This window comes from Neodiprion virginianus, chromosome 2 (assembly GCF_021901495.1).
Source record: "Neodiprion virginianus isolate iyNeoVirg1 chromosome 2, iyNeoVirg1.1, whole genome shotgun sequence".
Classification (NCBI taxonomy): Eukaryota; Metazoa; Arthropoda; class Insecta; order Hymenoptera; family Diprionidae; genus Neodiprion; species Neodiprion virginianus.
Window position 1 is genome coordinate 20358162 of NC_060878.1, and position 144179 is coordinate 20502340.

A 144179-nucleotide genomic window follows, 5' to 3' on the forward strand; every position below is an offset into this window, starting at 1 on the left:
TTGCTTGTGAATCTGGTGTATCACTTGAAGACGCAGTGACATGTCAGGAATGTGATCTGGAAACGCACATTAATTGTGGGACCTTGGCTGATCAAGATACATTTTTTGCTCGTTATGCTCAAGAAAAAAACATATCCATGATGTACAGGAACATTGCCATAGGAGGCAGAAATTGGCAGCAAATAAAATGGTGACATTTTCTACTGAGAAATTTCCAGAATTGGCTGCTGGAGATTGCATTACACTAGCAGTTCAACTGTAGATCGAGCCCCCCTTGACTTCAGCAGAATCCTGGGCGTTGTTCTAGATAAACAAAATGAAGTATATCAAATCGGAACTAAGGCAGGAATAATAAAGGGTTGGTTTTCTCGACCGGAGATATAGAAATCAGGAGCCAGTATGATTACTCTTCTAGATGTTCGGAGAGATAATTTTCTTATCCTTAGAGAAGCAGCGGCGGCGCAATCAAAATGCGGGGGCCGCGGTTACAAAAAATGTAACTGCAAAGTGACAAAAGAGCAATGTTCGACAAAGCGGTGTTCTTGCTTCAAAGCCAATATGAAATGCGGATCTCGGTGCCACAATTCTAATCCTTGTGCGAATAAAGACTGTTAACTACATTTTTTTTCTCAATGAATTATAACAAATTTTCAAATGACTTATATAATATTATTATGATATATGATTTTCTAGCTGACTATAATAGTTTAATAAATATGACGCGTTGATATATTTCATGGATATACATTTGCTTTTTTTATTATTTGCCTGGAGATCCGGCCGGCATTCAATTAGATGCCGGCATTTAAGTAAATCCCTAGGCAGATAATGGTAAATGAAAGACATCAATACGATTTTCATTAAATGCCGGCATTTATTTAGATGACTAGGCTTTTAATTAAATGCCCGATTTTATTAGATGCCTACGACATATATTTATATATATTGTAACGTTCTTAGACGTTACGGAAATAAATATGGATCCGTGAGTTTGATTATCAAGCCAAAATCAAAGGCGTAAGTGAAATGTCGTGAAAAAGCTTCAATTGCAAGATATATGTTTCTCGTTTTAAGTCTGAAACAAGACTGTTTTTACAATAATGTTGGTCAACGCAGTAACCTTATTCATTTTAAAGACGTAAGAGGTTTATAAACGTCTTTTATCTATGATGACTACTAAATCATTAAAAGGGGGCAAAACGAGTGATTTCACCCTTTGTAACACTACTCGCCCCCGAGGAAAAGAGTCGTCCCGACTTGGGAAAGATAAAACAATTATAAGAGTGATCTGGCAGTCAGTGTTCAAGGGTGAGTTGGAGCTGTGGCTCTAAAAATTTAAAGACTCCCTTTTTTACTATCTGGCACTTGCCCACATTCTCAAGGTAAACCACAAAAAACCTTGAGCAGATAGTTGAGCTTTAAATAATTTCAAAAATTTATGTGCCTTGTTTTATAAAGGTAAGTGTTGTTAAATGTTATGTATCTTCATGAATTTGAAGTCATCAGCAACAGTCCAGATCGATGTCGAAAAGAAATCTAATCCTTTTCATGAAGGATTGTCCGAACGAAACAGGTTCGGGTGAAAACATCGAGGCGGGAACCGAAAATTCCAGGACCAGACAGGATCAAGGCAGATTCCTTTTTGAAAATTCACAGAGGAAACAGGGAAATAGATGGGTGACTGATCCTAGTCTTCTTTAAAAACAGCACACCCTAGAGTTTGAGAGGACAAATGTGAGTGGTGATATAATAATTCAAATTCACTAAGCGAATTTGGGAAAATGTACGAATAAAATAAACTGAATATGTATTCAAAAGAAAAGAAACGATCGTATCTAAATCTTTTCCGTGTATTTCTTCAAAATAAGGCCACCAGTCATCCTCAGGAATCGGGAAAGATTGGAAGGAAAAGGCTGTGTCAAATAACCTGAAAAAGTGCTCACAAAAACTGTCACTTGCGTTTAATAAAATGTGAAAATCAAGCAATCGCTCATCGACCTTGAAAAATAATCGTGGCTCTATTCAGATTATAAAATAAACCAAAGCCTATCTGACACAAAACTCGATTCCAAAGAAGAAGTTTCTAGAGAGAAACAAAACTCTTAGAAAAACAAAACAGCATTCCAAAACAGACAACTTCTTATATTGAAAATATCAGTTCCTTGTTGTTCTTCGTCCGGCACGGACGCCGACCGAAGCATATTCCTCCTTATCGAAAATAATAATTCCCTGTTAGCCTTGCCAATGGTTATCGATAAAGTGTCCGACAACTCTTTGCCGTCCAAAGAAAATAAAACGGCAGGCTACTTGACTAGGACTCAACATTGGTTCGCACAATGGAATCTCAATGGTCTATGGAGCTGTGCTGACATCTTGCTCTTTCTCAATGACAATGAATGTAAGCTCATTGAAAAGTTTAATAATCAAAAGAAATGATTCGATTCCAATTTGAAAGATCCGAAAAAGAGTAAACCCATCTTAAAATCACTTTCTCTTATTTACAGAGCAACGCTTGAAGCAACATTAAGTTCGACGCAGTAAAATCGAGCCGACCGAAACCCGACTTCGTCTAAGCGTCACCTTGCCTCGAACCTACAAAATGGAGACCAGCTACGCAAAATATTGATTGCAGGAAAATGAATTTTGAAACATAACCTCTCATAATCTTTGTGTTTTCTCAATAAAGAAAATCTATTTTATTTTTTTTTATGTCTTTGACTTAATTGAGTGTATCCCTTAATAAAGCAAGTATAGGTTAACTGCCGCATGTCAAGGAAGTACAAAAATCTTTAAGAACTTGATAGGCCGTAGCTTCTGCATTAATAACCAAGACAGGAGCCGATAAATAAGTGAAGGTTTGTTTTACCAGCCAATCTTCATGAACCTCATGAATAGTTCTGAGTAGCTCTGAAGAAATGCTCGATTCCTCCTCACGAGAACGGAAACTAACTCGAGCAAAAAAAGTTTCTGGGGAAACTCGCAAATAAACAATCAAATCTACTCTGAGCTCAGACGAGCGAATGAGAAGATCGAAATTTTTCATCAATAAATGAGATTCGAAATCGCGAAAATTAATTAACCTTCGACGAGCTTCTACGAAACAATTGCTACTGAATATCGATCTTTCCATCACCTTTACAGGCAATGAAGTCGTCTGAAGATGTCTATCTAACATACTGATGAATAAGAATTCTCGATCTCGTATGTAATCTATTATAGAATCTTGGTGATCGGTCAATTAAGTAAACGTATTTTTAATTAACGTTTCGACCCGGATATGGGCCCTCCTCAGAACGATTTATTCATTTAACTGTCAAGAACAACAAAAAGATTTTTTATAAAATAAATAAAGTACTAGAAGTAATCAGACTTAAATATTGTAGATGTAATACTCTTAGAGCTATTATATATTATTGATTAGTAAGAACCTTTTGATTAATTGAATTAAGAATGTCTTTAAGTGTTATTTACCTTTTTTTTTATAAATTAAGTAAGTGGACTAAGATGTAGTCGAATTCACAATTACAATTGGTGGAGACAATGTTCTTTTGAGTGACGGTAGTCAATGTCAATCTTCAAGTTATTTTACATGTAGGAGTTGATAGTTGGAAGTCATTAATTAAAAAGATTAAAGAACTATGTTTCTTCACAGTCAGTATGTCATTGTGTTGAAAGGTTTTTGAAGAAGGTCTTTTTAGCAATAAAATTAATTTGCAAGTGTCCAAGAAGTGGAGGTAGGCTCTTTATGACTATGTTCCACATGTCTAACGAAAATTTATTGTTGGTTGAACCGATTGGGTCAACAGGTGAATAACGACTGATGGGAGAAACAAATATAATCCAGAGTGAAGGTGAACCTATTATAAACAATTATACAGAAAAACAATAAATATTTTGTGAGAAAAAGTTATGTAGAAAGGACTGTGTAATGGGGACAAAAAATTTTTATTGTATCTAGTTAAGGTTAAACAATATTTGTTGTGTGGGCGGAGATTAGAGGTTTGTAAATATTGCTTGAATGTTCAACATCTTGTCTAAGATTAACGGAATTGGTGTGACCTACAATGTTGCACATTTCTAGTAACAGTCTTTTATAATAATTGTGTTCTTCACGAAGGATGTTTGTGTTGTCCTAATTAAAAGTGTGTTGTTTATCAATACTATGTTTTGTTAGAGCTGTGTGACGTTCTTCAATCTCATGTACATTGCGTTGGTGTTCCCTGATTCTGGTGTTGAGGTGGCGGCCAGTTTGACCTATGTAAACTTGATTGCAATCACTGCAAGGTATTTTATACACAACATTGGATCGTTTGCCAATGGGGATCTTGTCTTTTCCTGTATCAAAAACTAGTTGTAAATCTTTTGAATTTTTTCCAACAAACTTGACATTATGTTTGGCGAATAGACGGTTAAGTGACTCAAAGAGACCAGATACATATGGGATGGGGATATATGTAGTAGGAGGTCTATTGTTATCTTCTGCGGGAGCAGAGTCAATATTATTGTCAGGTAAGTTGTTAATGTAGGTGCGTCTCTTATTAATATGTTGGTGTAATAGGCCATGAGGATAATCATTCCATCTTAGTATATTGTATATGAGCGACAGGTTTTTTTCCTGGAACTCTGTACTAGCAAGTTTGATGGCTCGGTCAACTAGGTTAATGATGGTGCCTATTTTGTAGGACAAAGGATGGTGAGAATTAAAATTCAGATATCTTTGTGACCAGGTTTTTTTGTGAAACCAATCTGTTTTGATATTATTATTGTTGTGTATCAACAATACATCTAAGAAATTGATGGCGTTATTTTCTTCTGTTTCGATAGTAAATTGTAATCGTGGATGATATCGGTTAAAAGTATTAAGAGTGTGATCTATTTTTTCTTTAGGAACGGCAGTAAGAATATCATCCACGTATCGGAAATAGAACGGTAAATCAAAACCAAGATTGTTAATGCAAGACGTTTCCAAGTCTTCCATGACCAGGTCTGACAGGATTGGGGAGAGAGGAGATCCCATGGGCAAACCATATTGTTGTGCATAAGTATCGTTGTTAAATTTAAATATTGCGGAGTCAAAACATATTTTTAAGGCTTTATCAAGTTCAATAAGGGGAATTGGGATCTTATTTTCAAGAGAAGCCCAGCGGTTGTTTACTGCGCGCAATGCGAGATCTGTCGGAACGTTGGTAAAGAGTGATATTACATCTAGCGATATTAACGTATAATTTTCCGGGATAATCAATGTTTTTATTGTGTCAACTAAGGAAAAGCTATCTTTAACTCTAGAGGTGGGAGGTTTGATATTAGTGGTGAGCCATTAATTAATTGTCTAGTCTAATAGTAGGGGAGGAAAAGAGGCTAAATGGTAAGTCACTCGAGCGCTGCGAGAACCTATTGGATCATAAAGATTAGATACTAAAAAGAAAAAAAGTTCATATGATATATGCTCTTTTACTGCCGGGGGAAGTAGGTACTGATTTTCAAAAATGTAAAAAAAATTTATTATAAAGAAATACTCGAGCGCGTCAGACATTAATATCGTATACGCCCTATGTGCTTCCGGTAACAGAGAAGTATTAATCTGACGGCTTACAAGTCGGGGGTCGCAGCACGAAGGGGTAGAAAATGAAAAAAAAAAAAAGTTATTCAAGCTCGTCAGATATTCAGGGGGAATGTTAAGTGACCTCTAAAAGGTATCCTATTCAAAAGACTGACGATTTGGATGCCGTCAGAACTCACAGCCGATTTTTGAAAATGTAAAAAAAAATAGTGACCTTGAAATACTCAAGCTCATCAGATTTATATGCAGACAGTTCAGCTGGATGTCCTTGTTGTGCTAACCTATAATCTGATAATTATGTGGAGGAATTTCATTGTTCTGACAGCTTAAGGTAGTACCGTGACATGTAAAGGACACCAATAGTCAATGGCTGTTGTTTTCTTTCTCACTCACTAGTGCTGTCTTTCTTTACCGACTATCGCTCACTTACTTCCACTCACGTGAATCATCGCAAGTCACCAACTTTAAAAATTATTTACAAAAAAATAAATACTGCTTGTTTATGTTTTTTTTGAAAAAAATTACTTGTTATATCCTCAATTAATAATTCTCAGTTTTTGAAAACAATCCTAAGAAAAATATGGCTGTTATTAAATAAAATAACTTTTAACTTTTTTAAAACACAATAAACAAACCAAAGCGTCACAAATCTACGAACACGACCGCGTAGTATTGTGATCAGCCGCAGAAAGTAGTGGGGGGACGGTGCGAGAGAGTGAGAAATAGAGAAAAAGTGAGAAGGGGAGAGAGGCGCGGAGTGGGAAATACATAGTTCTCAGCACTTGCACGTACCTCACTTTATCAATAATTTTAGCTTTTTTACGGTGTAGAAACCGTCAGATTATATTATATCCGTAATTTTTACATGATTTCCTTCAAATTAAAAAAAAAAATAACCGCGCTCGAATACTTCCAGGTGACGTTTTTTTTTGCAAACTAATTACTCGCTTATTCTCTTATACCATGATCAAATCGTCAGAATATTGAAATTGACGCTTTTTTCCATGTAATTAACTTACCTTCTATTAATCTGACGAGCTCGAATTAATTTGAGGATCGATTTTTTTTTACTAATCTGATTGGCTACCCTAGACGCACCCTTGTATATTAAGGGTTCATATATGGTGGTCGTTCATAACAGGGTGCAAGGTTTCCTCCCTTATATTGTTCTGACGCGCTTGAATAACACCCAAAATCCCCTCTTGGGCTCCCCTACTATAAGGCATAGGTCGGGCCATTGACAAATGAAACGATAATTCTTAATAGGACTTGCTCTTTGTGAATTTTAGGTAGCCCATATGCACGTGGAGGGACACTGTTGTAAGTAGAAATGCTTCTATGTAGGTTTTTATTTATTAGTTTGGAGGTAAACCAATTAACCACCTCCCACCTCTAGAGTTAAAGATAGCTTTTCCTTAGTTGACACAATAAAAACATTGATTATCCCGGAAAATTATACGTTAATATCGCTAGATGTAATATCACTCTTTACCAACGTTCCGACAGATCTCGCATTGCGCGCAGTAAACAACCGCTGGGCTTCTCTTGAAAATAAGATCCCAATTCCCCTTATTGAACTTGATAAAGCCTTAAAAATATGTTTTGACTCCGCAATATTTAAATTTAACAACGATACTTATGCACAACAATATGGTTTGCCCATGGGATCTCCTCTCTCCCCAATCCTGTCAGACCTGGTCATGGAAGACTTGGAAACGTCTTGCATTAACAATCTTGGTTTTGATTTACCGTTCTATTTCCGATACGTGGATGATATTCTTACTGCCGTTCCTAAAGAAAAAATAGATCACACTCTTAATACTTTTAACCGATATCATCCACGATTACAATTTACTATCGAAACAGAAGAAAATAACGCCATCAATTTCTTAGATGTATTGTTGATACACAACAATAATAATATCAAAACAGATTGGTTTCACAAAAAAACCTGGTCACAAAGATATCTGAATTTTAATTCTCACCATCCTTTGTCCTACAAAATAGGCACCATCATTAACCTAGTTGACCGAGCCATCAAACTTGCTAGTACAGAGTTCCAGGAAAAAAACCTGTCGCTCATATACAATATACTAAGATGGAATGATTATCCTCATGGCCTATTACACCAACATATTAATAAGAGACGCACCTACATCAACAACTTACCTGACAATAATATTGACTCTGCTCCCGCAGAAGATAACAATAGACCTCCTACTACATATATCCCCATCCCATATGTATCTGGTCTCTTTGAGTCACTTAACCGTCTATTCGCCAAACATAATGTCAAGTTTGTTGGAAAAAATTCAAAAGATTTACAACTAGTTTTTGATACAGGAAAAGACAAGATCCCCATTGGCAAACGATCCAATGTTGTGTATAAAATACCTTGCAGTGATTGCAATCAAGTTTACATAGGTCAAACTGGCCGCCACCTCAACACCAGAATCAGGGAACACCAACGCAATGTACATGAGATTGAAGAACGTCACACAGCTCTAACAAAACATAGTATCGATAAACAACACACTTTTAATTAGGACAACACAAACATCCTTCGTGAAGAACACAATTATTATAAAAGACTGTTACTAGAAATGTGCAACATTGTAGGTCACACCAATTCCGTTAATCTTAGACAAGATGTTGAACATTTAAGCAATATTTACAAACCTCTAATCTCCGCCCACACAACAAATATTGTTTAACCTTAACTAGATACAATAAAAATTTTTTGTCCCCATTACACAGTCCTTTCTACATAACTTTTTCTCACAAAATATTTATTGTTTTTCTGTATAATTGTTTATAATAGGTTCACCTTCACTCTGGATTATATTTGTTTCTCCGATCAGTCGTTATTCACCTGTTGACCCAATCGGTTCAACCAACAATAAATTTTCGTTAGACATGTGGAACATAGTCATAAAGAGCCTACCTCCACTTCTTGGACACTTGCAAATTAATTTTATTGCTAAAAAGACCTTCTTTAAAAACCTTTCAACACAATGACATACTGACTGTGAAGAAACATAGTTCTTTAATCTTTTTAATTAATGACTTCCAACTTTAAACTCCTACATGTAAAATAACTTGAAGATTGACATTGACTACCGTCACTCAAAAGAACATTGTCTCCACCAATTGTAATTGTGAATTCGACTACATCTTAGTCCACTTACTTAATTTATAAGAAAAAAGGTATATAACACTTAAAGACATTCTTAATTCAATTGATCAAAAGGTTCTTACTAATCAATAATATATAATAGCTCTAAGAGTATTGCATCTACAATATTTAAGTCTGATTACTTCTAGTACTTTATTTATTTTATAAAAAATCTTTTTGTTGTTCTTGACAGTTAAATGAATAAATCGTTCTGAGGAGGGCCCATATCCGGGTCGAAACGTTAACTAAAAATACGTTTACTTAATTGACCGATCACCAAGATTCTATAATAGAGTCTATAATAGATAGTCTATCTAACATAACCATCTGAGCGAAATGCTGAAAATAAAAGCAATAACGATCTGGGTCCTGATACATCAATTCTAAGAGATTAATTCCAGCTACGTCTCGATATTCCTCAAGAAGTTCTAAAAGTGTACAGACCTGGCAATCTGCTAAAAACCTCTTGGTGGAAGTCATTTTTCCGCAGCCGATATTCCCTTCAATAATGATCGTGAGCGGTCGAGTTTTACTCGAATGAATTGCAAAAGGCAGATTCTTCTCCCAATCGATGATCGACTGTAAAGAAGGTCAAGTCGATCACAGTCGTCAAAGGTGTTCGTTTGAAGATCTAACCTCGAAGGATGTTCCTGGTCTTGGAGAGACTGTTCCAGGTTGATCTTCTTCAAATGGAGCAAGACGATCCAAGTGAACCACTTTCTGACACGAATGAGATGTTCGGATTCTATAAACAACATCATTCATCCGGTTAACCACTAAGTAAGGGCCTTCCCAATTTCTTTGTAGTTTTGGACATCATCCTTTCTGTCTTCGGGGTTGAAAGAGCCAGACAGAATCTCCAGGATTAAATTTTAAATCTCTGGCTCAAATATTATAACGAGTTTTTAATTTATCTGAAGCCATAAAAATTCTATTCCTAGCAAAGTGATGAATTTCTTCCAAACGTTGTCGTAATAAAAAAGCATGATCTGTTTGATGCTGTCTTTGCACAGAAACAGGGCCTTTCTCTAAAACTGACGGAAGTCGAAGATTTCTTCCAGTAAGCATGAGGGCTTGCGTCTGCTTCGTTGTCTCATTGATCGCAGATCTGTAAAATAAGAGGAAGAAAGGGATCCAGGAATCCCAGTCTCTCTGATTCTGCTCTACGAAGGACGACAAATACTGTAGCAAGGTTCGATTCAGACGCTCTATCACGCTGTCAGATCGCGGATGCAAAGGAGTCGTACGAGTTTTTCTAACCCCTAAAATCTGAGTGACCTCTTTAATTAAGGTTGACTCAAAATTTCGTCCTTGATCGGTATGAAGTTCTAGAGGAACTCCGTGTCTACAAATAAACTCTTCACCGAATGCTTGTGTTACAGTGGAGGCTTCTTGATCGGCGAGAGGGACCACTTCAGGCCACTTAGTAAAATAATCAGCAATAACCAAAGCATATTTATTTTCAGAATGAGTTTTCGGGAGAGGTCCGAGAATGGCCATCGCTATCCTTTCAAATGGAGCTCCCACGTTGTAAATTTGGAGAGAGCTTTGTCCTTTCGCTCGAGGTCCTTTCTTTGCTGTGCAGATTCGACATCTTCGACACCAATCTTCAACGTCCATCCGGCAACGGGGCCAAAAGTGAAAGTTGTGAATTCTGCCCGCAGTTTTATTTGAAGCGAAGTGTCCGCCTGCAGGAGAATCATGATAAAGAGCAAGAATTTCCGGAACTCGTGACCTGGGAACCAAAAGTTGCCACCTGATTTCTTTCAAGTCTGCAGATTCCCATTTTCGGTATGAAATTTCATCAATTAAAAGGATAGAGTCCCATTGAGCCCAATAAATTTCCAAATCTGGCTCGGTTAAAGATATATCCTGCCAGTCCGGGCGAGTTTCTGGTTCTTTCCAAGACTTCACTTGATTCAAAGTGTCGTCCTCTTGTTGCGATTTTCTCCATTCCTCCTGGTTATTTTCGAGAGAAATCTTCCGTATTATAGTGGAGGGGTCTCGGTTTATCTCTAATCGAGCACACTGTTGACACTCTGGCATTTCCTCGCAGGGTCTTCGAGAGAGAGCATCGGCGTTTCCATGATGAATTCCTGCTCGATGCCGAATGTCAAAATCGTACTGTCCAAGCCTGTCTAACCATCTAGCTACCTGACCTCCTGGAGATTTGAACGGAAGTAATCATCTAAGAGAAGCATAATCTGTAGGTATCAAAAATCTCCTACCGTACAGATAATAATGAAAATGTACTACAGTCTTAACAACAGCTAAAAGTTCTCTACGAGTGACACAATAATTCCTCTCAGTTTTACTCAAAACTCTGCCGAAATAGCTTATCACGCTCTCCTGACCTCCCTGAATTTGTGACAGAACCCCGCCTATTCCTGATAGAGAGGCATCCGTATCTAAGATAAAAGGAAGTTCAACCTCTGGATAAGGTAAAATCGGCGAAGAAATAAGATTTTCTTCTAATTTCTGGAAAGCCTCTTCGCATTCCGGGGTCCAGTCAAAAGGAATCTTGATTCAGGTCAAGTGATGGAGAGGTTTAGCTATACTAGCGAAACCTTTTACAAATCTTCTTTAATACGTACAAAGGCCTAGAAAGTTTTGAATTTGTTCTTTATTCTTAGGTGCCGGCCATGAAGAAACCTTCTCAATTTTGGGTGGGTCGGTCTTCACACCTTGTGCTGGGACCATATGTCCGAGGAAGCCCACTTCTTTCTGGAACAGATGGCATTTTTTCGCGCTTATTTTCAGGCCTGCTTGCTTCAGCTTGGCGAAAACTTGTTTGAGATTTTGAACTTCTTCTTCAAAGTTCTTGCCGAAGACGATTATATCGTCTGAATAAACGAGGCATATTTTGCCAGTGAGCCCATGGAGAACAGCCTCCATCATTCGTTCGAAGGTAGCCGGGGCATTAATTTAACCAAACGGCATAACCTTGAACTGCCATAAACCTCCTAAACCCGTAACAAAAGCTGTTTTTTCTTCATGTAGAGGATCCATTTCGACCTGCCAGTATCAGCTCTGAAGATCTATGGTGCTGAACCAAGTTGCACCAGCTATCAGGTCAAGTGTCTCGTCGATTCTGGGTAGAGGGTAAGAATCTTTCTTCGTTATATGGTTCACTTTCCTGTAATCGATACAAAATCGTTTGGATCCGTCCTTTTTGTTAACAAGGACGATTGGTGAGGCCCAGGGACTGGACGATGGTTCAGTCACATCGTTCATTAACATGTTTTCCACAAGCTTCTTCACCGCTTCTCGGGCGTTGAGAGCGAGTCTTCGAGGAGCTTGTTTTATTGGTGAACTCTCTCCGACGTCGATCTTGTGCTTGACAGAAGTTCATCGGTCCTTATCACCACTATCTTTGGTAAAAGAATCTAAAAATTCCAGCAAAAGAGATTTAAACGATTCTAACTGAGCGAGATTCAACGAAATTGAACATTTCTCAACAAGGCTCTGTAAATGTGAAGGAAAGTGTTGTTGAAAATCATCCTCAGAAAGTTCTATTTCCCGAATTCTAGGAGGAGTCTAATAAATTCCATTCCTATTCGTACAAAGAGCCATTTCGCAATTATTTAAAGCTAGTTAATTTCTCTAGGTCGAGATAACATAGTGATGAGCTCTAAGAAAGTCTATTCCCAGAATACCTTCATCCTCTATATCTAACATAAAAACCTTATGTGGAGAGGCGATACACCCAAAAAGGTTAATTTGGACAGTGACCTATCTTAAAACCGGAGTCGTCTCTCCAGCGGCTGTTCGCAGGGATAAAGAGCGAACAATCTGGTCATCGGATTTGAAGAGATCCGATCGAACTACGGTTACTTCCGCGCTGGTGTCTATTACCCAAAGACAATCGACGCCATTTACAGTACCGCGCGCGTAAAAACCAGACTGTCGTAGACTTCTAATTCAAAACTGTTCTCTACGAAGGCTTTCACTCTTAACAATCTGCGATGATTTTCGCCCCGACAAATCATCCGAAATTAGTTTTTTGGACGAGTTTCTGTTGCAGAGCTTGACTGAGGATTTGCTTCCCCTATTTCTATATCTTTCTTTCACCAGTTATAATAGTTAGGATTCGAACTCTGCATCGATTCTTCATTGATTTTTTTTATCAGAAAACAATGATTGGCGTCATGTCCTATTTTTTTACAAAACATACAAGTCAAACCGGTTCGATTTGTCATGACCGCATTCTTAATTTCGCGTTTGTTTTTCTGGTCTTGAGAAGAACTACGATTTCTTGATTTAATATTATTATTGTCATTTTTATTTCTGTAATTTTGATGCTTCGACTCTTCCGAGTGCTCAAAACCTCGTCTTATTGAGGTGTTTTTGGACACCTTAATCCGACGGAGCTTGTTTATCCCAAAATATTGCTTTTGCATTGCCTCTACCTCAAGGGCTTTGGCCGTTGCCTCTCACAGAGAAGTGAGACCCGATTGCCCAACGGCCATTTTGATTTCGGGATCACTAATTGCGTTTGAAAACGCTTGGGTCGCTCATAAGTTACGAGACGGCTCGTGTTCTGGCAAAGCTACACGAGAAAGCCGTTCAATATCTTGGCTAAGTGACGCGAGGTCTTCGTCTCGTCCTTATCTTCTGGTCTGTGATTGGGCTGTATATAATTTTGTCAGATGGTCATTTCCGTATCTTAATTTAAGCGCGGAGCTAAGTTTTTCATAGTCGGAAATTTCTTGCTCAGACAATGCCGTTGAAACATCCAAAGCCGGCGTTTGAAGAGAAGAGGCAAGGCTGTGGGCCCTCATGGCGGAGTCCCACTGATTATGTTTTGCTATTGTGCTAGATTGACGCTCAAACTCTGCCCGTGGAATTTTTTTATCAGAAATTGGCGGTTTTAAAGGATAAAACGGTTTCTCGTTAATCTGAGAAGCAACCCCAGAAAATTTCGAATTATTTAATTGACTTAAATGAGAATATCGAGGCTGAACCTGAGACAGAGGCTCGGCAAAACCAACCTCATTATTTACTCTTATTCTACAAATTAGGGATTCATCTACTCCCCTGATAAAAGGCACAGACCTTGAGTCACGAACATCCTATGATCGTCCTGGATGTTGGACCCCCTGAACAGCGGGAAAGGAAACAGAAGAAGCAAGCGGAGTAACGACTCTGTAACCTCGAGGAGTAACGGCCGGTTCTCCAGTGCCACCCATTTGATGGACGGATTGGAGGGCCGCCACAGTCGTCCGGAGCGGGTCATGAAGACTGGTTTCCAAACGCTCTTGGGCCTCTCCTTCTCGTCTCCGCTGTTCTTGTTGCTCTTGAAGCAGCTGGACCAGTTGTTGATGTTGTCGAAAAGCTGCTTCTTGTTGTTGACTCATAATCTGTAGTAGATCGAGCTGTGAGACTAAGACCATCGCCGGGACAGGTTGAGAGTCCACTGAAGGTGCACAAATTGTCTCAGGAACCTGTGGATTTTCCGTGATGGAAGGTTCTTCTCCGCGACTTTCCCGACGACGAGTACGTGCCATACGACTGATGCTCATAGTTTATTTCACGCACTGAATTGACTCAATCAAGAAGAAACTCAAGATCCCACTTCTGACACCAGTGTAACGGTCTTAGACGTTACGGAAATAAATATGGATCCGTGAGTTTGATTATCAAGCCAAAATCAAAGGCGTAAATAAAATTTCGTGAGAAAGCTTTAATTGCAAGATATGTGTTTCTCGTTTTAAGTCTAAAACAAGACTGTTTATTGATTCGTATCATTGTTTGAAAATCGACCGTAACGCGTCTGGCGCCCAAAGAAATTGATTTTGTTATAGTGTAATGTTCTGAATAAGTGGAGAATCGCGCCGAACTTTCATCTGTAAGTCCTCATCTGAGGGTAACAGAATTTAGCGTTACAGTACGTATAACCATTATTTTACTCACATGGTTCTAAGAATGTTATGCGACTGTTGCAAGTACTGGTTATACAACTGCAATATTGCAACATTTTATAACATACACATTACCTGAACATTGATAATGTAACATTCACATTGTTATAAGATAATATGCAAAAGTTACAATATGCTGGTTGTCTGACGGCAATATTAAACCCTTTCATAATGTTTACATAACCTGAATATTACCGATGTTATACAGGGTGATCACGATAAGGTGGCCCTCCAAAATCTAGCCGTGTGCTGATTTGATAAATTTTTTGCATGATTTTCAAAGGAATTGCGACGATCTCTCCGATAGCAAAGTCGAAATTTTTTTAGAAACACCCGTTTATGCGCGCGAAAAAAAAATTTTCGATTTCGGGACGAAAAATGGGGTTGAATTTTTTTCTGAAAATACGACAAATCCTGAGTGCGGATATAAAATTTTCCGGGATTCATCAAACCAATCACCCAGAAATAAATCTCAAAATTCGAACTTTTTGTCAAAAATTCGGTACTAACTAGCGGAACAGGTGGAATTGAAATATCTGGCAAAATCGACCACCGCCAACTTCACCCGAGTCCAGGTAGCGGTATACGATATGTCATTGACGATTCTGCGCGATGAGTTTCGTTGGACTGACATTCTCTGTTTTCAGCTAGGCGAGCAGCAAGATTAGTAGTTTGAAAATATCTGCATTGAGAGAAGCGAAACAAAAACGTCCGCATCGAAATTATCAATGATAACTAACACGAAAACAGCATAACGGGAGGTTAACAAGCATTTTGTTATCATCGGTTGCCAGTGACAACCGTTGTAGCGCGGAGGTTAGCGAACGCTCGCGCGTGGCCGATCCGGCCGATCAAGATCCAGCTATCACCGTTTGCCGACGCGGCGACGACGAGATGATGTAGCGCAAAAATTGCAATTCTTTCGAAAATGATCATCGAATCAACCCGATTCTGTCAAAGTGCAGCCTTATTGACAAAGGCTTATCACTCTTATTTTACACAAAAATGATTTGAAAAAACGAACAGAACCCACCCGAATTTTGACAGTGTATTGCTTGTTCATCGCAAAATTCTAGGTCAGTTTATTTATATTCTGGAGAACGATGCGCGAAAATTGGTTAATTCTGACATCGTGTATTTACTTTCGTACGTCGAATATTTCCGCGGTAACAAAGCACGTGGGTGGCCGACTTTTCTGTGATTCTAGTAGTAACAATGAGCACAATATTGCCACGAGCCAGCGTTATTTTCACGCAATGATCAAACCGGGGACAGTAAACTACGGTTCGAAACTATTTTCGAGGAAAATATGCCGTTGCATTTTGGAATTTCGTTAATTGTCCGAAAAATTGATACGTAATGTTATTGTCAATGACAATAACTAGCAAAATAATATTGAGTTTGTAAACCAATGCAGAGATTTGATACTTAATTCTATACAATTCCTTACGGATATGGTAATACAAATGTTTGATTAGTCTTTACATGTGCAATGAAATATTTTGTTTCAAAATATGTACAATGCGTAAATTCGGGAATCCGTCATTTTCTGGGATTGCGCATAGTATCGCACAACAGAATTATGCACCTTCGATACTCCTCGTATGTTAATCCGTCCTCCTCGCCGAAAATTTTTTCAACGAATGCTGAAATTCACAGGGACGCGGGCATAATATTTGCAATGTCGCCCCCGACATTTCATACATTAAATAATGCGTAATTACTTTTCACTGCGTGATAAACATTCTCCGGCATTGCTTCGTGTTTGCCTTTCCCGGTTGGACTCATCTCTGACAAACTATCGTTGTCTTAGATAATTTTGAAGAATGCTCGGTTCGTTTTTTTCCGACTCTTGTACTTAATCTCTGTGACGGCGGCCATTTGCACATTGTCAACCCACACGTCGTACCCTATGATTCACCGTACTTGATGACAATCTAAAAATGATAATTATCTTATCAAAATTAGTGACAATTTAGTGTAAAAGTATTACCAACAGATCGTTTTCCGCTACTCGGTGCTGTTACTTTCAGGACAATTTGAAAAGTGTTGCATGAACTCGTTTCATTAACGCATTCATTCGTTTCTTTGTTTTAATTGCGACTGTAGTCGCAGTTTCATAATGTAGCTACACAACATTTTGTTGAAGACATTGAATTGATGCATTATTTACTGAAAATTTAATGCATTATGAAACGGACGCAGCATTATTGTAAATGGTGTATTTTTTCACAGATCACGAGTGCACCACCTCGACATACAAGTTTAAATTTCTGAATCGACGTGATCTGAGACACTGTATTCGTGCGTGTACATATAATTATTTTTAATTATTCAATTTATTTATTTATTTATTCATTCATTCATTCATTGATTTAATTATTCATCGATTCATTCATTCATTCATTGATTTAATTATTCATTGATTCATTCATTTATTTATTCATTAATTCATTCATTGATTCATTCATTTACTTATTTATTTATTTATTTTTTTTTTTTTCTTTGCGTATGGCCAAATCGGTGGGGAAATCCTTTATGGACCACCCTAGGTAGGGTACCGTCACTCCCAGGAGTGTGGGACTCGCCTTACAGAATACCCACTAAAACCACCACCAAAAACCGTTCCTTGCTGTCGTCCACACCCCACGGAACTGTCGTCGTACCTGTTTTTGAGAATCAAATATCACGATTAGAACAATACGAGGCAAATATTTTGATGAAATTAAATCTAACAAACGGATGTGAACTAGACTTTTCACCATTTTCGTGACACCATTCTCGCGTTACAGAAACGCTGAAACTCGGGTTTATTTGCAATAAGATTCATTAGAGTTCAGTAGTATTCAATACGAGCCTGTAGTAAAAAGAAACTTGTTTTGTATTTCATTTCTGGTCTCGTTCTGTGTTATCGTCCGCCAAAAGCCATTCCTAGCTGTCGTCCACACCACACGGAATTGTCGTCGCATCTGTTTTTGAGAATCAAATATGAGGATTAGAAAAATACGAGGCACATATTTTGATAAAATTTGATTCGACATTTTTGAAACTACAGATGCAGTTTAACGTGCATCAAAAACAAGCGAATGTACACTCGACTTTTTACGATTTTCGTGACACTATTCTCGCATTACAGAAACGCTGAAGCTCAAATTTCTTTGCAATAAGAATCAATCATTAGAGTTTTGTAGTGTTTAATACGAGCGTTTAATAGAAAGAAACTTGTCTTGCATTTCATTTCTCGTCTCGTTCTGTGTTATCGTCCGCCAAAAGCCATTCCTAGCTGTCGTCCACACCACACGGAATTGTCGTCGCATCTGTTTTTGAGAATCAAATATGAGAATTAGAAAAATACGAGGCACATATTTTGATAAAATGAGATTTAACATTTTTGAAACTACAGATGCAGTTCAACGTGCATCAAAATCAAACGAATGTGCACTGGACTTTCTTCGATTTTCGTGACACCATTCTCGCATCACAGAAACGCTGAATCTCAAATTTATTCGCGGTAAGAATCAATCATTAGAGTTTTGTAGTGTTTAATATTAGCGTTCAATAAAAAGAAACTTGTCTTGCGTTTCGCGTCTAATTTGGCCAGCTCTTCGTGTCCGCCGACAGCCATACCTCGCTTATCCTCGAGACCCCACGGGCCGATCGTCTTACCTATTTTCAACATTAAACAGCAAAATAAGAAAAATACGAGGTGCCTTTTTGATGATACCGATTCCTATGTTATTCAAACATCAGATACAATTTTGTGTGCGGTAGCAAAGAAAAAGAGTTTTGACGTCCCACCACTTCTGTTATATTATATTTTCACACATCTGAGGATTTTTTTTTTAGCCCTCTAAATAGCAATAATACTAATTCATGACAGTTTCGCGTCGTCAATCATTAAAGATTTGTAAAAAGAATCACATCTCACATTTTATTCCTGCTTCCGTTGCCTGAGGAGAAGCTCGATGTGCCTTCCGTTCTGCTGGACAGTGAGTGCAAGCCGTTTCCCGATCGACCCTCGAACCTGTTGCATCACCCTAACAGGAATAGCGGCACACGCTTCGGCGATGCGGTGGCGCATGTCGTGTTTCGTTGTGGAGGCCCGTTCGTAGACGATTTCCTTGATTCTACTCCAGAACCAGAAATCACAGACGGTAAGATCTGATGAGCGCGCTGGCCACTTAACCGGACCTCTCGTACCGACCCAGCACTCCGGGAACATAGCGTCCAGGATTGCCTTGTTCGCGTTACTGTTGTGGGCAGGGGCCCCGTCCTGCTGCCACCAAACCTGGTCCATACGGATGGGGTTTCCGTCCATCAGGCGGGGGAGTTCCTCGGTGAGTACGGTCTTTTACTTGGGAGACGTCAGATTTCTGTCGAGGAAAATGGGCCCGAGGATCCTGTCCTGCATACTCCAACCCAGACGTGGAGCTTCCAACGGCGCTGGTTGACCTGTTCGACGGACCAGTGTGGGTTTTCCGGAGCCCATCAACGACGGTTCTGCTTGTTGACGAGCTCGAGGTTCGTGAACAGCGCTTGGTCCGTGAAGCACACGTTCCCGAAGAAATCGGGATCCTCCTGCAGACGCTCCAGTCCCCAGCGACAGTATGTCAGTCTTCGTTCAGCATCACCTGGGCACAGCTTTCGCACCGGCTGGTACTTGAACGGACGGTTTAGCTCACGTGCGATTTTTCTGACAGACTCTCAAGGAACCTCTGTAGGGTATTAATTACTTCTTTTAGAAAGCACGAAGAGACAATCATCGCATTGACCTCCAAATATACATTGAATTCGTGTCCAGAATTGTCTCGTCTCTAATAAATCTCACCCAACAGAACGAGTACGACTTGGTAATAAAATTTCGCATCAAACCGACGGGGAAACATCTCGTTGAACTGATGAGTTACTGGATTTTCGGCTTAATTACAATTCACCTGAATGAATGTGAAATAACTTGATTAATGACAATTAACTGAAGCACCAAATTTAACTGAAATATTGAGAATTAATTGAGACACAACTTAATTACGGAAAATTAAAAATCAAGTATATTCGAATTACTTTGGGTTTATGCCAGAATTATATGTTTACAGAGAGTAAAAATTGAATAAAAATGTGAAATCAAGTAGAGTTAAGAAAAGTAATTTGAATGAATTGGAAATGCGATAGAATGAATTGAAAACTTTTCGACCTCACTTGAATGAGCGTGAATTATCAAGAATTGAAATTTATGAATTGAAACGAGTCAAGTTGAATTATATGAATCCACCTCACTTAAAAGAATTTATTTCAAATAAGAAAATTGAGTGAAACTACAATAATTTATTCAGATTAATTCAACTCAAACAATTACCGTGTCACTCAAATCTCGAATTATTCCCCCCTTGCATGAAACGAACAGTTCGGGTTTCCCGCGCACCATTGATTTCAATGTGAATAACTAAAATACGGTTGATTCCAGTCAGTTGGAAATTTCTGGAAACGCCGGAAGCAATATTTCAAAAATCAATTAATCACGGGGTCGATCCGAAATTGATGAAAACACGAAATTGAATCTTTTAGTGTTCTCACAGATCTTTTAAAAGGTTTGGTATACTTCACCCAGAAGCGGATACGCGGAAAAATGTTGCACAGCAATTGGTAATTGTATAGACACTAACCAATAATACTGAGTGTTGAAATCAGCGAATTTGGCACGGAATGCCCCATACCTACATCTCAGAATAAATTGATTTGAGAAAAAATATAACGATCAAAAAGAAACGTACGCAGTGTCCTCGCGAGGCGTCTGAGGCTCTGTCTTCCGTTTTCACGGACGGCGTGTTCCACCGCTGCTCGGACAGGGCCATCCCGCACCGGCTTGATGTGCTGCTCTCGTGCCCACTTCAGCACGCCGTGCTCCTGCTCCGTTGCCGCCAGCCTAGAGATGAAGTTTCGCATACTCGAATCACACATTGTTGCGAAGTTTCACAAGCACCGGGTTCTAACAGGAAAAAAAATTGACGTAGCCGACAGTTATGTCGCATAAAAGTTTAAAATATATTATTTAGGGCAATGCGCGCAAGCTGCATGGAGTTCTGATGCAAATTAACACGATTATGCAATTCAGAAAATTATTTCATTGCGAACATCGTACCTTCGAAAGGACTGCCTTGACGGTGGCTGCCCGTCCTCCGGGAATCGCTCTCGGTACATCCTCGCCGATCCTGTAAATTTGTTCCCAATTGTCGTAATTAAAACAAAGAAACGAATGAATGCGTTAATGAAACGAGTTCATGCAACACTTTTCAAATTGTCCTGAAAGTAACAGCACCGAGTAGCGGAAAACGATCTGTTGGTAATACTTTTACACTAAATTGTCACTAATTTTGATAAGATAATTATCATTTTTAGATTGTCATCAAGTACGGTGAATCATAGGGTACGACGTGTGGGTTGACAATGTGCAAATGGCCGCCGTCACAGAGATTAAGTACAAGAGTCGGAAAAAAACGAACCGAGCATTCTTCAAAATTATCTAAGACAACGATAGTTTGACAGAGATGAGTCCAACCGGGAAAGGCAAACACGAAGCAATGCCGGAGAATGTTTATCACGCAGTGAAAAGTAATTACGCATTATTTAATGTATGAAATGTCGGGGGCGACATTGCAAATATTATGCCCGCGTCCCTGTGAATTTCAGCATTCGTTGAAAAAATTTTCGGCGAGGAGGACGGATTAACATACGAGGAGTATCGAAGGTGCATAATTCTGTTGTGCGATACTATGCGCAATCCCAGAAAATGACGGATTCCCGAATTTACGCATTGTACATATTTTGAAACAAAATATTTCATTGCACATGTAAAGACTAATCAAACATTTGTATTACCATATCCGTAAGGAATTGTATAGAATTAAGTATCAAATCTCTGCATTGGTTTACAAACTCAATATTATTTTGCTAGTTATTGTCATTGACAATAACATTACGTATCAATTTTTCGGACAATTAACGAAATTCCAAAATGCAACGGCATATTTTCCTCGAAAATAGTTTCGAACCGTAGTTTACTGTCCCCGGTTTGATCATTGCGTGAAAATAACGCTGGCTCGTGGCAATATTGTGCTCATTGTTACTACTAGAATCACAGAAAAGTCGGCCACCCACGTGCTTTGTTACCGCGGAAATATTCGACGTACGAAAGTAAATACACGATGTCAGAATTAACCAATTTTCGCGCATCGTTCTCCAGAATATAAATAAACTGACCTAGAATTTTGCGATGAACAAGCAATACACTGTCAAAATTCGGGTGGGTTCTGTTCGTTTTTTCAAATCATTTTTGTGTAAAATAAGAGTGATAAGCCTTTGTCAATAAGGCTGCACTTTGACAGAATCGGGTTGATTCGATGATCATTTTCGAAAGAATTGCAATTTTTGCGCTACATCATCTCGTCGTCGCCGCGTCGGCAAACGGTGATAGCTGGATCTTGATCGGCCGGATCGGCCACGCGCGAGCGTTCGCTAACCTCCGCGCTACAACGGTTGTCACTGGCAACCGATGATAACAAAATGCTTGTTAACCTCCCGTTATGCTGTTTTCGTGTTAGTTATCATTGATAATTTCGATGCGGACGTTTTTGTTTCGCTTCTCTCAATGCAGATATTTTCAAACTACTAATCTTGCTGCTCGCCTAGCTGAAAACAGAGAATGTCAGTCCAACGAAACTCATCGCGCAGAATCGTCAATGACATATCGTATACCGCTACCTGGACTTGGGTGAAGTTGGCGGTGGTCGATTTTGCCAGATATTTCAATTCCACCTGTTCCGCTACCCAGTGAACACAATTATGTCAAACTGATGTCAGAATGACGTCATGTCACGTCATGATTTACGTAAGATGTGAGTCATATATGAGTCACATATGACTCATAATTTCCCACTTCCTAACGTAAGATTCTTACGTAAGATAAATGACGTAAATATGACCTCCAATTGACCTCATTATGATTTAACTGACGTCAAAATGACATAACTCTGATGTCATAGAGAAGTAAAGTCGGTACCGGAAGCTTACAAAAATGTGACGTCCAGCTGACGTACTTGTTATTTAGCTGACGTCAAGATGACTTAAATTTGAGGTAAAATAGTGATGTAAAGTTGCTTACAAAATTGTGACGTCTGGCTGACATGATTATAACTTACCTGACGTCTCGATGACATAACTCTGATGTCATAGTGATAAAAAGTATTTGAGAATGCTTACAATAATGTGATATTCAACTGACATAAGAAATAATTCACATTATTAGAAAAATGACTCATAATTTGTAGTTGTAAAAAATATAAGTTTCAACCACCTGTTCAACTCGAAATAAAAAAATAATTTATTATCTTTATTTTTGGTAGTACTGCACTTTTTTAATAATTCAAGTTTGAATGTTGACAAATAAGAATTATCAATCTTTCTTTTATCATTTAACGAAAATGATAACAGTAAAAAATACATTTACAGGCCTGTAATGTAATTACGTTGTAGTTCGATGCATGTAATTAAAGAATTTGAAATTGTCTTTTCTTTCTGAGTATAATTAAACAGACGAAGCTTAAATTTCAGAATAGTATTGCGCTCACAAAATCTACTAATATTAATTGACAATAATAATAATAACTATCAATGATTTTTTTAATACTAGAAAAAACCTAAAGAGTGAAAATGACGATTACAGATTCTAATGCAGTCAATGCACTTGAATACTTATTGTAATCAAAGTCTGCAATTATCTATGTTCACTTTTTGAGTTAAAGACTAGCGAAAAAACATTTAAATTATCAAATAGTATTGCGCAACTTACAACTTATCGTAATAAAATTTTTTAATTATTATAGTCTTTTTTTTAAATAATAATGAAAACGATTCAAAAAGTGAAAATGACAATTACGCATTCTAATATAGTTAATAAACATTGATACCTATTGTTAATCCAGATGGTAATTGTTCATTTTCACTTTTTAAATTGCAAACTAGCTCACGAATCTCAATTTTATAAATGAGATTGGGCAACTTGAACTATGACTTATTCCGATAAAATTTGGTAATTATTATAATCTCTTTTCTTGAAATGATAATAAAAAAAAATCCAAAAGGTGAAAATGAGAATTACAGATTTTCGTTTAGCCAACGCACATCATTTTTTTGGAATCTGAGTCTGTAATTATCTATGTTCACTTTTTAAGTTAAAAACTAGCGGATAAACGTTAAAATCATCAAATAGTATTGCGCAGCTTACAACTTATCATAATAAAATTTTTTAATTATAAGTCTTTTTTTTTTAAATAGTAATGAAAAAGATTTAAAAAGTGAAAATGACAATTACACATTCTAACATAGTTATTAAACATTGATACCTATTGTTAATCCAGATAGTAATTGTTCATTTTCACTTTTTGAATTGCAAACTAGCTCACGAATCTCAATTTTATAAATGAGATTGCGCAACTTAAACTTTGACTTATTCCGATAAAATTTGGTAATTATTATAATCTCTTTTTTCTTTAAATAATAATAAAAAAATCCAAAAGGTGACAATGACAATTACAGATTTTCGTCCAGTCAATGCACGTCATTTTTTTTAGAATCTGTCGGTAATTGTCATTTTTCATTTTTTAGATCATAAGACAACACATAAATGATATAAAATATGAATATTTGCGTGAATTTTTTTAATTTACGCATTATTTGCTCTGAATTTTTTCATCCATCAGTATAGTTTTTTTGATGACCTGTTTCGCTTGTTCTCCTGCTCTTTGATTGCCAAGCCTAAACCAATTGGTTCCGGCTTTGCCGAATTCAGCTTTGTCCCACGTCGGAAACTTTTCAAGAATAACTTCTGAAATATAATTGTTGTATAAATATTTTGCCGCTTTGTTGTTAAAATTTGTAGATTAAAATCATTTCTTACTTTCACAAATGTCAATCACTTTCAATGCGTTCCCTTTGTACTTGGTTATTTTACCTCCCCAGGTGTTTTCCTTTGCAAATTTGTCAGAAAATATAAAAGCTAATGCCCTTTCAGTGAAATATTTACCATTAGCTCCTCCAATTTGTTTGACTTTCCGAACCTAGATAAAAATTGAGTACGCGATAATGTAATAAAAAGAAAATGACCAATAGTTACAAAAATGAGATTATACATCAACAAAAATTTGTCAATTTCCCGTACTTATTAATGTAGTAATATATCACTCAAAAAATATTTTTGAACATTTGTTTCTATATTTTTTTATTAATATTAATTGATGGAACTTTTTTAATAGTTAATTTTTTTATTAATTTAAGAAATTCTCAAATATCTGTTAATTTCAGCATCGTGGGTTTTTAAATATTAGAGAATATATTTTTGTACAAAAAATGATGAATAATGTTCATGTTGAAATATACAAACGTTAAAATTGCAGCAATACCTATTCTTGACCATAAAATATTGAAATAAGTTTTTTTTGATTTATTTTTCGTTCTTGAATAGGATATGGGAAAAAAAAATATTTAAAATTTTCAGATTATATGATGATTAATTATTACAATGGAAAAATTATTAAGTTTCAGTAAAATTATTAAATCAATCCTTCAAATTATTTTTTGAGTCGTTAATTATTCCAATTAAAGCTAATTTTTTTTTTAACGGATTGTCAGTTATTAAATCAGTATCAATTTGGAAAGCCATAAAAATTTAAATTTAATTTATTAATTAAAAGATGTATGTTTTTCTTGAAATTTATATAATCAGATTATTATCTTGCAGCAGTCAGTATTTTCATCAATTAAAGTAATTTTATAATAGAAGAAATAGAAAATTTGATTTTCAGGCCCCAGAAATATGCCTACGCACATTCGCGCTTAAGGCATGCAATTGAGAATAAATATTTTAAATGACAGTTTTTCAAAAATGTTTACCTTTATAAAATTTTATGTTCAATAAAGTTTAAAAAATGAGTGCATATGTACTGCGAAACAATTTATGTTAATTATAAATTCAATTTTCAATGTTCAAAAAGTAGATAAAGTCGCAAAAGCATGAAAATTTTTCAAATGTTGAGATTAAAATTTTTCAACCTAATTGTTGAATGTAATTATAAATAACTCACGAATTCATCTTCGAACGTCTTGCAAGATTTTAGTCGTACTTCAAAGGCTGCCACCCTTTCTTGAGTATCAAGTTTCAAATGGGATTCTACTTCAGCAGAAATAGCAGAGTCCAAACTAGAATTCCCATTGTTGTTAAGAACATTCCTTTGCTTCAAGTCCTTTACTTCTGTTAGTAGTTTACCCAGTAAAAAAACACAAGTATCTAATTTTACTGAAATCAAAATAATAATAATAATAATAATAATAATAATAATGCCGTAAAAATAAAACAATTTCATCATTTTAATCATCCATTCACTTCCCTGAATATAAAAAAAGTATTGAAACAAAGAAAAAAGTATTGAATTGAAAACTATTGGATTGACAAGAAAACCAATACTTTTCAATACTTTTTTCTTTGTCTCAATATTTTTTTTTAATCAGGGTTAGTAGACAGCTAATAAAGATTCAAATGATAATATTACCTCCAAAAAGTCTGAGCTCGTGTTTGACTTTCACATCTGAGTCCTTATCGCTAACGCCGTTACTTCCTGAAGCTGTTGCTCCTGGTTCGTCCTGTTTTGATTTGTGATTGTTTAAAAGTGCCTTCGCACGATCCATACTCCTAGTAAGCGAGCCGTCTGAATCATCGTCATGAACTTCATGGGAGCTTTGCGAACTAGAGTCTTCTTGATTATTTCTTTTTAAGTAACTGGAGCTCTTTGATGGGGAGTATTGGGGAAGTTGAGGCAATGCAGGAACTAAAAAATAGAATTACACCATTTATATTCGTGAACGTCAATACATACAATGCATTTATGTGCAATAGTTTTTAAATAAAGAAGCACCAATTATTTAATGTATTGAAAATTTTTACCCGGGCTATCGTCATCATCGGAACTACTGGAATGAATTTTATTTTTTTTGCCATTTATTTTTAAAACATCTCGAACCGGCGAAGTGACTTTCCTTTTTCTGTGTCCCCGTCCGCGAGGCTCCGGCGCTGATGATATTTGAGAGTCATACTGCGAGTCTTCAGCTGCTTTTCTTGCGCTTTCCAAAGTACCTATGATCATCATAAAAATTATATATAGTTTTTTGAGTTTCAAACTAATTAAAAATTTTATTAATTAATCAGATAATTATAAGATTAATTATTCAATTTTAGAATTTAAAATGTAAATAAATAAATTGCAAAGTTCAACAATTAACGCGGAGGCTAACAGAAATTTGACTTTTTTTTTCATCAGTAAACAATTAAAAAAAAATACAGATGTAGATATTTGTTGCTTTCAGTATAACTAATAATTTTAATACTTACTGCAATATCTCAAAATTTGTATCTCGTAAACTGGCCAGTCCTTAGGTGGTGTTTCTCTGTTCTTAATCTTTCGGGCAATATTTTTTGTCCCTTTCTTCGGCCACCAACATGCAATCTTATCTTTGAACTTTTCATTGTACAAAAGCCAATTCGTGGGTATTTCTGAATACGTATCAAATTTGACGAATGATACGACAGCGTAATCCTTTGTTGTCTTTATACTTGTACTAAAAATTGAAAATAATAAATTAATAGTTTTAAAAGAATATTATCAAAATTTTAGGTTAGGTTTTGCTTTATTGTAACTGTCGATGATAAACGTTGTGTATTAGTATATACTTACATCTTGCTCATCTTTAAAATTTTTTTTTTTCTTCAAGTATAATTAACTTTGTTTTCGAAAAATAATCACTTTTTATCACTGTTTATGAAATTTATGCAGACCAAGGACTAAATGCACCGCCACTTTATTTATCAGCGTGAGGCCCACGCCGTGGGCTAACAGTAAGTAGAAAGTAGGTCAATATTACTGCGCAATGCGCGGCCCGCGCTTTTTATATATCCACAAATTTATTTATTTATTTTCCTATTGTGTGCCTGCGAATTTTAAATAAAAACTTCTATAGAAATAATTTTTTATTACAAAATATTATGATAGTAATTAATTGTAATGATGTTATTAGTGAGTTATATTTATAAAAGATTAAAAAAGTTTTTTCACTGTTAAATTACGCGGTTAATTGCGCAAAATGGCTGCCTAACAACTAAGCACATAAAAAATCTAAAGGAGCCTTCATAATCACATATAGTTTATGTTTACATTTATATACATACATTACATTAAAATTTTAATTTATTGCTTATAAATAATAGTTTTCATAATGAATATTCGATTTAAATTGTTTGTGAAATGAGTGTATTCATTTATATAAAAATCGAGAAAGATCTTGACTTTTATATTTAATTGCATGTTATCAAAATCCTTCAAAGTTTTTATGTCTGTATGTTGATTTGAAAGATGATCGACGTTAAAAAATAACAATAGAAGACTGACTAGTATTTCAAGTAAAATAAGCAGGCATCTGACAATATTCAGATTTTATTTAAATAAATATATAATTAAAAAAATTTTTTTTTCCACTTTAACATATGAGAAAGAATAAACAAATTATCGATATAATTTTTCAAATTAAAAAAATTTGTTTCTGTTGTCTGACATTAACTCTACTTCCTTCAATGTCATAAAAAAAATTTATTTTCTCTATTTCAGACGATATTCATCTCACGCATTATTTTGAATATAATTGAAAATACCTAACAAGCCAATACGATTTATGACGAAACGAAGAATCAATCAACTTATTCAAGTGGAAATTCAGACTGCAAAAAACATTCAAGATGCACAAAGTACAACAGAGGAAATTCAATCATCACAGATCTTACACAGTGTTTCAGTGGCAACATCTGATGATTCACGAGATGATGTTGAAAATGACCTTGAGATTTATGACCAAAATAGTGACCAATCTAGTTACGATTTAAATAAACAAATGGAGCAAATCACAGAAAGTGATAAAATTGAACGGCCGAAAACTTTAGAAAATGTACAGTTTCATAAAGAAACTGGGTCTGCTTCATCGACTACATTGTCTGAAGATTTGCGGTTTTGGTTATCTGAAAATAGTATTTCGCAACAAGCTGCTAATAAATTAATAAGTATTTCTCGTAACCACGGGCACCAAAATGAACTGAAGAAAGACGTTCGTACTTTGATGAAAACTCCTCGTGATATGACAGAAAAGATTATTCATGGTAATGGGGGTTCTTATTTCCATTTTGGAATCGCCCATGGATGAATTCACTCACTGAATAAATACTATGATGTTTGCCCTACAACTATTTTGATTCAACTGAATTGTGATGGGATGTCTTTCAGTAAGTCGTCTAGCAGTCAATTTTGGCCTTTGCTGGCTGCAATTCAGGATGACTTTTATACTGAACCATTCTTAGTGGGACTTTTCCACGGTCACTCTAAGCCAAATGATTTTAATGTATATATAAATCCTTTCGTTGACGACATGAAAGATATACAAAATGAAGGTTTGAAAATCAATGACAAGACTATAAATGTACGACTCAGTGCTATAATTTGTGATGCTCCAGCTAGAGCATATTTAACTTTAACCAAATCTCATAGTGGGTACTTTGGTTGTTCCAAATGTATCCAACAAGGAGAATGGGGAAACTATGTTTGTTTTGCAGAGATTAATAGTCCGCTTCGTATAGACGAATCATTCAAAAATTAACTGCAAGAAGAACATCACTTGGGTGAATCTTTACTGCTTGATTTAGATTTTGGGATGGTATCTCAAATTCCACTAGATTATCAGCATTTAGTATGCTTGGGTGTAGCAAAACGATATGTAATTCGTTTGGCTAATGGTTCCAAGGCGCATCGACTGACAAAGGATCAAAAAGAAGATGTTGATGAAGCGCTAAAAGCCATCAAAACTTGTATTCCATCTGAATTTGCACGGCAGCCGAGACTGTTAGATACCGTTGCAAAGTGGAAGGCCACAGAATGTCGTCAGTTTTTATTATACCCAGGTCCAATCATATTAAAAAATATATTGAGATCACGATATTATAATCACTTTATGGCTCTCAGTGTTGCTATAAGAATTTTATGTGATCCTCAAAGATACCTAGTGTATAACGATCATGCTGATGAATTGTTAAGGTGGTTCGTTGATGAGCATAAAAATTTGTACGGTCAGAATTCAATATCGTACAATGTACATAATTTAGTACATCTTGCCAAGGATTGCTAAAAATTTGGGCCGTTAGATGATTTTAGTACTTTTAAGTTTGAAAATTTTATGTCAAACATCAAAAGTAAAGTTAAGGATGCACCAAAACCTTCAGAACAGGTAGTTAACCGTGTTCATGAAGAAGATGATTTGCCACTAAAGAAACATATTTTCCCATCATATCCAGTGATTAAAAAATCAGATAATGGTAAAATTAATTCTTTAGAGTTTAAGGGCTTCACTTTGAGTTAAAAAAAAATGAAAATTGCTGTTTATTGTCTAATAATAATATTTTATTGATTAAGCGCATAAATGATACCAATGATCAAGTAACAATAAAAGGCGAATATTTTTTTCAATTTGAATCGCTATTTGTAAAACCCTGTGACTCTAAGCAATTGAATATTTATTTGGTAAAAAAAAGTATCAATCCTAAATTAAAAACTGTTACAACAGACCTTGTAAAGTCAAAATGTTTATATTTTTTATTTATAAATAGTGATTATTTTGTTACTGTACCTCTATTACAATATAATAATTAATTTTGAAATTAGTTTATATATTTTATTTATGACAATATCCTAATATTTTCAATGTTAAAAATATATTTAATGTTTGCATTTAAAGAGAATTTGCGGTAAGTTGAATTTGGACACTAAATATAAAAGTAAAAATTAAGAAATGTCATATGAAATTCCACTTATGAATTATTAAATCAATATGATACAACATAGAACATAAATAGAAAAGTATCGTTGATCTTTTTTTTTGATACCGTCGTGACATTAGTATTATGTCACTCGTATGTAAAAGAATGACCGGAAGCTGATGCTCAAGTATGACGTTCATCGTACATCAATTTTACGTAAAAGTATGAGTTGTTTCTTACGTGAGAATATGACGGTAATATGATATCCTTTTGACGTCAGAATATGACTTGTAATTTATGTAATTGTATGATTTATTTCTTACGTAAATAATATATAAATTTGTGACTTTGATGTGACGTCACACATATGATAGGGATAAGACATAATATTTACGTAATATTTAAGTCACAATCATGACGTCATATAAAAGTCAAATTTTAGGTCAGCACTATGTCATAATGATGTCATACATACTACTAGTCATCAATAAAGTCATTTTTATGTCATATCTATGTAAAAAGTCGATGATCTCTATGTGACCTATCTATGACGTCATATGGAGGTCATGTGTTCACTGGGTAGTTAGTACCGAATTTTTGACAAAAAGTTCGAATTTTGAGATTTATTTCTGAGTGATTGGTTTGACGAATCCCGGAAAATTTGATATCTGCACTCAGGATTTTGCGTATTTTCAGAAAAAAATTCGACCCCATTTTTCGTCCCGAAATCGAAAATTTTTTTTTCGCGCGCATAAACGGGTGTTTCTAAAAAAATTTCGACTTTGCTATCGGAGAGATCGTCGCAATTCCTTTGAAAATCATGCAAAAAATTTATCAAATCAGCACACGGCTAGATTTTGGAGGGCCACCTTATCGTGGTCACCCTGTATAACATCGGTAATATTCAGGTTATGTAAACATTATGAAAGGGTTTAATATTGCAGTCAGACAACCAGCATATTGTAACTTTTGCATATTATCTTATAACAATGTGAATATTACATTATCAATGTTCAGGTAATGTGTATGTTATAAAATGTTGCAATATTGCAGTTGTATAACCAGTACTTGCAACAGTCGCATAACATTCTTAGAACCATGTGAGTAAAATAATGGTTATACGTACTGTAACGCTAAATTCTGTTACCCTCAGATGAGGACTTACCGATGACAGTTCGGCGCGATTCTCCACTTATTCAGAACATTAAACTATAACAAAATCAATTACGTTGGGCGCCAGACGCATTAGGGTCGATTTTCAAACAATGATACGAATCAATAAAAATAACACGAAACCGTACGAAAAATAAACAGAGAACCCGTTGTCTGCCTGGCTAGGCTCAAGTACTTACACGAACTCGTAGAGTGGCGGTATTCAAGGCAGCTGACAATAATTACAGAATCAAAGAAAATAATGAAATAAAGAATAAACTCAAGTCAGGAAAAATGAACAGGTCAATTGATTATATATTGTCGGGAAGGTTACATGGTTGAGACAGGCAAATGAAATGGTATCGACAGGGGTAGTGAATAAAATAAGCAATCGTTGTTCACAAAAATTTCGGTAGAATAGAATTGAACGGTAGCTTTGAAACAAGATACCGTAATTAACCGAGAAAAATTAACGTAGGTCGGGAGAAGCGATATAATGCAAGAATTTACTTGAAACTACACGTCACTGGGCGACGTGATCTTACTCAAGTTGCAAATGACGCTACGAAAAGTATTATTCTGTCAATAAAAAAATACGAGAGTGAGAATTTTACTGCAATCGGTAGCAAACCAAGTAACGATAGCTCGGCAGATAATACGACGAATTCATCATAGATTATACCCGTGCGAAAGATTGTCATTCATTAAGAATTCACACAACTGGTAGCGTAAGCGATCGACTACATAATTTTCGGTAAAATTATTCATAAACGATAGAATCAATAATTTATAATAATCACGGATGTAAACATAACTTTCAAGAGAATATAAAAAACAAAATCATGAGAGAGTGAGAATTTCGGAAAGTTCACAAAATAAAGAAATACACTTAATACACCGCAGTACAAAAGAATCAAGAATAATACGCAGAACTCAATATAACAAGATACAGAGAAAAGAATAATAGGCAAAAATAATATAGAATTGCCAATAGCAATAGAAAAAGGTGCGGTAATATTGAGAGGCTGATTCTATGCTCGGTTATACTCCAAGGAACTCGATATACGGTACAATAGGCACGAAAATAAATAACAATATTGTAAGCAATAACAGAAATAAATAATAAGGTACACTACTATTACAAAAAAGTATGGAATGAAATGTAAAGCGAATAGGGCTTAAAATACGAAAGAAAATACAAAAGCAGACGAATAGAAATTCACAAATAATCAGAAAAGTCATAAATACAAAAGAATTAATTATTCGGTAGTTACGAGGTCGCTCAGACACGAAAATAATTAATTACTGAAATCATGCAGTTACACGGCGGCTTACTGCAACTCTAATCCGTGGACCATGATTCACACAAAGTCGATGAATACCATAAGAAAGAATAGAAATTATGAGCAACTTCGTAACGATACAATATAAGGCAAAAGCCTTACCTTATTAGATGTTCTCAGGCACACAACACTAAAGATAATTAAAATAAAACTTTAAGAAAAACGGTAGAAGACTAGAAATACGGCAGGAAATTTACGGAAACAAGGATGAAGTTAACAGTATTGCAACGGTAGAGGGTGTGAAGAAACGGTAGATAAGGTAACGATAGAACGAGAGGAAAAGGATCGGTAGCTTAAATCGACATAATAATCGAGAGAATACAGATTGAGTGAGCTGTCGCTCAGCGGGTCAAGCGTAGAGTAGACGAAGGTCGGAGTTCGGCTCGCCGATCTCGCGGTTGTCGTGAGGTGATTCTTCTTCCCTTTGATTGGTTGGTTGACCCCCACCGCAAATACGCCATCCTCCTGAGGCGAATATTAGTTACGGCGTGGTCATGCGTTTCCGAAGATTACCACTAGATGTGGCGTCGTGTGCTGCTCGCGATTTCGTCATTGACACCAACTCGTACGATTTAATAGCTGCTTCAGTTCACTGTCCAGGTTCACTATCATCGGGGACTTCTTTGACAGAGGCATACACAAAGTGCCTCTCGGTCAGAATTACCGAGTGGAGAGTGATGCCTCATTGTTCGCTTCCACCGGCTTTTGTACAGGCAGTAGCCGGTTGCCTATACCCGAGGTCATGCAGACAGATGGTTGGCTAAACCGTGAACCACGACCCGCACGATTAGTCCTTGCCGACAGGAAGGCTGCATCGATCCTCGGAACGATGGCTTTATCAATCAGGACGTAGTGGTTTGGGGTCGGTCCGGCACCAGGCCGGTAAGTCGGAAGATGGCAGGCTACGGTCTGCCCTTCTCGCCATCCTTACGGCATCCGATAGAGCGGGCGGCTGGTTCCTCCTTGAGGAGCGGTGCCCTTGGCCGTCGGGAGGATTTTTATCTTCCTGTTCACCGGCAGTCGAGGCGACACGGAAGGTTCGGGTGAATGCAAACCCGGTAGCAAAAGAAATGCACCAAGGTAGCCAGTATAGTCTGATTAGACTGTCGGTAGGCGAAGTCGTCGAGAGCTGGAAACGGTAGATATCGGTCCTTCGGTGGTCGGGATTGTTGTCGTCCAAGTACCTTATTAACGTGCGCCGAAGCTCGGAATACAGAATTTACAAAGAAAGAATTAGTTAAAAGTAGTTATTGCCTATTTTGTATCGAGTTCGGTTGGAGTACCCTGCTGAGGATGCATAAACTAGAAATAATAACGGTTGTGTGCCCTTGTGACGGGCGACTCTGAAACGCCACGTTACAGAACGTCACGTGAATATTCTATAACGGCAAAATGTTGCAGTTGCATAGCTAATATATTGTAACCGTTACACATTATACCTGTAACGATGTGAATGTAACATTGGTAAAATTCACGTTATGTGTATGTTTTGAAATGTTGTCATATCACAGTTGCATAATCAGTACTTGCAACCGTCATGTAACATTGCTACAACCATGTGAGTGTAACAATGGCTGTACGTACGTGATGTAAATCTGCTAAAATGGCAAAATTTTGCAGTTACATAGCCAACATTTCGTAATCGTTGCATATTATGCTGGTAACGATGTGAATATACCATCAATAATATTCAGTGTTTCGGCAAGGTATCGAATAGGTAAATGTGTGTCTCGCGACACTCCAAATCGTCCTCGCACTTGTACGCACACTCGCGTGCAATGTTTACTTGCCGTCTCTGCGTCAAATCTCGCCGCTTGCCCGTGTCGCGACTCAAAACCCATCAGCTGTATCTCATGTATTGTCTACTATCTCGAAATCATGTATGTGTATAATCTATGTGTTCTCTCGCTCTGTAAAATCTTCACTCTCTGTAACGTTCTCTTGCGATACGGTTTGTATCGCCTCATCAAAACCAATAAAAGTTCTCGGTTACTATTAATCATCATCTCTCTCCATCTCAACATCACTTTCGTTTCATTCACACTCGTTCTCATCACTAATTCGCGGATCCCACGTCGATGATCCATATCTTTTTGCTATCTCTCTAAACATTTTTTGGTCCTTCGAGCCGGATCAGTCGCGAATCGAATCGGATCATTCGCAAATCGAGTCGAATCTTTCGAATCGTTGCGACTTACGGGAAAACGAATTAGCTAGTGAGTGAAACGGAACTACCGCGTATGCATCAAGTTGCGAAAGTTCACGTTATCAAAGTGAACAATCTCGTTATCGGTGAAAACAATTAACAAAAATCAGTCGCATCCGTTAAATTCAAACGTGCGGTGTCCTCTGTAGTGACCGTGACTAAGATCTGAGCGTCAACAATACCGATCTCTCGAAGTGTGAATCGCGTCGCGCTACTACAGTGTGTTTGTGTCTCGTTCGTGAAAACTCAGTTCGTCGCGTGAGTTTAAATCCTCTCGTACATCAACATGTCGATCGAAGAACATATCGAACGTCAAAACGACTACATTTGGCGCATCTCTCGTGCCGTCAAAAACCTGCGCAAGCTCGGCGAGGCAAAAATCACTTACGGGCAGGTGAAGTCGCGGCTTAATGCCTTAAATTCAAGTTGGAATAAGTTCCAAGATAATCACGAATAGATCAGCGAGATCAAGTTCGCAGCAAAAGGTGATCAACTCGACGCGATCAAAAGGCTTTCGTACTTCACGTAAGATCATTACGGACTGTGTGAAGAGCACTTCTTGAGTGGTGAAGGAGTGATGCTTGATCTTCTCGAATCGCTAAAGCCTGCGCCTGCAGCAACCGCGCAAGCCGCTGCAGCTCCTCAAGACGCACCAGCAGGAGGATCATCATAACGGCTACCGCGTATCGAACTGCCCACTTTCCCGGGCAGCTACTCAGAATGGAAGCCGTTTCACGACCTCTTCTCGTCGATGGTTCGCGAAAATTCGCAACTTTCGGAAGTGGAAAAGCTGCACTACCTCAAAACCAGTGTGACCGATGAACCGTTACAACTTATCAAGAACATTTCTCTCACCGCAGAAAACTTCCCTCGAGCCTGGGAAACTCTCGTCTCACGATACGAAAACAAGCGGCTTCTGACTGATTCTCATCTCGCGACACTTTTCGCAATTCCTCGTGTCACTAAAAAATCATCATCGGAACTAAAAAGCTTGCACAGCAACACTTGCGAAGCTCTTGGCGCGCTCGAACTTCTCGATAGTCCCGAGAAATTAGGGGATCACATCATCGTGCACATGACGATTCGCAAGCTCGACCCAGCATCTCTCGAAAAGTGGGAGAAAAGTGTTAGCGAGAAACTCGAGCCCCCCACGACTGCGGAGCTCAAGGCGTTTCTCATCGGTCGCATCCACACCCTCGAAGCCGTGAAGCAAGCTCATGCTCATAATCAAATCGCGACGTCGAAACCGCACCCATCGCAAGGAAGGTCAAATCTTCAGACGACAAGGTCACATACAGCGCAATCAAAGGAACAGTCGTGTGCTTGTTGCAAAGGCAACCACTACATCGCGTTCTGTTCGACCTTTCGCGACAAATCTCTGGATCAAAGGAGGGAAGTGGTTTCTGCGAAAAAGCTTTGCTTCAATTGTCTCGGTCCACATCGGCAGAAGGACTGTCGATCCAACAAAACGTGTCGCATGTGCAACGGTCGACATCATTCCTTGCTGCATCGAAACTTTTCCTCAATCTCGACAGCTGCCAACCGCGGCACATCTCAAGGACAGGCCGCACTAGCGCAACCTGCAGTGCAGAACGCACCGATCCCGAACAGCGCCTCTCAGGTGAGCAACCACTCAGCCCAGCCTACAATGATCAAGCGCTCTCCAGTTCTTCTCGCCACAGTGCAATTGATCGCCTCGAATCCGGAGACTGGAGAAAGAATCATCGCTCGCGCTCTACTCCATCAAGGATCCGAAAGTTCATTCGTCACGGAGTCGCTAGCGCAACAATTGCGATTACGTCGGCATCAAGCAACGATACCGATCATTGGCGTCGGAGCTCATCAATCGGCAGTGACTCGCGGCATCGCGACATTGCAACTCAAATCTCGTGCTCACACCTCGTTCTCGTGTCAGGTGGAGGCACTCGTGCTGCCACGACTCACATCGTATCTACCCTCATTTCGACTTCTCGTTGAAGACTGGCCTCATCTACGAGGACTCAACCTCGCGGATCCAAGCTTTGCACATCCCAGTCAAATCGACGTAATTCTCGGAGCTGACATCTACAGCAACATCATTAGTCAAGGAGTTCGAAGAGGAGCACCAGGAACACCAATCGCGCAAGAAAATCAGTTCGGTTGGGTCCTCTCCGGCTGCGTTTCAGCGAAAGCAGCAAGCCCCTCGTATGGCGCAATCCAAGGCTTCCAATGCTCCCTCGATCACGAACTGCTCGATCTCGTGCAGCAGTTTTGGAAGCAGGAAGAAGTGTCGAAACCTTTGGCACTAACTTCCGAAGAAGAGCATTGTGAGCAACACTTTCGCGAAACGGTTTCTCGAACTGCGTCCGGTCGTTACGTAGTTCGGCTGCCGCTCAAAGACAATTCGGTAGAGCTCGGCAACTCGCGGAATCCCGCGCATCAAATGCTCCTTCGTTTGGGGAAACGGTTTGGTAGCGACGCGAAACTCAAGGAGGCTTACTTGAGCTTCCTTCGTGAATATCGTCAACTCGGGCAGATGCGTCGCGCTATCAATATACCTGAAGACAATTCCCGCGTGTTTCATCTTCCCCATCACGGTGTAGTTCGCGACAGCAGTTCAACAACAAAGTTGCGTGTCGTGTTCAACGGGTCTCGAAGAACCAACCTCGGACTCTCTCTCAATGACAATCTTCTCGTCGGTCCAAAAGTGCAAACCGACCTCGCGGACGTTCTCTTACGCTGGCGATAATATCCAGTCGCGTTCTCATCAGACATCGTGAAGATGTACCGACAAATTTTGGTCCACAATGATGACCAAGATTTCCAGCGAATCCTCTGGAGGAAAGAACCAGAGCTACCGATTGAAGAATATCAACTGACTACGGTAACGTATGGTCTTGCAAGCGCTCCGTATCTCGCGATCCGTGTTCTTCATCAACTCGTTCACGACGAAGGTAAGCAGTATCCCTTTGCGAGCCACGTCATTCTCGAGAACACGTACGTCGACGACATCCTCTCAGGAGCAGAGGACGTTGATCAAGGTCGCGAGAAAATCAACGAACTCAATCAATTGCTCAAGGCGGGCGGCTTTGAACTCCAAAAGTGGACTTCAAGCCACCCAGAAACTCTCGTTGACATTTCTCGAAACCATCAAGAGATCGCGATGCATCTGAATCTCGATCAAAGTCCATTCCTTCGGGCTCTCGGTCTTGCGTGGAGACCAGACATCGACGCGTTCGCGTTCTCTCCGCAAATTCATCAAACTCGGGACAATTTCACGAAACGAAAAGTTCTCTCACAAACCGCGCAGCTCTTTGATCCTCTCGGATGGCTCTCGCCGATCACGATCAGAGCCAAAATCTTTATGCAGGAATTGTGGGCACTCGGTTTCGACTGGGACGAGCCGCTCTCAGCTTCATTGTCCTCGCGATGGATCGACTTTCTACAAGATCTTCAAGGCATCTCAGCTATCACCATCCCACGAAGGATCGGGTCAAGTTCAGCATCTCTCGGGATAGAGATCCACGGTTTCGCGGACGCCTCTCGAAGTGCATTAGGCGCAGTAATCTACGCGCGAACGTATATCAACACTCACGAAGTGCGCGTTTCACTAGTGTCCGCGAAAACTAAAGTAGCGCCGCTAAAAAAGGTGAAAATTCCTCGTCTCGAACTCTGTGCTGCGAATCTTCTCGTCCGGTTGATGTGTCATGTGGAAAAGACTCTTAATTTCGAAAACACCCCGGTTTATCTGTGGACGGATTCCACAGTCGCGCTCGCGCGGATCAAAAGCCACCCATCGCGGTGAAAGGAATTCGTTCGTAATCGCGTAACGGAAATCCAAGAGTTCGCGCGCGCTCGTTGGTATCACATCTCGGGTTTTGAAAACCCTGCTGATCTTGCGTCTCGTGGTGCATCTCTGGAGCAACTCCAAAAATCAGAACTTTGGACCTTCGGACCATCCTGGCTTTCAAAGCCTTCTGTCAATTGTCCATCCTTATCTCCGCGACCGGAAGAAAACATTCATCTCGAGGAAAGAAAAGGGCTGTCGACGCACATCGCAACAGCTAAGCCGCTACAAATCTGGGATCTCGTCGTTTGCTACTTAAAACTATCGACTCTCCTCAAAGTCACATCATTGTCTAAACGCGCAGCAAATCGGTTCCTCGCGAAGACGACATCGAATCGTGTAAACACGTCTATCACTGTCGGACCGATCTCTACTCTGGAATTGAGCGACGCCCAACTGTTCTGGACCAAGGTGACCCAGCAGGCGTACTTTGCAGAAGAAATTCGCCAAATCGAGACAAGCTCAAGTCTCACTCGAAGTCATCCACTATCGCGACTCACGCCGTTCATCGATTCGAACGGATTCCTCAGAGTCGGTGGTCGACTGAATCACTCATTGCTTTCGTATGACGAAAAGCACCCGTTCATCTTGCCTCGCGAATCATCGTTCTCCACATTGATCATCGATCATCATCATCGGTTGACGCTCCACGGAGGTCCACAACTCACTCTCGCTACAATCTGACAGCGGTACTGGATCCTGGGAGGAAGAGTAACGATCCGCATGTTAATACATCGTTGCGTTCCTTGTGCGCGTCATCGCGCCACCCTCAGCAGCCAACAGATGGTCCAACTCCCTCAGTCTCGAGTCACGCAATCAAGGCCGTTTCTTCACTCTGGCGTTGACTACGCCGGTCCATTCTCGATTCGAGCCTCCCGCGGAAGAGGAGCGAAATCATGCAAGGGATATATCGTTATCTTCATCCGCTTCACGACCTCGGCTGTGCATCTCGAGCTAGTTCCGGACTACACGACGGAGGCATTCATCGCGGCGTACAAACGCTTCACATCTCGACGAGGAATTTGTGCCTCAACCGCAAGAGATTGTGGAACGAATCTCGTCGGAGCAGACTCAGAACTTCGCCGTCTTCTGGCTGCATCGTCAAAGGAGTTCGCAGAAATCGCAAACACCCTCGCATCACACGGAACCCAGTGGCGGTTCAATCCTCCCTCTGCGCCTCATTTCGGTGGAAAATGGGAAGCCGGAGTGAAATCAGTCAAATTTCACCTCAAACGAGTCATCGGAGAAGCTACTCAAACGTTCGAGCAATTCGCGACGTTCCTCACGCAAGTAGAAGCCACGGTTAATTCTCGACCTCTTTGCGCTATCTCGGACGATCCACGGGATCCAAGTGCCTTGACTCCAGGACACTTTCTCGTCGGCTGAGCATTAAACACAATTCCTGAGCCGTCACTCATCGAGGTGCCAGTTCAACGGCTATCGCATTGGCAACACTCGCGTCAAATGCTGGAGCATTTTTGGAAACGGTGGAGTACGGAGTATCTTCAGTCCTTCCAAAACCTCTCGAAATGGCAGACTCATCACGGGAACATCAAAATCGGATCCATCGTTCTCGTAAAAAACGAAAATCTACCTCCATCTGTGTGGCCCCTCGCGAAAGTAATCGAAGTGCATCCGGGAACCGACGGTCTCGTTCGCGTTGTGACCGTTAAAACGAAATTCTCTGTATTAAAACGTCCAATCGTAAAATTGTGTGTGCTTCCAGTGTCCTTTTATGAATGAAATGAAAGTGATGTTGAGATGGAGAGAGATGATGATTAATAGTAACCGAGAACTTTTATTGGTTTTGATGCGGCGATACAGACCGTATCGCAAGAGAACGTTACAGAGAGTGAAGATTTTACAGAGCGAGAGAACACATAGATTATACACATACATGATTTCGAGATAGTAGACAATACATGAGATACAGCTGATGGGTTTTGAGTCGCGACACGGGCAAGCGGCGAGATTTGACGCAGAGACGGCAAGTAAACATTGCACGCGAGTGTGCGTACATGTGCGAGGACGATTTTGAGTGTCGCGAGACACACATTTAACTATTCGATACCTTGCCGAAACATACCGCCCGCTTCGCTATCGGTAACGATCGTGAAATTAGATTATGCCGCCCGCCGTGCGTTATTTATTCTTAGAGTCAATAATTGTCTTAAGAGGACACTGGAAGCACACACAATTTTACGATTGGACGTTTTAACACAGAGGATTTCGTTTTAACGGTCACAACGCGAACGAGACCGTCGGTTCCCGGATGCACTTCGATCACTTTCGCAAGGGGCCACACAGATGGAGGTAGATTTTCGTTTTTTACGAGAACGATGGATCCGATTTTGATGTTCCTGTGATGAGTCTGCCATTTCGAGAGGTTTTGGAAGGACTGAAGATACTCCGTACTCCACCGTTTCCAAAAATGCTCCAGCATTTGACGCGAGTGTTGCCAATGCGATAACCGTTGAACTGGCACCTCGATGAGTGACGGCTCAGGAATTGTGTTCAATGCTGAGCCGACGAGAAAGTGTCCTGGAGTCAAGGCACTTGGATCCCGTGGATCGTCCGAGATAGCGCAAAGAGGTCGAGAATTAAGCGTGGCTTCTACTTGCGTGAGGAACGTCGCGAATTGCTCGAACGTTTGAGTAGCTTCTCCGATGACTCGTTTGAGGTGAAATTTGACTGATTTCACTCCGGCTTCCCATTTTCCACCGAAATGAGGCGCGGAGGGAGGATTGAACCACCACTGGGTTCCGTGTGATGCGAGGGTGTTTGCGATTTCTGCGAACTCCTTTGACGATGCAGCGAGAAGACGGCGAAGTTCTGAGTCTGCGCCGATGAGATTCGTTCCACAATCTCTTGCGGTTGAGGCACAAATTCCTCGTCGAGTTGTGAAGCGTTTGTACGCCGCGATGAATGCCTCCGTCGTGTAGTCCGGAACTAGCTCGAGATGCACAGCCGAGGTCGTGAAGCAGATGAAGATAACGATATATCCCTTGCATGATTTCGCTCCTCTTCCGCGGGAGGCTCGAATCGAGAATGGACCGGCGTAGTCAACGCCAGAGTGAAGAAACGGCCTTGATTGCGTGACTCGAGACTGAGGGAGTTGGACCATCTGTTGGCTGCTGAGGGTGGCGCGATGACGCGCACAAGGAACGCAACGATGTATTAACATGCGGATCGTTACTCTTCCTCCCAGGATCCAGTACCGCTGTCGGATTGTAGCGAGAGTGAGTTGTGGACCTCCGTGGAGCGTCAACCGATGATGATGATCGATGATCAATGTGGAGAACGATGATTCGCGAGGCAAGATGAACGGGTGCTTTTCGTCATACGAAAGCAATGAGTGATTCAGTCGACCACCGACTCTGAGGAATCCGTTCGAATCGATGAACGGCGTGAGTCGCGATAGTGGATGACTTCGAGTGAGACTTGAGCTTGTCTCGATTTGGCGAATTTCTTCTGCAAAGTACGCCTGCTGGGTCACCTTGGTCCAGAACAGTTGGGCGTCGCTTAATTCCAGAGTAGAGATCGGTCCGACAGTGATAGACGTGTTTACGCGATTCGATGTCGTCTTCGCGAGGAACTGATTTGCTGCGCGTTTACACAATGATGTGACTTTGAGGAGAGTCGATAGTTTTGAGTAGCGAACGACGAGATCCCAGATTTGTAGCGGCTTAGCTGTTGCGATGTGCGTCGACAGCCCTTTTCTTTCCTCGAGATGAATGTTTTATTCCGGTCGCGGAGATAAGGATGGCCAATTGACAGAAGGCTTCGAGAGCCAGGATGGTCCGAAGGTCCAAAGTTCCGATTTTTGAAGTTGCTCCGGAGATGCACCACGAGACGCAAGATCAGCGGGGTTTTCAAAACCCGAGATGTGATACCAACGAGCGCGCGCGAACTCTTTGATTTCCTTTACGCGATTACGAACGAATTCCTTCCACCGCGATGGGTGGCTTTTGATCCACGCGAGCACGACTGTGGAATTCGTCCACAGATAAACCGGGGTGTTTTCGAAATTAAGAGTCTTTTCCACATGACACATCAACCGGACGAGAAGATTCGCAGCACAGAGTTCGAGACGAGGAATTTTCACCTTTTTTAGCGGCGCTACTTTAGTTTTCGCGGACACTAGTGAAACGCGCACTTCGTGAGTGTTGATATACGTTCGCGCGTAGATTACTGCGCCTAATGCACTTCGAGAGGCGTCCGCGAAACCGTGGATCTCTATCCCGAGAGATGCTGAACTTGACCCGATCCTTCGTGGGATGGTGATAGCTGAGATGCCTTGAAGATCTTGTAGAAAGTCGATCCATCGCGAGGACAATGAAGCTGAGAGCGGCTCGTCCCAGTCGAAACCGAGTGCCCACAATTCCTGCATAAAGATTTTGGCTCTGATCGTGATCGGCGAGAGCCATCCGAGAGGATCAAAGAGCTGCGCGGTTTGTGAGAGAACTTTTCGTTTCGTGAAATTGTCCCGAGTTTGATGAATTTGCGGAGAGAACGCGAACGCGTCGATGTCTGGTCTCCACGCAAGACCGAGAGCCCGAAGGAATGGACTTTGATCGAGATTCAGATGCATCGCGATCTCTTGATGGTTTCGAGAAATGTCAACGAGAGTTTCTGGGTGGCTTGAAGTCCACTTTTGGAGTTCAAAGCCGCCCGCCTTGAGCAATTGATTGAGTTCGTTGATTTTCTCGCGACCTTGATCAACGTCCTCTGCTCCTGAGAGGATGTCGTCGACGTACGTGTTCTCGAGAATGACGTGGCTCGCAAAGGGATACTGCTTACCTTCGTCGTGAACGAGTTGATGAAGAACACGGATCGCGAGATACGGAGCGCTTGCAAGACCATACGTTACCGTAGTCAGTTGATATTCTTCAATCGGTAGCTCTGGTTCTTCCCTCCAGAGGATTCGCTGGAAATCTTGGTCATCATTGTGGACCAAAATTTGTCGGTACATCTTGACGATGTCTGATGAGAACGCGACTGGATATTGTCGCCAGCGTAAGAGAACGTCCGCGAGGTCGGTTTGCACTTTTGGACCGACGAGAAGATTGTCATTGAGAGAGAATCCGAGATTGGTTCTTTGAGACCCGTTGAACACGACACGCAACTTTGTTGTTGAACTGCTGTCGCGAACCACACCGTGATGGGAAAGAAAAAACACGCGGGAATTGTCTTCAGGTATATTGATAGCGCGACGCATGTGCCCGAGTTGACGATATTGACGAAGGAAGCTCGAGTAAGCCTCCTTGAGTTTCGCGTCGCTACCGAACCGTTTCTCCAAACGAAGGAGCATTTGATGCGCGGGATTCCGCGAGTTGCCGAGCTCTACCGAATTGTCTTTGAGCGGCAGCCGAACTACGTAACGACCGGACGCAGTTCGAGAAACCGTTTCGCGAAAGTGTTGCTCACAACGCTCTTCTTCGGAAGTTAGTGCCAAAGGTTTCGACACTTCTTCCTGCTTCCAAAACTGCTGCACGAGATCGAGCAGTTCGTGATCGAGGGAGCATTGGAAGCCTTGGACTGCGCCATACGAGGGGATTGCTGCTTCCGCTGAAACGCAGCCGGAGAGGACCCAACCGAACTGAGTTTCTTGCGCGATTGGTGTTCCTGGTGCTCCTCTTCGAACTCCTTGACTAATGATGTTGCTGTAGATGTCAGCTCCGAGAATTACGTCGATTTGACTGGGATGTGCAAAGCTTGGATCCGCGAGGTTGAGTCCTCGTAGATATGAGGCCAGTCTTCAACGAGAAGTCGAAATGAGGGTAGATACGATGTGAGTCGTGGAAGCACGAGTGCCTCCTCCAGACACGAGAACGAGGTGTGAGCACGAGATTTGAGTTGCAATGTCGCGATGCCGCGAGTCACTGCCGATTGATGAGCTCCGACGCCAATGATCGGTATCGTTGCTTGATGCCGACGTAATCGCAATTGTTGCGCTAGCGACTCCGTGACGAATGAACTTTTGGATCCTTGATGGAGTAGAGCGCGAGCGATGATTCTTTCTCCAGTCTCCGGATTCGAGGCGATCAATTGCACTGTGGCGAGAAGAACTGGAGAGCGCTTGATCATTGTAGGCTGAGCTGAGTGGTTGCTCACCTGAGAGGCGCTATTCGAGATCGGTGCGTTCTGCACTGCAGGTTGCGCTACTGCAGCCTGTCCTTGAGATGTGCCGCTGTTAGCAGCTGTCGAGATTGAGGAAGAGTTTCGATGCAGCAGGGAATGATGTCGACCGTTGCACACGCGACACGTTTTGTTGGATCGACAGTCCTTCTGCTGATGTGGACCGAGACAATTGAAGCAAAGCTTTTTCGTAGAAACCACTTCCCTTCTTTGATCCAGAGATTTGTCGCGAAAGGTCGAACAGAACGCGATGTAGTGGTTGCCTTTGCAACAAGCACACGACTCTTCCTTTGATTGCGCCGTATGTGACCTTGTCGTCTGAAGATTTGACCGTCCTTGCGATGAGTGCGGTTTCGACGTCGCGATTTGATTATGAGCATGAGCTTGCTCCACGGCTTCGAGGGTGTGGATGCGACCGATGAGAAACGCCTTGAGCTCCGCAAACGAGGGGGGCTCGAGTTTCTCGCGAACACTTTTCTCCCACTCTTCGAGAGATGCTGGGTCGAGCTTGCGAATCGTCATGTGCACGATGATGTGATCCCCTAATTTCTCGGGACCATCGAGAAGTTCGAGCGCGCCAAGAGCTTCGCAAGTATTGCTGTGCAAGCTCTTTAGTTCCGATGATGATTTTTTAGTGACACGAGGAATTGCGAAAAGTGTCGCGAGATGAGAATCAGTCAGAAGCCGCTTGTTTTCGTATCGTGAGACGAGAGATTCCCAAGCTCGAGGGAAGTTTTCTGCGGTGAGGGAAATGTTTTTGATAAGTTGTAACGGTTCATCGGTCACACTGGTTTTGAGGTAGTGCAGCTTTTCCACTTCCGAAAGTTGCGAATTTTCGCGAACCATCGACGAGAAGAGGTCGTGAAACGGCTTCCATTCTGAGTAGCTGCCCGCAAAAGTGGGCAGTTCGATACGCGGTAACCGTTTTGATGATCCTCCTGCTGGTGCGTCTTGAGGAGCTGCAGTGGCTTGCGCGGTTGCTGCAGGCGCAGGCTTTAGCGATTCGAGAAGATCAAGCATCACTCCTTCGCCACTCAAGAAGTGCTCTTCACACAGCCCGTAATAATCTTCCGCGAAGTACGAAAGCTTTTTGATCGCGTCGAGTTGATCACCTTTTGCTGCGAACTTGATCTCGCTGATCTTTTCGTGATTCTCTCGGAACTTATTCCAACTTGAATTTAAAGCATAAAGCCGCGACGTCACCTGCCCGTAAGTGATTTTTGCCTCGCCGAGCTTGCGCAGGTTGTCGACGGCACGAGAGATGCGCCAAATGTAGTCGTTTTGACGTTCGATATGTTCTTCGATCGACATGTTGATGTACTAGAGGATTTAAACTCACGCGACGAACTGAGTTTTCACGAACGAGACACAAACACACTGATAGTAGCGCGACGCGATTCACACTTCGAGAGATCGGTGTTGTTGACGCTCAGATCTTAGTCACGGCCACTACAGAGGACACCGCACGTTTGAATTTAACGGACGCGACTGATTTTTGTTGATGGTTTTCACCGATAACGAGATTGTTCACTTCGATAACGTGAACTTTCGCAACTTGATGCGCACGCGATAGTTCCGTTCCACTCACTAGCTAATTCGTTTTCCCGTAAGTCGCAACGATTCGAAAGATTCGACTCGGTTCGCGAATGATCCGAATCGATTCGCAACTGATCCGGCTCGAAGGACCAAAAAATGTTTAGAGAGATAGCAAAAGATATGGATCATCGACGTGGGATCCGCGAATTAGTGATGAGAACGAGTGTGAATGAAACGAAAGTGATGTTGAGATGGAGAGAGATGATGATTAATAGTAACCGAGAACTTTTATTGGTTTAGATGCGGCGATACAGACCGTATCGCAAGAGAACGTTACAGAGAGTGAAGATTTTACAGAGCGAGAGAACACATAGATTATACACATACATGATTTCGAGATAGTAGACAATACATGAGATACAGCTGATGGGTTTTGAGTCGCGACACGGGCAAGTGGCGAGATTTGACGCAGAGACGGCAAGTAAACATTGCACGCGAGTGTGCGTACATGTGCGAGGACGATTTTGAGTGTCGCGAGACACACATTTAACTATTCGATACCTTGCCGAAACAGTTATAATCTCAAGATTGGCAAAGTCTGAGACAAAAAAATCAGAAACATATTGAGGAGTAAGGTTTCTTGCAAAACAATTTACCACAGTTGATACAAAATCGATGAAAACAAAATAATGGCGGCTGTTTGAAACAAATTGTCACAAATCGATCTAGATGTTTTCACTGATTTTCACTAAGTATTTCAATTTTTGGTCAAATTGTGGTAAATTTTGTTTTGCGGGATATATTAATTTTATAATAAATTTTCCGAAATATTGCAAAATGTAGAAAAATTTGGAAGAAAAATTATGAATTATCAACTACAAAATATGAATTTTGAATATATTTTTGCGGTCAGGTTTACCATTAGTTTTGCCAACTTTAATGTATATATAAATCTACAAATTATACATTATTATGATTGAATATAAATAGAGGTAATTGAATTGAATAATTCGATGATATAGAAAGTAATTAATTTGAATTGATCATTTTTCTTGAATTGAAGAATTATTAATTTTCAAAAATTAAAAATATGATATTAAACAACTAATCATTCATCTATCTGTATGTTCTCTTTAAACTTTTCAATAAGTTATAATCCATTGCATAAATATTCCAAATTACAATCTATGAAGTACACTGAATGGCATTTTTCGATTGAATACTATTTTTATTATAATTAATATGTGAGCGAATAATGAAGAAATATATAGAATTTTTGTAATAACTTTATTCATTTTTGAAGAATTTAATTCATATGAAAATTTTTTTCTTTCAATTCTCCTTTTTTTAAAAGTTAATTGGAAATTATGATATATATACAAATTATACATTATTATAATCTTTTATAAATGTAGGCGAATAAATTAAATAATTCAATGATATAGAGAAAAATAATCCATATAAATCATATTTCTTAAATTATAAAATAATGAGTTTTCGAAAATTAAAAATATGAAACTGTTACGCGCCGACGTACTTCCTTGGCGTACCTCTTTCAAAATTCCATTCCATTTCATTTCTTCAATTTCTTCAGTGCACAGATATCATTTTATCAAAATCTCATATTCTAATAACGGCGAGTTCCACCCCTCCTGGCAAAAGTCACGTAGAGACCAACAATGATCCCTAGTATAAGGTTCAACTTTCTTCTATTTAACTGGTACCAAGAACTGAGATAGGAGACTGCTGAATTAGCATCAGTAGCGCTCAGCCTGGAAATATCCCTCTTTTTAAGTAAAACTATAATCAATAACTAGGATAAACCATTACCTTTCGAACCACCAAATTAAAATAGATTACTTATTAGGATGTATGAATGAATGTGTGAACATTGCAAGTAAATATCTTTTGTTCATGTCTTCAATGTGTCACCGACGAGATTGAGAATCGTCGGAACACCGTCGAAGAGCGGGAGTAACGCTGACCATGTGGATTTGGGCACCAGGAGGTCGCCCTCGCATCTCATTGGCTAATTACCGTTGTAACTAATTACAACTGCAGCTCCTTGGACCCTCGGGCCCAAGAAGCCGCGTCTTTCGTCTGTCAAGTCGCGAAGTGCGTGGACGTAAACCCGGATTAGCCCTCTCGAGCAAGAGTAGCGTTTGGAAAATCTTAGTTGTGACCGACCTAAAGTCTCGCGCTAATTCGTCAAATTCGAGCATTCAGTTATTCTGTTAGCTGCAAGAGACTCACTTTCTTCTACGTTTCCATCTTTTCTGTTCTTTACTGAATCTCATCATTTTGCGAATAGACATTTTTATGCAGTTCCATTTTCCATGATTAAACGGAGTTCGGCCCTGATTCAATCGAATCAGGTAATCTTAAGTAATAATAATAATAATTACACTATCATTTTCAATAAATAAATCGTTGCAATCAATTTCATCATACATTAAAATCAGAAAATTGACACTTTCAACTATAACATTCGATAACAAGATATCATTCCAAATCTAAAAAGACTAAGTGACCGACGTTCAACATCGTTCGATTGATCAACTCTTCCAAATTTGAGGTGAGGCCCCTGGTCCAGCATTCTACCGACGCAGACCGACACGATCCGACGGCTCTCAATCTCGTCGACCGATTCACCTAAAGCTAAGTCAATCCGAGTGTTAATCTTCGAAATTAAACGAATTCTTGTTTCACCTTTATAATCCAAATTTACTTCAGTAATATTCATTCAAAAGCAAGTCTAGAATTGGTGGCTAGCTTCACTACCCCCAATTAAATCATACTTATTGTATTCCAAGAATTAATCAACAAGACTTAACAATAGGATATATAATTGATTTAAGATAATCTAAAAAGAGAGATACAATACAATAATCACGACCAGCTAGTTATAACCATCGTTCAGAGTAGATGTTCCTGGTACCAAACAATAATATTCTTCAGAATAGAATAACACACGATTTGTATAAACTCGAACACTTTATAAATTGTTACTTTCGGCTCTTACATCATTATCATGATTGTTACCAGACATTTCAATCACCAAATCGAAACAGAATTCACTTCATCTTTACCAGTTAAATCATATTAAACATTTATTTTGAAAGACCTTTTTCCCATTTTTATTATTATAAAATTGCCTCAACAATTCAAACAAACCTCACAGACCTGTACAGGACTATAGCAACACGATCCTACAAATTACCGGCTTATCGAAAGGCAGGTCTGTTCTTAGTTTCAATAATTATTCATTGTCGTTACGTGGGAGCTTGATTATTCAATTAATCATTAACTACCACCGCTCAGTACACCCTCACCCCCAAGTAACAGTAGTTTAGAACATTTATACAATGAATTAGAACTCATTAAAACGTCTGAAGAAAACACACAGACAGATGAATAATCATTTATCATTTACATTCTATTCATATATATTATAATTTTCAATTTAATTTCAAAAAAAGGAAAATTTCATAATATAAAAAAATTCTCAAATTAATAAATTTTTTTGAAAATAAATACAAATATGAAAAAAATCTTCTATATTTTTTGATTATTTGCTTACATATTATTTAAAATAAAAATATTATTCATTGAAAAAATGCTATGTCCAATGTCCTATATGGATTGTAATTTGGAACATTCACACAATGGATTAGAACTTATTGAAACGTCTCAAGAAAACACACAGACAGATGAATAATCAGTTATTCTAGTTCACATGTTTAATTTTGAAAAACAAATTATTTGGTAATTTGAGAAATATGATTTATCAAAAATTCATTAGTTCTTTTATCATCAAAGTATTCAATTCAATTGCCACCATTCATATTGAATTATCTTAATGTGAAATTTGTATATACATATAATTAATTGAATAAAAGAAAATGATGAATAAATTTATTATTTATATTTTATTTATGTATATTATAATTTTCAATTCAATTTCAAAAAAAGGAAAATTTCATAGAATAAAAAAATTCTCGAATTAATCAAATTTTTTGAATAGAAATACATATATGAATGAAATCCTACATATTTTTCGATTACTCGCTTACATATTAATTAAGATAAAAATATTATTCATTGAAAAAATGCCATACAATGTCCTTTATGGATTGCAATTCGGAACATTTATACAATGGAGTAGAACTTATTGAAACGTCTAAAGAAAACACACAGACAGATGAATGATCAGTTATTCTATCCGATATTTTGAATTTTCAAAATCTGATTATTTTTTAATTCAGGAAATATGATTTATTTTAATTATTTCTTTTTATATCATTGAATCATTTGATTTATTCGCCTACATTTCTAATCGATAATATTATTGTATAATTTGTATATATATAATTGATCAAATAAATTGAATGATAAATAAATTCATTATTCATATTTTATTTATATATATTATGATTTTCAATTTACTTTTAAAAGGAGGGAAATTAAAGATGAAAAAAATTTTCACATGACTTAAATTTTTTGAAAATGAATATAATAATTAGAAGAATTCTTTGTATTTTTCAATTATTCGCTTACATATGAATTCGAATAAAAATAGTATCCATTGAAAAAATGCCATTCAATGTCCCTTATGGGTTGTAATTTGAAACATTTGTACAATGGATCAGAACTTATTGAAAAGTCTGAAGAAAACTTGCGGATAGATATGTGATTAGTTATTTAATTTTATATTTTCAATTTTTCAGAATTAATTATTCTTGAATTCAATATTGAAATTAGTTATTTTCAATATTACCGAATTATTTGATTTAACTGCCCCCATTTATATTCAATTATATCAGGAGGTAATTTATATATATACAAAATTGTTGAATGAAAAAAATGAGAAAATTGATTTATCATTTATATTTTATCTATATATATTATAATTTTTAATTCACTTTTGAAAAAAAAAGAATTTCTGAAAAAAAAAAATTCTTACACTAATCAAATTTATTAGAAATAAATATGATTATTGGAAAATTTCTATATATTTGTTGAGTACTCGCTCACATTTTAATTGAAACAGAAATGTTATCCATTAACAAAAGGCCATTCAATGTCCTTTATGGATTGTAATTTGGAACATTCATACAATGGATTAGAACTTGTTGAAAAGTGTAAAGAAAACATACAGACAGATAAATGATTAGTTATTTAATTTCATATTTTTAAATTTCGAAAACCTATTATTTTTTAATTTGAGAAATATGATTCATTTGGATTATTTTTTTTGTATCATTGAATTATTGAATTCATCCGCATACATTTATAATCAATTATATTCATGTATAATTTGTGTATATACATGATTGATTGAGTGAATGAAATGATAGATAAATTTATCATTTATACTATATTTGTATATATTATAATTTTTAATTAACTTTTAGAAAAAAAAGAATTGAAAAAAAATTATCACATTAATGAAATTTTTTGAAAATGAATATAATCATTAAAATAATTCTATATATTTTTCAATTTTTCGCTCACATATTAATTATAATAAAGATAGTATCCAATCGAAAAATGCCATTTGATGTACTTTATGGATCGTGATTTCGAACATTTCTACATTGGATTATAACTTATTGAAAAGTTTGATGAAAACATACGGATAGATGAATGATTAGTTATTCAATTTCATATTTTTACTTGTTCAAAATGAATTATTCTTCAATTCCAGAAAAAATATTATTTCGGATTAATTATTTTCGTTATCATCAAATTATTCAATTTAATTTCCCCTATTTATATTCAATTATGATAATGTATAATTTGTAAATATATTGTAACGATTTGGGCGTTACGTTAATAAAATATGGATCCGTGAGTTTACTTATTATCGAATCAAAAGAAATCAAGAGCGTGAACGATATATATCGTGAAAAATGCTTTTAATGCAAGATACGTGTTTCTAGTTTAAAGTCTGAAACAAGACTGTTTTTACAATAATATCGGTTGGCGCAGCAACCTCATTCTTTATAAAGACATAAGAGGTTTATAAACGTCTTTTATCTATGCTGACTACTAGATCATTAAAGAGGGGGCAAAACGGGTGATTTCACCCTTTGTAACACCACTCCCCCCCGAGGAAAAGAGTCGTCCCGACTCGGGAAAGATAAAACAATTTCAAAAATAGTCTAGTAGTCAGTGCTCAAAGGTGAGTTGGAGCTGTGGCTCTAAAAATTTAAGAACTCCCTTTTTTACTATCTGGCATTTGCCCACAGTCTCAAGGTAAACCACAGAAAACCTTGAGCAGATAGTTGAGCGTTAAATAATCTCAAAAATTTATGTGCCATGTTTTATAAAGGTTAGTGTTATTAAGTGTTATGTGGCTTCATGAATTCAAAGTTATCCGCAACGGCCCAGATTGATGTCGGGAAGAAATTCAATCTTCTTCATGAAGGATCCCTCCGAAACAGGTTCAGATTAAAACATCGAACCGGGAACCGACAATTCCAGAACCAAATAAGATGAAAACAGACTTCTCTTCATAGGAAATAAGGAAATCGTGGGGTGACTTCTTTAGAAACAGTTCACCCTAGAGTTTTGGAAGGACAAATGTGAGTGATGGTATAACAATTCAAATTCACTAAGTGAATTTGGGAGAATACTTGAATAAAATAAATTGAATATGTATTCAAAAGAAAAGAAACGATCTTATCTGAATTATTTCTGCGTCCTTCTTCAAAATACGACCATCAGTCATCCTCAGGAATCGGGAAAGATTGGAAGGAAAAGGCTGTGTCAAATAACCTGAAAAAGTGCTCACAAAAACTGACACTCAAGGTTAATAAAATGTGAAAATCAAGCAATCGCTCATCGACCTCGAAAAATGATCGTGGCTCTTTTCACATTATTCCTTGAACCAAAGCCTATCCGACACAAAACTCGATTCCTGAGAAGAAATTTCTAGAAAGAAACAATCAAAGAAAACAAATTTCAAATTGATTAGCGACCCAGAAATAACAAATCATTATCAGACTTCCGTAGTAAGAAGAACCATGTCAAAAATTCACAATTTAATAAATGCGGGAATATTAGCCCAAACCTTTGACTTTGTTAATTTTAAAAATTTATCAGAAGAAGAATTAGAAAACGAATTCCAGAATTCATGGAAAAAGTTTTCTTGTGGGTTTTTCGATTTTCGAATCGAAGAAGGAAAAATTGGTCTTCTGTGCACGTCATGCTGCACCCGCAGGTAAATGAAAAAACAAACACAAGAAACAACCCCTTATTTAAATAGAAATTTAAATTGAATTTTTTTTTTTTTATTGTGAAAATTCCAGTCCTGAACATCCGCGAGGTGAAGTTGACCTCCACGTAACCTTTCTGAAGGACAATACTTCCTGCATCGTTTGCAAAGATAGTCTTATCCTCATTGAAAAACCGACGGAAGGTTGCTCCGAATGTGAAGCCGTAAAAATTGAATTGAAAACAATTATTAAAACCGCATACCACTTCCAAATTATTTAGTTTTTTTTTTTTTTTAAACTGTTCAAATATTCTTGAAAATGCAAATAAAATAAAATTAAATTGAAAGGCTTAACTTTATCCGTGTGTCATTGCAAAACAAAAACTAGAATAAACTTGGTCGGCTGTGGATTCTGCATTGATAACCAAAACAGGAGCCGATAAAGAAGAAAGGTTTGTTTTACTAGCCAATCTTCATGAACCTCATGGATAGTTCTGAGTAGCTCTAAAGAAATACTCGATTCTTCCTCACGAGAACGGGAACTAACACGAGCAAAAGAAGTTTCTGGGGAAACTCGCAAATAAACAATCAAATCTACTCTGAGCTCAGACGAGCGAATGAGAAGATCAAAATTTTTTGTCAATAAATGAGATTCGAAGTCGCGAAAATTACCTAATCTTCGACGAGCTTCTACAAAACAATTGCTACTGAATATCGATCTTTCCATCACCTTTACAGGCAATGAAGTCGTCTGCAGATGTCTATCTAACATAACCATTTGAGCGAAATGCTGAAAATAATAGCAATAACGATCTGGGTTCTGATACATAAAATCTAAAAGATTAATTCCAGCTACATTTCGATATTCTTCAAGAGGTTCTAAAAGTGTACAGACCTGGCGATCTGCTAAAAACCTCTTGGTGAAAGTTGTTTTTCCGCATCCGATATTTCCTTCTATAATAATCGTAAGCGGTCGAGTTTTACTCAAATGAATTCCGAAAGGTAAATTCTTCTCCCAATCGATAACCGACTGTAAAGAAGGCCAAATCGATCACAGTCGTCAAGGGTGTTCGTTTGAAGATCTAACCTCGAAGGATGTCCCTGGTCTTGGAGAAACTGTTCCAGGTTGATCTTCTTCAAATGGAGCAAGTCGATTCAAGTGAACCACTTTCTGACGCGAATGAGGAGATCTTCGGATTCTATAAACAACATCATTTATCCGGTTAACCACTAAGTAAAGGCCTTCCCAATTTCTTTGTAGCTTTGGACATCGTCCTTTCTGTCTTCGAGGTTGAAAGAGCCAGACAGAATCTCCAGGATTAAATTTTAAATCTCTGGCTCGAATATCATAACGAGTTTTCAATTCATCTGAAGCCATAGAAATTCCATTCCTAGCAAAGTGATGAATTTCTTCTAAACGTTGTTGTAATGAAAAGGCATAATCTGTTTGATGCTGTCTTTGCACAGGAACAGGGCCTTTCTCTAAATCTGACGGAAGTCGAAGATTTCTTCCCAGTCCCAGTCTCTCTGATTCTGCTCTACGAAGGACGACAAATATTGTAGCAAAGTCCGATTCAGACGCTCTATCATGCCGTCAGATTGCGGATGCGAAGGAGTTGTACGAGTTTTTCTAACCCCTAAAATCTGAGTAACCTCTTTCATTAAGGTCTACTCAAAATTTCGGCCTTGATCAGTATGAAGTTCTAGAGGAACTCCGTGTCTACAAATAAATTCTTTAAGGAATGCCTGCGCTACAGTAGAGGCTTCTTGATCAGCGAGAGGAACCACTTCTGGCCACTTAGTAAAATAATCAGCAATAACCAAAGCATATTTATTTCCAGAATGGGTTATCGGAAGAGGTCCGAGAATGTCCATCGCTATTCTTCCAAATGGAGCTCCCACATTGTAAATTTGAAGAGAGCTTTGTCCCTTCGCTCGAGGTCCTTTCTTCGCCGTGCAGATTCGACATCTTCGACACCTATCTTCAACGTCCATCCGGCAACGGGGCCAAAAGTAGAAGTTGCGAATTCTGCCCAGAGTTTTATTTGACGCGAAGTGTCCGCCTGCAGGAGAATCATGATAAAGAGCAAGAATCTCTGAAACTCGTGACCTGGGAACCAAAAGTTGCCACCTGATTTCTTTCAAGTCTGCAGATTCCCATTTTCGGTATAAAATTCCATCAATTAAAAGAATAGAATCCCATTGAGCCCAATAAATTTTCAAATCTGGCTCGGCTAAAGATATATCCTGCCAGTCTGGGCGAGTTTCTGCTTCTTTCCAAGACTTCACTTGATTCAAAGTATCGTCCTCTTGTTGCGATTTTCTCCATTCCTCCTGGTTATTTTCGAAAGAAATTTTCCGTATTATAAGAGAGGGGTCACGATTTTTCTCTAATCGTGCACACTGTTTACACTCTGGCATTTCCTCGCAGGGTCTTCGAGAGAGAGCATCGGCGTTTCCATGATGAATTCCTGCTCGATGACGAATATCAAAATTGTACTGACCGAGCCTTTCTAACCATCTAGCTACCTGACCTTCGGGAGATTTAAACGAAAGTAGCCACCTGAGAGAAGCATGATCTGTACGTATCAAAAATTTCCTGCCGTACAAATAATGGTGAAAATGTACTACGGTCTTAACAACAGCTAAAAGCTCTCTACGAGTGACACAATAAATCCTCTCAGTTTTACTCAAAACCCTGCTGAAATAGCTTATGTGAATATAGAAAGTTCTTCCTCTTCGAGCACAATTGTAAGAGTGTCTGTAAGTGTGTTTACATTTTGGTAACTTACGCTTCTTGGTGCGAAGCTCGTAAGACAGTCAATGACCGTCTGATATTAAATTGCGGATCGTATAATATTGAAATGCGGATATGCATCATCAATGTTAATATTAATCTCGAGGTAATTTTTCAGTTTGTGAAAAGTATATATAATTTGAAAAACTGGTAAATTCGAAAAATTAACGACGGAGCCAGGAATCGAACCTGGTATCTAGCGATGCTTTACCGGAGCCTTACTCCACTAGACCACCTAGCCGCCCTGACTCTGATGTCGTTAATTCCTCTCATTACCAGTAAGTTCAAATTTGTTTTCTTGTGCTGTGATAGTATATGTGAATATAGAAAGTTCTTCCTCTTCGAGCACAATTGTAAGAGTGTCTGTAAGTGTGTTTACATTTTGGTAACTTACGCTTCTTGGTGCGAAGCTCGTAAGACAGTCAATGACCGTCTGATATTAAATTGCGGATCGTATAATATTGAAATGCGGATATGCATCATCAATGTTAATATTAATCTCGAGGTAATTTTTCAGTTTGTGAAAAGTATATATAATTTGAAAAACTGGTAAATTCGAAAAATTAACGACGGAGCCAGGAATCGAACCTGGTATCTAGCGATGCTTTACCGGAGCCTTACTCCACTAGACCACCTAGCCGCCCTGACTCTGATGTCGTTAATTCCTCTCATTACCAGTAAGTTCAAATTTGTTTTCTTGTGCTGTGATAGTATATGTGAATATAGAAAGTTCTTCCTCTTCGAGCACAATTGTAAGAGTGTCTGTAAGTGCGTTTACATTTTGGTAACTTACGCTTCTTGGTGCGAAGCTCGTAAGACAGTCAATGACCGTCTGATATTAAATTGCGGATCGTATAATATTGAAATGCGGATATGCATCATCAATGTTAATATTAATCTCGAGGTAATTTTTCAGTTTGTGAAAAGTATATATAATTTGAAAAACTGGTAAATTCGAAAAATTAACGACGGAGCCAGGAATCGAACCTGGTATCTAGCGATGCTTTACCGGAGCCTTACTCCACTAGACCACCTAGCCGCCCTGACTCTGATGTCGTTAATTCCTCTCATTACCAGTAAGTTCAAATTTGTTTTCTTGTGCTGTGATAGTATATGTGAATATAGAAAGTTCTTCCTCTTCGAGCACAATTGTAAGAGTGTCTGTAAGTGTGTTTACATTTTGGTAACTTACGCTTCTTGGTGCGAAGCTCGTAAGACAGTCAATGACCGTCTGATATTAAATTGCGGATCGTATAATATTGAAATGCGGATATGCATCATCAATGTTAATATTAATCTCGAGGTAATTTTTCAGTTTGTGAAAAGTATATATAATTTGAAAAACTGGTAAATTCGAAAAATTAACGACGGAGCCAGGAATCGAACCTGGTATCTAGCGATGCTTTACCGGAGCCTTACTCCACTAGACCACCTAGCCGCCCTGACTCTGATGTCGTTAATTCCTCTCATTACCAGTAAGTTCAAATTTGTTTTCTTGTGCTGTGATAGTATATGTGAATATAGAAAGTTCTTCCTCTTCGAGCACAATTGTAAGAGTGTCTGTAAGTGTGTTTACATTTTGGTAACTTACGCTTCTTGGTGCGAAGCTCGTAAGACAGTCAATGACCGTCTGATATTAAATTGCGGATCGTATAATATTGAAATGCGGATATGCATCATCAATGTTAATATTAATCTCGAGGTAATTTTTCAGTTTGTGAAAAGTATATATAATTTGAAAAACTGGTAAATTCGAAAAATTAACGACGGAGCCAGGAATCGAACCTGGTATCTAGCGATGCTTTACCGGAGCCTTACTCCACTAGACCACCTAGCCGCCCTGACTCTGATGTCGTTAATTCCTCTCATTACCAGTAAGTTCAAATTTGTTTTCTTGTGCTGTGATAGTATATGTGAATATAGAAAGTTCTTCCTCTTCGAGCACAATTGTAAGAGTGTCTGTAAGTGTGTTTACATTTTGGTAACTTACGCTTCTTGGTGCGAAGCTCGTAAGACAGTCAATGACCGTCTGATATTAAATTGCGGATCGTATAATATTGAAATGCGGATATGCATCATCAATGTTAATATTAATCTCGAGGTAATTTTTCAGTTTGTGAAAAGTATATATAATTTGAAAAACTGGTAAATTCGAAAAATTAACGACGGAGCCAGGAATCGAACCTGGTATCTAGCGATGCTTTACCGGAGCCTTACTCCACTAGACCACCTAGCCGCCCTGACTCTGATGTCGTTAATTCCTCTCATTACCAGTAAGTTCAAATTTGTTTTCTTGTGCTGTGATAGTATATGTGAATATAGAAAGTTCTTCCTCTTCGAGCACAATTGTAAGAGTGTCTGTAAGTGTGTTTACATTTTGGTAACTTACGCTTCTTGGTGCGAAGCTCGTAAGACAGTCAATGACCGTCTGATATTAAATTGCGGATCGTATAATATTGAAATGCGGATATGCATCATCAATGTTAATATTAATCTCGAGGTAATTTTTCAGTTTGTGAAAAGTATATATAATTTGAAAAACTGGTAAATTCGAAAAATTAACGACGGAGCCAGGAATCGAACCTGGTATCTAGCGATGCTTTACCGGAGCCTTACTCCACTAGACCACCTAGCCGCCCTGACTCTGATGTCGTTAATTCCTCTCATTACCAGTAAGTTCAAATTTGTTTTCTTGTGCTGTGATAGTATATGTGAATATAGAAAGTTCTTCCTCTTCGAGCACAATTGTAAGAGTGTCTGTAAGTGTGTTTACATTTTGGTAACTTACGCTTCTTGGTGCGAAGCTCGTAAGACAGTCAATGACCGTCTGATATTAAATTGCGGATCGTATAATATTGAAATGCGGATATGCATCATCAATGTTAATATTAATCTCGAGGTAATTTTTCAGTTTGTGAAAAGTATATATAATTTGAAAAACTGGTAAATTCGAAAAATTAACGACGGAGCCAGGAATCGAACCTGGTATCTAGCGATGCTTTACCGGAGCCTTACTCCACTAGACCACCTAGCCGCCCTGACTCTGATGTCGTTAATTCCTCTCATTACCAGTAAGTTCAAATTTGTTTTCTTGTGCTGTGATAGTATATGTGAATATAGAAAGTTCTTCCTCTTCGAGCACAATTGTAAGAGTGTCTGTAAGTGCGTTTACATTTTGGTAACTTACGCTTCTTGGTGCGAAGCTCGTAAGACAGTCAATGACCGTCTGATATTAAATTGCGGATCGTATAATATTGAAATGCGGATATGCATCATCAATGTTAATATTAATCTCGAGGTAATTTTTCAGTTTGTGAAAAGTATATATAATTTGAAAAACTGGTAAATTCGAAAAATTAACGACGGAGCCAGGAATCGAACCTGGTATCTAGCGATGCTTTACCGGAGCCTTACTCCACTAGACCACCTAGCCGCCCTGACTCTGATGTCGTTAATTCCTCTCATTACCAGTAAGTTCAAATTTGTTTTCTTGTGCTGTGATAGTATATGTGAATATAGAAAGTTCTTCCTCTTCGAGCACAATTGTAAGAGTGTCTGTAAGTGTGTTTACATTTTGGTAACTTACGCTTCTTGGTGCGAAGCTCGTAAGACAGTCAATGACCGTCTGATATTAAATTGCGGATCGTATAATATTGAAATGCGGATATGCATCATCAATGTTAATATTAATCTCGAGGTAATTTTTCAGTTTGTGAAAAGTATATATAATTTGAAAAACTGGTAAATTCGAAAAATTAACGACGGAGCCAGGAATCGAACCTGGTATCTAGCGATGCTTTACCGGAGCCTTACTCCACTAGACCACCTAGCCGCCCTGACTCTGATGTCGTTAATTCCTCTCATTACCAGTAAGTTCAAATTTGTTTTCTTGTGCTGTGATAGTATATGTGAATATAGAAAGTTCTTCCTCTTCGAGCACAATTGTAAGAGTGTCTGTAAGTGTGTTTACATTTTGGTAACTTACGCTTCTTGGTGCGAAGCTCGTAAGACAGTCAATGACCGTCTGATATTAAATTGCGGATCGTATAATATTGAAATGCGGATATGCATCATCAATGTTAATATTAATCTCGAGGTAATTTTTCAGTTTGTGAAAAGTATATATAATTTGAAAAACTGGTAAATTCGAAAAATTAACGACGGAGCCAGGAATCGAACCTGGTATCTAGCGATGCTTTACCGGAGCCTTACTCCACTAGACCACCTAGCCGCCCTGACTCTGATGTCGTTAATTCCTCTCATTACCAGTAAGTTCAAATTTGTTTTCTTGTGCTGTGATAGTATATGTGAATATAGAAAGTTCTTCCTCTTCGAGCACAATTGTAAGAGTGTCTGTAAGTGTGTTTACATTTTGGTAACTTACGCTTCTTGGTGCGAAGCTCGTAAGACAGTCAATGACCGTCTGATATTAAATTGCGGATCGTATAATATTGAAATGCGGATATGCATCATCAATGTTAATATTAATCTCGAGGTAATTTTTCAGTTTGTGAAAAGTATATATAATTTGAAAAACTGGTAAATTCGAAAAATTAACGACGGAGCCAGGAATCGAACCTGGTATCTAGCGATGCTTTACCGGAGCCTTACTCCACTAGACCACCTAGCCGCCCTGACTCTGATGTCGTTAATTCCTCTCATTACCAGTAAGTTCAAATTTGTTTTCTTGTGCTGTGATAGTATATGTGAATATAGAAAGTTCTTCCTCTTCGAGCACAATTGTAAGAGTGTCTGTAAGTGTGTTTACATTTTGGTAACTTACGCTTCTTGGTGCGAAGCTCGTAAGACAGTCAATGACCGTCTGATATTAAATTGCGGATCGTATAATATTGAAATGCGGATATGCATCATCAATGTTAATATTAATCTCGAGGTAATTTTTCAGTTTGTGAAAAGTATATATAATTTGAAAAACTGGTAAATTCGAAAAATTAACGACGGAGCCAGGAATCGAACCTGGTATCTAGCGATGCTTTACCGGAGCCTTACTCCACTAGACCACCTAGCCGCCCTGACTCTGATGTCGTTAATTCCTCTCATTACCAGTAAGTTCAAATTTGTTTTCTTGTGCTGTGATAGTATATGTGAATATAGAAAGTTCTTCCTCTTCGAGCACAATTGTAAGAGTGTCTGTAAGTGTGTTTACATTTTGGTAACTTACGCTTCTTGGTGCGAAGCTCGTAAGACAGTCAATGACCGTCTGATATTAAATTGCGGATCGTATAATATTGAAATGCGGATATGCATCATCAATGTTAATATTAATCTCGAGGTAATTTTTCAGTTTGTGAAAAGTATATATAATTTGAAAAACTGGTAAATTCGAAAAATTAACGACGGAGCCAGGAATCGAAGAGGAAGAACTTTCTATATTCACATATACTATCACAGCACAAGAAAACAAATTTGAACTTACTGGTAATGAGAGGAATTAACGACATCAGAGTCAGGGCGGCTAGGTGGTCTAGTGGAGTAAGGCTCCGGTAAAGCATCGCTAGATACCAGGTTCGATTCCTGGCTCCGTCGTTAATTTTTCGAATTTACCAGTTTTTCAAATTATATATACTTTTCACAAACTGAAAAATTACCTCGAGATTAATATTAACATTGATGATGCATATCCGCATTTCAATATTATACGATCCGCAATTTAATATCAGACGGTCATTGACTGTCTTACGAGCTTCGCACCAAGAAGCGTAAGTTACCAAAATGTAAACACACTTACAGACACTCTTACAATTGTGCTCGAAGAGGAAGAACTTTCTATATTCACATATACTATCACAGCACAAGAAAACAAATTTGAACTTACTGGTAATGAGAGGAATTAACGACATCAGAGTCAGGGCGGCTAGGTGGTCTAGTGGAGTAAGGCTCCGGTAAAGCATCGCTAGATACCAGGTTCGATTCCTGGCTCCGTCGTTAATTTTTCGAATTTACCAGTTTTTCAAATTATATATACTTTTCACAAACTGAAAAATTACCTCGAGATTAATATTAACATTGATGATGCATATCCGCATTTCAATATTATACGATCCGCAATTTAATATCAGACGGTCATTGACTGTCTTACGAGCTTCGCACCAAGAAGCGTAAGTTACCAAAATGTAAACACACTTACAGACACTCTTACAATTGTGCTCGAAGAGGAAGAACTTTCTATATTCACATATACTATCACAGCACAAGAAAACAAATTTGAACTTACTCGTAATGAGAGGAATTAACGACATCAGAGTCAGGGCGGCTAGGTGGTCTAGTGGAGTAAGGCTCCGGTAAAGCATCGCTAGATACCAGGTTCGATTCCTGGCTCCGTCGTTAATTTTTCGAATTTACCAGTTTTTCAAATTATATATACTTTTCACAAACTGAAAAATTACCTCGAGATTAATATTAACATTGATGATGCATATCCGCATTTCAATATTATACGATCCGCAATTTAATATCAGACGGTCATTGACTGTCTTACGAGCTTCGCACCAAGAAGCGTAAGTTACCAAAATGTAAACACACTTACAGACACTCTTACAATTGTGCTCGAAGAGGAAGAACTTTCTATATTCACATATACTATCACAGCACAAGAAAACAAATTTGAACTTACTGGTAATGAGAGGAATTAACGACATCAGAGTCAGGGCGGCTAGGTGGTCTAGTGGAGTAAGGCTCCGGTAAAGCATCGCTAGATACCAGGTTCGATTCCTGGCTCCGTCGTTAATTTTTCGAATTTACCAGTTTTTCAAATTATATATACTGAAATAGCTTATCACTCTCTCTTGACCTCCCTGAATTTGTGACAGAACCCCGCCTATTCCTGAAAGAGATGCATCCGTATCTAAAATAAAAAGAATTTCAACCTCTGGATAAGCTAAAATCGGCGAAGAAATAAGATTTTCTTTTAATTTCTTGAAAGCCTCTTCGCATTCCGGGGTCCAGTCAAAAGGAATCTTGATTCCGGTCAAATGATGGAGAGGTTTAGCTATACTAGCGAAACCTTTTACAAATCTTCTGTAATACGTACAAAGGCCTAAAAAGCTCTGAATTTGTTCTTTATTCTTAGGTGTCGGCCAAGAAGAAACCTTCTCCATTTTGGATGGGTCGGTCTTCACACCTTGTGCTGAAACGATATGTCCGAGGAAGCCTACTTCTTTCTGGAACAGATGGCATTTTTTCGGGCTCATTTTCAGACCTGCTTGTTTTAACCTAGCGAAAACTTGTCTGAGATTTTGAACTTCTTCTTCAAAGTTCTTGCCAAAAACGATTATATCGTCTAAATAAACGAGGCATATTTTGCCAGTGAGCCCATGGAGAACAGCCTCCATCATCCGTTCAAAGGTAGCCGGGGCATTACTCAAACCAAACGGCATAACCTTGAACTGCCATAATCCTCCTAAGCCCGTAACAAAAGCTGTTTTTTCTTTATCTAGAGGATCCATTTCGACCTGCCAGTATCCGCTCTGAAGATCTATGGTGCTGAACCAAGTTGCACCAGCTATCAGGTCGAGTGTCCCGTCGATTCTGGGTAGAGGGTAAGAATCTTTCTTCGTTATATCGTTCAGCTTCCTGTAATCGATACAAAATCGTTTGGATCCGTCCTTTTTGTTAACAAGGACGATTGGTGAGGCCCAGGGACTAAACGATGGTTCAATCACATCGTTCTTTAGCATGTCTTCCACAAGCTTCTTTACCTCTTCTCGGGCGTTGAGAGCGAGTCTTCGAGGAGCTTGTTTAATTGGTGAACTTTCTCCGACGTCGATCTTGTGCTTGACAGAAGCACATCGGCCCTTATCACCACTATCTTTGGCGAAAGAATCTATAAACTCTAGCAAAAGAGATTTAAACGATTCTACCTGAGCTGATTTTAACGAAATCGAAGATTTTTCAACAAGGCTCCGTAAATGAAGAGGAAAATGTTGTTGCAAATCATCCTCTGAAAGTTCTATTTCTCGAATTCTAGGAGGGGTCCAATAAATTCCATTCCTATTCGTACAAAGAGTTATTTCGCGATTGTTTGAAGCTAGTGAATTTCTCTTAGTCGAGATAACACAGTTATGAGCTGTAAGAAAGTCTATTCCCAAAATACCTTCATCCTCTATATCTGCTATAAAAACCTTATGTGGAGAGTCGATACACCCAAAAAGGTTAATTTGGACAGTAGCCTGTCTCAAAACCGGGGTCGTCTCTCCAGTGGCTGTTCGCAGAGAAAAAGAGGGAAAAATCTGGTCATCGGATTTAAAGAGATCCGATCGAACTACGGTTACTTCCGCGCCCGTGTCTATTACCCATAGACAATCGACGCCATTTACAGTACCGCGCGCGTAAAGACCAGACTGTCGTAGACTTCTAATTAAAAACTGTTCTCTAAGAGGGCTTTCACTACTAACAATCTGCGATGATTTTCGCCCCGACAAATCATCTGGAATTAGTTTTTTGAGTGAGTTCCTGTTGAAGAACTCGATTGAGGATCTGCTTCCCCCATTTCTATATTTTTCTTACGCTAATTATAAGAATTTGGATTCGAGCCTTGCATCGGTTTTCCACTAATTTTTTTAATTAGAAAACAATGATTGGCGTCGTGACCTGTTTTTTTACAAAATATACAAGTCAAGCTAGTTTGACTTGTCACGACCACGTTTTTATTTATACGCTGGTTTTGTTGGTTTTGAAAAGAACCTCGATTTCTTGATTTAAAATTGTTACCGTTATTTCTATTTTTATAATTTTGAGGTTTTGACTCCTCCGAGTATTCAAAACTTCGCCTTTTTGAGGCGTTTCCAGACACCTCAATCCGACGAAGCTTGTTCAGCCCAAAATATTGCTTTCTCATTGCCTCCACCTCGAGGGCTTTGGCCGTTGCCAACGGCCATTTTAATCTCTGGATCATTAATCGCATTCAAAAAAGCTTGCGTTGCTAATAAATTACGAGACGGCTCGTGATCTGGCAAAGCTATACGAGAAAGCCGTTCGATATCTTGACTAAGAGACGCGAGGTCTTCGTCTCGTCCCTGTCTTCTTGTCTGTAATTGTGCCGTATACAGTTTCGTCAAGTGGTCATTTCCATATCTTAATTTGAGTGCAGAACTAAGTTTCTCATAATCGGAAATTTCTTCCTCAGATAATGCCGTTAAAACATTCAAAGCCGGCGTTCGAAGATAAGAGGCAAGACTGTGGGCCCTTATGGCGGAGTCCCACTGATTATGTTTAGCAATCGTATTAAACTGACGTTCATAATCCGCCCATGGAATCTTTCCGTCAAAAATTGGCGGTTTTAAAGGATAAAGAGGTTTCTGGTTAATCTGAGAAGCAACCTCAGGAAGTCTCGAATTATTTAATTGATTAAAATGAGAACATTGAGGCCGAACCTGAGTCAAAGACTCGGAAAAACCAGCCTCATTATTTACTCTCGTTCTACTAATTGGAGATTCATCTACTCTCCTATTAAAGGCACAGACCTTGATTCAGGAACATCCTGGAATCGACCTGGATGTTGAATCTCTTGAACAACGGGAACAGGAACAGGCGAGGGAACAGGAGAGGGAACAGGAGTAGCGACTCTAGAACCCTGTGGTGTTACAGCCGGTTCTCCAGTGCCACTCATTTGATGAACGGACTGAAGAGCTGCCACAGTCGTCCGAAGAAGGTCTTGAAGATTATTTTCTGAACGCTCTCGAGCCTCTCCAGTCGTCCGAAGAAGGTCCTGTAGATTAGCTTCTGAACGCTTTCGAGCCTCCGCTTCTCGCCTCCGATGGTCTTGTTGTTCTTGAAGCAGCTGGATTAGTTGTTGTTGATGTTGAGTAGCAGCTTCTTGTTGTTGTCTTGCCGCTTCTTGTTGTTGTATTAAGATCTTTAACAGATCAATTTGAGAGATTGTAGAAGGAATCAAAAGAGGGTCCACTGAAGGTGATGGAATTGTTTCAGGGACCCGCGGATTCTCCATAACGAAAGGTTCTTCTCCGCTACTTTCTCTTCGACGTGAGCGCGTGAAACGACTGCTACTCATAATTAAAGTTCCCGCACTGAATTAACTCAATTAATAAGAACTCAAGATCCCACTTCTGACACCAAATGTAACGATTTGGGCGTTACGTTAATAAAATATGGATCCGTGAGTTTACTTATTATCGAATCAAAAGAAATCAAGAGCGTAAACAATATATATCGTGAAAAATGCTTTTAATGCAAGATACGTGTTTCTAGTTTAAAGTCTGAAACAAGACTGTTTTTACAATAATATCGGTTGGCGCAGCAACCTTATTCTTTTTAAAGACATAAGAGGTTTATAAACGTCTTTTATCTATGCTGACTACTAGATCATTAAAGAGGGGGCAAAACGGGTGATTTCACCCTTTGTAACAATATGTTATTAATTAAATGGAAAACATGATGAATAAATTTATTATATCTATTTTATTTGAATATATTATAATTTTCAATTTAATTTTAAAAAAAGAAGAATTTTCATCGAAAAATATCTTTACAATAATTAAATTTTTTAGAGAAAAATATAATTATGAAAAGAATCCTATATATTTTTTGATTATTTGTTACAAATAATTATTGAAAATATAATTTATTAAAAAAATGCCAATTGATGTACTTCATGGATTGTACTTTGAAACACTCATACAATGAATCACAACTGAGTAAAAAGTTCAAAGAGAACACACAGATAGATATATGATTAGTTATCTGATTTCGGATTTTTAATTTTTGAGAATTAATTATTCATGAATACAAGAAAAATGATTAATCCAGATTAATTATTTTATATACCATCATATTATTTAATTCAACTGCCTTCATTTATATTCAATTACAACAATGTATAATTTGTGTATATATATAATTGATTGGAAGAAAAAAAAATTATGAATAAATTTATTATGTATATATCATTTATGTATGTTATAATTTTTAATTTACTTTTGAAAAAAAAATTTTGGAAAAAAAACATTGAGCATTAATTAAATTTTCAAAAACAAATATCATGGTTAAAAATATTCTATATATTTTTCAATTATGTGCTCCACATATTAAGCAAAATAGAAGTAACATTCGTTAAAAAAATGCCATCCAATGTCGCTTGTAGATTGTAATTTGGAACAATTATGCAATGGATTAGAACCGATTGGAATGTTTAAAGAAAACACAGTGATGGATATGTAATTAAATATTTAATTTCATATTTTTGATTTTCCAAAGCTAATTATTCTTCAATTTCGGGAAAATTAATTATTGAAGTAAATTATTTTTCATATCATCGAATTATTTAATTCAGTTGCCTTCATTTATATTCAATTATATAAATGTATCATACGTATAAATATATAATTAATTTAATAAAAAAATGAAAAATAAATTTATCATTTTATTACATTCATATATATTATATATTTGAATTTACATCCAAAAAAATGAAAATGTTGAAAACAAAATTTTCACAGTAATTAAATTTCTCAAAAATGACTATAATTGTTGAGAAATTCCGTCACATTTTTTCATTATTCGCTCACACATTAATTATAATGATACTATCATTCAATCAAAAAATGCCATTTAATGTACTTTATGGATTATAATTTGGAACATTTATACAATGGGTTGTAACTTATAGAAAAGTTTGAAGAAAACGTACAGATAGATACAAGATTAGTTATTTAATTTTATATTTTTAATTTTCGAAAATTAATTATTCTTTAATTCAAGGAAAATAATTGATTCAAATTGATTATTTTTTATATCATCAAATTATTTAATTTACTTGCCTTCATTTATATTCAATCATAATAATGTATAATCCGTATATATATAAATAATTAAATGAAAAAAATGATACATAAAGTTATTATTTATATTTTATTCATATATATTATAATTTTCGATTCTTTTTTGGAGAAGGAAGAATTTTTCAGGTAAAAAATTCTCACAACAATTAAAATTTTTAGAGAAAAATATAATTATCAGAAAAATCCTATGTGTTTTTCGATTATTCGTTCACATGTTAATTGAAATAAAAATATAATTCATTAAAAAAATTCCATTTGATGTACTTTATGGATTGTGATTTGGAACATTCATACAATGGACTTGTTGGAAAGTTCAAAGGAGACATACAGATAGATAAATGATTAGTTATTTAATTTCACAATTTACATTTTTCAAAGTAATTAATTTTTGATTTAGGAGAAATGAATTATGTAGGTTAATTATTTTCCATAACATCGAATAATTTGATTCAGTTGCCTTCATTTGTATTGAATTATATTAACGTATCATTTGTATATATATATAATCAATTATATAAAACAAATTATTAATAAATTTTTTATTTATATTTATTTTATATATATCATTATTTTCAGTTTACTTCTGAAATAAGGAAAATGTGGAAGAAAAAATTTTCAGATTGATCAAGTTTCTCACAAATAACTATAATTATTAAAAAAATCCCATATGTTTTTTCATTATTCACTCACACAATAATTATGATGAAAATATTATTTGATTGAAAAATGCCAATTAATGTACGTTATGGATTGTAATTTGTAATATTAATACTACGTTTTATAACTTATTAAAATGTTTAACGAAAACATACAGATAGGTGAATGATGAGTTATTCAATTTCATATTTTCAATTTTTGGAAATTGATTATTTACTAATTCTAGAAAAATGAATAATTTAAATTTATCATTTTTCATATCATCGAATTACTGAATTCAATTGCCTCCATTTATATTCAATTGTAATAATCTATAATTCGTTTATATATATAATTAATTGAATAGAACAAATGACGAATAAATCTATTATTCATATTTTACTTATTAATATTATAATTTTGAATTCATTTTAGAAAAAAAAAAATTTTTCTAAAATAAAATTCTCACAACAAATAAATTTTTCAGAGGTAACATAGTTATTCAAAAAATTCTATGTCGTTTTTGATTATTTGATCACATATCAATCGAAATGAAAACATGATCCATTAAAAAAATGCCATTTGATGTACTTCATGGATTGTAGTTTGAAACATTTATACAATTGATTAGAACTCATTAAAACGTCTGAAGAAAACACACAGACAGATGAATAATCAGTTATTCTAGTTCATATTTTTAATTTTGAGAAACAAATTATTTGTTAATTTGAGAAATATGATTCATTTAAATTCATTATTTTTTATATCATTGAATTATTCAATTTAATTGCCACCATTCGTATTGAATTATCTTAATGTAAAGTTTGTATATGTATATATATATATATATATACATATATATACCGGGACAATCTCTTGAAACTATACATATAATGCGCATGCGCGAGTTTTATCGGCTGCTCGGACAGGCTGGCGACTCCGAGTTTCAGCTGTCAAACTCTGCTTCTGGCGGTGATGTAGTTCATACGAATTTTTGAGGCTAGAATCTCAAACAGTCGAGGTAGTGACTCGGAAAGTTGATGCTAATGCTCTTTGAAAATTGGCTTTATTCGACTGAAATGAGAAATCTGTTTAAATGTTGGGTGCTTGGAAGAAACGCAGCAGGTAGGTGGGAACATTTTATTTGATCACTATTATTATTTCGTACATTAGAAATAACAATGAAGTTTTTTTCTATCAACAGGTGATACGGCCAAAATAATTACATCTCTAATATTTACTGTTATCTGCCTGTTCAATTTATCACACGTACAAAGATCATCGCCACTTTCCAGTAACTAAGCAACTTTCTCACTCTCTTGTGATTTCAGGTGGTAATATTGAATTTTATCACTTTTGAAAATGAGACATTAAGCCGAGCGTTCAAGAAATTTAAATATCTCACTATCTGTAACAGAATGGTGAATCTTTTTTTTTCTCGAAAATGGTTCAACAAAATTTACAAATAGTCGATAGTCAATGTATTTTTTCCGATCAGTAAATTATTGCTACTACTATTAAAAATTTTCTAATGATTATCAGAGTTTATTTCGCAAATTTTCGATGATGTTCGATCAAATTAATGACGGGAACCTAATACTCAAATAGAAAATTCAAGTAATATCAGATTTATTAAAATGATTTCTGTATTTCATGTTAGTGCGGTTTGCAACAAAGAAAATCTAATCGGAAGCGTAGAAACCAGGAACGTAGATCACATCTGTGATGTATGTGAGTAAGGTAGTACGGCATACGCTATTGTGCGTATGCGTGTGTGCGCGAGTATGCACGTATGTTGGTATGTGTGATTATACTCTGCGTGTGACTACGGTGCGCGGGCCAAGCACTCGGTCTTGGGCGCTCGTGTGAATGCCATGCCGGCTTCCACGCTTCCTATTGTACTCACTGGTATATATCATTTGTATCCCTATAATTATACTTATAAATAAACTTACTACATTTAATCTTATTTCCTGTGTATATTGATTATTATATCAACATATAAATATACCACAGTTGGCGACGAGGTAAATTGGTGTACGCGTGTGAAAAGTAAAGTAGGAGAACACGTGTTCGAAAGAGGTTAGGAAGTGAAAATACGTAAGCGCCAAGACGTTAAAAATCATAAGAGTCCGCGTAAGTACAGATTAGAAGTGCGGTACGCGTATTTCGTCGAAAATCGATATATTTTCGCGAAAGAAGTGTGAAATTTTCGATTGTAAAAAGACGCGATCGAAAGGAAAAGCAAACGTATAAGAGACGATTGCTTACTGAAACCGTTACTAATGAGTGGTAGTGACGACGAAAAAAAGGGGTCAACGGTAGGATGGGTGTACAAACTCGATACGAAGAGTGTAGTTGAAGAGTTTCAAAAACGTAACATTACCGTTGACATATCTAAAACGCTTGCAACCTTACGTAAAGAATTAAAAGAAGTCGTAAGGCAAGAGATAGAAGCACGAGAAGCCGCAAAAACTGAAAAGAAAACCGACGCGAGTGGGGTGTTAGAAAAAGACAATTCGGAACTAAACGCGAGTAACGAGTCGTTCGAGTCCGCGGAAGGCACCGAAAGTACGAAAAACGAAACGGAAAAGGTGCTCCGAAACGTGTCCGCCGACGACACAAAGAAAGGAAGTGACGTAGGTGCTCCGAACGCCGAGTCCGACGACGACGACAACATGGCGGGAGACAACAATAAGCTGGAATTCTGTTTGGGAAAAGACGATTGGGACCTGTTCGTTGAGAGATTGGAATTGCTGTTTGCGATGAAGGATATTGCGGAAAATAAGCAACACATTTGGTTGCTAACAAGGTTGGACGAAGAGGCGTACAAGCTGGCAAAGAGCTTGTGTGCTCCAATCTTGCCGAAAGACAAAAAGTATGCCGATTTAAAAACGCTAATGCAAGGGCACCTAAAGCCGAAGCCATCGGAAGTGATGGAGCGGTGTACCTTCGCGCAGGCAAAGCAGCAGCAGAACGAGTCAGTCGCCGAATTTGAAGCGAGGTTAAGGAGGCTTGCTTTAAACTGTAATTTCACAAGTTTAGATACGGCACTAAGAGATCAATTTGTAGTAGGGATTCGAGATGAAGAGACTCGTATCTCACTTTTTAGAGACCCCAAATTAACGTTCGCGAATGCGTTAAAAGAAGCAGTCGCACGGGAGTCTGCTGTGAAAAACGCCACAGATGCAACGTGCGCGTTAGACAAGAAAAATACGCAAAGAGAGGTGTTTGCTTTTCGTGGTAATCCAAAAGGCGGGAAGCAAAGGTCGAAGCAGCACCAGCAACGGAGAGAAAAGCCGAGCAACGCGCAGCGCGACCGAAGAGAGAAAAATACAAACAGTGGGTGTTTCTGCTGCGGAAAAGCGAACCACGTTCGCGCCGAGTGCCGACACAGGGATAAGAAGTGCAACTTCTGCAAAACAATTGGTCATCTAGAGGGCGTCTGCTATAAGAAGAAGGAGCAGCAGCCGGAAGGGAGCAGCGTACACAAGCTGGACGAAAGCAGCCGCTCCGAAGAAGAAGAACAGCGCAGCCACGAGGACGAGTTCTACAGTATCGACGTAGTCAACAACGGGCATGAGTATGTGTATGCGAACGCGTGTGTGAATGAGAGCGGCGCGCGCGCGGAGCCGATGAATGTTGACTTGTGTGTAAACGGAAAGAATGTTAGCATGGAATTGGATACTGGCACGTTCGCAACGGTAATTTCCGAGTCAGAGAAAAATAAGTTTTTCAAAAATGAAAAAATAATTAAAACGGATGTCAAACTGCGCACGTATGATGACAAGGTTTTGCGTCCGCTCGGTAAACTAGTAGACTTACAAGTTAAATTCAATGGTAAAGAGCGCACGCTGTACTGTTTTGTATTACCAGGTGACGGGCCGATGCTCATTGGTAGGCAATGGTTAGCAGCACACGGGTGCTGGCCATTGACGTTAGAAAAAGATAATGGAAAAGGTCATTTTTTAAATAAAATTAACTTAGAAAAAATTAAAGAGTATTTTTTTGAGAAGTATAAAGATTTATTTAGCGACGAACCCGGGCTGTACAATAAGAGTAAAGTTACGATCCACTTAACGGACAAAGCACGTCCGATCGCGACGAAATGTAGACCGGTACCGCATGCAACACGTCCGGACGTAGACAAAGAAATAGAAAGATTAGTAGGTTTGGGACACTTAAAAGAAGTCGACACAAGTGAATGGGCTACGCCTATCGTTCCCGTATATAAAGGTAATGGTAAACTCCGTATATGCGGCGATTTCAAATTAACGATAAATCCTTTCATTATTATTGATAATTATCCTTTGCACACTATAGATGACATTTTTACCGTACTGCAAGGAGGAGTTTATTATACCGAGTTAGATTTGTTTCATTGCTACATGCAATTCGGGTTAGACGAAGAAAGTTCCAAACTTTTAACTATTGTAACGCAAAAAGGTCTTTACCGGTATACGAAATTACCAGAAGGAATAGCGTCTGCGCCCGCTAATGTTCAGAAAAAAATGGATGAGTGCTTGCGAGGAATTGAAGGAACGATTGCGTATATCGATAATATATACATAATGGGTCGCAATAAAGAAGAATGCTCAGAGCGAACGGAAAAAGTTTTAGATCGTTTGAAGGAAAACGGACTAAAGCTAAACAAGAAATGCAAATTCCTAAACGAGAGAATTGAGGTTTTAGGCTTTGTTATTGATAAAGACGGCTTGCATAAAGCACGTTCTAAAGTAGAAGCTATGATTAGCGCTCCAAAGCCACAGAATTTTAAAGAATTGCATTCTTTTTTAGGCTTAGTCAACTTTTACGCTAGATTTTTGGAGAATCGCTCGGATAATATGAAACCTCTGTATGATTGTGCGAACGCTAAAGAATTTAAGTGGAATGAAAATTGTGATAAAGCGTTTAGATGGGTGAAAAATGAATTGATTTCGCCACGCGTTTTAGCGAATTACGACCCAAAGGAAAAAATTGTACTCGCGTGTGACGCGTCTTCGTATGGATTATCAGCAATCCTCTCGCACAAATACAAAGACGGTTCCGAGAAACCCATAGCGTACGCGTCAAAGAAAATTGCGAAAAAAGAATTGAACCGAACAATTTTAGACAAAGAGGCTATGGCTATAATTTTTGGGTTCAAACGTTTCTACCAATTTGTTTACGGTAGAGATATTATATTACGTACCGATAACCAACCGTTACAACTGATACTTGGCCCACGTAGAGGCATACCTGCTACGGCGAATAATAGACTGCAGCGTTGGGCTCACTACTTGTCGGGATTCAGGTATACAGTCGAGTATATCAAGTCAAAAGATAATGCAAATTGCGATGCACTATCTCGCCTACCGATAGAAGATGAAACAGAGTTGCTAGAGAACAATTTCTCACCTTTAAATTTTTTTAAGAATGGCTTCGATACGTTTGATAGTAAAATGTTAGCAAAAAAAAGTATAACTGATGAAACCATTTTAAAAGTAATAAAGTACACACTATCAAGTTGGCCTGATTCTAAGGATCTATCGGAAGGTGAGAAAGAGTATTATTCTAGAAGGTTAGAATATACGGTTGACAATAAATGCTTGTTTTGGGGGTTAAGAGCAGTCATACCCGAGTCGATGCGACCGCTAATGCTAAAAGAATTACACGCGTCGCATATGGGTATCGTAAAAATTAAAATGCTTGCTCGATCTTATGTGTGGTGGCCGGGGATAGACAGGGATATAGAGGATTATGTAAAGGCATGTACGACATGCCTGGTAGAACAAAAAAAACCACCGCACACGCCACTGACAACTTGGCCTTGGCCAGATCGCGCCTGGCATAGAATTCACTGTGATTTTTTAGGCCCATTCTATGGAGATATGTATCTAGTACTCATCGATGCGCATACGAAGTGGCCTGAAGTCATTAACTTTAAGAATAATACAAAAGCGTATAGGGTAGTTGAGGAATTCAAAAATCTGCTTGCACGTTTTGGAATGCCGTTTCATGCTGTTACCGATGGGGGACCACAATTTAGAGCAACAGAGTTTTTGTCATTTTTAGAGCAGAATGGTGTTCACCATAGTTTCTCACCGCCGTACTATCCTGCCACAAATGGCGCGGCAGAGAATTTTGTTGAAACATTCAAAGATAAAGTGCACAAAATTGTTAAAGGGGGGGAGAAACCGGCGGATGCCGTTAACTTGTTTTTGATAGACTATCGAAGTATTGAGCATTGTACTACCGGCAAGAGCCCAGCACAGTTGATGTACAAGCGTGAATTGCGCACGCGATTTGATCTACTAAGAAATAGTGTATCAGCGAGAGTTGAACAACAACAGCGAGCGCAAATTGTATCGCGTTCAGGCAAGCGTAAGAACGATATAGAAGAGGGAGACATTGTTGCGTTTGACAACCACGCGACTAGAGGTGAGAAACGAATTGTAGGTGAAGTTGTAAAACAAGTGTCACCGTCGACGTTCATTGTCAAAGATAGTGACAATGTAAAACAAAAGCGACACGTCGATCAAATGATAAAGCGTCCGAATCTGCGACGATCTCCGCGGTTGAACGCATGTTTAAAAAAGGCGGAAGATTGTGATGTATGTGAGTAAGGTAGTACGGCATACGCTATTGTGCGTATGCGTGTGTGCGCGAGTATGCACGTATGTTGGTATGTGTGATTATACTCTGCGTGTGACTACGGTGCGCGGGCCAAGCACTCGGTCTTGGGCGCTCGTGTGAATGCCATGCCGGCTTCCACGCTTCCTATTGTACTCACTGGTATATATCATTTGTATCCCTATAATTATACTTATAAATAAACTTACTACATTTAATCTTATTTCCTGTGTATATTGATTATTATATCAACATATAAATATACCACAACATCCTATGACACAAGTTGAAAATCAACTTTCTCAAAATGCGCCTTAACGTCACAATTAGCTTCAAGGACAATCATGTTTTAGAGTAATGTCAGAAAATTATTACGAGGATATTGACTTATCGGATTCAAGATTGTGTCCCTTATTCCATCAGAATGAATTAATATCTAATTTTTAACGAAGTTCATGAAGAATTTTTTTCAAATAATGTAATCCGATACAATATCTTGTTCATAGTCCTCCGAACATCACCTTCTAACAAGGATATTTGGAAAGAGTCCCTTTGTTGCAGAAACCATTATAAAATTCTTGGTTTTCAATTCGTGCTACTGAATAACTTCTACGTTTCAGGTTCCGTTTCCAATCTTAAAATAAGATTTTTTTTGCTCCAGACAATGCTAACATGAAATGCAGAAATAATTGCGGTAAATTGAGATTCACAAGCTTCCAGTCTTAGCGTAGGACCCTATAAAGAGTGTAAAATTAAATTTGGTTTAAAGTTATCGTGCAACTAGCTAGCCTGATGACACCGTCAACTAAGAATGAATTTAAATACATTTTTAACCGAAGTTATTTAACAATTCTGGATTTAGATTGATTCAGTTTGCTTGGAAAAATTCAACCCTAGAAACTAATTGAGGACTTGAAAAACTATTTATCTGAATTGAATGCCAAAGAGAGTAAAAGTAAGCTTCAAAATAAGATACCAAATTAAATGGTATAAAGTTTGAAAAACAATGCTTGTCAATAATAATGCTTGAATTGCAATGGTGCACAGAATGATTCCTCGGTAGAATGAATTGGCAGCAACGGTTAAGTAACAAACTCATCGCTATTGGCTCGATCAAAGCAAAATGATGGGATATTCAGCTATTATCATCTGTAGTATATCCCGCTCTTCAATTTTGCCTCAACTGATGTTAAGAAGGTGGCGATGGCCTGATGAAATTCACTCTGGCACCTGATGTCTGGCGGAACAACCAGGTTCGATGGTCATAATGATTGCACCGCTTGAGAAACCAGGATCCTTGCCACCTAAACGTTTTGACCATCAGGTAAGGCATAATTTTCCTCGTGTTAATCAAAGTTCAAACTTTGAGCATGCTGAAAAAAAAACTAATTTTATCATTGAATCCATGTTAAAATATTTTAATAGTCAAAGATCACGTAATTAGAAATGTACCTACATGCTTCCATGCCTGACAAATTTCCCGCTTTGACAATGAATTATTTCGTACTTGGAAATATTAGAAGCTATTATTATCAGACAGGATCTTTTGGTGTTTTTTGATACAACTAATTTCCAATAAAATGCACAAAACATAAATCGTTAATGAGACGCATTTTTAATTTTATGTAAATGAAGAATCTGTTCACAATAAACTTTGTTTTTACTTACCTACCTCTGTTTGTCCAGACTCCCACTTGTTAATGACATTTCACATTGAATTTCAAATTTCTTCTTTCAATAAATAACACCCAATTTCTGTATCATTTGATATTTGCTTTTCCGTTAAATTCTTTATTGCGTAGGTTGGATATCTTCCGAGATCGACCGCGGTATTGCTGAACGATACTGTTCTTCTTAAACAATTCACGTTACGTAAAAATAAACAACAGCATAACCTCAATGCATGGCTTTACGCGCGAGAGATTTAAAGCTTTAGTTTCATTTTGTGTACGTTGGCGCTCTGCTCAGCAAACGAAAACATCGCCACAGAGCGATTTCACCGACCAATGAGATTGAATTATTTGGCGCATGCGCATTGTATGTATAGTTTCAAGAGATTGTCCCGGTATATGTCGCATCGCCGTCAAGGACGAAGTCTGGACGACGCACTCGACCTTCTTATGACGTTTATGGAGGGTCATAAGTCGAACATCGAGTGACCAGATGTCGTCAGGATGTTTAAGAAATACTTAGCCTATTGGGGGTGCGTGGTGCAGGTACCACGAGTGTGTTGTATCGCGTAGAGGCCTGGGTCATAAAGAATAAAGAAGGACGAAGAGGTCTCAGGCTTTTGGGGAATGCATTCCGGGCACTCTCGCTCGAGTCATCGAGTCAGAAAGAACATACTTTGAAAAGGCTGTGCGCAATACACTCCGCTAGCACCACCATCGAGAAATCTCTTTATAACGATTATTCTGCATCTTTGATTCTTTGTATCAAATCATTTAATAAATTCTGTACGCTGTGTCACTGCGGCCGTCAGTGAGATATTTATTGTGTCTTAAGAGCACACTCTTACTGTCTCTATTTTATTTTTAACACACGTTATTTGTGTGTTTCTGACATACATATATTATAATTTTTAAATTACTTTCGAAAGAAAGAGAAATTTAGAAAAAAAAAATTTTTTTTACATTAACTGAATTCATTGAAAATGAATATAATTATAAGAAAAATCCTATATATCTTATAATCACATATTAATGGAAATAAAAATATTACTTATTAGGAAAATGCCATTTGATTTACTTTATGCATTGTAATTTGGAACATTTATACAATGGATTAGAACTTATTATAAGGTTTGAATAAAACATACAGATAGATGAATAATTATGTATTTAATTCCATATTTTCAATTTTTAAACATTAATTATTCTTCAATTTGAGAAAAATAATTTATTTAAATTAATTATGTTCTTACTTTATTAAATCATTGAACTTAATTACCTCCATTTATATTTAATCATATTAATGTATAATATATATACAGGGTGTCCCTAAATTGAGGGACACGGACCAGCCAGCGTGATACCTGACTGAAATGCAACCGAGAATTTCTTTACCGGAAGGTCGTCCGACGCATAGTTTTTGAATTATAAGCGATAGCGTTAAGCCAATCAGAGTGCACCATTTCATCTGGATTTGCCGCCACGGAAATTGCTGTTTTGTTCGTCTGGGTGAATTATTATTATTCGGTTACAAAGTAAATATCGGCACCTCCCCTCACTCGCTGTTGTACCCCTTCTCGAGCGCTGACCTCGGTATTGTTGCCGCGGCACACGCTGCCGGCCGCACACCCACGGACGCACACTCGTGTGTGTGAAAATAAGCGAATGCCCAGCTACACAATACTACGAAACACACATACACGAGTGAAAATAAAAATAAATCTCAAAATAAATCAGCGGATTTAAGATTTGATGTTATAAAACACTTCCAATTATCGATGTATGCATAAAACTAGAGATTTTAGATGATTGATATGCCGTTAGGGTTCATAATTAGTCATTCAATCAATCTGAATTATGCTTTCCGAACATTTTCTGTGTCTTTGCAGCATAACTTTTCCACTAGTTTGAAATTCATCATTGACATACGATTCTTCAATAATGCGAGGAAACAACAACTCGCTGAATTGACGTGTCAATAGGTTTGTAAATCAATTACAATTCACCTGAGTTACCACAAAATAACTGAACAAATGAGAATTCACTGAATCACTAAAAATGATAACTGAAATCATGAGAATTATTTGAGATATAACTGAATTAGGAAGAGTTGTGATAAGTCAAGTTACTTTGAATAACTTTAGATTCGTGCCAAAATTTTATGTTCAGAGAGAAAAATAATTAAATTCAAATAAAAAAGTAATTTTAAATCAAGAAAAAGAAAATTTCCAAATACCTGAATTCAAATGAAGCAATTTGAATTTAATAAATCTATCCGAATTTGAGGAAAAATAATAATTATTATTTGGACCAGAAAACTGAAGTCGAATTACATGAATAAATTCAATTAATTCAACTCAAAAAAATATGGTGTCATTCAAATTCCCAGTTATTTCCTCGTCGATTCAATGTGGGTCTGGAGTGGCAAGTAACGTTCAAATTGTTGAGATCAATGCTAGTGATGGCCACTTATCTGAGAATAATCGATGTATCGATTAATCGATTTCAACAAAATAATCGGACACGGCTCGATTGAATTGGTAAAAATTAATCGATTTGGTAAATTCCTGCGTGTAGTCTTGATATCAGAAGAGATATTTTGATAATTCATAGTCTTATTCAAAATATTTTGGTCCAAATAATAATTATTATTTTTCCTCAAATTCGGATAGATTTATTAAATTCAAATTGATTCATTTGAATTCAGGTATTTGGAAATTTTCTTCTTCTTGATTTAAAATTACTTTTTTATTTGAATTTAATTATTTTTCTCTCTGAACATAAAATTTTGGCACGAATCTAAAGTTATTCAAAGTAACTTGACTTATCACAACTCTTCCTAATTCAGTTATATCTCAAATAATTCTCATGATTTCAGTTATCATTTTTAGTGATTCAGTGAATTCTCATTTGTTCAGTTATTTTGTGTTAACTCAGGTGAATTGTAATTGATTTACAAACCTATTGACACGTCAATTCAGCGAGTTGTTGTTTCCTCGCATTATTGAAGAATCGTATGTCAATGATGAATTTCAAACTAGTGGAAAAGTTATGCTGCAAAGACACAGAAAATGTTCGGAAAGCATAATTCAGATTGATTGAATGACTAATTATGAACCCTAACGGCATATCAATTATCTAAAATCTCTAGTTTTATGCATACATCGATAATTGGAAGTGTTTTATAACATTAAATCTTAAATCCGCTGATTTATTTCGAGATTTATTTTTATTTTCACTCGTGTATGTGTGTTTCGTAGTATTGTGTAGCTGGGCATTCGCTTATTTTCACACACACGAGTGTGCGTCCGTGGGTGTGCGGCCGGCAGCGTGTGCCGCGGCAACAATACCGAGGTCAGCGCTCGAGAAGGGGTACAACAGCGAGTGAGGGGAGGTGCCGATATTTACTTTGTAACCGAATAATAATAATTCACCCAGACGAACAAAACAGCAATTTCCGTGGCGGCAAATCCAGATGAAATGGTGCACTCTGATTGGCTTAACGCTATCGCTTATAATTCAAAAACTATGCGTCGGACGACCTTCCGGTAAAGAAATTCTCGGTTGCATTTCAGTCAGGTATCACGCTGGCTGGTCCGTGTCCCTCAATTTAGGGACACCCTGTATATAAATAAATGTATTTATATTTATTAAATTATTGTATAATATATTATTGTATAATATATTGATGTATAATATATGTATGATATATATATATATATATATATATATATATATATACATATATGTATTATAATTTTGATTTTACTTTTAAAAAAAGAGAAATTTAGAGAAATAAAATTTTTTTTTACAATAATTGAATTCATTAAAAATAAATATAATTATCAAAAAAATCCGGACTTCCGTTTCCGTTTTGAATGTGAGTGACAGGTGTGCGAAAAAGTGCGAGAGAAAAGGCGAGAATTTAGCAGGATAGCAAAGGTGAGGAGAAAAGGAAATAGGGCAGAGAAGGAGCGGGGAAGTCATAGACGGGGGGTCGGGTGAAGGAAATAGGAAGGCAGGAATAGAAGGGAAGGGCGGGTGAAAAAAGAAAGAAGGGGGGAAGTTTTTGAGGTTAGGCAGAAAGAGCCGGCGGACGGCAACGATTCAGATAAGATAGGAATAGGCAGTGACACCTAGGGAGTGAGAAGGGGGATAGAGTAGACAGGTAGGCGGCGGATAGATAAGGTAGGGAGCGGTGAACGAGAGAAAGAATATGAGTAACGCGGGTGGCCAAAGAGAAGGGGCGAACAGGGAAGAGGGGGAGAAAAAGAAAGGTAGGCCGGGGGCAGTAGCAGCGTTAGGGAGGGATAGGAGGCATAGCCTGGGATTGACGGCGACGGTGCTAGACTTATGGAAGAGAAAGCGGGAGGAGGAAGGGGAAAAAGGGGAGGAGGAGGTAGACGAGTTGCAGGAAAGAGTGAGAGTATTTGGGAAAAGCAGGAAAGTGCAATGGTCGCCGGAGGGTAAGACAGGGGAGGAAGGGAAGGCGGAGGGAGGGGGTATACAAGATATGCTAAGGTTGATTAGGGAAGAGCTAAAGATAGGTCTAGAGGAGGTTAAAGGGCAGGGAAGGGGGATCAGGGAAGAAATGGAAAAGATTAAAGGCGAAATGACTAGAAGGGAAGAGCAGTGGGAAGTAGAGAGGGGGAGATGAAGGAAATGATAAGGGATCTAGGTAAAAGACTAGAAGAGGTAGAAGAGTGCAGAGGGGGGGAGATGGAAAGGGTAAAGGAGAGGCTGATCGAATTAGAAAAGAAGAGTGCAGAAGGAGGGGGAGAAAGGCAGGTACAGGGGAATGCGGAAGTGGCGCAGGTAACAATAGATAGATTAAAAGAGATGGAGTGGGCCATAGAGAGGAAAGAAAGGGAAGAAAGAAGGGGAAATATAGTAGTGAGAGGAGCGAGACTTGAGAAGGGAAGAGAAAAGGAAGAGTTGAAAAAGATTTTGCAGCTGATAGGGGTAGAGGTCGAGGTAAAGGATATGTGGGAGGTAGGCGCGAAAAAGGGGGGAGAAAAGGGGATATGGATAGCAAGACTAGGAAATAGGGAGCAAAAGAGGCAAGTAATGGGAAGAAAAAGCCTCCTTAAAGGGAGGGAGGAGAGAATAGACGAGCATCTCACCTGGGCAGAGAGAAGAATGAAATGGAAGTTGAGGGCGGTAGCAGCAATTGAGGAGCGAAGGGGAAACAGAGTAAGAATAGGGTATGCAAAGATCTGGATAGAAGGGAAAATGTGAAAGTGGGATGAGATAGGAGAGGTGCTTAGAGATGGTACAGGGAGAGCGAGGGAAGGGGGGCAAAGGGAGGGGAGGGGAAAAGTAGGGGAAAGCGATAGGGAAAGGTCAGCAAGCGAGGAAAGACAAGAGGGAAGTATGGAAGCACAGGAAAGGGTACGTACGGAAAGGCAGTCGGGGGAATGGGTAGTGAGGGGGGGGGGACAGAGGCAGGTGGGGAGGGAGATAAGGAGAAGAGAGAGGGGAGTAGGCGAGACAAAAAGGGAGGGGTGGAAAGTAGCTTTTTGGAATGTGGCGGGGCTCGCGAGAAAGAATGAAGATTTCTGGAGGGGGCTAGGGGAGTGGGATGTAATATTTCCAATGGAGCCATGGATAGAAAAGAAGGGATGGGAAAGGATTAGAAATAAGTTACCAGTAGGGTATAAATGGGAAGTGCAGTATGCGGTTCGAAAAAATAGGAAGGGAAGAGCAATAGGCGGAATGTTGTCAGGGGTGAAAAGGGAGATAGTAAGTGGGGAGGGAGGGAGGGAAGAGGTAAAAGAGGGCATGATAGCAAGGAATATAAGTGTAGGGGGGGGAAAATGGGTAGTAGTAGGAATATACGTGAATGGGGACCTAAAAGATAAGATAGGGGAATTGAAGGAGCGGGCAGAAAAGATAGAGGGAGGGGTAAAAGTGCTAGTTAAGGGTGATTTTAATGCCAGGACAGGGCAGTAGGGGGGAGGATGCTGGGGTGAAGGGGAGGAGGAAAGTAGGAGTAGGAAATCAAAGGACAGGAAAATAAACTCGGAAGGTAGGCAGCTGGTGCAATTTTTAGAGGAGACAGGATGGGCAATAATGAACAGCAACATGGAGGGGGATGAGGAGGGGGAATTTACGTATGTAGGAGGGGCAGGGGTGACAGTCATAGACTACGCTATAGGAGACATCGAGGTGAGGTATAGGGTCAAAAGGATAGAGATTGGGGATAGGGTTGACTCGGATCATCAGCCGGTAATAGTGTGGTTGAGGGGGGCAGTGGCTAGGACAAGGAAGGGAAAAAGAGTAGGGGGAACTAGTAGAGGAGACTGGACGGAGGAGGGTAGGATGAGGTTTAGAACAGAAGTCAAATGGGAGGGGATAGGAGAAGTGGATGTAGGTAAAGAGATAGAGAAAAGAATAAGGGAGTTTAGACGAGCCTAAGATGTAGGAGGGAGGGGGAGGGAAGCGAAAAAAGGATGGTGGGATGAGGAACGTAGGCGAAAAAAAGCGGGAATTAGGCAGAGTCTAAGGAAATGGAGAAAGGGGGAGGGGGAAAGGGACGCGTATAGAAAGAGAAGAAGGGAATATAATAGGCTATGCGAGGAGAGAAAAAAGAAAGAAAATGAAGGATTCATAAAAGAAGCAGCGGAAGCAAGGACAGAAAGCAAGGTATGGGAGATAGTTAATGGGGAAAGAAAGAAGTGGAAGAGGGTGAATGAAGAAATAGGAGATCAGGAGTGGAGGGAGTATTTCATGGGATTATTAGGCGGGGTAGAAAGCAAGGTAACAGAAGGCGGGGAGTCGGTAACTAGGAAGGGGGACGGGGAAGGGAAGCTGCAGAGAGAAGAGATTAAAAAGGTGATAGGAAAGCTGAGGGATGGAAAGGCACCAGGGGGGGATGGAATAGTTAGCGAGGTATGGAGGTATGGGGGGGAAGAAATGGAGCAGAGGATATGGAAAACATGTAACAGAGTTTGGGTGGGGAAGGGCTGGCCAGAGGATTGGAGGGAGGGATTGATAGCGCCGATAGTTAAGAAGGGGGAGGGGAAAAGGGTAGAAGAGTATAGGGGGGTGACTTTGATGCCAACTCTATATAAGGTGTATGCGATGGCATTAGCGGATAGGTTAGAAAGAGAGGTAGAAGAAAAGGGCTTGATACCGCAAAACCAAACGGGTTTCAGAAAAGGCATGGGCACCATTGACAATATATATGTACTTGTTTATTTAATCAATAGGCAGGTGGGAAAGGATAAGGGAAAGATGGTGACGTTTTTTGTGGACCTGAAAGCTGCTTTTGATTCAGTGAACAGGAAGGTGCTGTGGGAGACTATGGAAAGGAGAGGGGTGAGGGAAGGGCTAAGGGTAAGGATAGAGGAAATTTACAAGGAAACAAAGAGTCGGGTAAGGAGCGGGGGAAAGCTAGGAGAGGCGTTTTGGACAGCGAGGGGGGTAAGGCAGGGATGTCCGCTCAGTCCGCATGTGTTCAACCTGCTGCTGGCAGACTCAGAAGAGGAAATGGGGAGAGGGAGAAGGGTTGGGGGGGTGGAGTTAGCCGGCGGCAGGGTATGCACGTTAGCTTATGAGGATGATATAGTGTTACTAGCGGAAAGTGAAGAGGAAATGGAGGTAATGATTAGGAAGATAGAAAGGTATATGGATAGGAAAAGGCTGACGGTGAATGTAGGGAAATCAAAGATTATGAGATTTAGGAAAGGAGGCGGTAGAAGGAAAAACATAGATTGGAGATGGAAAGGGAAAAGGATAGAGGAGGTGGAAAAGTTCAGCTATTTAGGGTATAGAGTAAAGTGCAATGGGGGACAGGAAGCACATGTGAAAGAGAGAGTACGGAAGGCAGGGGTAGTAATGAGGCAGGTATGGGGAATAGAAAAAAGAAGGTTTGGGAGGGATTGGGAAAAAAGGATTTGGTTATTTGACAGGCTAGTATGGACGGTAATAGAGTATGCATCGGAGATATGGGGGTGGAGGGAGTGGAGGGCGGTCGAGGCGGTACAGGATAGACTTTTGAGATGGACATTAGGAGTGGATGGGAGAACACCGGGATATCCAGTAAGGGAGGAACTACAGAGGGAGAAACTAAGGATTAGGGCAGGGAGAAGGGCATGGAATTTTGAAAGGAAGCTGGAGAGAGGGGAGGGTTGCGAGTTAGCTAGGAGATGCTGGGAAGAGATAAGGGACAAGGCAGGAGCTGGGAGGCAGGGATCGAGGTGGAAAAGAGAAAGGGAAAGTTTCTTTGCGGAAAGGGGAGCAGAGAGTAGAGAGGTAGTCGCGAAAAGGGGGAGAAGCGAGATGGAGTTTAGGGAAATCGAGGAGAGAGAGAGGGAAGGACAGAGAAAAGAGAGGTGGGAGAAAATAAGGGGATCGAGGTACAACAGATGGTACAGGCTAGTGAAAAGAGAAGGCATACCAGGATATCTGGGCAAGGGATGGGGAGAAAGCAGGTGGATAAGGGTGGCAAGATTTAGATTAGGAAGCGAGATGAAGGAGGCAAGGTAATGGGAAGAAGAGGAAAAGAGAAGGTGTAGGGTGTGCGGGGGGGAGGAGGAAACTTGGGAGCACGTATGGAAAAGGTGCGTAGGCTGGGATAGAAGGGAGGAAAGTTGGCAGGAGGTGGTGCGGGAGATGTTAGGTGAGGAGGGGGGGGGGGAGAAGTCTGGATGAGAGAATTGGAAAGGATTAGGGATGTACAAGAGAATGAAAGAGTGAGAGATGAATGGGAAATGGAAGTCAATTAGGATAAGGACGAATTAGGAAATAGAATAAGGTAAAATAGGATAAGGTTAAGTAAAGATAAGGATAAAAAGTAAGAAAAGGATAAGAGGGAAAGTAAGGGAATGGCAAGGCAATGGCACAGGACACAGGCAATTAGAAATTAAGTAAGGATAAGGTAGGAAGTAAGAATTAGGCTAAGAATAGGTTAAGAAAACATGTAAAAAAATATTGTAAAGGAAGAGGAAAAGGGAAGTCCTTGTAACCCCAAGGGGAACAATAAATATTATATACATATTGAAAAAATCCTATACATTTTTCAATTATTTGCTCACACATTAATTAAAATAAGAACATCATTCATTAAGAAAATGCCATTTAATTCACTTTATGAATTGTAATTTGAAACATTTATACAATGGATTAGAACTTATAAGGGTTAAAGAAAACATACAGATAGATCAATGATTATTCATTTGATTTCATATTTCGAATTTTTAAAAATTGATTATTCTTCTGTTACGGGGTAGATTGCGTAGGCTCCGATGAGCGGTAATCGGAGCTTACTCCACGCCCAGCCAAGGTGTTATTTGGCTATTGTAGGGTCCGTTCATGTCGACTATGCACTCGCGTGCTACTACTCCCAATGCAGAAAGGAAATGGAATAGAAAGGGATCGGTATTAAGGGAAGGTAAACGATTTAAAGTATATGATTGTTTATTAGTGGTCAATGCAACGGAGTCGGTCAAGGGAAAAAGGGTATGGTCTTGGTTTAGAGGGATAGGTGTCTTGTTTGGGTGCTGGGATGGATCTGCCTGCTTCTGCCGGATGTAGCAGGCGAGCTAGCCGCGAGTTACAGGAGAACCTGCTGACTCGCGAACGATAAGGGTAGACTACAGAGCGTAAGGTAACTAAGAGCGTGGGAAAGGAATATGAAGTCTGGATGACGTAACACTTCTATTGAGGAAAAATAATTTATTTAAATTAATTATTTTGTTATCTTATTAAATTTTTCAACCTAATTACCTCCATTTATATTCAATTATATTAATGTATATTATATATATATATATGTATATTGTAACGCTAAATTCTGTTACCCTCGGATAAGGACTTACCGTTTACACTTTGGCGCGATTCTCTACTTATCCGCAATATCAAACTATAACAAAATAATTACGTTGGGCGCCAGACGCGTTAGCGTCGATTTTCAAACAATAATGCAAATCAATAAAATTAACACAAAACCGTACAAAAGAAATAAATAGAGAACCCGTTGTATGGCTGGCTAGGCACAGGTACGATCGCGTACATCCCGGTAGGGTGGCGGAATTCAAGGCAGCTAACAGTAATTCCAGAATTAAAGAAAATAACAAAATAAAGAATAAACTCCAGTCAAAAGGGAAAATGAACAGGTCAATCGATCATATATTGTCGAGAAGGTTACATGAGTGAGACAGGCAAATAAGATGGTATCGACAGCGGTAGTTAATAAAATAAATAATCGTTGTTTACAAAAAGTTCGGTAGAATAGCAGTAAGCGGTAGCTTTAGAACGAGAGACAGTAGTTGACAGAGAAAAATGCACGTAGGTCGAGAGATGCGATATAATGCAAGAATTGACTTAAAACTACACGTCACTGGGCGACGTGATCTTACCCAAGTTGCAAATGACGCTACGAAAATTATTATTTTGTCAATTAGAACGAGAGGACTTTACTGCGATCGGTAGAAAACAACGTAACGATAGTTCGGTAGATGATACGACAAATTTACCATAAATTATAACCAGTGTGAGAGATTGACATTCAGTAACAATTCACCAATTCGGCAAACGATCGACTAGGTAGCCTTTGGTAGAATTATTCGTGAACGGTAGATTCGATAATTTATAATCATTACATACTTGAGGAATTGAATAGTGAATTCCTAAACATAACTTTTGAGAGAATACCAAAATACAAAATTATGAGAGAGTGAGAATTTCGGAGAGTTTACAAAATAGAGGAATATACTAAAATACACCGCAATACAGAAGAATGATTCACAGAACTTTATTTAACAAAATAAAGAGGAATAAATAACACCCAAAAATAATATGAAATTGCCAATAGCAATAAAGAAAAAGTACGGTAATATCTAGGGTTGATTCTACGCTCGCTTGTACTCCAAGGAACTCGATATATGATACAATAGGCACAAAAATAAATAAAAATATAATAAGCGATAACAGAAATAAAATATAAAGCACACTACTATTACAAAAAGAGTATGGAATAAAATATGAAGCCAATAGGGCTCAAAATACGATAGAAAGTGCAGAAGCAGGCTAATAGAGATTCACAAATAAGCAGAAAAATCATAAAAACAGAGAAATAATTATTTGGCAGTTACGAGGTCGCTCAGATACGAAAATAATAAATTACTGAAATCATGCAGTCACACGGCGGCTCACTGCAACTTCAAGTCGTGGACCATGATTCACACAAAGTCGATAAATACCATAAGAAAGAATAGAGATTATGAGCAACTTCGTAACGATACTATTCAAAGGCAGAAGCCTTACCTTGGCGGTTGACTTCAGGCACACAAACTGACTCTAATTTAAATTATACGTTATATTAGCAAAACTGAGAAGGAAAGGAAAAACGATGCAAAGAGTTTAGAAGGATAAAGGTTAGCGGTAGAATAGACGGTAGAACGATAGCGGTAGAATAAACGATAGGTAGCAAAAGAAGGAAAAGGTGTCGGCAGCTTAAATCGGTAGTAATGGTCGGGAGAATAATCGAAAACGAAGCTGTTCCTCAACAGGTCGAGCGTAGAATAGCAGGTCGTAGTTCAGCTCGCCGATCTCGCGGTTGTCGTGAGGTGATTCTTCTTCTTTGATTGGTCGGTTGACCCCCACCGCAAATAGGCCATCCCCCTGTGGCGAATATCGGTTACTGCGTGGTCATACGTTTTCCAAAAATTACCGCTAGATGTGGTGTAATGTGCTGCTCGCGATTTCGTCGTTGACACCAACTCGTACGGTTTCGTAGTCGCTTCAGTTTACAGTCCAGGCTGCCTATCATCGGGGACTTCTTTGACAGAGGCCTACACAGGGTGCCTCTCGGTCAAAGTTACCGGGTCGAGAGTGACGCCTCATTGTTCACCTCCACCGGCTTTTGTACAGGCAGTAGCTAGCTGCCTGTACCTGAGGTCGTGCAGTCAGACGGTTGGCCAAACCGTGGACCACGACCCACACAATTGGTCTCTGCCGATAGGAAGGCAGCGTCGATCCTCAGAACGATGGCTTCACCAACCTGGACGTAGTGGTTTGGGGTCGGTCCGGCACCAGGCCGGTAAGTCGGAGGATGGCAGGCTACGATCTGCCCTTCACGCCATCCTTACGGCATCCGATAGAGTTGGCGGCTGGTTCCTCTTCGAGGAACGATGCCCCCGGCCGCCGGGAGGATTTTTATCTCCTTGTTCACCGGCAGTCGAGGCGATACGGAAGGTTCGGATGGATGCTACCCCAGGTGTATATAAAGGTGCACCAAGGTAGCCAGTGTAGTCTGGTGAGACCGTCAGTAGGCGAAGTCGTCGAGAGCTGCAAACGGTAGCTAGCGGTCCCTTGTTGATCGGGATCGTGGTCGTCCAAGTACCTTGTTAGCTTGCGCCGAAGCGCGAAATAAAGAATTTACAGAAAAGAATTAGTTAAAGGTAGATATTGCCTATTTTGTATCGAGTTCGTTTGGAGTACCCTGCTGAGGACGCGTAAATTGAAAATAATAGCGGTTGTGTGCCCTTGTGACGGGCGATTCTGAAACGCCACGTTACAATATATACATATATATACATATATAGATATATATATATTTTAATTTTGAATTTACTTTTGAAAAAAAAAAAATTTTCGATAAAAAATTTGTTTTTCATATTACGGGGTAGATTGCGTTGGCTTCGATGAGCGGTAATCGGAGCTTACTCCACGCCCAGCCAAGGTGTTATTTGGCTATTGTAGGGTCCGTTCACGTCGTCTATGCACTCGCGTGCTACTACTCCCAATGCAAGAAGGGAATGGGATAGAAAGGGATCGGTATTAAGGGAAGGTAAACGATTTAAAGTATATGATTGTTTATGAGTGGTCAATGCAACGGAGTCGGTCAAGGGAAAAGAGTATGGTCTTGGTTTAGAGGGATAGGTGTCTTGCTTGAGTGCTGGGATGGATCTGCCTGGTTTTGCCTGATGTAGCAGGCAAGCTAGCCGCGAGTTACAGGAGAACCTGCTGACTCGCGAACGATAAGAGTAGACTACAGAGCGTAAGGTTACTAAGAGCGTAGGGAAGGAATAGGAAGTCTGGAGGACGTAACACGCCCCCCCTTAGGGAAGAACATTCGGTGAGGGTACGCAATAGGATGTTCGGAAGGAAGCGGAATGCCATGAAACGTAGTGATTCACTTACAGAATATTACAAAGGAAGGTCTTAAAATCTAGCGCCTAGATATTAGTGCGCGTTCAAGTGGGTAAGTATACATTTGAATAAAAAAAAAAATTTATAAATGACATCATATCGTACTGAATCACTTACAGAATATTACAAAGAGGAGTCTTAAAATATAGCGCCTAGATGTTACTGCGCATTTAAGTGGGTTAGTATATATTTGAATGAGATTTTCCAAATGACATCTTATAAATGTAGTGGTATATATGATAGATTTGCATATATGATAGATATTTTGTATATTATAAACGAAACTTATGCAACGTGCTGATGATTATATTACAGCTGCAGATTATTACGGGGAGAGTAAGGCAATGAAAGAATATGATTGCTAATAGCGGAGGGCTTAGCGCCAGACTTCGAGTGATTCGGAGCTATTGTTAAGGGTCTGCTCGGGGAGCAATTTACGCGGCCTAGATATGCTTAGTTCCGTCATTTCAATTTGAGATTGGGTCCGGAGTAGCGACGAAGAGCGAGGAGGCAGGTCATCGGGAAATGGTATTATTTCTAGGTGCGGGTGGTGGATGGCATCGCGCATAGGAATTTGGGGTTTTGTACGACGCGGGTAAGGGATATGTCGTGTCCTTTCCAATTTGCAGCAAGAGCACAGCCTTGAGATTTTGCTAAATAACGAGATTTTGTAGCAGAAGAAAGCTACTGAGAGGGACGCGAGGCCGATGCCGCTATAACCAAGGCTGGTAGTGAGGCGCTGCATGTTATTTCGCGTGCGATAATGTGTGCTTAGGTCAGCTGAGCGTTCCAGTATATCATTCAGGGAAACGCTGGTGACTGCAAGATCGTGGGGGTTAATATGCGATGGTTCGCGAACGGGTGGGATGGCAACAAGGGATAAGTCGGTGGAAATATTAAAATCAAGACTGAGGGATACTTGACTTAGATCCAAGGTAACTTTGGGGACGTAGGAGAGGGTCTTGATAGATTGTGAGCGTTTCGAAGTTTTGAGAGTGACTTCAGAAGTACTAGCCGTACACAGGTCGTCTAGGGTGATAATGCCTGAACCTGAAAGTGTGACACGAGAGGTCTGGTCATTTGGGCAGAGAGTATGAAGAGTCTCAGGAGTGGAAGATGAGAAAATCCAAGAATTAGATGTTGATAATTCCGTCCAGTAGGTTCCATCGAATGCGGTCAATCTGATATCACATTGTTTTGGAATTTTTCTAGACGGGTTCAGAAAAAGGTCTACCTCGCAGAGTTTGTGAGTCGACGGTCGGAAAAGCGGTTGTGTCAACTTACATATGAATTTTCCTAAGGATAAAATGCATTCACTAAATTTGGATTCCGAGATTTGAAAGTACGACGCTCGGTTAAGTGCTATAGCTATGTAGTCGCTGCCAGGTTGAATGTAAGCAAATTTGTTATCTGCAGAGTCGTATGTCTGTCTAACGGGGACGGGAAGCAGTCGGTACAGGTCAAAAGCCTCGGAGTTGAGCAACGGAATAGATATCACATAAAGCAGTCTGGGTTCGTAATACGCTATGTCGATTTTAGAGATTCGAATCAGTTCTTCAGCGTAATTTGGATCCATTGGAATAGGAAACTCTATTTGTGGTCTGAGTGACCGGATAAGTTTAAGACTGGAAATAATTTGTTCTGATGATAGAATTTTAGGGTGGACGATACCTTTTTGAGCGAAGAGAATAGCGTTTACTGAGCTGGACAGGTCAAGTTCGTATTCGTTCATGTGTCGCTCCAGGTCAATTAGTCGGTTAAGTAAAGTCGTTCTGAAGGTATTGTTGGCGATTAAGGCTTTTGAAATAGCTGCATCAGTCGAGAGGGCCGTGAGTAATTTATGTTGTTCGCGGTCGTGGCTTATCATGCTATTGATTTCTTTCCCGTAGACGCCCAACGTTGACTGTACAATATTTGTTTGTTTGTTAAGCAGGTATGCTAAGTGTCTACTGTCGTTGTACAAGTTGTCAATTTGTTGGTTAAAATATTCTCCGTCTTTTACGTCTAGGGTGCCGAATAAGGATTTTGATACGCTACCAATGAAATTAATCGCGCCTCGTGTTCCGCGATGGTGGGCTAATTTAGCAAGTTCGGAGTGAATGGATTCGCCTGTGCGATGGCCAACTAAATATTCCATTCGGTTTTGGTATAGTTTCATGGTTTTTTTTTGTATCAGCCAATATTTGAATATGGTCGCCGGTGTAACAGTAGTTTTTGGCGACAGAGCATTTACCTTCTATTATGGTCAAGAATTCTGGTGTTTGGTCAAGTCGGTCGAATAAATATTGGAGGTCTACGTAGTTCAGCAAAGTCCATTCTTTGTTATATGTACGTAGGTCTTGCAATTGTTCGAAGAAGATTCCCGGGTTCTGATTCAGTTGTTTAATCGCGACGTTAGTCTAATCGTCTGTCTTGCTGTCGAGATCACTGCACCTGCAACGACATGCAAGAGTATGAGACGTAATGTAACGCGATCGCAGGCAATTTGGTACCATATGGCTGTTGATTTTTTTTTTTTTTAAATTTTAATTGCTTTCTTCTTGTGCCAATTTCAATGTATTGAAATGAACGATTTTAGTTTTTTGGGGGTAATCCAAATTTCAGCGTTGATATTGTTAATTATACGCTTAATCGTATACACTCCTTCATAATGGTCGTCGAATTAGGATGGGGTTTCATTTAGTAGATAGACCTTTTGGCCTGCTTCGAAAGTTTGGCTGTTGACGTTACGGTCGTGATACGTCTTGGAACAATGCTTTGTTTGTTGTAGGTTGGACGCGGCGTGTTTTCGTATGCTGGATAGATTAGCGATTAAATCTAGAAGAAAGGAATCGTAGGAACGAGTATACGCGCTGGCAGGGTTCGCGTCTGTTGGGAGTCTGGCTTGAGAGCCAAAAATTAGTTGATGGGGGGTGAAGTTAGTACCTTCGTGCTTTGCGGTGTTATAACAAAAAATTGCAAAGCGGATGTAATCGTCGCAGTCTTTACCAGCATCCGTGTGGTGTTTGATGTGCTCAGTGAGAACAAGGTGACTGGGTTCTAGAGATCCGTTCGACTGTGGGCGGTAATCTGTGGTTCGTATTTGCTTAATTTTGGAAAGTTTAAAAAGTTGTTTGATGACTGTGCTCATAAAATTCTGTCCTTGGTCTGTAAGTAGTGCTCGAGGAGCACCGTAACGTGTGATGTATTCTTTTGCGAATGCTGCGCCTATAGTTTTAGCGGTGGCATCAGGTAAAGGGATGGCGTCCAGGAATTTCGTCATATTGCATTGTATCGTCAAGAGATATTTGTTGTTCGATTTAGTGAGGGGTAGAGGTCCAACAATATCTAATGCCACTTTGTCGAATGCATCGGCAGGCCTGTCCATTATCATCATTGGCAATTTGGTTTTTACTCTGACCAATTTTTTCCTTTGGCAACTCTCGCAAGTTCTTATGGAATCTTGGATTTGTTCTTTCATACGGAGCCAAAAATACTTTTGTCTAATGCGGTTATATATTTTAGTGACACCTTGATGACCGCCGACTGACGATTCGTGGCATTCTCTGATTATTTCTTTTCGTAAACATTCGTCTGGGATGACAGTCGTGTTTCGACAAAGGATGATTTGAATTCCGAAGTCTGTGAAAATATAGGATAGAAGTTTTTGGATAACGCGAGGATCGAGAGCGTCTAAACTGTCATCGGTTATCGGGAGGGCAAGAGACTTTAGGTTTGAATCGACTAAAGCCGTTTTCAGTTTGGACAATAGCTTGAAGATATCGTATAGGTTGCTTTTATCCGAGCTTTTTGTTTTCAATACTAGGGTGAAAATACGTCGACTATTGTGCTTAGATTCAATGATATCAAATTTTCGCGGACGAGGCTTCATTACTATCTTTGGGTCAACGATATTCTCGCCGGCAAGTTGGGCTGGTATACCCTTGATCCAAGCGCAGTCTGCCGATATGAAGTGCGCATAGTTGGTTTTGAGCATCAAAAGTCCATCATTGGTATCTTTGACATTGTCCGATACTGGTATGTCGTCCAAGTTGTCAATAAAATATGCGAAACCGTAAGGGTCATTAATTTGATCATCGTCAGTGTTGAGAGCACTGTCATGGTTATGGTCAGTAATTTCCATATTATTCCATAGTATTCAGCGTCCGTGAGCAAGTCGGAACTGTCGTCGTGATCAGTGGTGGGCGGAAGGGGCGAGGGGGGAGGGGAACAGGAGTGTAAGGAAGGGTTCGTCGGCCTGAAAGTAGCGGGGGGGGTATCTCCTAGCGGGACGCGGAGGCCCGACAAGGGGGGGGCATGATGACGTCAGTGGGTGGGGGTGGAGGTGGAATCGGACGAGGTGCTGCAGGTTTAGTCGGACGTTCCGATTCCTTTCGGAGATGGCGGCGGGGGGGTAATCCAGATGTGTAAGGGACAGGGTCAGGGAGGTTAGTATAAACGGGTGGGGGTGTAATGCAGGGGCGCGCGGTGGCAGGAAGCGGAGGGTCGAGGCGGCAAACGGTGATTCTTATTTTCGGATTTTTAAAAACGTAATGGATCATTCTGCGTACCGCGCTCCATTCTAATTTGTCGAGTCCGCAACCTATCAATGGTATCGAGACGGATGTTACGCCATCTTCTTGCAAGATTTTCCTAAAGTTGACCAAGGTATCAAAAACAACGTGGGGCAAAGGTTTTTCACTGTATTTGGACTTTGTAACTAGGTTATAGATTTTCCGGTTTCCATGTACCACAGAAATAACGTCAGTCACAGTCGGGTCGAATTCTCTAAGTTGATCGCGGCTTATGAATTTACGTTCTGTCAGTTCTGAAGCGATTCCTTTTGACATTTGGCAGTCGGCCGATTTGCAATGAGCCAAGTTATCCTTTTGTTGCAAAAGGTCAGCTTTTATTTCTTTGATACGTCTATTACGCATGATAGGAAAAGTTTCGCTTTCTATGAGGAAATCGCTATAAGAAGGGCCCGGTAAATCGGTGGCTGGACAAAAGTCATCGGTTCCTAATTTAGTTTCTGGGGTCTGTAAGTCATCCGAGCTAAGGGAAGAATCTGAAAAATAGCTCAGGTATGGTCTTTCATGAGGCCCAGGATTTGTTGAGGAATTTGTTTCGCGATGGCGTTTAGGTTGGCGATGTACTGGGATCGGTGCCGGGGTAACGATGGGGGGTTTGAGCAACGGAGTTTCTTTATCGCTGAACTCATCGTCAGAGAGATCAGAGGAATCAGAGGAATCAGAGGAGTATATCATCTTACAGGGTTGTGAGATTTTAGGGTGTTTCAGCGGAGCTGGGTTGGTGGACTCGTCTGTGGTCTGTCCAGGGCGTCTGGGGTACTGATGAGTCTTTTTAGTGCGTTTTTTTGGTTTATCGCTAGAGGCTTCAGTCGTTGGACGGGGGCGTTTTGCATCTATGGGAAGAATTTGAGCGGTGTCGGGCGGTGCGTTCCTGGACAGAGCATCAGCGTTGGTATTAGATTTTCCGGACTTGTGTTTCGTATCCTAGTCGTACTCTGCCAGTTCTAAGCTCCATCGTAATAAACGGGAATTAGGCTTCTGGACGCTTTTTACCCATTTGAGTGGCTCGTGGTCTGTTATTAAAGTGAACTTCTGACCATAGATGTGGGGCGGAAGTGATTCATACTACAGTAGGCGGCTAAGAATTCTTTATCAGGTACCGAGTAGTTTAATTCAGCGGGCTTGAGGGCTCGGAATGCGTATGCTACCGGTAGGTCGGCACCGTCTTCATCTTGACTGAAAACTGCACCTATCGCGAATTTTGACGCGTCTGTAGTGAGCGTGAATGGTTTGTTGAAGTCCGGGTGTTGTAGAATTGGTTCTTTGCATAAACAATCGCGTAAGGTTTCAAAGGCAAACTGGTGTTCGGACGTCCAGATACAAGGGGTACCCTTCTTCGTTAAATTGTTGAGGCATTTAGCAATTTTTCCAAAATTTGGAACTAATCTTCGGTAATAACACAAAAGGCCAAGGAACTGTCTAACATATTTGGGACTTTTGGGGACAGGATACTCTTTTACAGCTATCAATTTACCAGGGTCAGGTTTTACTCCTGACTCAGTTATGAGGTGTCCGAGGTAAACGACTTCCTTGCGCGTGAATTCGCACTTGTCTAGCTGTAGAGTTAAACCAGCAGCGGTTAGTCGCTTCATTAATTTCCGAAATTTAATTTTATGTTCTTGCAAGTTTCGAGCGTAAATAACTATGTCATCTAAAAATACGAACATCTCGTTACCTTGTAGGCCTAGAAGGACTTGGTCCATGAGCCTTTGAAACGTGGCGGGTGCGTTCTTTAGTCCGAAGGGCATACGAGAGAATTCATAATGGCCTCTAGGTGTCGAAAATGCAGTTTTCGTGCCGTGATCCGGATGCATGGGAATTTGGTGGAACCCGGAAGCAAGGTCGAATGTGGAAAAGTATTCAGCTGAGCCAAGCTGGTCAAGGATTTCCGTGATATCGGGCATGGGGTATGCGTCGCCGACTGTTTTTTCGTTAAGTTTTCTGTAGTCGATTACCATACGCCATCGTTTATTGCCGTCGCTATCCGGTTTTTTTGGGACGATCCACACCGGGGAATAATACGGAGATGAGGAATATTTAATAAGATTTTGTTTGAGTAGTTTATCAACTTGGGATTCAATTTCGTCTTTGTAAATTTTGGGAAAACGGTATTGTTTGGTATGAATCGGCGTATTGTCCGTCGTGGGGATAGTGTGATGAGATAAATTGGTGTGGCCTAATTTATCACCTGGGAGATAAAAGAGATGGTTAAATTCTGTTACGAGGTTAAATATAGATTGTTTTTCGGTCTCATTCAAATGATCAAGATGTACGCTGCTCTTCAGAACGTCCAATCTTTCTGACCTACTGTCAGTCAAGAGCACTGTTGCGGCACCGGGACAGGGTGTACTGTCGTCAGGGATAGGAGGATCGGATTGCAGTTGCGCGAGGTCAGTGAACTGGATGGGGCAAGAGGGGGGATTATTAGTCGGTCGCGATGTACGCTTGGCGGCAGAAAGAATTAATGAGTTGCTGAGGAGAGGGCCTGGGTGCGAAACGAGGGTTTTGGCGCGGGCATTGCTGTCGTGGTTACTTGATGCAGTATGCGTAGCGTTGGGCATGACTGTACTCAGTGGCTCGTCGAACTCGTCTAGCGTTACTGTTGGGGGTCTTATCTCTACGGCAGATTCGTTACAATTGAACGCGTACGAGTAAGCGATGCCGTCCTGGTTTTCAACTAACGCTTCACCACATAGAACATTGTTGCCTAAATCGATGCGTTTAAGGTAACCTACTTTAGTGTCTGGGTTTGCAACTATTAGTGGGATGGCTTTCACGGTACGAGCCTGTATTGTAATTACGCGCGTTTTTTCGGGCGCGGACGAGGGTTCATCGAATTTATCAAAGTGGATTGGCAATGAGGATCCAAGCATCACCGAGTTCGAGTTGAAAGAAATAGTTGCTTTCTCTTTTCGTGAGAAGGGCTGGCCTAAGATGCCGTCGTGCGGAATCGGAAACGAGTCAGGGACCAAGTGAAAGGTATGGGATTTATTATTAAAACGTATTTCCGTTTTTGCGATAGTTTGCGTCTTTTTGTCGGTTATACCAGTCAGCGTCAAACGTTCGTCGGTTGTTCGTCGTACGAGGGGCCTAACGGAACTTTCTTTGACCAAGTTGACGTCTGCACCGGTGTCAATAATAAATGTAGATATTTTTATTAGCTCGGGGGTGTCGATCGAAATTAGTGGAGGGTCAGCTGAAGCTGTTATGAGGATATGACTTAAAGATCGGAACGCTAGTTGTTTGCATTGCTCGCGGGCGCGTTCTCCCCGCGGGCGATGTTCCCGTTTAAATGTTTATTTGAGCCTGCATTGCCTTGGTTATTACGCGGATAGGATCTACATCGGTCCACTGTGTGGCCTCTGCGATTACAATTGTCGCAGTATAGTTCTTGATTTCTGTTGGTCCTGTTGCATTCATCGTGGAAGTGGCCCATTCTGCGACATTTAGTACAATATCTTTTACTTTGCAAACGGTGACATTCCGTCATGGAGTGACCCTGGTGGTTACAAAATTGACAAGTGCTGGGCAGAGCATTAACGTGGTCAGCAGAACTGGTGTTCGGATGGAGCGCTTGGGCGTAGGTTCCGGGTTCGGTACGAGGCGCTGGTTGATAAACGTAACCACGTGTGGGCAATGACATCAGGGGGGGGGATAGAGGAGGCCACGGTGGGCACCTGAGACGGAGGAGCAGTATGGGGGGGTAACGGCAAACACATGGGTGTAGAGGGGGTAAAATAATGTGCAGAGAATTATATCTGACGGTTAATTAGCTCGGCTTCTTCACCTTCGGCGATGCTGACGGCAGTTTCGAAGATTGGTAATGGTCTTATAGTAGCGATTCTTCACTCCAATTCTGGCCGAAGCCCTCTAATAAACGATCTAGAGGTATCCTTCTTTAGATCGTTCAGTCGAAACGTTGCTAAGTCTGGTGGGTGTTTGGCTATGATCGCTGTGCTTATTTCTTTTGATATTGCTCTTATTCTGCACGAGTAATCTATAATGCGCTCATATGGTTGTTGTGTAATTCTATCTAATTGAGCAGATAACTGGCGTATGGGGATATCCGGGCGGTATGCTCGGCTAAGGGCAGTCATGAGGTCCTCGACGTCATTACAGTTAATGCCTTTTAAATATTGGGAAGCGGGGCCTGTACCCTTTGATTGCGCAAATTTGGCGAAGGTCATTTTATCCGAAGCTTTCATAAGAGTCTCTACGTGACGTAATTGTTCTACAAATGAGTCAAAGGGCATGTTGTGGCCGTCAAAAGGGGGGATTGTCGGCAAGACATCTTTTACTGACCAAAAGTTTGAACCGGTTTCGTTAATTGGTGCCATGTCGATTTAAGCAGGGTATTGCAAGTATAGGAATAAGAATATCAACTTAGCAGTAAGACTTAGAATAGACGTACAGGGCGAAGGTGAACGCAAAAACAGAGAACAGCATGGTTGTAGGCAGCTGGACGCAGGTGAAACTTGAAGAGGCGATACCCGTCATGCGTCGGCACGAGGAGGGTATAGATGAGGTACTCCGTGGCGTGTTGATAAATAAGTGTGGTAATCCAGGTACTTAGGGCGATGCCACTTTCGGGTCCAGATTCTCTTCTTAACAGGGTTGCAGGTGTCCGAATGAGCGGGAAGGGTCCATTCGATATTTGTCGGTTCGAAAAGTGATGTGTTCAGATGCGGTGTGCGGCTTAACTTGGCTATCGCACTAAATTTTCACTTGCTACACAGTTATTCGACGTCGTATCAATCGATGAATTTCAATAGTACCAAGATGTGACGGAGTTATTGAAATTAGGGACTCTTTGCAGAGCCTGTGTCCGTGGCGAGTTGAATAGGTTCTGCGTGCCTGTCACAGTACTTTGTGGCCCAGAGTTCGTTCGTAACACGGCTATCACTGATTGGTACGGCGTTAGAAATTTTGAGCACTAAACACTTCCGTAGAAAACATGCAGCACTGCACTGACAAGTAGGTCAACGGGCAAAACCACTGCCATCAAAATGTTACGGGGTAGATTGCGTAGGCTCCGATGAGCGGTAATCGGAGCTTACTTCACGCCCAGCCAAGGTGTTATTTGGCTATTGTAGGGTCCGTTCACGTCGACTATGCACTCGCGTGCTACTACTCCCAATGCAGGAAGGGAATGGAATAGAAAGGGATCGATATTCAGGGAAGGTAAACGATTTAAAGTGTATGATTGTTTATTGGTGGTCAATGCAACGGAGTCGGTCAAGGGAAAAAGGGTATGGTCTTGGTTTAGAGGGATAGCTGTCTTGCTTGAGTGCTGGGATGGATCTGCCTGGTTTCGCCGGATGTAGCAGGCAAGCTAGCCGCGAGTTACAGGACAACCTGCTGACTCGCGAACGATGAGGGTAGACTTCAGAGCGTAAGGTAACTAAGAGCGTGAGAAAGGAATATGAAGTCTGGAGGACGTAACAAAATAATCAAAAAATATATAAGATTTTTATCATATTTGTATTTATTTTCAAAAAAATTTATTAATTTGAGAATTTTCATATATTATAAATCTTTCCTTTTTCTGAAATTAAATTGAAAATTATAATATATATGAATAGAATGTAAATGATAAATTTATTTATCATTTTCCTTCATTTAATCAATTATATATATACAGGGTGTCCCGAAATTGAGGGACACGGACAAGCGAGCGTGATACCTGACTGAAATGCAACCGAGAATTTCTTTACCGGAAGCACGTCCGACGCATAGTTTTTGAATTATGAGCGATAGCGTTAGGCCAATCAGAGTGCACCATTTCATCTGGATTTGCCGCCACGGAAATTGCTGTTCTGTTCGTCTGGGTGAATTATTATTATTCGGTTACAAAGTAAATATCGGCACCTCCCCTCACTCGCTGTTGTACCCCTTCTCGAGCGCTGACCTCGGTATTGTTGCCGCGGCACACGCTGCCGGCCGCACACCCACGGACGCACACTCGTGTGTGTGAAAATAAGCGAATGCCCAGTTACACAATACTACGAAACACACATCTACGAGTGAAAATAAAAATAAATCTCGAAATTAATCAGCGGATTGAAGATTTAATGTTATAAAACACTTCCAATCATCGATGTATGCATAAAAGTAGAGATTTTAGATGATTGATATGCCGTTAGGGTTCATAATTAGTCATTCAATCAATCTGAATTATGCTTTCCGAACATTTTCTGTGTCTTTGTAGCATAACTTTTCCACTAGTTTGAAATTCATCATTGACATACGATTCTTCAATAATGCGAGGAAACAACAACTCGCTGAATTGACGTGTCAACAGGTTTGTGAATCAATTACAATTCACCTGAGTTGACACAAAATAACTGAATAAATGAGAATTCACTGAATCACTAAAAATGATAACTGAAATCATGAGAATTATTTGAGATATAACTGAATTGGGAAGAGTTGTAATAAGTCAAGTTACTTTGAAAAACATTAGATTCGTGCCAAAATTTTATGTTTAGAGAGAAAAATAATTAAATTCAAATAAAAAAGTAATTTTAAATCAAGAAGAAAAAAATTTCCAAATACTTGAATTCAAATGAAGCAATTTGAATTCAATAAATCTATCCGAATTTGAGAAAAAATAACAATTATTATTTGGACTAGAAAAATGAAGTCGAATTACATGAATAAATTCAATTAATTCAACTCAAAAAAATATTGTGTCATTCAAATTCCCAGTTATTTCCTCGTCGATTCAATGTGGGTCTGGAGTGGAAAGTAACGTTCAAATTGTTGAGATCAATGCTAGTGATGGCCACTTATCTGAGAATAATCGATGTATCGATTAATCGATTTCAACAGAATAATCGGACACGGCTCGATTGAATTGGTAAAAATTAATCGATTTGGTGAATTTCTGCGTGTAGTCTTAATATCAGCAGAGATATTTTGATAATTCATAGTTTTATTCAAAATATTTTGGTCCAAATAAGAATTATTATTTTTCCTTAAATTCGGATAGATTTATTAAATTCAAATTGCTTCATTTGAATTCAGGTATTTGGAAATTTTCTTCTTCTTGATTTAAAATTACTTTTTTATTTGAATTTAATTATTTTTCTCTCTAAACATAAAATTTTGGCACGAATCTAATGTTTTTCAAAGTAACTTGACTTATTACAACTCTTCCCAATTCAGTTATATCTCAAATAATTCTCAGGATTTCAGTTATCATTTTTAGTGATTCAGTGAATTCTCATTTATTCAGTTATTTTGTGTCAACTCAGGTGAATTGTAATTGATTCACAAACCTGTTGACACGTCAATTCAGCGAGTTGTTGTTTCCTCGCATTATTGAAGAATCGTATGTCAATGATGAATTTCAAACTAGTGGAAAAGTTATGCTACAAAGACACAGAAAATGTTCGGAAAGCATAATTCAGATTGATTGAATGACTAATTATGAACCCTAACGGCATATCAATCATCTAAAATCTCTACTTTTATGCATACATCGATGATTGGAAGTGTTTTATAACATTAAATCTTCAATCCGCTGATTAATTTCGAGATTTATTTTTATTTTCACTCGTAGATGTGTGTTTCGTAGTATTGTGTAACTGGGCATTCGCTTATTTTCACACACACGAGTGTGCGTCCGTGGGTGTGCGGCCGGCAGCGTGTGCCGCGGCAACAATACCGAGGTCAGCGCTCGAGAAGGGGTACAACAGCGAGTGAGGGGAGGTGCCGATATTTACTTTGTAACCGAATAATAATAATTCACCCAGACGAACAGAACAGCAATTTCCGTGGCGGCAAATCCAGATGAAATGGTGCACTCTGATTGGCCTAACGCTATCGCTCATAATTCAAAAACTATGCGTCGGACGTGCTTCCGGTAAAGAAATTCTCGGTTGCATTTCAGTCAGGTATCACGCTCGCTTGTCCGTGTCCCTCAATTTAGGGACACCCTGTATATTATGGTTTTTAGTTTACTTTTAAAAAAACTGAAATTTGAAAAAAAAAATTTTTTTCAACATAATTAAATTCATCAAAAATAAATATAATTATTCAAGAAATCCTACGTATTTTTTGAATATTTGCTCACATATTAATTGAAATATAAATATTATCCGTTAAGAAAGAAAATTCATTTAAATCAATTATTTGCTTATTTTATTGAATTATTTAACTTAATTACCTTCATTTATATTCAATTATATGAATGTATAATATATATACAAATAAATGAATTTATATTTGATTATATTGATGTATAATATTCAAATGTATACATATATATATATTATGATTTTTAGTTTACTTTTAAAAAAAGTGAGATTTGAAAAAAAAAAATTTTATTACAATCATTAAATTCATTAAAAATAAATGTAATTATTCAAAATATCCTACGTAATTTTTAATCATTTGCTCACATATTAATTGAAATAAAAATATTATTCATTAAGAAAAATAATTTATTTAATCAATTATTTCCTTTTTTTATCAAACTATTTGACATACTTACCTCCATTTATACTCAATTATATAAACGTATAATATATATACAAATTAATGTATTGATATTTGATTATATTAATTTATAATATACAAATATATATATATATGGGCTATTCCGCGTCAACCGGATCAGTCATCTCTCAGATATTTTTTTAATTTGGCATGTGGATTGTGTGTGAGGAGTTAGATTTTTGTGCCAAAGCGCGAATCTCATAATGCAAAATTCGTTTTTCTATAAACAATAACAAATTAGACTCCCATTTTTTTCAAAAATTCATAACTTTGGCAAAAAATTAGATACAATATATATTTTTTTTCAAATCACGTGGAAAGCTCCATAGAATTTTCAAAAAAATACGAAATGATAAAAAAAAGTTGTTATCAATTGTTTATTTAACAATTAATTTTTCAAAGATTTTTAAAACAGTGATTGACACGATCAAAAAATTTTTGTAAAATTCTAACATGTTCCTTGAACTGTACTACAACCTGTGAATCACTTCCAGAGGGGTATTTTTCTTCGTTTTCGAGTAAAAAATCATTAAAGGTGTCGATGCGCATGAAATTGCGGCGCGCCGAGTCTCTACGTAATGGCGGGCGGCCGGTTGCCGTCCACCGCTAGCCCACGGTGACGTCGCAGCGTTATTTTGAAGTCATTTTCACGATGTAGGACATGATTGAAGAATCTGAAAAAAATACTGTACCTTCACAAAGCCTGCTCAAAGCGATAAGTGAAGTTTCAAGAATGTGTTTTTCACCGTTTTTTTATTACAGAGATTCAAAATAACGGTTACACACCATGAGAGGGCACATAAATGATAATAATTACATAACTTGCTACTTATTTTAAAATAAAAACACATTCTTGAAACTCCACTTCTCGCTTTGAGCAGGCCTTGTGAAGGTACGGTATTTTTTTCAGATTTTCCAATCATGTCCTACATCGTGAAAACGACTCTAAAATAATGCTGCGACGCCACCGCGGGGTAGCGGTGGACGGCAACCGGCCGCCCGCCGTTACGTAGAGACTCGGCGCGCCGCAATTTCATGCGCATCGACACCTTTAATGATTTTTTACTCAAAAACGAAGAAGAACACCCCTCTGGAATTGATTCACAGGTTGTAGTACAGTTCAAGGAACATGTCAGAATTTTGAAAAAATTTTTTGATCGTGTCAGTCACTGTTTTAGAAATCTTTGAAAAATTAATTGTTAAATAAACAATTGATAACAACTTTTTTTTAACATTTCGTATTTTTTTGAAAATTCTATGGAGCTTTCCGCGTGATTTGAAAAAAAATATATATTGTATCTAATTTTTTGCCAAAGTTATGAATTTTTGAAAAAAATGGGAGTCTAATTTGTTATTGTTAATAAAAAATCGAATTTTGCATTATGAGATTCGTGCTTTGGCACAAAAATCGAACTCCTCACACACAATCCAGATGCCAAATTAAAAAAATATCTGAGAGATGACTGATCCGGTTGACGCGGAATAGCACATATATATTATGATTTTTGATTTACTTTTAGAAAAAGAGAAATTTGAAAAAAAAATTTTTTTCACAATGATTGAATTCATTGAAAATAAATATGATTATTCAAGAAATCCTACGTATTTTTTAATTATTTGCTCACATAATCATTAAAATATGAATATTATCAGTTAAGAGAAATAATTTATTCAAATCAATTATTTCCTTATTTTAATCAATTATTTAACTCAATTACCTCCATTTATATTCAATTATATTGATGTATTATATACATATATATACATATATACATTTATAATAATATAAATATATATATATATATATGTATATATATATATATATATATATATATATATATATATATATATATATATATATATATATATATATATATATATAATAATTTTGAATTAACTTTTGAAGAAAATCAAATTTTTGAAAAAATTTTTTTTCACGATGATTAAATTCATTAAAAATAAATATGATTATTGAAAAGATCCTGTATGTCTTTCAATTATTGACTCACATTTTATTTGAAATTACAATATTATTTATTGGGAAAAACAATTTATTTCAATCAACTATTCCCTTTTTTTATCAAATTATTAGATATAATTACCTCCATTTATATTTAATTATAATAAAGTATTATATATATACAAATAAATGTATTTATATTTGATTATTTGAATGTATGATATACAAATATATATACATATTATGATTTTTAATTTACTTTTAGAAAAAGAGAAATTTGAAAAAAAAAAAAAAAATTTTTAAACAATTAAATTCATCAGAAATAAATATAATTATTCAAAAAATCCTACGTATTCTTCGATTGATTACTCACATATTGATTAAGATATAAATATTATCCGTTAGGAAAAATAATTTATTTGAATCAATTATTTCCTTATTTCATTGAATTATTCAACTTAATTACCTCCATTTATATTCAATTATATTAATGTATGATATACTTATCCATACATATATACATATATAATAATGAACATATATATATGTATGTTATAATTTTGAATTTACTTTTTAAAAAAAAAGAAATTTTTAAAAAAAATTTTTTTTTACGACAATTGAATTCATTAAGAATAAATATAATTATTTAAAAAATCCTACATATTTTTCAATTATTTGCTCACATATTAATTGAAATGAAAATATTATTCATTAGAAAAAATAATTCATTTAATCAATTATGTCCTTTTTTTATCAAATTATTCGACGTAATTACATCCATTTATATTTAATTGTATTGCGCGTCTCTTCCTCGAGATCAACTGGTAGTGCCCCTACTCCACACCGATGTCGCCACATATTTCATAGTTATATATCGAAAGAATCGGCCCTGCACCTTTGTTTCCTAGATCTAGACATTCTTCTTTTTTGTGCCGACAAGCCACAATCAAAAAATAATAAATAAAATAATAAAGTACACAGAAAACATTAAAAATGTTCCGGAACCGGAGCAGAAGTACAGATTCGGGAAAAGAAAACGACGGAGGACTTCTGGAAAAACGAATAAAACGATTGGAACGAAAATTGGCGAAGAAAAAGTCGAAAAAGAAACGGCGTCGCAGGCACGCATCGTCGTCATCGTCCGACTCGCGCTCGCCGCGAGATTATAACCTCGGAAAGAGAAGACGCGGCTATGAATCCCTGACGAGAAATTGGGAAACTGACAGTTTTTAACGAAATAATATGGAAAATGGTAAGTTGTCTCCCCGCTGTCCTCGAAATCCCCATGAATGGGAGAGGAAAAGGGAAATATTTTGCAGGCTAGGTCGTCTTACCCGTCAAGCGTGATCATTTTGCTGTAGCGATTTCGGCACTCTGCAAGGGCTGTAGCCCTTAGAGAGGAGTTGTAACTCATGCCCAACAAATTGGAAAATCCAAAACAATGCCACTCGTAAGGTTTCAACCAATCGAGGAAGCTGTAGCGATGGCAAAAATGTATAAATATATATATGTATATATATATTTACACGAACATTATTGAAACGAAGCCGCAACTGTGATGTATCACATAGAAAATATTCCTCATTCATGCATACAGGTCGGGCCTCAGGTTCACAAGCCGACGATACAGCGACCGGGGAAGTACCCGTCGTCGAACCACAGGGAGACGCGAGACGCGCTGAAGACGTCGATCCCACAACTACGAGAGCTGAGACACCACCGAACCCAGGAGTCGATGAGTCAGGGGGCCTGGCAGAAAACGTCCTCAAAGCTATGGGGAAACGGATTGCCCCAGACAGGGTCCTGGGACCGGAACTTCCAAAACCTATCGCAGTGCGATGGGAGGAAATATTCAAACAAGGTCTGCCACCAGAGCTAAAGACGTCAATCATCGAAAAATACCTTCCGCCAAGCAACTGCATGTTCATTGATCCGCCAAAAGTGAATCCCGAGCTAAAAGCGGCCTCAACGGAGGCGGTCGTAAAACGAGATAACCGCATCATCTCAAAACAAGAGAGGATTGCAGCATGCCTTTCCGCTCAAGGAAAAGCTTTGGCAACAATCATAAAAAGGGATAACGATGCCGACCTTGCATTAATAGAATCGATCAGCGACACGGCGAGACTTCTTGCAGATCTTCAACGCGAAGAAACCGCAGTAAGGAAAAGTCTTATCTTAGCGCCGTTAAAAATATCGGTGAAGGACGCACTGCAAAATTCAACAACAGACGAATGGCTATGCGGAAAGGATCTCGAAGATCGGTTGCGGTCAGCCAAAAACTTGGAACGGTCACTTAATGAGCTAAAACCTGCAACAAAAAATCAAACACCAAAGAACTCAAAAAACTTCAAGACCCCGCCGCGTTACCAAGCGCAAAAAACACAATCGGGAACGACCGGGGGGCAGAAATACACAGGATTTCAAGCGCAGAAGAAATACCCATCCCAGCGAACACAGCCGAGCCAATCACACCACAAACCGTATCAGCGAAGAGACAACAACTCTCAGAACCGACGTCGGTAAGCCTTGTAGGTATCACGGCAGGTAGATTACAATTTTTCTTAAAAAATTGGCGAGCAATAACGTCGGATCAAAAGATCCTTTCATGGGTCGAGGGATACAAAATACCGTTTTCAGTAACAGTCGAACAAAACAGGGTGCCTATCGAACCCGCGCGGTCTCCCTCCGAAAAACAAGAAACCTTAAAACTAATAGACGATCTGCTCAAAAAAGGAGCCATCGCTAAATGTAATCCGGCAAAAAATCAATTCATCTCAAACATTTTTCTACGACCGAAACCCGACGGTTCGAAGCGGTTGATTATAAATTTGAAGGAACTGAACACTTTCGTCATAACGGAACATTTCAAAATGGAAGACCGGAAAACAGCTCTCAGACTCATAAGCCCTCAGTGCTTTATGGCCACTTTGGACCTTAAAGACGCGTATTACCTGATTCCACTCGCGAAAACACACAGAAAATACATACGGTTCCAGTTAGATCAACAATATTTTGAATTTACATGTTTGCCGTTCGGCCTTAGCGTCGCTCCGTTGGTTTTTACGAAAATAATGAAACCAGTAATTTCGCATCTGAGGAAAAGAGGATATTTATCCGTGATATATCTCGATGACTTTTTACTTTTTGGAGACACGTACACCACGTGCCAAGATAACGTCAGAGAGACTTGCAAACTCCTGAAAAAACTAGGATTCATTATAAACGAAAATAAAAGTCAAATCACACCGTCCCAACGTTGCAAATTTTTAGGGTTTTATTTTGATTCCGTACGATGGACTGTAGAATTAACAAAAGAGAAAAAAGAAAGTATCAAAGAAAAAAGCGCACAGTTGAAAATTCGAGATTCCGTAAAAATTCGGGAATTCGCACAATTCCTCGGTACTTTAGTGTCAGCGTGCTTTGCGGTCAACTACGGCTGGGGCCATACTAAAGCTTTTGAGCGAGCAAAATACTTAACCCTCAGATCCAACGGGGGAAAATATGAGGGATACATGAAGGTACCGGAAACTCTTTCGCCGGATCTCACCTGGTGGGAATCAAAGATTGAATCCTCAATAAACCCAATTCGAGATTCGAATTTTACTCTTGAGATCTTTTCGGACGCCTCGCTATCGGGATGGGGAGTATTTTGCAAAGGCGAAAGATCTCACGGACACTGGAATGAGAACGAGCGTCTGTCCCACATAATTTACCTCGAGTTATTGGCAGCCTTTTTTGGCCTCAAATGCTTCGCGAAAAACTTAGAAAACCGTCAGATACTCCTTAGAATAGACAATACAACCGCGATCTCGTACATCAATCGAGAAGGAGGAATTCAATACCCCCACTTAAATAAAGTAACAAGAGATATCTGGGATTGGTGCGAAAATAAAAACATATGGGTATTTGCGTCTTATATAAGTTCAAAAATGAACGTAGAAGCGGATGTAGAATCCCGCAGATTGGAACCGGAAACCGAATTCGAACTAAAAAACACAACTTTTCGAACGATTGTTGAAAAATTCGGGATGCCTGAGATAGACTTATTTGCAAGTCGAAAAAACGCGAAATGCAAAAAATACATTTCTTGGCGAAGAGACCCTGGGTCTGTAGCGGTAGACGCTTTTACGGTCCCATGGAACCAATATTTCTACGCTTTTCCACCCTTTTCACTAATTTTACGCACACTACAAAAAATCGAATGCGAAGAAGCGCAAGGGATCGTAGTAGTACCAGAGTGGCCAGCTCAACCATGGTACCCCAAATTTCAGGCAATGCTCGTTGCAGAGCCCATTGTCTTCAAACCTAATATTAACTTAATAATTTGTTCTAACAGGGAACCTCACGCAATTTGGCAGAACATTTCTCTGGTTGCCGGCAAGCTATCGAGCAGGCATTCGCAAGGAGAAAATTACCAGAAACCGCAATCCAGATCATGACATCATCCGTAAGCGAATCGTCGCTTAAACAATATGACGGCGCGTTAAAACGCTGGTGGATCCATTGTTCCGAGAATAACATTTCTCCATACGAAGCAACGGTGTCAGATATTTTAAAATTCCTCGCAAAAACATACGACACGGGAGCCTCCCATGGGTCGCTCAACACCCTCAGATCCGCAATTTCGCTTATTATCGGGCCGGAAGTGGGACAAGATCACCATATCAAAAGGTTTTTCAAAGCAGTACACAGCTTGAGACCAACAAGACCAAAATACGATTCAATCTGGGAACCAAAGATTGTTCTTAATTATTTCAAGTCTCTGCCAAAAAATGAAAATCTCTCGCTGAAAGATTTAACCATGAAACTGATTACCCTGCTAGCCTTAGTCACGGGACATAGGATGCAAACATACTCAAAAATAAACGTCGAGAATATTCAAAGAGTGGGAAATGCGTTCGAGATTAGAATCCCGGATCGAATCAAAACTACGGGCGCTAATCGAAAACAGCCGCTATTAATCATACCATTCTACGCGGAAGACGAAAAACTTTGTTCGGCATCAGCCTTACAAAACTATCTGGAGAGAACAAAAACCTCAAGAGGCTCCAAGATAGATCTCTTCCTATCGTTCAAAAAACCATTTCAAGCCGTCTCATCGCAAACCCTGAGTCGATGGGTCAAATTAACATTGAAAAATAGCGGAGTAAATACGGACAAATTTACAGCACACAGCACACGCTACGCATCCACGTCTACAGCGAAAAGAAACAACATCGATATAGAAACGATAAGAAAAACTGCAGGCTGGACAACGGGATCTGAAACCTTCGCAAAATTTTATCATTTAAATGTCAGTAGAGATAAGGATTCTTATGCACGAGCGATCTTGAACTCGCAATAATATTAGTAGTGTTAAGACACAACGTATAACACAAAACTAATAAATAATATTGGTTGCCGTTATTAGCTTTAAACATCTACCAGTTGATCTCGAGGAAGAGACGCGCAATACAATTAAATGATTAAACGAACTTACCAAGTGAAGTTCTATCATAATTGTATGAAGCGCCTCTTCCGAGATGATCAACACCCACCCAAAATACCCATCTAATAAACGATTACATACCCCTAATACAACGGCAACGCTTTCAGAGAATGTCTAGATCTAGGAAACAAAGGTGCAGGGCCGATTTTTTCGATATATAACTATGAAATATGTGGCGACATCGGTGTGGAGTAGGGGCACTACCAGTTGATCATCTCGGAAGAGGCGCTTCATACAATTATGATAGAACTTCACTTGGTAAGTTCGTTTAATCATTTAATTATATGAATGCACAGTATATATACAAATAAATGTATTTATATTTAATTATATTATTGTATAATGTACAAATATATATATATGTATATTATGATTTTCAATTTACTTTCAGAAAAAGAGAAATTCGCAAAAAAAAAAATTTTTTCCCAATAGATAAATTCATTAATAATTAATATAATTATTCAAAAAATCCTACGTATTTTTCAATTATTTGCTCACATAATAATTAGAATGTAAATATTATCAGTTGAGACGAATGATTTATTTAAATCAATTCTTTTCTTATTTCATTAAATTATTTAACTTAATCACCTTTATTTATATTTAATTATATTAATCTATAATATACACATATAAACATATATACATATATAATAAGATACATATATATTGTGACGTGGATTTTTCTGCACCTCGATCACTCGGAGCAAATAACCGAGAACTTACCTCGTACACAATAAATCGGCGTCCACGATGTACCCTGGACCTAAAACAATACCGCGAGATTTGTTGGGCGCCTGGCGTGATTAACACGCCTCGAAATCGGTAATGCGAAATATCGCGACCATATACTCGATAGCTCAGTACCGCGGAGAGGGGAGGGGTAAATTTTGGGTAGAGAGAGATGTAACACAAGTAAGCCAATGCGTGGTTTGGCCAAATCACTATAAAATTCCAATAATATATTTCTCGTTAGCGATGGTACAAAAAAAAAATTAAAAATAAAAATAATCATACGACTGCGCAAGTCGTCCTTCGCGATTCCAAATACAACGGGTTAAATTTAATCCAAAAGAAATAAGAAAGGGAGAAACAAACAAAATCAAAAAAATAAAAAAAAAATGAATAAATCTAGGAGACCTCTACGGCCTTCTTGCGCTAGTCGCCGTCTTAACAATATCTTAACTCGCAAAAACCAAAAACAAAATCGGACTCGACGCGCTGCCCGCGATCGGCCTCAACTACGACGCTAATCGTTACTTAATTATAAACTGCTAAACAAAAACGTAATCTAGATCGTACTCGACGCGCTAATCGCAGTTCTGATTAAATCTAGCTGGTATTTTATTTCTACGGGCGCTAGTCGCCACTTTGCTGATGCACAATAATGCATAAACTAAATCAAAAAGGACGTGCCTCGACGCGCTAATCGCGACCAAATTAATCGCTCTAGAAAGCTTTTCTAATCGCGCGAGTGTATAGCGTATTATGACGCATCCGAGCTCAAGTCGAAGTCTCTATTCCCTCTAAGTTCACCACCCTTTTTACGTACGCAGACTCGACGAGACCCTGTGCAGCGGAATTTGGCCACACTCAATTTCACTCCGAAATTGTTCCCCACGCGAAACCGTGACTCGACGCGAGACTTTACAGGGATCCCCTTGACTCTACGCGTTATCGCGAAAACTCAGGCTACGGTCATCCTCAAGGAGATCGGCAAACAGATTTCGAGCGCTCCTCTAACTCTAAAATTGCGTGGGCCGACCGTTTATCGGTGTGCCAATTTAACTTGCGCTCAAAATATGCCCGCAAAGAATTATGAGCGCTTACCGCTCCTCAGCCACACCAGAAACTCCCCTACGCCTGTCTCAGCCATCCCAAACACAATAACTTTACTTTTTCTACACTTTCTCGCCACTAACGCTATCGGTCGCCAGGACTCAAGTGCCGGGTCCTGCAAATCGGAGCCGCAATTCGAACATGCCCCGAACATAGGCGTCATCCCTAGTCAAAATTTTCCCGCTCGCATTGGGGTTCTCGTTACGCAATTCTTACAATCTAGCGTATCGCTATCGTTGGATTCCGCTGTCGCGGGGTGTTGATTGGCTGACCAGTCTCGTGTACCCCGTAGCTTGGCAGTGGCGTGGTGATGACTTCGCGAGGGCACCTGTCGTCAGTTAGGCGACGGAGGGGGGGGGCTACGGCTCGCCGGCCACCAACGGGAATCTCGTCCGCCTTGGATTCCCTCGCGGCAGAGCTCTCCGTTGACGCTCTCTCCGTAGCCTCGTGCGAGGCCCTCCTTTCGTCGCGATCCGCCGCGATTGCCATCCAGTAACATCGTTCGAATTTGCTGCCGATCCCCTGTCCGAAGCCGCATTTACTCGCCACCCAAAAAAAAAATAAACAAAATTCCTGAAAAGTCTTATTCGCTAAACCGGCGATGGTCCCCTCTTAGAGTCTCGGATGCGTGACTATTGTCCTGGCGCTCTTTTTCGAAATGAGCCGCGGTCTACTTCGCGTGCTCCCTAAGTCTGTGGTCCGTCTAGAGTTCGGGGAGCCGTGTGGAACGCGCAGTAAAACTGCCACGTTACAATATATATATATATTATAATTTTGAATTTACTTTTAAAAGAAAAGAAATTTTCGATGAAAAAATTTTTTTTACGATAATGAAATTCATCAAAAAGAAAAATAATATTATTGAAAAGATCCTGAATATTTTTTAATTATTTGCTCGCATATTGATTGAAAAGAAAATATTATTCATTAGCAAAAATAATTTATTTAATCAATTATGTCCTTTTCTTATCAAATTATTTGACATAATTACCTCCATTCATATTTAATTATAATAATGTATAATATACATCGAAATAAATGTATTTTTATTCAATTATATTTATGTATAATATACAAATATAAACATACATACATATATAATGGTATACATATACATATATATATTATAATTTTGAATTCACTTTTAGAAGAAGAAAAATTTACAAAAAAAAATTTTTTCACAATAATTAAATTCATAACAAATGAATATGGTTATTGAAAAGATCCTGTATATTTTCTAATTATTGGCCCACATATTAATTAAAGAAAATATATTATTCATTGAGAGAAACAATTTATTCAATCAATTATTTTCTATTTTTATTGAGTTATTTGACTTAATTACCTCCACTTATACTAAATTATATTAATTTATAATACATATATAATCTTATGAATATATCACAGTAATTAAATTCATTCAAAATAAATGTAATTATCCAAAAAATCCTACGTATTTCTCAACTATTCGCTCACATATTAATTAAGATATGAATATGATCCGTTAGGAAAGATAATTTATTTGAATTGATTATTTCCTTATTTTATTGAATTATTTAACTTAATTACCTCCATTTATATTCAATTACATCAATGTATAATATACGTATATATACATTTATACATATATAATAATATACATACATATATATATATTATAATTTTGAATTTACTCCTAAAAAGAAAACAAATTTTGGAAAAAAAAATTTTGTTTTCGATAATTAAATTCATCGAAAATAAATATAATTATTGAATAGATCCTGTATATTTTTCAATTATTTACTCTCATAATCATTGAAATAAAAATATTATTTATTAGAAAAAACAATTCATTTCAATCAACTATTCCCTTTTTTCATTTAATTATTTGACTTGATTATCTCCATTTATATTTAATTATATCAATGTAGATTATATATATGAATGAATGTATTTATATTCAATTATATTAATGTATAAAATGAAAATTCATACATACATATATATATTACGATTTTTAATTTACTTTTAAAAAAAGAAAAATTTGAAGAAAAAAAACTTTTTCACAGTAATTAAATTCATTAAAAATAAATATAATTATTCAAAAAAATCCTGTGTATTTTTCAATTATTTGCTCACATATTAATTAAAATATAAATATTATCCGTCAAACGAAATAATTTATTTGATTCAATCATTTGCTTATTTTATTGAATTATTTAACCTAATTACCTCCATTCATATTCATTTGTATTAATGTATAATATACATATATATATATATACGTACATATATATACATATATACATATATACATATATACAAAGATATGTATGTATATGTATATTATACATGATTATAATTGAATATAAATGGAGGTGATTAAGTTAAATAACTTAATAAATTGAGAAAATAATTGATTCAAATAAATTATTTTTCTTAACTGATGATATTTATAGTTCAATGATTATGTGAGCAAATTATTGAAAAATACGTAGGATTTTTTGAATAATTATATTTATTTTGATTAAATTTAATTATTGCGGAAAAATATTTTTTTTTTCAAATTTCTCTTTTTTTAAAAATAAATGGAAAATCGTAATATACGTATATGTATATATTTGAATATCACACATTAAATATACTTGAATATAAATGGAGACAATCAAGTCAAATAATTAAATAAAAAAAGAAAATAGTTGATTGAAATCAATTGTTTTTCCTAATAAATAATATTTTTATTTCAAATAATATGCGAGTAAATAATTGAAAAACATACAGGATCTTTTCAATAATTAAATTTATTTTCAATGAATTTAAGTATAGTAAAAAAAATTTTTTCTTCAAAAATTCTTTTTTTTTTTAGAAGTAAATTGGAAATTATAATATATATATATATATATATATATATATATATATATGTTTATTATTATATATGTATATATGTATATATATGTACATCATACATTAATATGATTGAATATAAATGCAGGTAATTAAGTTAAATAATTTAATAAAATAAGAAAATAATTGATTTGATTAAACTATTTTTCCTAACGGATAATATTTGTATCTTCATTAATATGTGAGCAAATAATTGAAAAATACATAGGATTTCTTGGATAATTGGATTTATTTGTAACGAATTTAATGATAGTGAGAAAATTTGTTTTTTTTTAAATTTGTCGTTTTTTAAAAGTCAATCAAAAATCATAATATATATATATATATATATATATATATATATATATATATATATATATATATATATATATATATATATATATATGTATATATTTTAATTTTATACAATAATATAATTAAATATAAATGGAGGTAATTGAGTGAAATAATTTAATAGAATAAGGAAATAATTGATTTGAAGAGATTATTTTTCTTAACGGATGATATTTATATTTCAAATAATATGTGAGCAAATAATTGAAAAATACATAGGATTTCTTGAATAATTATATTTATTTTTGATGAATTCAATTACCGTAAAAAAATTTTTTTTTCTTCAAATTTCTCTTTTTTTAAAAGTGAATTAAAAATCATGATATATATATGTATATATTTGAATTTCATACATTATCATAATTGAATAAAAACACATTCATTTATATATATATTAAACATTAATATAATTAAATATAAATGGAGATAATCAAGTCAAATAATTTAATCAAAGAAGGAAATAGTTGATTGAAATTAATTGTTCTTCCCCGTTAATAATATTTTTATTTCGAATAATATGTAAATAAATAATTGAGAGACATACGGGATCTTTTCAATAAGTATATTCATTTTTAATGAATTTAATTATCGTGAAAAAAATTTTTTTCTCAGAAATTTCTTTCTCTTCTAGAAGTAAATTCAAAATTATAATGTATATATATACATGTTTATTATTATATATGTATATGTGTATATATGTGTATAATATACATTAATATAATTGAATATAAACCTAGGTAATTGAGTGAAATAATTCAATAGAATAAGCAAATAATTGATTTAAATAAATTATTTTTTCTAACAGATAATATTTATATTTTAAATAATATGTGAGCAAATAATTAAAAAATGCATAGGATTTTTTGAACATTTATGTTTATTTTTGATGAATTTAATTACTGTAAAGAAATTTTTTTTTTTCAAACTTCTCTTTTTTTAAAAGTAAATTAAAAATCACAATATATATATATATATATATATGTATATATTTGAATATTATACATTAATGTAATTGAATATAAATGGAGGTAATTAAGTTAAATAATTCGATAGAATAAGGAAATAATTGATTTGAATAAATTATTTTTCCTAACGGATAATACTTGAATCTTAATTATTATGTCAGCAAATAATTAACAAATACGTAGGATTTTTTGAATGATTATATTTATTTTTAATGAATTCAATGAGTGTAGGAAAATTTTTTTTTTCAAATTTCTCTTTTTTTAAAAGTAAACTGAGAATCATAATATATATACATGTATATATTTGAATATTATACATTGATATAATTAAATATAAATACATTTATTCATATATATCATACATTATTATAATTGAATATAGATAGAGGTAATTATGTCAAATAATTTGATAAGAAAAGAAAATAATTGATTAAATAAATTTTTATTTCAATGAATAATATTTTCATTCTGATTAATATGTGAGCAAATAATCAAAAAATATATAGGATCTTTCCAATAACCATATTTATTTTTAATGAATTTAATTATCGTAAAAAAATTTTTCTTTCGAAAATTTCTTTTTTTTTCAGAAGTAAATTCAAACTTATGATGTATATATATACATGTTTATTATCATGTATGTATATGTGTATATATATGTATTACATACATCGATATAATTGAATATAAATGGAGGTAATTAAGTTAAATAATTTAATGAAATAAGGGAATAATTGATTTATATAAATTATTTTTCCCAACGAATAACATTAATATCTCAATTAATATGTGAGCAAATAATTGAAAAATACGTAGGATTTTTTGTATAATTATATTTATTTTCAATGAATTTAATAATTGTGAAAAAATTTTTTTTTTTTCAAATTTCTCTTTTTTTAAAAATGAATGAAAAATCATAATATATATATATGTATATATTTGAATATTATACATTGATATAATTGAATATAAATGGAGGCAATTAAGTTAAATAATTTAATAGAATAAGGAAATAATTGATTTGAATAAATTATCTTTCTTTACGAATGATATTTATATTTTAATTGATATGTGAGCAAATAACTAGAAAATATTCAGGATCTCTTTAATAACTATATTTATTTTCGATGAATTTCATTATTGTAAAAAAAATTTTTTTTCCGAAAATTTCTTTTTCTTTGAAAAGTCAATTCAAATTTTTGTTATACACATGTATATATGTATATACACTTCTCGCAAAAATTAAGGGAACAACAAAATCTTCGAAATTTTTTGATGATTTTTAACAGGCGGTATTGCAGTGAAAAATGGTCGTACAAGAAATAGAAGAACCAAGCTTTTGAAACTTGAAGACTCTAGTTTTTGAATTTTCTGGTCAAAAATTTTTCGAAGCACTATTAGCCATGCAATCCTTGGATGAAGCACGAAGAAAAAATTTTCAAAATTTTTACATTTTTTTTTTCGCTCTACGAGCATGGAAAAATTTTTCCAAGCTAAACCAATGCATAGGTCGCATAACCTGTTTATTCAGCCTCAAGATGTTTTTTTTTAAGCCTCGATACGACCATTTGTCTTCGAGATATCGAATTTTGAATGCCAAAGGATCCTTTTTTCCTCAACTGCCGATATCTCTAGAACTACTGGTCGCCTAGCGAGCCAAAGGGCAGTTTCTTTTTCTGCAGAAAATTTCCTACAAAAATCTGTCAAGGTTGATGTCAAAAAAAATTTTTTTTCACCTTCAGCGTTAACGTGAAAAAAGAGCAAAAAAATGCCATTTTGCCTTTTTTTTGGATAATCGACTGTATCTTCGTTAATATTGGGGGGACAGCTCAGGTTAGAAGAAAATTTTACAGCCTAATGTACCCCAAAGGTCCCCCTAAATCGGTAGATCGATCGGTTCAGCGGTTTTCCTGGACCGATTGATTGAAATTTTGAAAAAATTAAGGGAACAAGGCTTTTGTTTCTTAAGGAACCTTGTTCTCCCAATTTTTTCAAAATTTCAATCAATCGGTCCAGGAAAACCGCTGAACCGATCGATCTACTGATTAAGGGGGACCTTTGGGGTACATTAGGCTGTGAAATTTTCTTCTAACTTAAGCTTTCCCCCCAATATTGACGAAGATACAGTCGATTATCCAAAAAAAGGCAAAATGGCATTTTTTTGCTCTTTTTTCACGTTAACGCTACAGGTGGAAAAAAATTTTTTTTGACATCAACCTTGACAGATTTTTGTAGATAATTTTCTGCAGAAAAAGAAACTGCCCTTCGGCTCGCTGTGCGACCAGTAGTTCCAGAGATATCGGCAGTTGAGTGAAAAAGGATCCTTTGGCATTCAAAATTCGATATCTCAAAGACAAATGGTCGTATCGAGGTTTAAAAAAAAGCATTTTTAAGCTGAATGAACAGGCTATGCGACCTATGCATTGGTTTGGCTCGGAAAAATTTTTCCATGCCCGTAGAGCGAAAAAAAAAATGTAAAAAATTTTGAAAATTTTTTCTTCGTGCTTTATCCAAGGATTGCATGGCTCCCCTACGTCGGCTGTCACCTTGTCGTGGTGTAGGGGCTTGACGGCCGCGATGAATCTTGGGGATCCGACGCTCCGGGGCTTCAAACCTTGTGGCGGAAGTGACTCTAGACGAGCGTCCACTAAGAACAGTCGGCTCAGCCTCTTGGGGCTGGGTGTATGAATGGTGATCTGAATGGGCGATGCGTACATGGGATGCGGTTGGGGCTCCTGGGGCGATTTCTCAGAGACTAACCAAGGAAGGAGTAGTTGCCGACCGACCGGGGCTGCGGGTGAAGTCAGTACCTTTACCGGACCTCTGTGGCGTACTACGGGTAAACGTTAGTCCACGGAACCTCGGTTCCCTGGCGAAGGTCCCAGGAAACCACATGTTCAACGTGGGAGAACCGCTCCCTGCAGCTGACTGGAGCCAATCTGGGAGTCAAACCTGGTGCCCTGGGCGCATGCGTGGAGGATTACCTGGTCAGTATTTCCTCATACCCGATGTCCGGTAGGGCAAATCCGGCAAGGTCTTACTCGGCCGGTGGCCTACCCTGTTTCGGATTAGCAGGGGAATCCCCGGCCGGACGACTGAAAAGAGCTAGGGATGGGGGGTTCGCATGGATAGGGCAGACCACCCGATAAACCGATAGCGGCTTCCATGCGAGGGGATATGATTTTTTCCGGCGGGGAAAGATGCCACACCGCGGTGTGGCTGCCATGATGGCCGAACCGTCGTAATCAGACCAACACTTTAATATGGATAATTTAACATGGAGTAGGCAGAAGGTGAAGCAAGGAGAGGTGCAAGAGCACCTGAATAGCAAGGGCACGCGGGGGGACGCGAGGGGCAGGGGCGCGCGCGCGCGAGGTCAAGCACTTGTGCGGGGTATTAGCTGGCCCCCTCTCAAAAGCACGGAGCCGGGGGTTACGCCAGGGCAGGCACCTGCACCCAACGTTTTGGCGGAGACTGTGGGGGGAATCAACGCACCGTCACAGGTGGTGCCCGAAGAGACACCCACACGACACGAGCAGCAGCAGGGGAACAAACGAAAGGGGGACGAGCTAACGCCGCCCGAGAACGTTGCACTCTCGGACGGAGAGCTCTTTCTTCCGCGCAGACTCGAGGGAGAAGGGAAAGAAAAATCGAGGCACCAAGCTGCGACTGCCGAGGGGAAGGGAACGGCCAGCCCCTCAGGCGAGGAGGAGGCAGCACGTACGCTTCTGGGAGCTCGCCCGAAGCGCAAGAAGAGATGCACAGCTACCGTCAAGGGAACCTACCTGGAAGACGACTCCGAAGCAGGGGAGTCTGGTTCAGAGTGGAGCGCGCAGGGCTCGAACCTACGGCCAACAAAGAACCCTTCAGTGGGAAAAAGGAAGGCCAAAGCCGCGGCTAGGTCCCCAAAGAAAATCCCGCAGGGGGCAGGCCCTGTGGAATACAGGCTCATGACAGCATCGGACCTTGGGGCACAACTAATGGAGTGGCTCGAGGATATAGACGCCGTAAGGATGAGGTGCAAATCCATGCAGGGTAGGCTGAGTGGGGAAATAAAGAGAAAGGTGGGTTTGGCGAAGGAGGCCCTACTTACACTCACCGTGAAAGCGGAGGCAGCAGGTGACCCCGCTCTCCTCCAGGCGCGCAACGCGGACCTAGAGGCTCAGTTGCGTGATACCCGTAGGGAAAGGGACGAGCTCCAACGGGAACTCGAGAAAAATCGAAAAGGCCGAGAGAGGCCTCAGACGGAAATAGCGAACCGGGCGACATGCTCATACGCACAGGCTGCCAGCAGGGGCCCTGTGGCGAGAGCCGGCGAGCGACGGTTGGAAGCCGCCCAAACGACGATGGTGCTTGACCTGGGAGCGGCCACTAGGAGGAGCGAGGTGGAGGCCAATGAAGGGCCGACGACAGCGACATCAGCCGGTGCTTCGGAGTTCGAACTTCGCCTAACGGGATCCGAACTTCGACTCATCCCGGACAGTGACAGGGTCAGGGACGAGGAGATGGCCAGACAGTCCGCGGCCCTGAAACAGGTACGAGAGGAGGTGGGCAGGATATCCCTCCTGCTCCTCGATGCCTCGAGGAAGAGCGGAGCAGCTGACCAAGACCCTCTTGGTAAGGGTACGGCACAACCTCGCGGCACGCAGGCCACCACGGAGAAAGTGCAGAGGTCCTCGGGTGACCGGGGTGCGACCGACACTCCGATGGAAGTCGATGCCGGCGCCGATGCAGAGAACGGTAGGGGCGGCTGGAGTACGAAAAGGAAGAGAAAAGGAAAGCGCCTTGGCGAGGGAGTGCCGAGTGGGGCAGCAGTGGAAGCCACACAGACTGCCCCAACAGGGGCCCTGCAGCGTACCGGGGAGGACGGACCCACGGTGGCTCGCCGTAGAGCACCGAGGACAGCAGCCGTTGCTATCAAAAGCAGAGAGGAGAACACCCCGTATGCGGAAATACTCAAGTTCGCACGCGAGAAAATACAACTCGCGGAGCTTGGTATAGAGGAGACGAGGATGCGGCGGGCAGCTAACGGGGGGGTTCTCATTGAGATTCCTGGCCCCGAGAATACGAGGAAGGCGGACGCTCTAGCGGCGCAGCTGACCAAAGTAATCCTTGATAAATACGGCAACGCAGTCTCAGTGACAAGGCCGGTTATCAAGGGCGAACTGAGAGTCCTGGGCTTGGATGACTCAGTGTCCACCGAGGAACTGGCTCGCACCCTAGCCGAGCAGGGTGGCTGTAAGGTGGAGGAGGTCCGTGTAGGTGTCCCGAGGAGGACACCGAATGGACTATACAGCGCGTGGGCACAGTGCCCCCTGAGGGCAGCTGTGGCTGTCGCGAAGAAGGGCAAGGTGAGGATCGGTTGGACCACGGCCAGGGTAGAGCTGCTGGAGGCGCGCCCCAGGCAATGCTACAAGTGCTGGGGCTTTGGCCATATAGGGAGTACGTGCAAGGCGTCGACAGAGCGCCGGGCCGCGTGCTACAGGTGCAGCGCTGAGGGCCACCAGGCGCGAGATTGCACGGCCAACCCCAAATGCGCGGTCTGCGAGGGGAGGGGGATAGACAGCGCCCACAGGATGGGTTCGGGACGTTGTACATCCGTCGGCGAACGGGGTCGGAGGCCCGCGACTAATGCAAGCGAGAATGGTCAGGTACATACAGTGTAACCTGAACCATAGCAGGGGGGCTCAGGACCTACTGAAGCAAGTAGTGCTCGAAAGGGAAATCGACGTGTGCCTCGTATCCGAGCCGTGCGCTACTCCGAGCGTGGCCACTTGGCTTAGCAGTGACGATGGCCGGGCGGCCATATACTGGAGGGCAGAGGGTAACGTCCGCGGGGGCTCGCTCGTCAAAAGGGGAAGAGGGTACGTGGCCGCTAAGTTCGGGGATATAATTGCCATATCGGTGTATATATCCCCGAACATTCTGATAGCGGAGTTCACCGAGCATCTGGAAGACCTGGCTCGGGTGATCCAGCTGGCGGGGAACAGTGGGAGGGGGGTACTGGTGGGGGGGGATTTCAATGCCCGCTCGCCGACCTGGGACCCGTCTGGGTCCAACCGAAGGGGAGAGCTGCTCGAGGAGTGGGCGGCATCATGCGGTGTACGTCTCCACAACACTGGGAGGACGGCGACATGCATTAGGGCACAGGGGTCATCCGTCGTCGACCTGACGTGGTCGTCAGTTAATCTGGTACCCGTGATCAAGGGGTGGCGGGTGTTGGAGGAGACGGAAACACTATCCGACCACCGGTACATCTCGTACGAGGTCGGTACCCCTAGACGCGCAGAGCACAGGGGTAGAAAGGGCCACATGCGCTGGAACTGGTCGAAGTTCAGTCCGGAACATCTGACAGATGCTCTGTCCCTCACCCTTTCCTGGGGACCAACTGAAGGGGACTATACGACGCCAGAGGGCCTTGCAGGATGGATCGAGCGTGCCATGACGCAGGCCTGCGACGCAGCCGCGCCGAGAGCTCGCACGGGGAATCGCTCCAGGAAAGCGACATACTGGTGGAGCGAGGAGCTGGCCGACATACGCAGGTCCTGCATAGCGGCGAGGAGGCGCCTCGCTAGGAGAAGACGGACGGCTGATGACCGTCAGGAAAAAGAGGCCGAGTATCGGGCCGCCAAGAGGGTGCTCCGAGACGGCATAAAAGAGGCCAAGGCCAAGGCGTGGAGAGACCTCATCAGCTCCGTGGAAGCGGATCCATGGGGTCTCTCTTACAAATTGGTGCTAGGCAAACTGCGAAGCTCCCAAAGAGGGTTGACGGAGACGCTGGAGGAGGATACCCTCAGGAGCCTCCTTGATGCCCTCTTCCCGAGGGGTGATGGATGCGCTCCGAGGGCCCAGGGCGGCTGTCAGTGGGACGAACGGTGGGCGGTCACGGCGGACGAGGTTCGAGATGCGCTTAAAAAGGCATGCTCGCGCAATGTCGCCCCGGGACCGGATGGCGTTAAGGGAAGTGCGTGGGCGAGAGTTCCGGAGGGAATGATCGCACTACTGTCGAGGAATTTCAGCCTCTGCCTGCGAGAAGGAGTCGTTCCGCTGCCATGGAAGAAGGCTCGACTGGTGCTCATCCCTAAGGGGGGAGCACCCACCGGACCTATCCCCAAAGTAAGGCCGATATGCCTCCTGAACGAGGTGGGTAAAATGTTCGAGAGGATCCTGGTGGCTCGGCTGGGCAAATGGATGGAGGGGAATCCTCGGGCGCGCTTGTCCGAGGACCAGTACGGGTTTCGGGAAGGGCGATCCACGAACGATGCTAAGGGTGCGACGATTCGTGGAAAACGCCACGGAGAAGGGGGGCTACGCGGTGGCTGTGTCTCTCGACATCGCCAACGCATTCAATAGTTTGCCATGGCCGTCCATAAGGGACGCACTTAAAGACAAAGCGGCTCCGGAGTATCTTCGACGGGTCCTGGATTCCTACCTGTGGGACAGGCACGTGGAATACACAAACGGAGATGGAGAGCTGAGGAGTCTGGCAGTAACGGCCGGGGTCCACAGGGCTCGGTTCTCGGCCCCCTGCTATGGAACTTGACTTTCGACGAGGTTCTGCGGGGGGAGGGGATTGCAGACTGTGTTACTGTCTGCTACGCGGATGACACACTGGTTTTGAGTTCCGCCGGGGATCCATCCACAGCGGTAGCACTGGCAAATGCGATGGTAGCCAGGGTAGTCCGGCGAATTTCGGGCCTAGGCCTCACGGTGGCGGCGAGCAAGACCGAAGCTGTCCTATTCTGGCGCGTGAAAAGGGGGGAAGCACCAAACACCCCAGACGTCAGAGTTGGCGCGGAGAGGGTGCTACTGTCGGGGTCCATGAAGTACCTGGGGGTGCGACTGGATCCCGGCCTGACGTTCAAAGCGCACTTCGCGTCCATGGAGACTAGGCTAGGGGGTGTCACGAGGACACTAGCGAGGCTGATGCCAAACCTGAGGGGGCCATCTGAATCTAGGCGTAGGCTTTATGCGCAAACTCTATTCGCGGTAATAATGTACGGCGCTCCGGTGTGGGGGGATGTGGCGAGGTCCTCAAAGTACATCCAGCGAGTAATTACGAGGTGCCAGAGAAGGATATGCGCAAGAGTAGTTGCGGCATATCGCACGGCCTCCTTCGTGGCCGTTTCGATGCTGGCCAGGACCCCGCCACTATATCTAGTGGCTGATGCGTACAAGCGCACATTCCATAGAGTGCGTGAACTGCGGTCGACCAGGACGTGGTCCCAGAGCATGGTCAAAGTGATTAGGGAGGAGGAACTGCGCGTAGCCCGCGAGCAATGGAGGGTGGACCTCGGAAGTGCGGGGCTCCCCAGCGAGAGGTTGAGGTTAGCTATCCTAGCGAACTGGACGGGATGGTTCGACAGGGCACACGGGAGCATGACTTTCCGTGTGACCCAAGTCTTGACAGGCCACGGGTACTTCGCGGATTTCTTATATAGAATAGGGAAGACGGAGAGGCCGACCTGCTGGTACTGCCGGCTGGAGGAAGACACGGTGAGCCACACGGTGGAGGCGTGCCCCGCGTGGAGAGACGAGAGGAATGCCCTAAAGCGCGCCGTAGGGGAGGATCTGACACAGCCTGGCCTGATCAGGGCTATGGTAGGGTCGAGAAAGGGATGGGTGGCGGTGGCTAGCTTCGCGGAGCGGGTCATGACGGCCAAGGAACAGCGGGAGCGGCTACGACAGCGAACACGGCGCAGCGTGCACCGCGCGACCCGCTTGAGCGGGAGAAATGGGGGTGGTTCGCGTGTAAGCGTGGGCATGACGTAGGCTCGGACCTACACGGGCAGGGGTCCAAACGGATTTGCGGGACGGGACACCGGTCGACCTCAGCCCGGTCCTTTGGGTCGGGGTCGTGGTTCGGAGGTGAAGGGGAGAGGAGGGGTGCAGGGCAACTTGGAATCTGGTGCCAGGATAGGTGAGACGCTAGGCGATAGGGTGACGTTAGGGTCGTTCCGGCCTTGCCCCCTCTTCTTCTTCTTCTTCTTCTGCCTCTCTCTCTTCGTCCCCCGGCCCGGGGACGGTGGATGTGACGGTCGCGCCGGATCCATCTTCCCCCGGATCCGCAAGGGCAGGGCGCTCGTTATCGCGAACATCGAGCACCGAGTGGGGGTCTCCATTCGCTTGACAGCTCCGTTAAGCGGAGCTTTCGTCGTAGCGACAACAGAAGATGCCCCACCAGCGGGCAGGGTCGTCCTTCGCAAAAGGACACTGAGCGTAGGATGCAGCGGGGGGGAGCCGGGAGGCGCAACTCCCGGATAGGCGTTGAAGTAAGGTCCGCGCGTAACCGCGAAGGTGCCGGGGGGATCCCTGAGGTTATGCCTCGCGCGGTTCCGGGGAGTCCCCCCTACTCGTACCAGAGTGGCCGCTGGTTTTTTAGTGGGTGCGAGTCCCACACTACCCTGAAGCTTCTTGCGCGAAGCTCCAGGGTGTGCATAAGGCATTTTTACCAGCGTTATCAAAAAAAAAAAAAAAAAAAAGGATTGCATGGCTAATAGTGCTTTGAAAAATTTTGAATCCAACAATTCGAAGACTAGAGTCTTCAAGCTTCAAAAGCTTTGTTTTTTTATTTCTTGTACGACCATTTTTCACTGAAATACAGCCTGTTGAAATTCACCACAAAATTTCGAAAATTTTGTTGTTCCCTTAATTTTTACGAGGAGTATATATATATACTTACAATCAGTCGGTGCCCAAGATATAATTGCTTCAATAATGGTATATGTATAAATATTTAGCCATAACTAAGCTCAATTAACATACGTCCAGAAAATTTCTAAAACTTATTTGTGCAAGTCCTTCCATGTAGTCATGTTACCATAATCAATTGAATTTGGACGATGCAAAGAATTTCAAGTAAAGACAAATTCGTACATCATTTAACATTGTAAATACGAATACTATTGCTTATTATATAAGTAGTATATAGTTTATAGGAAGACGCTTCTTCTAACGCGACGTACAATACCGAAAAATAGTCTTTACGTAGTGAAATCTATAACTAATTTTTGAAGTTTCATTTTGTTCGGTTATCTCATTACTGGATTGCATTTTAACCCTCAAAATTATTAATTCTGAATTTGGATAACGGCTGTCTTTGATTTCCAATTTTTTAGTGAAGACATCTAATATTAAACATAGGTACAACATACAAGTTATTCGACTATATATATATATATATATATATATATATATATATGTATACTATACATTAATATAATTGAATATGAATACATTTATTTATATGTATATTATACATTAATATAATGGAATATAAATGGAGGTATTGAGGTTAAATAATTGAATGAGATAAGAAAATAATTGATTTAAATGAATTATTTTTCTCAAATTGAAGAATAATGAATTTTTAAAAATCAAAAGTATAAAATTGAATGAATAATCATTTATCTATCCGTATGTTTTCTTGAAACCTTATAATAAGTTCCAATCCATTGTATAAATGTTCCAAATTACAATTCATAAAGTAAATCAAATGGCATTTTCTTAATCAATAATATTTTTATCTCAATTAATGTGTGAGCGAATAAGTGAGAAATGTATAGGATTCTTTTGATAATTATATTTATTTTTAATGAATTTAATTAATGTAAAAAAAAATTTTTTTCCAAAAATTTCCCTTTTAGTAAAAGTAATTTAAAATTTATAATATATATATATACTGTGACGTGGTATTTCGTACCCCGTCACTTTGTTTAATTATCGCATTCCCCTTGGTGCAGATATCGCTAAAAATAACAAAAGCACGTCTGAGGCCAATACTCCAAAAATGAACGACTAATTATCTTTAAGTTGAATTCTCTTTACTAAGCTAATTGTATGCCATTTTCTAACTCTGTAATGCTCTACGAGAACCATCTGCGAGACCTTCGCGTCAAGACACCAGGACACTGCCTGACAGGGGTCACGTACCAGCTCAACATCGACCACCACCGACTACAGACGAACGAATACCGCTGAAACCACTCCCGATGGATGCCTATCTAGTTGTCGAACAGGGTCGTGCGTGATGCACAAACAGCACCTCCAACTATTTGAGACTTATCGGCCAGGAGCCGAACCACGAACGAATGCTTCTACCGCTCGGATGCATCGTCAGGCGGCGTACAGGGCTGTGCGTCAAAAACACAACGAAGCCTCCCGTCGACGATACTTATCAGCCTGGAGCTGAACCGACCCTAACATCTACTAAGTCGTTGTCTATCCAATAGAAGACGGTTTTCTCTTCACGAACCGTCTTATCGAAGGACTGCGGCGTGGAATAGGCTAATGATATGCTGACCACGTGGATCTGGTGGATCTAGTGTGGGGATCCGGGTTGAGGGCCATCACCACCAGATCGTTCCGGCATGAGGGCTTCGATGAGCGAGGGCCGGGATGCAGCGCCGACGAAATAGCTACAACGGGGAGTACCAGTAAAGCAAGGAGTGAGTTACAGTCGGTCGCAAGTTCAAAGGACTGGTGACGTAACATTGCCGCACACCTCATTATCGCAACACATGAGCAGTACGACCCCCCCCCCTCTCACCAACGATACCGCACAGCTGAAGGAAAACATCTCTAACCACCTTCCGACGTCCCGATACCTCGATACCTGTCGTCGAGGGAGAAGAAAAACAAGCGGCGAGGGATTATCGCCGCCTACCCGTGGACCAGACCACGCGACCTGCTGGTCCAATTAGAATACCGCAAATTTTAGGAAGAATCACGTGACAGCAGCCCGACGAAAGTCAGGATCATCGCTCATCTCGTCACTCTACGTTCAGTTACCAATCATAGCAGACGTGCCTTTTTGTAACTCGACTTCCAGTTTCGTTAATAGCGCCTTTATTAATCCGACCTTCAGCTTTTGTTAATTGTACCAGTGTTCACGTTATCGCTTTGATTACCGCTATCGTATCGCATTCTCTCGCACCTGTTAGATCTTCTTTTACGTAAGTGAGGTTCCTTTTCTATTTTGTGAAGCCACGAGATTACTTGCAATATATCGTACCTTTACCTTTATCTCTTTCTCTCTTTACCTTGCAGTTGGTCTGCTTGAGCCAATTGGGCTCGTATCTTTTCTCTTTATCTTGCAGTTGGTCTGCTTGAGCCACCTGGGCTCGTACCTTATTCTCTCTTATCTCTTATCTTGTCCCTTTCTCTGTCTTATTGCAAGTAACTTCGCGACTGGTTGACTATTACTTACGCATTGTAGTGACTATCGCTTTATCTTATTATCTTTCTCTTTTAGGATATTTGAATGTCTAATATCGCTGTCTAGCAGCGCGTTCCGTTGAAGGATCAATTTTTATCTTAGCTACTGAGCATTGCTATTTTGTTATATTTTCTCTGATTAGTTTCTATCTGTCGCTTTACCTATTATCGTTGATTACCGTATCTTAGTGAGAGTACCGCGGGAGCGATATTATATCGCTGCGCGGTCCCGCTCGTCGTTCATTTGACATTGGAGTATTGTGCCGTATCGCATAACATCTTTTTCACTGTTTTCTTCGCTTATATCGCTGATCGTAGTTGTCCGTGGTCTATTTGGTTTGCCGTACGTTGCATATTAATTATCTTGAATATTGTTTGCCGTATCTTGAATTACCTTCTATCGTACCGAATATTATCTCTTTTTCTCTCGCACTTACCGCAAACTAGAGACTACGTATTATCTGTTATTCTCTATATTTTATGCTAATTTTCTATTTGACCTGTCGCTTGAATTTACCTTGTAATTCATAATTCCTTGTCTGCCTATTTCTGATTATTCTCGTAATGTGATAACTATTACAATTGTTGTATTTCGCATGTGTTTATGATCGCTTCTCATATTTTATGATTTATTTACTTACCGCTTAATTTAAGTACAGTGTATCTTTTCTGTTCTGCCTATCTATCTTAAAACCGTGTTAATCATTACCTTTAGTATCGCGAGCTTACGCATATTTCCCGCTTATTCGGAAAACGTTCCGTTAATTGTTAACTCTCTCGCTTAACCTTTCTCTGGCTGTAACTATTGTTAATTATCGCATATATCGTACTTGTATCGCAAACTCTTAAGCTACTTGCTTGTCAGTAAACTTATCGCTTCTTGTTTAATATATTTGATATTATTCCTGCTTCACCTGCTTCTTATTTCATCTATTGGATTCGACTCCGCCCCTCTACCATTATCTTGTCTCTCTGAGCGAACTGTGCAAAACCGTCGTAGAACCTGACCTTACCTTTATCTATTACCTTTACCTTTACCTTTGTCTTTTTCTCTAATTATCTATTTTTGACGCATGTGCGTCTGGCGCCCAACAATCGTATCTTTCTCCCTTAGTATCTCTCTCTATCTAATTATTTAGGTTAGCGACTCCGCCGTAGGGTAACCAATTATCGTTATATCGTTCTTACCCCCAAATATATAAAAACATTGGTTACAATACATATATATATAAGTTTATACATGTATATGATACATTAATATAATTGAATATCAATACATTTATTTATATACATATTATACATTTATATAGTTGAATATAAATGGAGGTAATTAAGTTGAATAAGTTGATAAAATGATGAATTAAATAATTTGAATGAATTATATTTCATGAATTGAAAAATAATTAATTTCTGAAAATTCAAAATACTAAATAAATAAATAATCACTTATCTATCCGTACGTTTTCTTTGAACCTCATAATAAGTTCTAAACCATTGTATAAATGTTCCAAATTACAATTCATACAGTATATTAAATGACATTTTCTCAATGAATGATATTTTTATTTTGATTATAATGTGAGAAAATAATTAAAAGATATGTAGGATTTTTTTAATAATTATATTTTTTTTTACTTGATTCAATTAATGTAAAAAAAACTTTCTTTCAAAAATTTCTCTTTTTTTAAAAGTTAATTGAAAATTATAAAATATATATATATTTATGTATATATATGTTTATATATATACAATGATATACATATATATTATACATTCATATATTATACATCAATATAATCAAATATAGATACATTGATTTATATATATGAGTATATTATAAACATTAATATAATTGAATATGAATGGAGGTAATCAAGATGAATGATTTGATAAAATAAGAAAATAATTAATTTATATAAATGAGTTTTCCTTACTTGAAGAATAATTAATTTTCAAAAATTCGTCTTTTTTTAAAAGTAAACTAAAAATTATAATATATATATATATATATAGAGGTATATATATATATATATATATAGAGGTATGTATATATATATATATATATATATATATATATATGTATATATATGTATATTATACATTAATATATTTGAATTTAAATACATTCATCTATATACATATTATACATTTGTATAATCGAATATGAATGGAGGTAATTAAGTTTAATAATTTGATAAAATAAGAGAATTATTAATTTAAATAATTTATCTTTCTTAAATTGAAGAATTATTAATTTTTGAAAATTGAACGTACGAAATAAATAAATAATCATTAATCTATACGTATGTTTTCTTTGAACCTTATGATAAGTTCTAATCCATTGTATAGATGTTCTAAATTACAATTCATGAAGTAAATTGAATGGCATTTTCTTAATGAATGATATTTTTATTTCAAATAATATGTGAGCAAATAATTAGAAAATATACACGATTTTTCAACAATTACATTTATTTTTAATGAATTCAATTAATTTGAAAAAAAATTTTTTTTTTCTTCAATTTTTCTTTTTTTAAAAGTAAATAACAATTATAATATATATGTACGCACATAATATATATATATATATAATATATATATATATAAATATATGTATATGCATATACATATATATTATATATTAATATAATTGAATATAGATACATTCATTTACATGTATATGTACATCATAAACACTAATATAATTGAATATAAATAGAGGTAATTGAGTTGAATAATTGGATAATATGAGAAAATAATTAATATAAATGAATTACTTTCCTTGAATTGAAGAATAATTAATTTCTAAAAATCAAAAATACAAAATAAATGAATAATCAATTATCTATCTGTATGTTTTCTTTGAACCTCATAATAAGTTCCAATCCATTGTATAAATGTTCCAAATTACAATTCATAGAGTAAATTAAATGGCATTCTCCTATGAAAAATATTTTTATTTTAATTATTATGTGAGCAAATAATTGGAAAATGTACAGAATTTTTTTTATGATCATATTTATTTTTAATAAATTTAATTAATGTGAGAAAATTTTTTCGTTTTCAAATTTCCCTTTTTTCAAAAGTAAATTGAAAATCATGATATATATATGTTGTAACGTGGCATTTTTGATGCCCGTTACAAGGGGCTCCTTGAACCCTGGGCGAAACCAAAAATTTGGGAATTTCCGAAATTGAGTCACGAAGTTTTTGGAAAAGAGCGCCAGGACTAGAGTCACGCATCCGAAACTACGAGAGGGGACACTTTAGCGACCAGCGTAAGATATTTCAGTTTTTTTTGTTTTTTTATTTTTCGAGTTACAACGGCATCAGGCAAGAAGTCGACACCGAATTCGAGGAAATTGCGAAGTGGCGGACTAGCAACAATTGCGAAGGAAGGATGTCGAGGCTGCGGAGGGGGAGCCGACGCAGATCCGCGCATCGCGGGAATCCAAGGTGGACGCGATTCCCGCTGGCGGCCGGTGCGCTGCAGCCTCTTCCCCTTCGCCCCGCCAACAATTGACCAGCGGACTTGTGACGGACCGAATAGCGACGAGGGAGCACCACGCTCACCGCCAAGACGTCATGGAGCTGCGCGGAGGACGAGATTGCGAGCTAGCTTTGAGTTCTGCGCAGCGATGCGATCGAAGGTGCGCGTCGAGTTGCGCGATCGACGAAATCGAATATTGCGTATTCTTGGGGGTATGACGTCACGTGTGGGATGGCGTATCGAGATCCGTGTTGCGGCAGGTGGTAGGTTTTTGAAACCACTCTAGTTCTGGCGGTCCTGATTAGTAGTCACGTTTTGGGGGAGTTTCGCGAAGCAATGGAGTCGCCCAAAAATCGCGAAGGGAATGGAAAGGGGGTTGCAAGGATGTAGAAGGTGAGCGCTGCTTCTATCCCCGCGATTGAATTTCGAGCATAATTGTGAAAAGGCTTGCCGAGTAACGGATAGCCGTTTTGGATTTGCGTTGTCGAAAAGTACTCGGAATTCTTTTGCCGATTCTCTTGCTTGATGACCGTAGCCTGAGTACGCGAGTTAGAGTAAAGTAAATTTTGAGTTTCTGAAAACGTTGAGTAGAGTCACGGGTTTTAGTTGAATCTTTCTGGTTAGTGAAACCAAGTATAGCCGAATTCCGCCGTACCGGGTCGAGCCGCGTTATCGTTTTTTTTTTGTGTCACCTCTCGAGTAGGTCGGGAAGTACCGAATTGGAGTGCTCGGATTAGCGGGTAACGTTTTGGGGGATTTAGAAAAGAATTAAGTTCGGATGCGTTGCGATTGCGTATAGTTTAGGTTACGTTTAGTTGCGCCTGCATTGAGTTCTGTACCCGTTAGTTAAGATAATGTAGATTGAGTTGCGTTACTTTGAACTTGTGTTTGGTTGAAGTTAAATGTAGTGGTGTTTGCGCTTAGTTTAGTTTACGTTTAGTTAAGATAGTGTTTAGTCGAGGTTAGGTGATGTATAGTCGAAATTGCCGTTGCGTTGCGCAGCAGTTGAGACGAGAAGTTTGAGCATGGTGTATTTGTTGCGAGACCAGACGGCGCACCGTCGAATGATTACTTTTAGGTTCGTTTTGAGCAATAATCGCCATTGAGAACAAATGGCGAATTTGCAAATTGAGAACTGCGTATGAGAATTTTGTGATCGTCGAGGGACGTTTTAGTTAGGGAGCCACGAGCTCATCAGAGTAAGAAATAGAGTAGGTTATGTGTAATTTTCTGTTCAGTTTTAGACTCGCGATGAGCGATTTTTGGATTATATTTTTTTTTGTTTTGTATCACCGCTATTGGGAAATATAAGATTTTATTTTACTTTTGTTAAATAGCGTGTGTATTTCGAGTGTCTCTCTCTCTCTCCAAAAATTACCCCTCCCCTCTCCACGGTACTGAGCTATCGGGCATATGCCCGAGGAATAGCGTATTGATGATTTCGAGGCGTGTTAATCGCGCCAGGCGCCCAACAAAAACTTTGCGATATTGTTTTAGATCCAGGGTACATCGTGGACGCCAAATGATTGTGCACGCGGTAAGTCCTCGGTCATTTTCTCCGAGTGACCGAGGAGCGGGAAAAATCCACGTCACAATGTATATATTTGAATTTCACACATTATTATAATTAAATGAAAATACATTCATATATGTATATATATATATAATACATTAATATAATTGAATATAAATGGAGGTAATCAAGATGAATGATTTGATAAAATAAAAAAATAATTAATTCAAATAAATAAGTTTTCTTAAATTGAAGAATAATTAATTTTTAAAAATTGAACATACGAAATAAATGAATAATCATTTATCTATCTGTATGTTTTCTTTGAACCTCATAATAAGCAGTAATCCATTGTATAAATGTTCCAAATTACAATTCATAAAGTATATTAAATGGCATTTTCTCAATGAATGATATTTTCATTTTGATCATTATGCGAGCAAATAATTGAAAGATATGTATGATTTTTTGATCAATTATATTTTTTTTTATTCGATTTAAATAATGTAAAAAAAAATTTTTTTTCCAAAAATTTCTTTTTTTTCTAGAAGTAAATTCAAAATTATAATATATATATACATGTTTATCATTATATATGTATATGTGTATTTATATGTATATTATACATCAATATAATTGAATATAAACGTAGGTAATTAAGTTAAATAATTCAATAGAATGAGCAAATAATTGATTTAAATAAATTATTTTTCCTAACGGACAATATTTATATTTTGAATAATGTGTGAGCAAATAATTAAAAAATACATAGGATTTCTTGGATAATTATATTTATTTCCAATGAATTTAAGTATACTAAAAAAAATTTTTTTTTTCTCAAATTTCTCTTTTTTTGAAAGTAAATTAAAAATCGTGATATATATACATGTATATATTTGAATATTATACATTAATATAATTAAATATAAATACATTCATTTATATATATATATTATACATCAATATAATTGAATATAAATGGAGGTAATTAGGTTAAATAATTTAATAGAATAAGGAAATAATTGATTTAAATGAACTATTTTTCTTTACGGATGATATTTATATTCTAATTAATATGTGAGCAAATAATTAAAAAATACATAGGATTTTCTGAATAATTATATTCATTTTCAATGAATTCAATGAGTATGAAAATTTTTTTTTTTTTTCAAATTTCTCTTTTTTTAAAAGTGAATGAAAAATCATATTATATATATTTGTATATATCTGAATATTATACATTAATATAATTATATATAAATACATTTACTCATGTATATATTATGCATTGATATAATTGAATATAAATGGAGGTAATTCAGTTGAATAACTTATTAAAATAAGGAAATAATTAATTCAATTGACTTATTTTTCCTAACGGATAATATTTATATCGTAATTAACATGTGAGCAAATAATTGAAAAATACTCAGGATTTTTTGATTAATTATATTTATTTTTGATGAATTTAATTATTGTGAAAAATTTTTTTTTTTTGAAATTTCTCTTTTTCTAAAGGTAAATTAAAAATCATAATATATATTTATATATATATATATATATTTGTATATTAAACATTAATATAATTAAATATAAATACATTCATATGTATATATATTATACATTAATATAATTAAATATAAATGGAGGCAATTATGTCAAATAATTTGATAAAATAAGGAAATAATTGATTCAAAGAAATTATTTTTCCTAACAGAAAATATTTATATCTTAATTAATATGTAAGCAAATAATCAAAAAATACGTAGGATTTTTTGATTAATTATATTCATTTTTAATGAATTTAATGATTGTCAAAAATTTTTTTTTTTATCAAATTTCGCTTTTTTTAAAAGTGATTGAGACATCATAATTTATATATATATGTATATATTTGAATATTATACATTAATATAATTGAATATAGGTGAAGGTAATTATGTAAAATAATTTAATAAAAAAAGGAAATAATTGATTGAATGAATTATTTTTCTCAACGGATGATATTCATATTTTAATTAATATGTGAGCAAATAATTAAAACATACATAGGATTGTTTGAATAATTATATTTATTTTCAATGAATTTAATGACTGTAAAAAAAATTTTTTTTTTTTCAATTTTCTCTTGTTTTAAAAGTAAATGAAAAATCATAATACATATATATGTATATATTCGAATTTTATACATTAATATAATCAAATATAAATACATTTATTTATATATATATCATACATTAATATAATTGAATATAAATGGAGATGATCAAGTCAAATAATTGATTAAAAAAAGGAAATGGTTGATTGAAATCGATTGTTTTTCCTAATAAATAATATTTTTATTTCAAATAATATGTGAGTAAATAATTGAAAAACATACAGGATCTTTCTTATAATTATATTCGTTTTCCATGAATTTAGGTATCAAAAAAAAAATTTTTTTATCAAAAATTTCTTTTTATTTTAGAAGTAAATTCAAAATTATAATATGTATATATATATATATGTTTTTTATTATATATGTATATATGCATATGTATGTATATCATACATTGATATAATTGAATATAAATGGAGGTAATGGAGTTAAATAATTTAGTAAAATAAGGAAACAATTGATTTAAATAAATTATTTTTCCTAACAGATAATATTTATATCTTAACTGATATGTGAGCAAATAATTAAAAAATACGTTGGTTTTTCGAATAATTATATTTATTTTCAATGAATTTAAGTATACTAGCGAAATTTTTTTTTTTTCAAATTTCTCTTTTTTTGAAAGTAAATTAAAAATCATAATATATATATATGTCTATATTTGAATATTATACAATAATATAATTGAATATAAATACATCTATGTATATATATACTATACAATTATTTAATTAAATATAGATAGAGGTAATTATGTCAAATAATTTGATGAAAGAAGGAAATAATTGAATGAATGAATTATTTTTCTGAATGAATAATATTTTTATTTCAAATAATATGTGAGCAAATAATTGAAAAATACATAGGATTTCTTGAATGATTATATTGATTTTTTCATGAATTTAATTATATTAAAAAAATTTTTTTTTTTCAAATTTCTCTTTTTTTAAAAGTAAATTAAAAATCATAATATATATATATATATATGTATATATTTTAATTTTATACATTAATATAATTAAATATAAATACATTCATTTATATACATATTATACATCAATATAATTGAATATAAATGGAGATAATCAAGTCAAACAATTTAATATAGAAAGGAAATAGTTGATTAAAATGAATTGTTTTTCCTAATAAATAACATTTTTTTTTCAAATAATATGTGAGTAAATAATTGAAAAACATACAGCATCTCTTCAATAATTATATTTATTTTCAATGAATAAATAATATTTTCATTTCAAATGATAGGTGAGTGAAAAATTGAAAAACATACAGGATCTTTTCAGTAATTATACATATTTTTAATGAATTTAATTATAGTAAAAAAAATTTTTTTTCAAAAATTCCTTTTTTTGTAGAAATAAATTCAAAATTACAATATGTACATATATATATGTTCATTATTATATATGTGCATATGCATATATATGTATATCATACATTGATATAATTGAATATAAATGGAGGTAATTAAGTTGAATAATTTATTAAAATAAGGAAATAATTGATTCAAATAAATTATTTTTCCCAAGGAATAATATTTTTATTTCAATCAATATGTGAGCAAATAATTAAAAAATACATAAGATTTCTTAAATAAGTATATTTATTTTTAATAAATGTAATTATAGTGAAAAATTTTTTTTTTTTTCAAATTCCTCTTTTTTTGAACGTAAATTAAAGATCATGATATATTTATGTATATATTTGAATTCTATATATTAATATAATTAAATATAAATACATTTATTCATATATATATTAGACATTAATATAATTGAATATAAATGGAGATCATCAAGTCAAATAATTTAATAGAAGAAGGAAATAGTTGATTGAAATAAACTGTTCTTCCTACTCAATAATATTTTTATTCCAAATAATATGTGAGTGAATAATTGAAAAACATACAGGATCTTTTCAATAATTATATTTATTTTCAATGAATTTGATCATCGTAAAAAAAATCTTTTTTTCGAAAATTTCTTTTTTTTTCAGAAGTAAATTCAAAATCATAATATGTATATATATATATATATGTATATTATTATGTATGTATATATGTATATATATGTATATTATACTTTGATATAATTGAATATAAATGGAGGTAATTAAGTTGAATAATTTAATAAAATAAGGAAATAATTAATTCGAATAAGTTATTTTTCCTAACGGATAATATTTATATCCTAATTAACATATGAGCAAATAATTGAAAAATATGTACGATTTTTTGAATAATTATATTTATGTTTGATGAATCTAATGATTGTGAAAAAATTGTTTATTTTCAAATTTCTTTTTTTTTTTAAAGTAAATAAAAAATCATAATGCATATATATGTGTATATTTAAATATTATACATTAGGATAATTGAATATAAATACATTAATTTATATATATATTATACATCAATATAATTGAATATAGATGGAGGTAAATATGTCAAATAATTCAATGAAAATAGAAAATAATTGATCAAATAAATTTTTTTTCTTGATAAATAATATTTTTATTCCAATTAATATCTGAGCAAATAATTGAGAAATACATAGGATTTCTTGGATGATTATATTTATTCTTAATGAATTCAATTATCGTAAAAAAAATTTTTTTTCAAAAATTTCTTTTTTTTTAAAAGTAAATTCAAAATTATAATATATATATATATATATATGTTCATTATTATATATGTATATACGTATGAATATGTATATCATACATTAATATAATTGAATATAAATAGAGGTAATTAAGTTGAATAATTCAATAAAATAAGGAAATGATTGATTCAAATAAATTATTTTCCCTAACGGATAATATTTATATCTTAATCAATATGTGAGCAATCAATCGAAGAATACGTAGGATTTTTTGGATAATTATATTTATTTTTGATGAATTTAATTATTTAAAAAAAATTTTTTTTTTTTCAAATTTTTCTTTTCCTAAAAGTAAATTAAAAATCATAATATATATATATATATATATATATTTGTATATCATACATTCAAATAATCAAATATAAATACATTTATTTGTGTATATATAATACTTTATTATAATTAAATATAAATGGAGGTAATTATATCTAATAATTTGATAAAAAAAGGAAATAGTTGATTGAAATAAATTGTTTTTCCCTATAAATAATATTTTCATTTCAAATAATATGTGAGTAAATAATTGAAAGACATACAGGATCTTTTCAATAATTATATTTATTTTCAATGAATTTAATCATCGAAAGAAAAATTTTTTTTTTCAAGAATTTCACTCTATTTTGGAAGTGAATTCGAAATTATAATATATATATATTGTGTATATTATTATATATGTATATATGTGTATATGTGTATATTATACATTGACATAATTGAATATAAATGGAGGTAATAAGGTTAAATAATTTGATAAAATAAGGAAATAATTGATACGAATAAATTATTTTTCCTAACGGATAATATTTAAATCTTAATTATTATGTCAGCGACTGATTAACAAATACGTAGGATTTTTGAATAATTATATTTATTTTTAATGAATTCAATGAGTGTGAAAAAATTTTTTTTTTCCAAATTTCTCTTTTTTCAAAAGTAAACTGAAATTCATAATATATATATATATATATATATATATATATATGTATATATTTGAATATTATACATTAATACAATTGAATATAAATGGAGCTAATTAGGTTAAATAATTCAATAGAATAGGGAAATAATTGATTTAAATAAATTATCTTTCTTTATGGATGATATTCATATTTTAATTGATATGTGAGCAATTAACTAGAAAATATTCAGGATCTCTTCAATATCTATATTTATTTTCAATGAATTTCATTGTTGTAAAAAAAATTTTTTTCCAGAAAATTTCTTTTTTTTTTAAAAGTAAATTCAAAATTATATTATATATATGTATATATGTATATAAACTTCTCGCAAAAATTAAGGGAACAACAAAATCTTCAAAATTTTTTGGTGATTTTTAACAAGCGGTATTTCAGTGAAAAATGGTGGTACAAGAAATAAAAAAACAAAGCTTTTGAAACTTGAAGACTCTAGTTTTTGAATTTTCTGGTCAAAAATTTTTCGAAGCACTATTAGCCATGCAATCCTTGGATAAAGCACGAAGAAAAAATTTTCAAAATTTTTACATTTTTTTTTTCGCTCTACGAGCATGGAAAAATTTTTCCAAGCTAAACCAATGCATAGGTCGCATAGCCTGTTTATTCAGCCTCAAGATGCTTTTTTTTAAACCTCGATACGACCATTTGTCTTCGAGATATCGAATTTTGAATGCCAAAGGATTCTTTTTCACTCAACTGCCGATATCTCTAGAACTACTGGTCGCCTAGCGAGCCGAAGGGCAGTTTCTTTTTTTGCAGAAAATTTCCTACAAAAATCTGTCATGGTTGATGTCGAACAAAATTTTTTTCCTCCTGTAGCGTTAACGTGAAAAAAGAGCAAAAAAATGCCATTTTGCCTTTTTTGGATAATCGACTGTATCTTCGTCAATATTGGGGGGAAAGCTCAGGTTAGAAGAAAATTTTGCAGCCTAATGTACCCCAAAGGTCCCTCTAAATCGGTAAATCGATCGGTTCAGCGGTTTTCCTGGACCGATTGATTGAAATTTTGAAAAAATTAAGAGAACAAGGTTCCTCAAGAAACAAAAACCTTGTTCCCTTGATTTTTTTAAAATTTCAATCAATCGGTCCTGGAAAACCGCTGAACCGATCGATCTACCGATTTAGGGGGACCTTTGGGGTACATTGGGCTGAAAAATTTTTTTCTAACCTGAGCTTTCCCCCCAATATTGACGAAGATACAGTCGATTATCCAAAAAAAGGCAAAATGGCATTTTTTTGCTCTTTTTTCACGTTAACGCTACAAGAGGGAAAAAATTTTTTTTGACATCAACCATGACAGATTTTTGTAGGAAATTTGCTGCAGAAAAAGAAACTGCCCTTCGGCTCGCTAGGCGACCAGTAGTTCTGGAGATATCGGCAGTTGAGTGAAAAAGGATCCTTTGGCATTCAAAATTCGATATCTCGAAGACAAATGGTCGTATCGAGGTTTAAAAAGAAGCATCTAGAAGCTGAATAAACAGGCTATGCGACCTATGCATTGGTTTACCTTGAAAAAATTTTTCCATGTCCGTAGAGCAAAAAAAAAAATGTAAAAAATTTTGAAAATTTTTTCTCTGTGCTTTATCCAAGGATTGCATGGCTAATAGTGCTTCGAAAAATTTTGAATCAAAAAATTCGAAAACTAGAGTCTTCAAGCTTCAAAAGCTTCGTTTTTTTATTTCTTGTACGACCATTTTCACTGAAATACAGCCTGTTGAAAATCACCAAAAAATTTCGAAAATTTTGTTGTTCCCTTGATTTTTGCGAGAAGTGTAGTATCCTTAGATGTCAAATCACTGTTTACCAACATTCCAACCAATTTAGCAATATCTATAATCAGTAAAAACTGGCCCAATCCAAAACCTCACACTAACATTAATAAAAAAGAATTTCTGGCAGCTACCAAACTTTGTCTAGATTCATGCTATTTTGCCTACAAAGATGAATTTTACCACCAAATTTTTGGTGTAGCAATGGGCTCACCCATTAGCCCAGTAGTAGCGAATTTAGTACTTGAACATTTTCAACAAAAAATCATTTCAAATCTTCCTTTTAGTCTCCCCTTTTGCTACCGTTACGTAGACGACAATATAACTTGTGTAAAGAACGAAAACCTACAATTCCTTCTGAACAAGTTTAACAATTTTCACCCACGTATACAGTTTACAATTGAGTTGGAAAAAGATGGTAAAATCAGTTTTCTTGACACTATGGTGATTAATCATAATGATACTATAATCTTAGATTGGCATCACAAACCAACTTGGTCCGGGAGATATATTCATTTTAATTCTAATCATCCTATAAAACATAAAAAATCTGTCGCCATAGCCTTATTCAATCGCTGCCTTAAAATTTCAAACCCTCAATTTCTCAAAAAAAATCTAAAACTTGTCGAAACGACTCTCATTTCTAATGGCTACCCTTTAAAATTCATTAATGATATCAAAAAGTATAGAGTGGATAAAATGTACAACTCGATTGATTGGAATTCAGACTCCAACAATCAAACTAATGTTAAGGACAAATTTAAAAACTCCATCTCTATACCCTACATTAAAAATCTGTCTAGCCAGATCAAAAAAATTTTCAATGACGAGGGCACTGAAATTACTTTTAGAATCTCAAACACTACCAAATTTCCTCTTTTTTCTCATCTTAAATCTGTAACTCCTAATTTAGTTAAAATTAACTGTGTGTACAAAATACCATGTCGAGACTGTAGTAAGAGTTATATTGGACAAACGTCACAACATTTAAAAAATAGAATTTCTGGCCATCGCTCTAATATTAAATGCCATGATACTGATAGATGCGCTTCAGCAGAACACTCCTTAAGTCTTGGACATAATTTTGACTTCAACAACTCTATAACCCTAACTACAGCACCGAACTGGTATAAACGTATTATTAAGGAAATGATTCATATTTTTAAGAACAAAAGTAACTTTGCCAACAAACGTACTGATATCCAACATCTCAGCCATCTATACTCAAACATTCTCTAGTGTTCAAATTTTGGAGCCTTTGGTTTGATTGGTTATCTGTTTTGAAATCTATGATATTCGAACATAGATCAATATCACACTTCATTACCATAGATTTACAGATCGATTTCCGCTAATCTTCACTTCCGTCCAAAATGCTGAACTAGCAACACCTAAGCATGAACTGGTCGTCAAATTTTGTGAGTAATCTGTCCAAACTTAGTTGATCTCTTTTTCATTTCAATACTCACACACTTATTAATTACTCTAGTCATTTAAATTTCACTCTTGTAAACGTATTTTATTCCTCTCTTTCGCCATCCGCAATTCTCCACACTTAACCTCAAATTTTCACTCAAACATGTTTTCAATTGTTTAATTTATCACTTAGTTTGTACAACAACAACTATACTTATGAACGTACCTCGCTGCTTTCAATTCAGAATTGTTTTTTGAAACATTCTTTTTGTTAATTATTACAGAAATATTCCTGAAGATGGTCGGCAGGGCCCGGCCGAAACGTCGGAAACGATTATTATGTTTACGTTTTCCAAATCATTGAACTTCTTTTCCTGACCGGAATTTTCGACTAATTTCATCTTCAATCAACCTCCTGGTCACGAACTTCTTCACAAACATTGATATAATTGAATATAAATACATTTACTCATCTATATATTATGCATTGATATAATTGAATATAAATGGAGGTAATTAAGTTAAATAATTGAATGAAATAAGGAAAAGATTATTTAAATAAATTGTTTTTTTTAAATTGAAGAATAATTAATTTTTATAAATTAAAAATATGAAATCAAATGAATAATCATTTATCCATTTGTATGTTTTCTTTCAACCTTATAATAAGTTCTAATCCATTGTATAAATGTTCCAAACTACAATTCATGAAGTAAATTGAATGGCATTTTCTGAATGAATAATATTTTTATTTTGATTAATACGTG

At 37.9% G+C, this 144179-nt stretch overlaps 5 protein-coding genes and 2 long non-coding RNA genes across 7 annotated transcripts in view; all 7 read left to right on the forward strand.

Moving 5' to 3' along the window:
• Positions 1-194, forward strand: part of LOC124297742 (KRAB-A domain-containing protein 2-like) — a 1356-nt gene extending 1162 nt beyond the window's left edge. The window contains exon 1 of the mRNA XM_046749053.1: positions 1-194. This exon is cut by the window's left edge and continues 1162 nt beyond it. Within this exon, the coding sequence (XP_046605009.1) occupies positions 1-194 (194 nt within the window).
• Positions 195-36000: 35806 nt separating this feature from the next.
• Positions 36001-37977, forward strand: LOC124297743 (uncharacterized). The gene has a single exon (XM_046749054.1). It carries the CDS (start codon positions 36001-36003, stop codon positions 37975-37977), a length of 1977 nt encoding a protein of 658 aa, XP_046605010.1.
• A 33-nt stretch (positions 37978-38010) lies between these two features.
• Positions 38011-39759, forward strand: LOC124297744 (uncharacterized). The gene is made up of 2 exons (XM_046749056.1): positions 38011-38877; positions 39202-39759. The coding sequence occupies exons 1-2, from the start codon at positions 38011-38013 to the stop codon at positions 39757-39759; spliced, it is 1425 nt and encodes a 474-aa protein (XP_046605012.1).
• A 99-nt stretch (positions 39760-39858) lies between these two features.
• Positions 39859-40461, forward strand: LOC124297745 (uncharacterized). Its single transcript, XM_046749057.1, has one exon. The coding sequence runs from the start codon at positions 39859-39861 to the stop codon at positions 40459-40461; it is 603 nt and encodes a 200-aa protein (XP_046605013.1).
• Positions 40462-53734: 13273 nt separating this feature from the next.
• LOC124298144 (uncharacterized) lies at positions 53735-54280 on the forward strand. Its single transcript, XR_006906736.1, has 2 exons — positions 53735-53974; positions 54063-54280. It is a non-coding gene; the product is annotated as an uncharacterized LOC124298144 (long non-coding RNA).
• A 17222-nt stretch (positions 54281-71502) lies between these two features.
• LOC124297746 (uncharacterized protein K02A2.6-like) lies at positions 71503-75822 on the forward strand. Its single transcript, XM_046749058.1, has one exon. It carries the CDS (start codon positions 71503-71505, stop codon positions 75820-75822), a length of 4320 nt encoding a protein of 1439 aa, XP_046605014.1.
• Positions 75823-113441: 37619 nt separating this feature from the next.
• LOC124297040 (uncharacterized) lies at positions 113442-127157 on the forward strand. Its single transcript, XR_006906510.1, has 3 exons — positions 113442-113453; positions 122552-122556; positions 126947-127157. It is a non-coding gene; the product is annotated as an uncharacterized LOC124297040 (long non-coding RNA).
• Positions 127158-144179: the final 17022 nt, after the last annotated feature.

Coding starts and splice junctions, on each gene's coding strand:
- LOC124297743 (XM_046749054.1), top strand. CDS start 36,001: ATGGTTCGCGAAAATTCGCAACTTTCGGAAGTGGAAAAGCTGCACTAC.
- LOC124297744 (XM_046749056.1), top strand. CDS start 38,011: ATGTACCGACAAATTTTGGTCCACAATGATGACCAAGATTTCCAGCGA. Junction 38,878..39,201: donor AAGTAGCGCCGCTAAAAAAG/GTGAAAATTCCT, acceptor TGGCTTTCAAAG/CCTTCTGTCAATTGTCCATC.
- LOC124297745 (XM_046749057.1), top strand. CDS start 39,859: ATGGTCCAACTCCCTCAGTCTCGAGTCACGCAATCAAGGCCGTTTCTT.
- LOC124297746 (XM_046749058.1), top strand. CDS start 71,503: ATGAGTGGTAGTGACGACGAAAAAAAGGGGTCAACGGTAGGATGGGTG.